Source organism: Chenopodium album, chromosome 7 (genome assembly GCF_948465745.1).
Source record: "Chenopodium album chromosome 7, dcCheAlbu1.1, whole genome shotgun sequence".
Taxonomy (NCBI): domain Eukaryota; kingdom Viridiplantae; phylum Streptophyta; class Magnoliopsida; order Caryophyllales; family Amaranthaceae; genus Chenopodium; species Chenopodium album.
In genome coordinates, this window is record NC_137840.1 from 77,893,236 (window position 1) to 78,037,414 (window position 144,179).

The window sequence follows — 144,179 nt, forward strand, 5'->3', positions numbered from 1 at the left end:
TTTTTGTTACAAAACTTTATTTGTTGAGAAAGCTAATAAAACAGAAGACATCTAAAAAGGAAGAAAAAGTAATCATCAAACAGGGGACACACACACAACCTGCAATTAGAAAATTGATGTTAGCCACAAAGGAGCTCCAGAAAGACTGGAATAGCATATAGCAATGTAGCATGCCTGCGAAAGAAAAGTGAACATTAGAGCGAAATCACATAGATCTATAAGATTATTATGTGCTTAATCCTGGTCCATAAAACCATAATGATTGGTTTAGTAAAATTTTTAGATACATCATGGACATAGGTGGTAATGATAAGGATGATAACATAGTAAATAGTATGAACTGGTACAAGGAGCTCTAATTTGAAATAATAATCAAGAAATGTATAAATCGTTTTACATAGCCAATAAAATACCCGTATCTTTCACTAACAAAGACAGGACCGTAATCTAAAAGTTCAAGAAATCATCAACCCAAAACAGAGGGTGGTTATATTTCTAAGCTGTCACTACCTATATAACAATTTCTTTAACTTGCAAACAGGCTAAATGCAAAAATTACTTGCTACAATGCAGTTCACTCGGCTGCAGATCCACACCAGAAAAAATGATAGGGGCTACTAAGCCACGACCTATAAGTCCAACACTAGTAATTCGCTTTAAAAGGTGCTTTAGATGAGCATCAAACAATAGGCCATGCTGTGATCATATACCTTGCACTAAACAAACTTTGCCTTTTCATCAACAGACGAACCTCAGTCAATTGACACTACCTTTGAATACAACTTCAATTCTCCTTCTTCTCAAGTCTTGCACGGTGTCTAAGCTCAGCCCTTTTCCACCGAACAATCAGATGGCACAATGAGAAGAGGGTATTTATCTGTAAATGGAGAAGATTAGAGAATGTTGAAGTTAATGTTATCAAGATTCGTGCAAAAAATTGGGAACATATGGAAATAAATGAAGAATACTAACCAAGATTAACATTGCAATTACAAGAAGTGGACCAGACCATAAGACAGAGAGAAAAAGCCCTTGTGGGTCAAAATAGTTCTGAGTAGCAAAACTTTCCCAGTGAGCACCCAGAAACCGGTTCAATCGTTCAGCAAGATATACACCAGACACTGCAGCATGACGCCTGAATGTTAGGCGGTGCACGTATGTAACATATCTCATAAGAAGTGCATCTTATGGTCACTCTATATAAATTCCTATTTTCAACACAATATCCTCCAACGATTGTCAAACAATTGTGACAAAATATGATATAACAAGTTGCATGTTCAATCCTGTTAGCCCCCTTTCCTACTATCTAATACCTCAGTCCCAACAGTTGACCAGTGGTGAGCAGTTATTAATACATAAATTTCCTACTGCTCAAACAGGAAAGGGAGGGGGAAAAAAAATTGAGTACAATTAGAGTTGGAAACGTACAAGCAAGAAGGAATAGGCACATTTGGAAGTTGACATGTCTCCTGGAGAAGATAATAGTAAGCAACAGAAACACATAGACCCCCAATAATCCCATCAACCACGGCTCCTGCATAGACCATTTAAGCATTAAGAAAAAAAATGAAAAGAGCATATGAGAAGATCTCGTCTATACTCTATAGTATAAGATCACAAGCACTAATGCATCTGAGATAAAAGGAATACACAATGATTTAGTAAAGACATTATCTGTATATTAAACGAATAAAGAAGCAAGCAAATGCAGACAAATCACTAAATTTCACAAATTGGTAACAGGCAATTTTGAACGAGGAGCAAGCAGAAATACTGAAATAATTCTGCCTAAATAATGGGAGCACTGAAATTTACTGAGCAACATGGGTTCTCTTGCCTCTCATTCTACATTTGATACAGAATAACTTTCCAAAGATTACTCATCCTCTTTGTTTTTTTTTTTTTTTAAACGGAGCGGGAATTATCATACTCATCCTCTTTGGTTGATCATAATAAACATTCTTAAACCAAGAATTATTATTCACTAACTGATTTCTCTAGCAAGCACACTAGATTAAAAGATACATTATTGTTGTTACTGTTGATCTAACTTGTTTATTCCCCTAATATATCTAGTTAGACCTTCAATGAACGAAAAGAAAGCGACTTTTGAGTCCTTGCTCAATACATGTCTACAAATATGTCAGCCTAGAATTGAAATCGGCGTAATTAATCATCAATTTATCATTAACTACATCACTGCCTCATTAGTTTGAAAATCTGCATTTTTCTAGCGCAAAATCTCAGAATCTGAATTTTCCAACAGCAAGATAAAAACAAAGATGGCAATAATAGATAAAGAGCTCCTAAACTACATTCTTCTCAACAAAACAACAGTAAACAATTAATTACCAAGCAATTATAATCAACAATCTGTAATTTTAGAATAAATTCAATTTAATACAGCATAAGAATAATCAAATTTCAGATCTTAGGTGATAAATTACCAATAACTAGCTGATTCAAGTAACAAATCCAAGAACAAAGTGAACCTAAAATTAATCAAATTTAATTTGATGAAAACTAAATGCAATTGAAGAGAGAGAAGAGGGAGACCTTCCAATCAATGGCGTGGAAGAAACCCATGAAATTATCATAAGCAGGTGCGAAGCCAGAACGAAGTTCATCGGACAATTTCTGAACAAGATCCGCCATTTGATTCATGTGATCTTCCATTGCTGATCTCACTTCATCCATTGCTAATTAATTGCAGAAACAATTTCACAGAAATTTAGCAGAGAATTCTTCAAGTTTCAGATTTTTGAAACCCAGTAAATTGTAGAACAAACTCAAAGTGGAATTGTAAATCGTCTCAAATTTTTTCAGTTGTTTCTGGAAAATTACAAATAATATAGAGTAATCTTTTTTATTCTGTGGGTTTCTCCATTTTATTTGGGCCTTTTTTGGGCCGGTTTCTTTCATTTTCTCATTAATAGAGCTATATTTAGATGGGCTTGGGTCCATGTTTTCTAACAGAGATTAGTAGCATATACATTTGTAATTTTTATAATCCTTTTACTCTAAAAAGGTGCTTCTTGTAATCTATAAGAAAATTTTCATATAGCCAATAGCCCCATAGTAATACACATCTTATGATCTTAATATTAAAAAGTTTCTGATTAGAGCTAAATTTATCATTGCTTAAGGTCATGGCATTACACATAATTGTATGAAGAATTGAGGGTCATTAATTATACATGCCAATAAGTTATTATGGACATATAGGTTGATTTTTCTTCATCGTCTAGGGTGATTTTTTCTTCATCAAATAGCCGTGAAATATGGATGAATGTGTATTATAGTGCAGTATTGGGATATAAAATGAGCAAAGAATGAAACATTTTCCAGTAGTAGTAAGGGTTTAGTGCCATGAATGTGTAAGTGGCACACATTTGGATTTATATAATCGGGTGCTGAATAACTTGGTCATAGCTTATGTGTACAGATTTTGGGAAATGATTCGAGCAAATGCTATCTACATTCAGTGGAACTAATTTTCTGTTAAGGGCAATAGTTTTTTTTGTTTTTTTTTTTTTTTCACCACACACATACTCCTTTTCAAGTCTCATAGACAAATATACAAGTGCAATCCATGATTTGTGATCATTACGAAGGAGAGTTAAATGACCATAAGAAATCCACAATGGAGGGTTTAGTACTTAGTAGATGTTGGAAACAACTCATTACATCCCAAATGTTTTTTTTTAAAGCCATAAATCCAACATTGAGAACCATGTTGCAATTTTTAATACAATAGTTTTCAAACCCATGTTTGAGACACCATATTATGTGTATTCATCCCCCCTCTTTTCCTCCCTCCAACACGCTCCATCTTTTGGTAGTAATCCTATCATCAATTAACAAAAATTCAAAGTCTTATTAAATCTGTAATAATTTTATAATAGCATTACCTTAACACTAATACACTTCTATTCGTGCATCATGTCTGATGAAAGCAGGATGAAACAACAGCTAGTTGAGAATGTGAACTAGATTTGTATAATGAATACCAAATCATTGCGTTCAAACTCGTTTCGACATTGTTCACAAATACTGTATAATGAATAGCTCTACAAGAAAAAAAGGAATCATATACAACGCCAAGCAGAGGCTGTTATAAGGAATCTATCTTGCCAGCCTAGAGAAATACTCCTCCCACAATCCCTTTCGTAAATTCTGAAACCACCGCCACCACCAGAGTTCCCTTCGAAATGAGGATGATAATGGCACCCCATTTTCAACAGAAGTTTCGCTTGAATTGTTGCTTTCGAGCTCAGTTCAATTCCTGAAAACCCATGACTTGTCATCCTTCCTTTCCATGTCTCCATTATCTCAAATCTTGAACACTTCACTTCCTCCTCAGAAGCTATCAGTTCTTTGATCTCTCTCCCGAGATGGTTCTTCTCTATGTTCAGTCTCTCGGCACTCTCTAGAGGTAGGCAATCATCCAAGGAGTCGAACATTGCAGCATAATAATGCAAAGAATCGACGTAATTTGGGAGGATACCACAACTGTTTTGACTTCCTTCTCTTTCTACTAAAACCACTATTGAAGGGTTTAGAGAGTGTATGGCTGTCATGGTTTCTGAAATCTTTAAGATATCACTCAAGCTACTGAGGTGAAAAACCATATTTACTGCAACTGTTTCGTTTTCTCTTCTTTCAAGGTTGACGAGCTTTGATCCTCTTAACAACCCATGAAATTCAAAAGCTATATTCTGAAACCCCTTAGAGAAGCTTATCAATCTATTCTCGGTGTCAATCAGCTCTTCCAAGCTTCTTGCAAGACCTGTAATACGTAGTGATACTAACCGGTTTGAAGCAGTAGCCATCTCAGAGAGAGACTGCATAAGAGAAGGCCATTGAAACCCGTGTGAGATGTCAAAATCAATCACATGTAACGCCCAGTTATTATTTTCTTCCTCCCCCTCGAATGCTTCAATTATGGCCTGATTGGCAGTAAAATGAGCAAACTGATAAAAAGGAGAAACTCTGTACATATGAGTAAAAGCCATGAACTCTTCTGCAGGTGTTGGTTTGCTCATTACTATGTTATAGAATGCGGATTTCTGGGTTAAAAGCCTTGCAGCCAACCCATCAGCAAAATAAGCAGCAACCCTTTGCCCTGAATCACCAGTTACTGACACATATCGATAGAGCTCCATCACATTATCAGCAGCAGAGCTGACATTATTATCTTTGATCAATGTGGCTGCTACGAGCAGCAAATGAATCAGATGAATACCTGAACCTTCTTGAACATCTTTTCCTCTTTGCTCAATGTTCAACATTCTCTGTCTCTCTTCAAGCAGCCTGAAAATCTTTTCCTCCCAGTCTTCAACTGAATTTGTCAGAGAATGTGAATCATCGATCCTCCTCCTCTTCAGTTCCCTCTCAACATGGTCAGAGTGACCGACAGTGGCTAAGCTAAGGCTCAAAACCTCTTCATTCATCGTAATGGCTTCTGTAATAACAGACACAGGACTACAGAAGAAAGCAGACTTAAGAAAGCTCAAAGAACGAGGAATAATAATGAAATGGTAATGAAGAGAGAATGGAAATCAGAATGGAATAACCCAACACAAATTCTTTAGAGTAGCAACAAGGACAAGGAGAATCTATAAATAATTAGAGACCCTGCTTTTCGTTTTACGTTTCAGGTTAGTGAGGTCACCAAAAGCAATAATATATAGGAAGAGTATCTATAATCTATACTGGTTCCTTGTCTTAGAATTTAGGTTCACTGAACAGCTAAGCCCTTCCAATTAGTATAAACAATACCTGAAAGGGCCAGTGTGCAATGCGCGAAGGGTCTTATTTACTAGTCTTTTGGTAGCTCGGAAAAGCAAGAAGTGCACTTATAAAGGACAAACAGCAAGAAAAGTGTTGAACCTTACCTACCTGTCTCTGAGATTTGCAACATTTGCCTACAAACACTGCCTAGATTTGCTAATAAAAATACACAAGTCGTTCCAAAAAATGATGATTAAAATACTCAACCACCGTGATATGACGCTAAAGATAATCAATCAGCGGATATCAAATCTCAAACAGATTCTTGCAAATTAAGTATTCAAGAATTGTTTAATACAATCAGCAAAGACAGTCTAACTTATAAAATTACTTAGCCAATGGTCACTGTATAGGCACTCAGAGCTAACATTCAGAATCAGATTTTCTGCATTATATTATGTTGATGATTGGGAATCACACACGCCTTCACAAGTCAAAGAAAGAATATCAAACCAAAAAGTCTACTTAAAAAAAAATGGACACAAATGATTAAGTGTATGCATCTTTCAATTTATATGCTTCAACAGAACAGGTTATGAGAAAATAGTTAAGTATAAAAAAGTCAGTAACAGATACTTCGTATTGGTGAAAACATTACAGATGGTAAATTTAATTTTAACGCATTTAAGAGTAAACAGAAAAAATCAATGTCTCTGCCCTGATAGTCCTGATACATCTAAGTATGGGGTCAAATTTACACAACCTATCCTAAAATATGAGATGAGTTGTTTCAATTTACCCTTAACCTGAAACGAAACACCTAACCTCTATTCAGTATTCACAATAAGCTATAGAAGGGCAAATAGTTAAATGTATACGTGATTCAGTGTCTATTATGTTTTAAAATCAGAAAATCTGCATTCTTTGATACACAGGAAATGGACAGAGTAAAGAGATGACTGTAAAGTAATTAAGAAATATACTTCTGAGCGTACAGGATAAGCATAGAGTGTCTATATTCATTTGAAAGAGTCTGAAAGGGTCATATGGCCTTCAAAGCGACATATATACATCGAGGTCATTAGCCCTAAGCAATTACAATATGTCTCATAATAAGAGGACATTATTGTAGTTTAGTTTTGCCCCTTAATAGCAAGAGAGAATGATTAAACCATATTTTAAGATAATTAAGATATAAGGAGGAATTAGGTGTCAGCTCCTGCACCAGATAATGACTGTAATTGAAATTATCTACAAATTATTCAAAGTATTCTTACATATTCTTCAACAAAGTTTGAACAATTAAGAACACAGTATACATTCATAACAAAAATAAAATAGAAGTCTAAAATCTTAATGATACACAATCACTCTTAGTGACCAATGGAAATGAGGGGTAGAAAAGTCAACTTTCAGTTCTCCAATAATAGTGTATAATTTAGTAATTATATGATGGACTGCCTACATCATTAAACACAAAACTGTCACTTTACTAAGATTGGGTAAATATATAGCTCTTCCACAGTGGAGGAGGAGGATATTCAGGTCAGAAGTATCAAAATTTACTGATTGTACTCCTCCAAAGAGTACCTGAGATACCTTAAAAAATATTGTACTATGAAAGAGTAGCTGATAAACAGCATCTTTTTCTGGATCTTAGGAAGGTTGGAGCAATTCAAAGGGCATCAAGATACCATTTAAAATAACAACATGCAGCACAGCATGAAGTATCAAACTAAGAAGAGATATTTTGATTCCAAAGATGACCAAGTCAAAAAACCAGTAATGATTTATTACAATTTCAGAAGTTCGGCCATGTTCTCTCCACCCAATTACGACTAAACCAAATATTTAACTATTTTACCTGTTCGCCTTGTTTTGTATGCAGTTACTGATTTTCACTGACTGAAACAAATATTTACTAAATATCAGGAGAGCATCATCTAACAATCTGCAGACAAACATAGTTAACTCAAAGTACTACAAAGTAATTCACATTAGATCAGCATAACCATTAGAAATAACCAGAATCCTAAAGGCTATGATTTGATAATAAATCAAGCATAATTGAATCCAAAATCAACTTAAATCACTTTTTGACAGTCACTAACATATCAGGAATCTTCTAATCAATATTTTGACAGTCACTAACAAACATCAGGAAGCATCTTCTGATCAATCCTTTTATAATGAAAAGGAAGCTGTGAAACATATTTTTTACTGAATGCGAAACAACAGAGTTAGAAAGACATGCCTTCTGTTTTCAAGGAAAGTATCAGAACATATATAGTCAAGTCTGCTAGAATGAAATGATTTAAACACATTTAGTATGAATCCTAAACCCTGAACCCAGCTGATTATAATAATTAAATTCAAAATTATGATGACGACACCGAAAAGGAGGAATCTTTACATGGAAAAACATATCACATCCAATCACAACTGCCTCAACTTCATTCGAAAAAGTCAAAGGACAAATCTGTTGGCAATTGAAAACTGATCCTGTAACTGTAAAGCCACACTTAGTGGCTTTTCTCTACATAGGTTCGGTATATTCGTTCATTTGGTGAAAGGGATATTGTCTCATTTTCTAAAAGTACACCTATCAGATAATAGGTAGAAAACTCTGTTTCTCACATAATTTGTCCAACCTCAACTTTTGATCTCTTCTACAATCCTTCACAATTTTCCTACCTAAACATTTGTCTTTTACAGGACATGGCGGCATACCAAGGAATTTGTTGGATTATGTCTGGATCTTCCTTGCATGCGTAATTACCTCGCTTAATCTTCGAATGCCCGTTTTCTTCATAAATATGAAAAGGGGGCATAGTCACTAACCATTTTACATCTATATATTTCTATATACTTAATAATTGCTATTATTTTTCTATACCTCAAGTAAACCATCAATCTATCCATAATCTCAAAAAGGTAATAATCTACTACCTTTAGTCATTTTAAAACCAAAAAACCTAAAAGATGAATTATTATATAAAAGAAAGGATATCAAATCTGATTAAGTAAAGCATGGATCATGCAACTTTTGGGGTTTAACTATAGTCAACACCAAAAATTGTTTTCTATCCAATTTAAAAACAGCTCCTCCACTAAAAGACCACGAATGTTTTAGATTAATCCCAAAAGAGACCATGATCTTCAAAAAGATAAAGAGTAGGTTTGCCGACATATCCTGGAGAAAGAGTAACTGAGAGACCATACAAAAGTTGAAGCCGATTTCAGCAACCTTACGTATATACATACAGTAAGCTGGGGCCAGGACACAGGTACATTTTGATGATACATAATGCAGATTGTCATGCTGCAGTACTTGCAATAAGAAAATGCAGGCTACAAAATAACCATTTGCACAGATAGATTTAATTATTGCAAAATAACAAAATATCAGATATACCAAAATATTGCAAATAAGAGTATATAAATAAATTTATAAATGTAATCAGCATGTTAAAAATGCAGGTATTACAGAAGCCACTAAGACACGTACAGAATTCTGGAAATAGTTACCAGCTTGAGTCATTATTTTTTCTGTAGTCTGGAAGGCGATATGTTCTTAATCTTCCTTTTGAAAAAGAAGTAGAATGCTGAACCCACCAAGGGCCAACTTGTAACAATTGCCACATAAGCGAGCAACCATATAGATTTTTTAGAATGACGAGTAAGCTGTTCCAAACGCCGCTTAATAAGAGAAGTTGCACCGTGACAAGATGCATTGCAGGTGCTGGACTTCTGTTCATGGGTTTGACTTTCTGAAGGAACATCATTTGGGACTGATTCTCTCAACTGCTGATCTCGGTCCTCCTTAGCCATTGCAATGGTTGGTTTAATAATCTCGGAGGAATCTTCAAACTCATCAGTTCTTGTTGGTTCATTGGCCACAGCAGCAACCATCCCATCTTCTGCAACACTTATATATGGACTCTGGTCTATTGAAGGTTCCGACGGAGGAATTGGGCCAGGAATCTGCACCTGAAATTAGACAAAATTATAAGAAATGGAACAACAAAGTATGATAGACAAGATAAGAACCCAAGATAAAAGGAATTCACCTTATTTTGTCTATGCATATATGGGCTCGAGTGTAAGATACCCAGGAACTCGGTGACAGCCCTCACCCACCTGCAGATATGCAGAAGCTCATCAAGTCTACAAGCAATGCCTAAATGTTATCCAGTTATCCCTCATGAACGTCACCCCTCCCTGATTAGATGCAACTTTTAACCCAATAACATTTTTAATTTTGCGCTGTTATCTCCCCCTCTGTCAGCTTTAATGCGACACACAAGGACCTTTTTCAATACTTTTTCCAAATTTATTGTACATAACAAACTAACAGCATGCACAGCCTCCTCCAAACCTATACCCCTCCCTGATGTAACGGAGGCCCAAAAAGGAGTAAATGCACTCTTATACAGGACTTACACATCACCACCCGGACAAAGGGGCAGCTCTAGTGGGATTTGGCTAACCAGAGTCTCAAAGTCAAATAATTCATAATTTTCTCAGAAGCAGCAATAGCGTACAAAATTATTAAATTGTAATAATTGAGCAACAGCTGAATACCAGAGGCTGGAAGCAGTTATTCCTTCAAAGAAGGCAAGATGTCCACCATGTTGTGCCATTGCTAGAACAATGTTCTTATTTAACCTGTTTAAACATGTAAATAAAAATAAGTCACTACAACCCACTAGAGTCACAAACTCATTGGCAGAATGATAGCCGACAAGACCTGCATTCGTCCCATGGAATGGCTTCCTTGGTACAAACAGGATCGTCCAAAGCACTAATGCAGAGTAGCGGAACAGCTACTTTATCCACATAATTAGTACTGCTATTTCGCCTGTAGTATGTGTCGACAGTCTGAGAACGCGTTTGGATGATTTCAGTAGCTAGACAGACAAAAGGACGGGGTAATGTAAAAAAATACGTAAGAGCTAGAGAAATAAACTCTACAGAAAATGCTACCTCATACTTTCCTACAAGACAGGTGGCGTGATTATCAAAATCTCGGATGCTGCGGGACTATCATACACGCAAAAAGAAATTTTATCAGTAAAGAGTGACAAACTATGTCATTAAAATCGGGAAACCCATTGAATAGAGCTACTCCCCGGGGTTTTAAACCGTCAAATGATCAAAATAAAGAGCAAATCCAGATGCACACTTATTGCAGACACTAATTACCAAAGTGTCTATGACACAAGGTCAACCCACTCTGTTAGCTGGGATCAACTACACAATATGGAAAACTAAAAAATAAATTACCATTCACTCCAGAAGATACAAATGCATGGTTGGTGAAGGAAAGAACAATCAAGCATACAAAATCTTGAAAGAAAAGATAGGAGGCCAAGCTATCTTTTTTGGTAGCATGCAAGTAATGATTAAACTGCTACATAAGAGGCAAAAAGACATTGCTTAATTGCTGCCACCACACAATGATGATGAGCAGTTATAGCAAGGAATAATAAACCGCTACATAAGAGGCACTGGGTGATTTAGATCTGTATGGGGGTCAAGATATAAATTACTTATGACTATTGGTTATAATATTATGAAGGCATGGAGATACGGAAAATGTGAACTAGAGCATAAGCTTAAGTCCTTGCTTGACAAATTTTTAAAAAGGAAAAAGAACTCAGATGAGAAGCTTTCTGGTAGTGATGAGTGATGACAGTTTGTCATAGCCTAATATTTGATCAAAATTTTGCAAGCCAATTAAGAGAATCAGCAGAGCAGCAGGCTAACAGCAAACAGTGGGTAGACAAGAGGAGAAGATGCATGAAGAATATTCTCAACGTTAATGATGAAGACTATAACTCTGAAATCTGGATAATACAAGGTGGTACTAACACTAATAGCTCTCATACGATCATATCCCTTAGGCTCATGAAAACTACCATAGATATTTTTAATTAATTTCATTGGAAATACAAACCTTTACAATTCCTTCCCAATTAGCAAGTCGAGAATAGCGGGGTTGATGCCTGCAAAGGCAGCAGGCAGAACAAAGTCAATATTCAATATTCTCTTAGCAATGCATCATCATGATGCTTTGGACACCATCAAACCACAAGTTAAACCATAATTAGATCACACTGAAGTAGCTAAAAGGACATACAACTGTGCATAACCTTGCAGGCCAATGGTAAGAGCTCTGTCATACAATTTCTGGACAAGTCTGCGACCAATGAACCGGTCTCCAATCTGTGCAAGGACACAATAAGATGTGAAGAGACAGGTACTGATGTAAAATAAGCAGTAAATATTGTAAGGGGAAGCTACTCAATGAAAAATTATTCAATGGAATTGACAATTGAGGGACAATAAACCACATAATATGAAGCTAAAGAACCACATAGGACTATAGGAGAGAGGCACACTGGCTTGCCCCACCAGGAGGCTTAAAGTTGGGATTTGGGGAAGGCTTAAAGTTGCATTTCTACTTTGTGCAAGTAAACTACCCACCAAGTGAATTATGATGTTTTGTTACATAAAATGTGTACAATAGAAGAAAAAGAACTTACCAAAAGGTCCCAAGGAGAGCAAATAGCAACAGCACCTGCAATTGGAATGTTTTCCCCATCTTCACCAAGGAACTTAACCTGAAATAATTTAAAATCTCATTGATACTAGAATGGAATATAAGATTCATGGTAAAATGGGATACCTAAAAATGATGACAAAGCAAATCTTATGATTATCATCCACCAAGAAATTAAAAAAAAAAAAAGGAAAGCTAAAACAGGAAAAGACATATGACAAGAGATGTAAAAAGCATAAGCTAAATAGAAGGCAAATATTTCCAACATCTTCAATGCATCTAGAAGGTAAGTTTTTTACATCCAAAATTTTCAAAGTTGAAAGGAAAACATATATGTTTAGAATGAAATAACTCATCAGATACCTTAAAACTATGATAATCTTCCTAATTTTACAATTGAACGTAGTCAAATAATGATGACACTAAATGGCAGGTTCAAGCTGAAAGCAACATGAATTTGATGTACTTCTGCCACTATGAACCCTCATTGCAAATTTCAATGAGATAGACCTATTTTACAAAAAAAAAAAAAAAAAAAAAAAAAAAAAAAAAAAAAGCACCAACATAAGGTGTTCTGCATGACAAAATAACCGTCAGCAACCTTTCAGAGATGAGATAAACGAAGCAGAAAGTTTATACAAGCCAATCAGGTTTTGTTATGCATGAAAAATGAGGTTGCTTACCTAGGAGAAAAGTATGAGCACAGGTAGTTTTGTTATACTAAGTATAAAGGTGACTATTTTACAAAGAAAATTTCATATTTCTAAGGGGCTTCTAATTATCAAGAAAATAAGAGTTCACTTGAATACTAAAATCTATGTACAAAAATCATAACAATTGACAAAATGTTCCAAACAGACATACCAGAACATTGGCTCCAATGCTGGTTCCCACAACAAAAAGTGGAGCACTTGGGTATTCACGATGTAGATGATGAATGATTATGCGAACATCATCTGTCCAGCCAGCATTATAGAAGCAGTCAGACTGAAACAATGCCATATAGGTATTAGTTAAAATTAAGATATATACACAAACAAAAGAAAAGAGGGAAAGGAAGGGCACAGCTAGATCCATTTAAAACAGCGCATTAATGAGTGAGACAAGTTGAGAAGAATTGAAATAAAGTGAGACCGTGCACCAGACGCAACAAGATCATTAAATAAGTCAAGTAGACAGCAGAGATACCAAAAAATAACATTGTTTGTTGACATTATATGGGGTGTAACCATTAACCAATCAGTTCTATTGTTTCTGGAATCATTTAAAACAAATCAACATTAACAGGAAAGAATCAAAAATCATGAGAATTACGTTCTTTTTTAACTTCATGCAATTCAATACTACAATCAGCATCCACAAAGACATCGAATACAAGTCAAGAAATAGTAGACCACCATGACCAATTCTTTCAAGCTATATATCATTGCTAAATTGCTTATGAAGCCAGTTTAGAAGCATGACCGTCCTCCAAATTAAAATGCCATTCATCTTACAAAATGGAGAAACAAATTTAAGTAGCTGCATATGCAAAAGATGATTGTGCCATACCCATCCTCCAAATTGAAAAATATCCAAAACTGAAGGCTAATCCACGCTATCACACCAATTTCAAAGGTCTCGGACCTGGTGTCAAAAACTTTCGAGATGGTAAGGGATGCATCTTGGGTTCATATAAGATTGTTTGGAACCAAATGTGAAAATAAGTCAATCACAAAAAGGACCATAGTGACTTGAGTTAATTAAGGGATGTGTGTACATAAAAGGCAAAATTGACAGTTTAGAGCAGAGTGGATTGTTCCAACCACTCAAATGGCCTTCCGAGGTATTACGGGGTCCGTGGGACATACACAAATCATTTTTCTTACCGAGCTCGGTAAAGTAAAAAATTATCCAAACTGAAGGCTATAATCCATGAAATTGGACCAAATTTGAAGGTTTTAGGACCTGGTGTCGAAAACTCTTGAGATTGTAGGGGATGCATCCCAAGGTCATATAACGTTGATTGGAACCATAGTTGACCACTAGTTGGTCATATAGATTCTCGGGGTGGCCTTGAGTTGATGAAAAGAAGCATAAGTTGTAAAAGGTTAAATTGGTAATTTAAAGGCAAAACAGATGGTTCCAACCACCCAAATAGACTCCCATGGTGTCTTGGGGTCCATACAAAGCACCCGACGTGATTCCTTTGTAGGATTGGAAAAGTTTAAAATTTTGTTAAACGGAAGCCTATCATCCACGCTTTCCAGTCAATTTCGAGAATTTTTCCAAAATTGAAATGAATTTGTGGGATATCCCCTAGGGTCATATGAGTTGGTTTGGAACCATAACAATCCTAACAATAGGTGTATAAAGTCCTAAGAAGCTAAGAATGAGTTCGGTTAAGCTATGTGGCTACCTCAAATTACCACCTATTTTACTCAATTTTCCACTTTTCGTCCCCATAAAAAATATACTTCGTAATTTTTATATAAATTTTTAAAAAAAAATAGATAAAACTGCCAAAATCATGCTTAGTACGTAGTACCCATTCTTTGGATTACACCAAAGAAAATGGGTGTTATCATCACACTTTCACAAGTTCTAAGCCATTTGCCAAATTTCTTATAAAGCACATTCATTGCCGCCAAATTTCTTATAAGCAATTCTTTCAAGCTATATATCATTGCCAAATTGCTGAAAAAGCAAATACAGAAGCACCACCATCCTCCAAATTGAAATGCCATTCAAATTACAAAGTGAGATTAAAAAAAAAACAACAACAAAACAAAAGCAAAAAAAGGAAGATGATTGTGGATCAAAGATCCTAGCATGGGAAAAAAAAAAAAAAAAAGGGGGGGGGGGGGGGGGGGAACATTGTTCAATACTCACAGTGACAGAGACACCACCAAGACCTCTGTGGTTGCTTACAACAACATTCCATCCACATTTTGCAGTGTTGTACACAAGATGTTTCAGGTACTGTGGAAAACATCAACAGATGCAAACCTGAATCAATCATTTCACTATAATAACAACTGAAAAAAGGGAGTTTTACGAAGGCAAATATCATAGATGTTCACGTAGATACAATCTATGATATCTATAAGTTTATGCATTTTCTAGTTTATTGCATGAGAATTTGCTATGCTTCTTACAAGTATGACAACTATTAAAAAGTTAAAAATTCTAACATCTCCCGCCAAAGAGGTATCGTATTAAAATCGTCTTCAATACCAGCTAAATATGATAAACAACTTACCGGTGAATTAGAATCACTTGTTAGACCTGGGATTACAAGTACAATAGGAGTCTTATCATCTTTAGGAATAACATTGTCAATGTAAACTGCATGCCCCATCACTGAAAAATTAACAGAGACAATTATCAGCCCATATGCATGTCTTTTACACCAAGAAATACAACACAATGCAGAAGATAGGGAAATCAGCAGAGTGGGCTAACTCAAGTACATAAAAAGTACAAGCATGAAGCACTACAGTCTAAATCACCAAACTCCAGCACTAATAAAAAGAATCAAAAAGGACTTTTCTCACACTATATTTGAAGATTTTGAACAAGTTAGTCTCACAAAAATGTCTTTGGACTTTCTCAGAAACACACATAACCAGCATATCCCCATGCATACACAAGGAGACAGACGATGGAACAGAGACCACAAAAAAGGCTTAAATGTGGAACAACCATGCAAGAAGGAGAACAATAGAGAAAACACAATCTCATCTTATGCACAAACTAACATCCAAAGGAAACAATATAGGGGAATCAGACATCCAGAAACACAACAGGACTGAGGGAGAAAGAGTGGCAGATTGGCAAGGCAAACAAAGCTCAACTAAATTCTTTTGATTCTAAATATACATAGTCCAGGGATTTTAAATTAGTATGATTACCATCAGAACTCATAAGCCAATCCAGAGCAACTGTTCCACCATCAGATAAACGAAACATTTGTCTGACATTAAAAGGACAAGTGAAAATCATTAGCAATTATAAGCCTCAAAACTTAGCTAAAAAAATACGTCTCATGTACCCTATGGAGAAAGAGTATGCTTGTTACAAAAAAAGAGAGAAAAAAAAAAAGAACGAGATTACTTTTTTTTTTTTTTTTTTTTTGAAGGGGTAAGAAAGAACCAAATCACTTAAACATATAAGAAACATAAAATAATCCTGGAGGAAAAAAAAAAACACAATGAAACATGTCAAGTGTACAAAAAAACTCTAATATGTCTAGAGTGTAAAAAAAAAAAAAAAAATAATAATAATAATAATAATAAAAAAAAACACACTTATATGGAGTAAAGGGAATAAGATTAAGGCTGCGAACAAGCAGACAGCACTTCACAGGAAGTTGTTGAGTTTTATATCTATTCTAGGCCTGAATTCATCTTTCTCAACACAATAGCTTCTTGATGTATTTGATGCTGTAACATTTTTTTCACTCTTGATCATACTTAACTCCAGGGAGGACCGCACCTCTAGATATTATGACCTCGACATCTCTTTATTCCTCAGTTCAAATTGTTTCTTAATAGAAACAAACATCATACTCAACTCATTTACCAAGAAAACGAAGTATGAAGTTCCCAACTAACAAACAATCATTCCACAAATGAAATGTACATAAGACTCCTCAGTCCTCACTCGGCAGGAACGAAGCCAAGAGTGTGATAAATATATAATCATAATCATCACAAAAATACTGTCACATTAATCAACATAAATTTCACAACAATATTGTTACTCTAAAACCATGATCCTAGCATCTTTCAACCAATGAACACACAAAACAATGCATCTTTAACATCATTAGCAATCATTTAGTACACCTAAAATAAATGTTTTTAAAAAAAAATAAATAAAAAAAAAAATCACCTTCTATAATTGAATACAGGGGGCCTTCCAAAAAAGTTCAAAAAAGTAGTTTGAATATGAGGACTAGCTAACCAAGGAGTAGCCAAATATCTGCAAAACAAAAAGAAAACAACAAATTAATCACAAATTACCAAAACCTAATTAAATTGTATCATCAAAATTATCGAAAATTAAACCTTCCATGTAAAATTCGACACTTCGAAACAACTCCCTCATAAAGTTTGGATTCGGAATTGAAAGTTAAGGTGATTGGTTGACCTCTAAATCCAGTTAAAATGTCACGAATCAAATGCCATTCCACAAAATTATACAATATTACCGCAACAATAATCGCAAATCCGATGAAATAGTGAGAAATTGGGATCATCAGAAGAGCTTGAAATATTAGTTCATAAGGAGAGTGAGAATTGAAGTTAGAAATTGGGGAGGAATTTTCCATGATTGAAGAACCCTAGAAATTGGGGATAATGAATTGCAATTGGGAATTTGGAATTGTTAATTCCAGATTTAATAATAGTAGTAGTTAAGTAAGTAAATTGATGGACATGAGAAACTGGAAATGAAGCAAATGAAGACAAAAAAAAGCTTTGGTGGATTTCCTTTTTTCTGAATTTCACTTTTTATTGGTAGTTTGGGTGGTTGACAATTACTTGTAACTGTATTCTCATTTCTGAATTTGGGATTGTTGATTGGATTCACATATGATTCATGGACTTGAAATTCTCTATGGACGGTGACAATGGATTACAGAATATAAAATCATATATAAGTCGGCTAGATAAGTTGGTGTTACAGTATTGGAGGTCAAGATTTGAGATCGAATTTCATTTACATTATTCACCTTTTGTGATTTTCTCTACGTCAAATATATGCTTAGATTATTGAGTATGAATTTCAAAGATGTTGAGTGCTTCTGCAATTGTGATCGAATTTCATTTACATTATCTGCCTTATTTGATTCAAACTTTATCATTAGTGAAAAACTAATGGAATGTCATTCTTTCTAGTTCAAATATTATAAACTCTAAGATTTTAAGAGACTTTAGATGGGAGCTACATAATTATGGCTTTTAAGGCACATGCCTACAAGGTCACATTGAAATCCTTCTCAATTTGGAGTAAGAACACCATGTATCACAATGACAAATGACAAGTTTTCCAACCAATAGTTATGTATATTTTGCCTGAACTAATGCATACTTGTTCAATTTCAATGCATTGATTTATCTTTAAAACTGTATTTTTGTTGATTAGAACGGTTTGCTGATTAAATTGGAAAAAAGTTAATAGGTTTGTAATGTCACATCTAATATAATATTTAGTATTTTAGTGTTGGTAATCTTGGTATGATAGTTGTAGTTGGAAGGAAACCCTTACTTAGTTGCTCTAATACATTTGTCTTGTCATTTGTTAATGATGTCAAGGATAAGCCTTTATTTTTCAAAAACTTAATATGATTAAAAAGTAGTAACTACTCTAACTAATAAATGATATCAAAGGTACAAAACTTAATTTAAATGATTGGAACAATTCAAATTTGATTAAAACCTCAAAAAAAAAAAAGTTATCATTTTTATTTTTATTTCATTGTAATCAAGCTAAGACCATAATTAAAATGGTAGCAAGTACAAACAAAAATTGTCTGTGTAAGTGATTCTACTGTACACAGTTAAAAGTAACTTTGCCTTGTGAATAAATTTACCCCACTAGAGGAGTGAATTACCCTCACCCTAATTAGGGATTGCAAAATGGACTAAACCAGAAAAGAATAAAAATAAAAATGAAAAAAAATGTGGATGTATCATGCATTGCCGGCTGTTGGAGGTATGATAGTTAGAGCTAAGACTCCACTGATCACTGCTGAGACTGCGCCAAGTAGAAACGCAGGTAAGTTCCCTCCTCCAAATATTTTATCCCATGGTCCACTTATTAATGACACGAACATCTGCAATAGGTAGAAATTTTGAGTTAGTCCAGCTTTAGTAGGTCTTGTATACTACGAGTATAGATTTTGTATGCAACAAATGTAGGCACTCGTTATCAAAATTGATATATGTTTAAGGGTTATGGGCTTATTGTAACTTGCCTGTGGTACACAAATTGCCAAATTCATCAATCCTAGTGAAAGTCCTGAGAAAAATAAATGAAATTAACAAGATTAGCCCCAAGTTATATATTCGTTCAATTCATTGATGTTTTTTTATGAAAATATAGAAGACAAGGAAATTAAATTTACCATGGCCAGCACCGTTGTCAGATGAGTACATGGATGCCAATGCAAATGGAATACTATAGGTAGCCTGTTACAAAGTTAACATGTAAAAAGTTTAATATTTCGAGATAAAGAGAGTATGCAATATATACTTAGTCAAGCTAAATGATATAGAGTGTTTTTATGGGCAGAGGGAGTAATACTTACTGCTTGTGGAATACCAGTGGCGGCAAAGAGGGCTAAAGTACCACTCTTGATGCTAGGAGAAGGAGCAGCATGAAGAGGCTTATGCCTTCTAGCTTTTTCAGCCATTTTAGTCAGTGGTAGTGTACCAGCTAAAGAAGCAGCCAAGATAAAATTGACTAGACCCCATGTATATCTAGCACCCCCTAATAATTTTGACAATGGATCTATGCAAAGTGACATGCATCCTAGTGACAATGCTGTCAACATTAGTCCTAATGCTCCTGTCCTTACTCCCATGTCATATAATCTTTTTTCGCCGGGATTTCCCTGCATATATAACAATGCACCAATGTAACGTTACACAAATGTTTTACGTGTTATATTATAATATGTATCCTTAAAAAGATGTACTTGTGGTATAACTAAAGTCGGAATATAAAATTTACCTGTGGATTACCACCATAGATCTCAAGACCAACCCAATCGGTGTTAAACATCAAGAAGGGGAACCAAGCAATCCAATTAAAGGCGGTAACAATGAAAAGGCACCACATAGACTTTCCAAGACTCTTAAAGGTGGTTTTAACTTGGATGAAAAATGGGGTTTCATCATCAAAAATTCTTTCAACCGGAGGCTCCTTCACCGCAACAAGAGCAATCACAACTACAGCTACGAGTAGAACGATATCAATTAAGAAGCATGTTTTGAGGTTTGCACAATATGTGTCACAGGCGGTCGTCTTTGTAAAAGGGAGGAATTTGTACAAGCCTGAGGCTGATCCTGCCGCGTACCCTAAGACGTTGCCTACTGCCATGAAAAATGAGAAGAAACCATTTTCCATTCTCATCTTTCTATGATCATGTTTTGATAAATCTGCCAAGAATGCTCTACTTGGATCCTGCAATAACCATTTCAATACACATTATTAATCATAATATCGCGTACTAGACACATACACTTTTTTTGTTAATGTAAAATAAGTTAAAATAGCGCATTCCAACTCAGATTAATATATATATATATATATATATATATATATATATATATATATATATATATATATATATATATATATATATATATATATATATATATATATATATATATATATATTTATATTAATCAATTGATCTGTTTCGTCTAGGTAAATTACTCATTGGGTAAATATTCTGAAATCTGAACAATTAGTATCAAATTAATAAGATCTATTAGAAATTTATATTGAAATGTTAATGATACTTAATAAATGATCATAAATTTATCAATCATGTCAAATGTGATCTAGCATGTTTGATTATGAAAACCTTTAGAATTTCGATTTTGATAACTTTATGATCAGGAATAAAATAAAATAAAATTTGACATTAAATTTGATAATAGAAAATTTTGTAATGACATACCTGAACCATATTATTGGCAATGTCAAGGATCCAAAAGCCAATAACAAAAAGAACAACATCTCTAGGCTTAGTCTTCTTCTGAAGGTTGTCACCAAAACTATAGCCTACGTCAGCTGCGAACCCAATCAACAACACAGCAAGACAGATCAACGTGGTACCAATAGTAATAAAAGGCTTTCGACGTCCAAACCTCGAGGTACAACGATCACTAGTGTACCCAACCGTAGGTTGAACGACAATACCGGAAACCGGACCACATAGCCATATTAAGGATGACATTGTATGTGTAACACCAAGAAGTTGGACGTAAGGGGTGAGAAGTGAGAGTTGTAGTGCCCATCCAAATTGCACCCCGGCCGCGATGGATGCCACAGCTATGAGCTTCCATATGGGTGTTGGTTCAGTTGGCATGTGTTTTTCAACAGCTTGTGGCTCATCTGATGAACTCATTTTAACCAAGCTAATTTGATTTTACTTGGTAATAATCAAAAATAAATTTTCTTAAAATGAAACTATATAGGTTGTAATTTTGTATGGTACAAATTGAATGCACGCAAGTATTGGTTAGCTATTTGTTGGCTATAGACAATCTTGATGTTGTAAATTGATGTACGTGGCGCAACTTGTATATGGTAAATCTTTCGTAGATTTAATGTTATTTAGATGAGGAATAGAGAATGTAATGAATTGTGATATAAACAATGTTGTTTTTAATTGAATTGTGTCAAGATAAAGAGAATTAAGGCGAATATATAATAGTGAAAATAAGTGATAATGGAGATAAACACGGGCATCTAAGTACTGAAAATAGATAAGAATTAGTTGGATAAATTAAACTCACATGGTTTCTATTTAAAGAGGAGTGAAACTAACATTATCTTGTTTTAGAAATTATTTTCACTAGGTAAACTTGTAACTAATACATTTTTATAGGAGTGTTACGTTTTTTTCTACTTTGAACCACTATTTTGTTTGGGTTTTGTTGAGGTGTCATTTGGATAAACATTTAATTTTTAGGGGGTGAAGGTTTCTATTAATAATTCCATCACACTATGATTGCAAACAAACTCCCACTTTTAATACACACATTTCCTTTTTTATTTAACACATATTCAAGAAGTTTTATATTAATTATATGATGAAAACTATAGATCACCTAATATTTATATATCTATGTAATTATTAGAAAAAGACTTACATAATTGACGAAAAAGTAGTACAAAACATTTGTAAACAAAATTTGAATTAAATGAGTTTTTAATTCATTTGATATTTACTTTTCTTAACTTATCAAGTTTACTTAAACTCAACTAATCTTGTTAAACATTATTTAAATATGTAGGAATTAAATTGAACTTAGATAACCTTATTGAAATTTAGTTTTTCTAATTATATATTTATGCATAACTAATACATACATGTTTCACGTAATTTGTTAATTTAAAAATAAAATTATGTTATATAAAAATTTTAATATATTATTTGTTTTATGAAAATGTCATATCTTATTAACTATATCGATGTCTTACATAATTTTAAGTTTTATTCAAGGACATACAAATTTTAAAGGAAAATCTATTATAAATAGGGTTAATAATCTGATTAAAGATTTGTGTTGTCTTTGGAAGTGTACAAGGGAATCATTGAGATTAGAATATTGCACGTGACAAGTATGAATATACGGGTTGTATCGATGTTACAAAAACTAACTATGATGGGGATAAAATTGAAATTGATTGCTCTAAAATGACAAAAAGGTATAATATTGACATAAATTCAATTATCAACATGGCTCATCATAAATCAAAATAACGGTATCCTAATTTTCGTGTGATTGTTGAGAATTTTACTGTATTCGATCGTTTGGTAGAGGATGATCATTTTTGTCAATTAGTTGATGCGACTGATGATCCTGCCTTGGGGACCCATGTTGGACAATGATGAGGGTGATGAAGACGACGACAATAGAACATTATTTGATTCTTTGCCATCATCATGTGGACAAAAACTATTACAAAAAAGAGTTTATTTTTTCAAAAAACCGAAGGCGCTACCATTCGATGAAGAAATTTGCGTATTTCTGGTACACTTTATTCTCACCACGAAGACAAAAAAAAAAAAAAAAAAAAAAAAAGCGGCGTATTCGTTCTGTTAGAGGATTCCGCTGACCTTTTAAGGATATCACCAACTTGACTATTTTTTCCAAAGTTGTGATGTTTGCTTTGAATATGGACAATTTTAACGAGATAAACTAATATCACAGTAGTCGTACTTGTGAGACAAATGTGCATGATGTCCTAATTATTTTCGTCCAGTAAGACAAATTTAGATATTTGTTCCTTAAGAAACTCAGGAAATGTCTACCGGATATGTCTATCCATGATCTTAAGCTCTTAACCTTTCTGGATACACCACCTAAGGAGGTACCTAGGTTGTATGGTGGTTAGGATTTGTCTAAAGAATGCGAGTCAATTAGTGTCAGCGACGTTGACTATGTTAATATCAAATGGATGGGATTAAAACCTTCTAACTTTCTGGATAAACCTACTTAATCTGCAGAGTTTATAGAAATTAACAAATTCCTTCTTAAACATCCCTCTCTCTGCGGAAGGTTGAGTGGATGAATGAATTGAAGACTCTAATACAAATTCTGTGCCATCCAAGTTTTCCATGCACTACATCTAAGGGTTATCTTTTGAGAAAATACAAGTTTATAACCTTGATAAACAAAAAATTGTTTATCAAGGGGTGTATATGTAAATTACATCTAACTTTTGGTTTAGTGTTATTTTCTCTCTCCTTCTCCAAACCTTTTGGTATTTTCTGATTTTCTCTCTCCTCATTCAACCTTTTATTGTTTTCTCTCTTTTCCTTCAACCTTCAATTTCGGAAATCTGAAACCCAAACCCACACACCACTTCTTCCTCCACGGCACCACCATCTATGGAAGTTCAAAATGTCGCCTCGAATGAAAGACTTTCCCTAAGGGGTTGATATGACCCTTATTTACACTCTTCTTTAGTAGGGCGTCTTTTAATTTTGCCAAGAAGCGGCCATTGTTAATGAAGAAGAGGAGGACTACGGGAAGAAGAGGAAGACGACGGGACGAAGAGGAAGGCTTTTGGATGTGGGTTTGATCGGCGGAAGGTGGACATATGGTGGTGGGGCTTGCTTTTATCTTCCTTAGAAGTTACTCCTTCAAGATTAGGTTTGATTTATTAAAAAATAGGGAGTGTTCGGATCCCAAAATATAGGTACGAGGTATAGGTTTAGAATGACTAAAACTCATACCATATGTTTGGCTGTCAAAAGTATGATTTTTAAACTCATACATCAAACCCATGAGGTATGGGGTTTAGAAACCTTGGGGGGTGGGTTTGGCTCATTCCAATCCCTTAGGTATCAAATAAAAGGAGGGAATAGTGAGAGATTTCATTCCATAATTGAACCAAACACATGATATTAAGTACCAGTTCCATCGATACTAACTTAATCCCATTCCTAATTCTAAATCCATACCACTCTGCGAACCACCCCCCCCCTCTTATTTTTATGCTTTTAATCAGCAACTAATAAATTGCTTATATTCCTGTAATTGGATGTTAGGATTTCATAAATGCATACCTTGTGTCTTTATAAGGTTCTACAATGGTTGTGGTTTATTTGTCATTGATGTTAAGCCTTATGTGATGGTGTTTAGTGTTTTATATTATGGTTTCTTATTTTTATTTGCTTGTGACATCAAGGTCAACAATTATTTCCCTATTATGCTTGTAGATTGCTTACAAGATCAACGTACAAGGACAGAATTGAATTTGCTTCCACTACTTCTGATATCCAAGCTTTAAAAGATCTCAATTGTAGTGCATTTTTATCTTCAATTCATATACCCATCCAGTCTAGATCTGGAGGCATAATTGCACCTGTTGATGCATCTCTTTGATCTTGTAAATGTATAGAATGATCATCAAAGGATGAAAAATTGAGTTCAAATATATTTTGATAGGTGTTTTTTTTTTTTTTTTTTTTTTTTTTTTTTTTTTTTTTTTTTTAAGACTTTGATAGGGATAATTAAGATAAGTTCAATAAAATATGAGGTGATGAATAAAATGCACTACTATAGATCTTCTGTAATCTAACTGATGGTCGACAATGAAACATTAATCTAATTGAGTACTTAGCCAAAACATATAGAGTAACTTAATCTTCTACAAATACACTTTAATAAAATATATAAACTAATTTATAACTAGCTAGGGTCCATCAACTTAAGCTGTACGTAGTTAACGCGGTCTCTCATTTTAACTGTTGGAACTCGGAGGAGGAAGCACCGTGAAAGCAAGAACTCCGTCGATGAATGCTGCCACAGCTCCTAGCATAAATGCAGGGAGATTACCGCCTCCGAACAGTTGATCCCACGGTCCGCTTATTAGTGACACGAACATCTGTTTCAATAATATAAATCATATGATTTCAGTTAGTATCATTAGTATTTATGCACATTTATATCTTATGACATTTGTGCTACTGTTTCATTATAATATATCGACTCAAAGTCATGCTATGAAAAATGAATATCGAATCAACATATATTTGTATTAAAGACTTTTATAACAATTTTGGTATATTTAACAAGTTTATTGAAATGAATTGAATGGAGTATTGGAGTGTATAATATGATATACTTGTTTAATTGTAATATGTGCGACCACAAATCAATGTAACTGAGGTATGACAATTGCCAAGTTCAATACTCCAAGTGAAAGCCCTAGAAAGATACATAGATTCTTGTTATAAATATATGTAATCCAAGATATCAGTACAAGGAAAATAAGCAAAAGTTGTAAAATAAATTATAGTGATAATTTTGCTGAGGAAACTCACCATGACCGGATCCGGAATCAGAGGAAAACATTGATGCTAGAGCAAATGGAATGCTGAAGGTAATCTGTGTTGAAAATGGTCCAAATGTTACTTTTTGTTTATTTAGTACTATACATAGTATAATATATGAATGATTTTAAAAAAAGTAACACGTACCGCTTGTGGGATGCCCATGGCAGCAAAAAGAGTCAAAGTAAAGGCTAAGACACCACGGGGTGGTGGGGTCCCTGGTGGGGACGATCTCCTCGCGTGTTGAGCCATCTTTGTGGCTGCGGCAGTCAACGCTAAAGCCACTGCCAAGACAAAATTGACCACCCCCCAAAGCCTCCTAGCACCACCAAGCACTTTTGACAAAGGATCAATAGTCAATGACATAAGGCCCAAAGTAACCGCAGTCAACATTAGACCCAATGATCCAATCCTAACACCGTCATCATAAGCATGTTTTTGGGCATCAGGCCCAGTAGGATTACCCCCATAAATCTCCTTACCAACCCAATCAGTATTAAATAACAAGTATGGGAACCAAGCAATCCAATTTATGGCTGTGACTAAGAAGAGCATCAACATGGGCCGGCCCAAATTGCGAATTGTTGACTTGACTTGAACAAAAAACGGGTCCTCTTGTTCGGATCTTTTTTCGAACTCGGGTTCTCGGACCATGAAGAGGGCTAAACTGACTAGGATGAGTAGGAAGATGACATCAATGAAGAAGCATGTTTTAAGATTGGCACAATATATTTCACATTCATTGTTAAGGGTAAAGGGGAGAAACTTGTAGAGGCGACTAAAAGATCCAGCAGCATAGCCTAAAACGTTGCCTATAGCCATGAAGAATGAGAAGAATGCATTGGCTTTTCTCATTTGCCTGTGGTCGTGTCTTGAAAGATCCGCCAAGAATGCTCTTGCAGGATCCTACAACACAATAACATAACGATCATGTTAAAACATAGGAGTACAAGTATCATGTTAAAACATAAATGAGTACGAGTATCATGTTCAAACATAAACAAGACATCAAAGTAAATTTTTTTACCGATTCAATTTCTACCACGAAAATTATAATTTGACCTAGATATATTATAATTACTTTACTACACCATGTCACTTCAATCATGTTATAATATTGTCAAAACCTTCAATTTCATGAGTCTGGGCGCATAGCACTATGGGCGAGTTATGTAAATAGGAGGGTAAGGAAGTAATTTCCGCTGATTCAATTTTTGCTTCTAGAAAAAGTTGGCTCTCTAGTGGTACATTATAATGTATCATTATACATGTATAATGTACCATTATACATGTATAATGTACCATTATACATGTATAATGTACCACTAAAGTATAATTTGTCTGAATATTATGTTTAGTGGACTATTACGAGTGTAGTGGTACTTTTTACCATCATATAATTTTCAACTTCTGGAAAAAGTTGACTCTCTAATGGTACATTATAATGTACCATTATGCATGTATAATGTACCACTAAAGTATAAGTTATCAGAACAGTACTTTTTAATTGCAAAATTGTCATCATATATACGCTGAAATCAATAGGCGTTATGCGCCAAGACTTAACCCAATTTCATAAATTCTACCTAACATGTAGGCAAAAATCAGCATCATAATAATTATTTCTTTCTAAATTAAGATTAATCATGTACGATGTATTGTATGTAGTCCCTAAAATGTTAGTAATGGACATATATTCTCTTCCTTTTTGGTCATATTCATACCAAGTACATGTTAGCTGGAAACATCTATATCACATATTTACCCACTAATGTTAAGGACCACCCACATTTATGTGAACAATTCACATGATTTAGTTGAATGACAATATCATCTCATCACTTCTAGATCAACTGAACTATGCTTTGCACCAGTCATATTTCATATCAGCTAAGAACATATGCAAAGCTAAACACCTTTTTTTTTTTTTTTTCCTTCTCTCGTGGTCCTTTAACCTAACCCCTAAGTAAAGCAATAGACATTCTCTACACATCTTACGTTTGCACTACGTCAAACATTAGTAATAGTGCAATATAATCGTCTCATGAGTACTTCTAAATTGAAAATTTGAAATGTTTTAGGTAAAAACTAGAGTAAAAGTTATATACAACTTACGAGTTACAACAACTAATCAAATTTTACACGTAATACTTTTAGAAAAAACAATAGAAGTCGAGATATTGGATTAAAGAAATTAGGAAAGGTGATCGGTCACCGGCCTCCTTATAAGATTTGCAACCATTTTATGATATAATAGTTTAGTTGTACAAAGTAACACAATTTTTTTTGGTGGAAGGAATTTTGAGAATCTATCTTACATGAAAGATTGTTACAAATAATGTGGATTCGATGATGTGATAGTGGTGGGAATGAAGAATAAACGGTTCCAATTGTAAAACCCTTCAATATCAAAAGTTTACCAAACACCATTTTGCCAAACATCAATTTATAAGGATTATATGCACACAACACAACTTGGTACCTTTCGAATATCTCAAAGTTGATGGGAGGATTAGATTTTCTCTTATTTTGATACACCTTGCTAAATTATGAGTTGACAAGCATTATGAAATACGGAATATTAAACTCTATTTTACTTATAAAACTTATATTATACGATTTTATATTAGGTCTAATTTTATTTTTTTAACGGTACACATATTAGATCCAATTTAGCAACCTCATAAATTTATTTACACAATTTCTCTGAAATACTGTAGTTGTTTTTTTTTTTTTTTTTTGAGGAAATAATATACGGTACTTAATTATATGCACATTATTAAAATCATCTATCCTCATCCAAAACTTTTTTATATAGATCCATGTCATCCATCTATACCTAATTGACAAATTAAATGTACCCAAATTAATACTTGTATGATTTTAACACCTTATCAAGTTGTACCTTGTACATAATCTAATTTATTATAAACTAGACAAATCACACTTTATTACCATACCCAAAAAAAAAAATTGTACCAATAGAAAACATTGATTTCAAAACTTGATCACATAAAAATCAAATTCTTAACATAATATTCCAAAAAAAAAAAAAAAAAAAAAAAGTTACCTGGACAATGTTATTGGCAATATCAAGTATCCAAAATCCAAGAACAAAGAAAGCAACAGCTCTAGGTTTAGTAGGTTTATCAAGTGTATCACCCAACTTAAACCCGATATCGGCTGCAAAACCAATAAGCATCACCGCGATACATATCAATACTGTTCCGGTGAAGATGAACGGTTTCCGGCGACCGTACTTTGACTTCAGCCGATCACTGCTATACCCCACAATGGGCTGGACCACCATACCAGATATTGGGCCACATAACCATATGAATGAGGCCCAAACATGTGGGACCCCAAGTAGTTGGACATATGGGGTTAAAAGAGAAAGTTGTAAGGCCCAACCAAATTGGACCCCTGCTCCAATTGATGCCACTAACATTAGCTTCCATGTTGGGCTTGCTGGACCCTTTTTTGGCCCATTTTCGGGATTTTCCACTTGAATTATATCCATAATTTTGCAAAAAAAAAAAATCTCTATTTGTAATACGAAAGAAAAATATCAAAGAATACAACGAAAAAACGAGATTACTTTTGAAGCAGTAAAATGTGTTTGAGAATTTAGTGTAAGAAATTTGAGATAGAAAAGAGATAAAAATTGGGTGTATTTATATAAAAGTATGGTCCATAATTTTGGGAAGTTAAAATTAATGACGGTGGGATAATAAGAGTAAAATTGGAAATTATATAATTATGGAAATTGGATATGAATTTAATGAATTGATGGATTGAATCTGCATTTTGCAATGTGAATAGCTGGACTTTCCAATTAGGTTCTGTATTATCTTCATACCTTACCTTATTTTTATTAAATTTTGGTCAAATTATGGATTTTGTATCTTAATTGGAGGTTTTATTGGTAAGATATCAGATGTTTCCTGAATTAAACTATTTTAGATTGGAGCGGAAGAAATCAGATGATATAGTACCCCGCGATTAGTCTTTTTTTTTTATAAAGATCTTCTCATTTACGGCTTATGTGGATTTAAAAAAATTACTATACTTATACGGGAGTATTGAAATTTTTTATTATGTGTGATCTTGTTAGATTTTTAAGTGTGTATATTTAGAATACTAGCTTAGTAAGTTTAAATTAGGTAATAAGATAACATTATTAATTCATAGTGCACAATGTAATAATCATCGGTGAGTCAGTGACGTTTTAATGAAATATCGAATCTGACTCAAGAATTTATTCCCATCAATATTTATTTTGTTAAGTGATGCATAGAGTAGATTTTCTCTTGTTGATTACTGCCATGAAGGGAGATAAGGAGCAATAATATAGGATATGTTCTTTTCAAATAAAACCATAATTGAGTTTGATTGAACTAGAACAACCTTTAATAGGACTATGGGAGGGCTTCAAAATGATAAAGTAATAGTCTAATAGAAATGAAAATAGACAATAATGTTCAAACACTCAAACTAGAATCATCGAATAATGCAATTAATTACTCGTATAGTCGTATTTTCAAACATTCAAGTTCTAAATTAAATGAGATAGATCCTTTACTTGCTAGGGTAAGAGTTGCTTTCTTTGCATATATTATTTGACTTTCAAACTTGCATTGGTGTCTTGGGCAATTAATTAGTGATTGTCACATTTTAACAAAACAATAAATGGTGATAGTCACATAACACTTTATTGGCTACCTTGTTGATTGTGTTAGTTCTATATACAACATTATTTGTTCACTTGTTAATTTGAATAATCGCAGTAATTAATCGCCTTCTAAAATATCCTGAAATCAACATAAATTTAAAGTAAACAATGCAAGAGATCGATCCAAAAATGAGAGCAACTCATTTTGTTTGATTTTTCAATTTCTGACTATCAAATGTTACTGAAAATTACAAAGAGGGACAATATTTATACCCCAGCAATTTCTTGCCAATCCCCCATTCTCTAACACTTCCTTAATCATCTCAAAAACAAGTCACAAAAGTTACACCAAAAAAAAAAAAAAAAAAAAAAAGAGTAGAGAGAAATTACATTTTGAATGAAGCATGCATAAAATTAACAGCTTCATTCAATATTTTTCTTTTCTCTCTAATTACAGAGACAAGTTAACTTTTTTGCTTTTTTTCCTTTTTCTTTTCAAATCTATAAATTTTTTTTTTAAAAAATTTATTAATGGCCACCCATGGACCCTCCAATCTTGGCATCAGGAGGAGGAGAAGGTAGCAATGTAAAGGAAAGAATTGCACTGGCAGTTGCTGCTACGGCTCCCACCACGAATGCTGGCAAATTACCCCCACCAAACATTGCATCCCACGGCCCGCTTGTTACCGACACAAACATCTGTTTTCACCACACATCCAGGAAATAAAGTCAGTCGATAAATCTTGTATGACACGGTCTCACAATAATTTATTAAAAAATTGGACCAACAGTTTCATTTAAAAATTGTAGCGCGCTTTGCCTCAAATAAGACTCAACATCGTCGAAAAAGTTAATATTCTCGTTAGTTAGTTGTTGATTTTGCTTAGTCACTTTTCACCAGATTATAGTAATGCCTTAACGTAGTACCACAAATACATGACATCTTTATTAATCTTTTGCTTCAAATATGAAAAAAGTTGGTGATTTCAACTTGACTCTTGTTTCTAATAAAGTTGGCCTAAGGTAGCATGCACCATCATATAATATGTATGCTTTTAATTTTTGGTCGGTGCTTCTTCATTCCCTACTTACATTTTAATAGCTTGAATAATAAGTTCTTGTGTAATTACTCCGAAATTTCCGTGTAACTAACTATATCGAAAGCAAAAAGATCAAATTTAATATAAGTCTATGTCATCATTTCATGGAAGTTGGTATGTGGCATGACCATATATATGTTTCTTATTGTAGGGTCCTTTACTCCTTAGAGATTGATTATACTACATAATTGATCGAATTCGTGGATAAAACGTGTACGTTTTAAGATATGTGGTTATGGTAGTTATAAATTAATTCAAATGGGTCAAAACAATTGAAATGATGTTGTATGAAATTAAAGTAGTAAATTACCTGTGGTACAACGATTGCAAGGTTAAGTACTCCTAGAGAGAGACCTTGTCCTGCACCCGAATTTGCTGAAAAGATTGATGCCAAGGCGAAGGGGATACTGAATGTGATCTGTAAATACATATAACGATAACAATTAATATTTTTTCTCGAATATATACATATACATATACATACACGAAGTATATCTTTTAATGCATGTTCACAAGCGGAAAAAAATAAAAAATAAAAAATAAAAAATTCGACAGCTTGAACCAGAAGGAGCTTAACATAAAGTCATGGAATATATGTGATAGGATAGATTAAAATTGGATAAGATTCGTACTTTGTTTATGTGGTTTGATTGAAGCCAAGAAATTAAAAAAGTGGACAGTTGAGTTTTAGCAAACATCCCAACCACTATATCCAGTTACCTGACCTCTACGGTCAAAAAGTTGTTAATTAATTATAACTTCATGACTCATTCATCAATTTTTATGGACTTATGTTTATAGTTAATCTTTGATTACAAGAAACAAGTAGAATAATCCAAAGAAAATCATCACTTGATCTTAATCTTTGATGACTTCACCAGTCTTCTCAGATGGTCAACTCATATTCTTCTTTTCACATTAATTTATCAATTAATATTCACAATTTTAATTCATAGGTAAATAATAACCATATACAGTGCACCTACTTCGGAATATTTGTCGTATTTAAATCTATAATTTCACAAAGATAGCAATTCTTAGGTAAAAAATAAAAAGCACATACGTCATTTTCATTGAGAAGGAATAACACATATACATACACGTAGTTTGAAATACTAATTCACTCTTTTAACTTATACGGAGAAACACTGATGTCAGCATATTCATTTATTATTGGTATATTTTTCATCAAATAGAAACTAAAAAATCGATTAATTAGTAAAATATTGCGATATGGACAACTAATCTAAGCTAATACTACCACAATTATGTCCTAGAAATTGAAATTCTTTCAGATTCAGATTCACTTTCAATTGTCATTGAAGTATAAGACAATTCAATACTCAAAGAAATGTTTGTTTTTGTCATATGAACAAATGGAAGCGAAAACAGCCAGAAAAGCTACAAGTTGAAGTTAGACTGTAGGCAAAAACTGCCAAGAACAAAAACAGTAGTTATTTCAAAAGGCGTTTGTTACTAAATTAAGGAAGACTTTTCAAATTTTATTTATTTGGTTCAAACTAACACTTTAGTCCAAAAGAAAAAACTGGCCCATCTTCCCTTACTTCTTGAGCGTGGACGGTGTAGCTTTTGGCTAACAACTTAGCATGGAAGGGAGCCAATCAGCTTATCACAATTTTTCACTAACTTTTTAAGAATTATGTATAAAAAAAAATTATGAAAAAATAAAAATAGTTTTTATATAATTTACTAAATATAGAGAAAGTTGTTTCAAGTGATGATGTAAAAAGTGGCATATTTTTAGTGAACTCATGTCAAGTAAATAATTGATTTATCTTCTTGTAATAGGGTACGAAATAACATGATCTGAGACGGATAGTAAGGTAACTTATATTCCGTACACAACAAAATCTCCTAAATTTATTTTTACCATAAAGGTTTACACAATTTTACGGTTATTTTTAATCTTGTTTTAGAAAAAGTCAAAAACAAAAATTTTATTTTATCTTTACGTTTTTTTAGTGAGAAGAAAGATAAACGTTGTTAAGATCCGTAAAATACCCTTAAATTGCGTTGTTACAGTTTCATTCCTACTTGTAAGATTCTTTTACGTAGTACTGGTAGAAAAAAAAAATTATTCTAATGAAACTGAAAACAATTCATAGACATTCTCTAAGACTAAATGACTCGCAGTTCAATACATGATCACAAGAAAATTAAGCCAAGTTGGTCATCACATACACCATATTCAAAGTATAATCACTCACCTAATTAATATTCTCTTGTTTGATTGTACCATAATTAAAGAACCATAATATATACACTTAATTGCTTCTATTTCACTTAAAAACCATTAAAACGTAGCCAAGTTAAAACAAGAAACACTTCACGGATATGGAAACAAATATTTTAACTTAGAAAAAAATCAAATAAATAATTGCTCTAACAAATTCTAGTGAAGGTAACAAACATAAAATCAAACAATAATAATAATAATAAAGATTCATGATGAAATAATACTACCTCCAGTCCAAATTACTCGCAAATTTAGGGTATTATTTATGAGATATAAAATATTTCAAAGTTGCGAGTAATTTGGAGCGGAAGTAGTAGTAATAATAATAATAATAATAATAATGAACTTACCGCAAGAGGGATACCAAGGACGGCAAAAATAGCCAACGCGCCACCCTTAACACCGGGAGGCGGAAGTGGGGGAACGGTAGAACCCGGCACATGGTGTGTGTCACGGTAGTGCTCGGCGGACTTGGTGACCAAAACCGTCATTGCTAAACAAACGGCAAGAATAATATTAACGATACCCCATAACCTTTTGGCACCTCCTACCAAGCGAGCCAAACCTTCGATACTAAGTGACATGACACCTAAAACCACCGAATTAATCATCAATCCCAACGCACCCGCGTGAACACCCATGTCATACGCCTTTCCTTCACCCACTTTACCACCGTACACTTCTTTGCCCATCCAATCTGTGTCGAACAACAAGAATGGGAACCATGCAATCCAATTTAAGCATGTTACTAGTAGAAGGATCAACATTGGTTTTGGTAAATCTTTTAGTGCGCCTATTAGTTGTCCGAAGAATGGGAGCCTAGCACATCCTCCGGTTGCGTTTTTTAAGTCTTCTTCTTCTTGAATTTCGTCCAGGGAGAATTGGCGCTCTCGGACCACCGAGAGCGCTAGGATGGTGAGGATGATGAGGAGGGTGATGGAGATGAAAAAACAGGATTTTAGATTGGCGCAGTAGATGTCACATGCGGCTGTTTTTGTGAAAGGGAACACGGTGTACAGTCGGCTGTATGAACCGGCTGAGTAACCACCTATGTTCCCTAAGGCCATGAAGAAGGAAAAGAAAGCGTTGGCGTACCGGGTTTTGGTTTGACACCCGGCTGCCATGTCAGCTAACAACGCCCTACATGGACCTTGCAGGGTGTTGTTAGCCACGTCAAGGATCCAGAACCCAACCACGAATACCGCAATGGCTCGTGGTTTCGCAACGTTCCCGTTCGGGTCCCCTGACGCATGGCCAATATCGGCTGCAAATCCGATCAAGAACACCGCCACGGCCACCAAAGCCGCCCCAACGGCTATAAAGGGGCGACGTCGGCCGAATTTGGAGGTGCACCGATCACTATAGTACCCCACCAAAGGTTGGACAATCATCCCAGAAATTGGGCCGCATAGCCAGATGTATGCGGCCCAAGTATGGGGAATGCCCAAGAGTTGAACGTACGGGGTCAGTAAGGAGAGCTGTAGGGCCCACCCAAACTGGACCCCGGCCGCTATAGATGCCACCAAGCCGAGCTTCTTAAGTGAAGCCTCGACTTCTAGTGGTGGAGATATCGGGTTCTTCTCTAACTGTAGAGAAGAACCCGATATCTTGTTATTATCACCATTTTTTATATTTCTTCCTTCCATTGTATTAAAAAAATTTTCTCTCAACACTGTTTTTTTTTTCTTCTTTCTGTTAGAAAGTTGTAGTTTTTTTTTTTGTGGGTGAGTTTAAGATATGAAGAGGAAGAGTTTGGTGAGGCCGAAAATATATAGGAGAGGAAAAGGGTGGGGGGGAGTAAGATGGGGTCATTAGGCGGGTCTCTAGGCTTATCCGTTTTGAATTAAGTTTCTTCGGAGTAACATCATTTTTTACATCATCTTTGACACGTGTAAAAGCCATTTAATTTTTTGATTCCTCATTTCTTCACATTATTTTTATTAACTTCAACAAACAAGAAGAGAAATAATGTGTGTCATTACGTTTATAAATGGAGATAATAATTATACAAGATTAATTAATGTTAGTGAAGAAAAGAAAGTTTCACCAAACTTTTTCTGCTTGGTTTGTGGAATTCATACTTGTTTGAAATATGAGTGCTCTAAAATACTGTAATATATTGCCAGTAAGTATTATTTTATCCCAAATGTCTTAAAAAATTTAAAATTATCCCAAAAAATTGTACTGATTCAAAGTGGATAAATCTTTTCATTGGCAAGAAACTTTTAAATAAATCGGATGTACAATAAATATTATATATTCGTTATAAAGTTACTTCTAAAATGAGCAAAAGTTACCCTAATATGAATAAAAGGTACCCTGACATAGATAAAAGTTATGAAATATTTATGCTTTATTGATAAAAGTTACTCAAAATTTTTAAAAGTGATCCTAAATTTGATTAAAAGTGACCTCCGATATACAATAAATTACTGTACACCAAATATATCAAAAGTTATTCGATTGGTAATTGGCTCTTGCCTCTTTAGAGAACATTTTGTTTAATGGAGTAAAAAAAAATTTATGGAGTATTATCTTATCCAATGATACAGATTACTTGTGCTTTATTGAGGGAGATTATTTATTTATTTATTTATTTTTCTATAATGGGGTCCATTGTCATATTTACTGTATGTTTGAAAAATGGCAGAAATTTATACTTCTAGGAGAAGTTAAAAACGGATACACAAAAGGTAAAAAAAGACGATTAAAGTCATTAACTTTTTAATGTTCTTAGTCTTTTTTTTAAAAAAACTTTCACTAATTACTAGGTCAAATTTATAATCACGTTATCTCTCAAAAAAAAAAAAAAAACGATAACATAATTGTATTTATTTGACATCATCTGATTATTTGTCGATATAATTGTTGTACTTCATATGATGGAATAAAAGTATCGTTATGTTAATTTTGAGAGCTAACGTACATGTAGTAATTAATGAGTACGAAACTATTGAAGTACATTTTCTTACCCTATTGTAAATTAAAAATGATAAAACGGTATATAATAGTACTTAGTTGATAAAAATGGAGTATGTAATGGATGTTGTAATTAAAAGTGAGATGGATATATAATCCATCTAGAGAATGGGATCTTTAAATTCAAAATTGAAGGACCACGTAATATATACCTTTTTTTTTAATAATAAAAAAAATTCACCCTTCTTAAACGGCTAATTATTCCATTACATCTTATCCTTTAATTTTGTACTATGATTAATTGCTAAGGAAAAAGAAGGGTGGTTCTAGTTCCATTAAATGTGAAATTGGAATCATGTAGCAGTGAGAGAAGAGGAGAAAAAGAAAAAAAAAGTTGCTAACTTTTTCATATTCTCTTCTCCTAATTATTATAATTAATTTTATAAATCATAAAAATAAGATTATGGATGATGTATGTAATTAAGTCAACATATGAAGTGGATAATTCCTGTAGAATTTGTTGGTAGATAATGGAACCTTGAAATGAGGAGGGCCAAATTAATTACATAAGATATTGTTTTTGTTACTTTTATTTGAAAATAAGGCAATTAAATTGATCTTGTTCATATGTAACTTGTGACATGCATGGCTGGAGCTGAGTCAGATAAGGGCTTTTTAGTACTTGTAGTAACTTAAAAGCATAAGTTAAATGCTCTCATACTATTGGATATATCAACCTTTTTTTATTGTATGTGTATACATTATTATTTTATAATCTATGCTTATTAATTACTTTTGCTTAAGAATTGGTACCGTAGAAAAAATTGATGTTAGATTTTATGATTTGGAATAAGATCAAATCATGGTGAAGAGTTGCTTTCGTGTGGAGAGTGTGTGTATTCAAAATTCATAAAATATGATACATAGAACGAAATAAAAAATCATTATATCAATTGAACCGGTGTAAATGCGTAAATATTATACTCGTATTATATAGAGTATTGTTATGAGTATGATAGGAAAAAAATAATAATATGTGTGCAGTAAATTAAATATTGTTCAATCATCATTCACTTGGAGTATTTTCAATATTTTGTAAAATTGTTGCACATTTCTTCTATTTTATAGCACAAGTAAATAAGATTAAACAATGTATACAACTTTAACGGATTTATTTTTTATTTTGTGAATCGAGTAATACTCGTCTAACTAAATTAATTAGCTAGCACATCAAATAAAACATGCATATTATTGCATGTATATAATTATATGTCAACTAATTAATATAATTGTTGAAGTAATTAGGAAGATAAAGACAATGGTAATCTAAACCTACTTTGAATATTGTTTACATTACGCACTCATGTAATAGAATACTTTTTTAACTAGAAAGGAACGAATAATAATTTAATTTAATAATTATATTTAAATTGAGAGCATTAGAATTGTGAAATGAAAGTTATATATCAATTATTTAGTTTAAAGAATAAATTATTCCATCAATAATCGCTCTTATTGAAGGGAAAATAATACATAGACTCCGTAGTAGTATGATTGTATGTATAGCATAAATTACTATATTTTCTTGGCATATTATGTCATTCATTGACTCAACAACTATGCAAATTGCACCAAATTAAAATTATGAGCATAAAATAATCAGTAAACCTCTAAAAATATAAACCATACAGAATTAAACCAAAAGGGATTAAAGAAAGATAAATTAAAGAAAAAAGAAAAGACGGCAGGAGAATTGATTCTAATTCTTTTTTTTTTTTTTAACCTATTTGATTATTTAGAACTTTATCTACTAGTTGATATACATAATACATTATTCAACTTGTTTGCATAAATTCTGAAATGACGTTATGTTAGAAAGGTTTAGTGTTGTATTATTAGGATTGAGCACTTTTTGTTAAGGTTAGCTTGGTTTTATAATTTTAGACTATTGATATAGTAATACATCATATTAATTATATTATTATATATTATACTACTATAATATAAATAGAATTATTATTGTATGTGATGTCACTAGTAAGGGCTAATATTTCGAGCGACAATGCTGAAATAGATTAAATTAGTAAGAAATGAGATAGCCTTAGCACATGGAGGAGCACTGCACATGCAAAAGAGGAAACTTATAATAATTTGCTCGGGTAGAAATTATAATATTTTGCATTATATTGTTGTATACAATTAGACATTTCTTAAAATAATAATGTAGCATATTATTATTGTAGCAACAAAATATCCGTCACATGGTTAGTGGGTACACCAGCTTAACACAACCAATTAATTTCGTGTGAGACACGTAACAAATCACCCCTTAACAATACAAAAGTTTCTTCGTATTATCTATCATATTAGGAATTCAATTTTGTTTTTTTGTGAAAATTAAAAGAATTTGATGTTCGTTCATAGAAAAGTATTCTGGATTTCTCACCTCTTTATTTTCTAGAAATGCTATTGATCAATAGGAACAAGAAAAGAATGAGCTCAATGTGGAAATTATAGAGATCATCTCTATATATTGGCAATGAGATGGAGACAATATTCCTTTTTAGAGTATCCTCTCTCTAATGCCACTAAAAAGGTTCTTGGACCGTCAGTTTCATATCTTAAAATTTATCTTCTCAACTTAATTATGTAGATAGACAATAATAAGTAAAGCTCAACTGAAAAATTTATCCAGTTTAATTCAGATAGATTAGTAAAATGATGTACGTTAAATTCAATAAATATAAGTCAAGACCAACAAAAAAGAAGCCGAGGAGAACAAAACCTAGAAAACACTTGATGTACTGATCTGAGTACACTGTTAGGTACGACAAAGGTACCTATGCGATCTATAGTAATGATTTGAGTTTGATTTCAAGGAGAAACAAGGAAAGAAATCAAGCTGCGATCAACGACAATTGACAATAGTCAAGGAACATGAAGACTCATTCAGAAATCAGAATGATCAACGACATTTATACATAGATTGTACTTGCATTGTGTACGTTAGTTGATATATAGTAATACAATATTTTCTTCATTATTTTGGTTGTTACAATTCAAAGATTTAAATTATTCAACGACAAAGGTCATGAAACTTAGACATTGATGATCATTAAATTTTAATAATTTAATTCAATTTTTCTTTAAAATTGTAGGCTGGCAAAGGCAATTCATTTGACCTTATCCATCTATTAGATGAAACAATCTTGAATTCATCAGCATTCCCCAAAAAACTGCAAATTCTGACTAGTAGCTATTTAAATCTTGATTTATTATATGAATATGAGAGAGAAATTTGTGCATGAAATTTGATGAATTAATTGGATGCAGTTAGTTTGTTACTCGTACTCGAGTTTTTACTGCTAATTTAGTAAGATTTGCATGCATGAAGCCAGATCAAGTATGGAGTTGTGAACGACTTTTGTCACATTTTTCTTGATTTTTGTGTTTTTCCATACTATATTTTATCCCAAATTTTAGGGTGCTACTTTTATCCTATGATGAAATTGTATCTTAATTAGTCATATATAAACTCCAATTTTAAAAAAGTACGGTGTTAATTCTGTAAATTAAAAAGTACATACACGTTAGCATTTATGACAGACTAGCCTTGTGGATCATGAAAATTATGATGGACTATTATTTGTAGACGGGGTAATTGTATTTATGAGTAGTTATGCCAAAATCTTGCAAATTGGCAAATGGCTTTATTAATGTACCCACACCTAGCATGAATTTGGCATGGCATGCACTTCTATGCCAGGACTTGAATTTTGACTATTTTTTTGTCAATTTGGCTCAGTACGCTTAGCAATGTAACCTAGTTGATAAAATTATCCCCGGTAAATAATTATTCACTTTAAATACACAATTCAAATACATACATTATAATTAGTACAAAGTATCTTTTACATTAATCTCTTAATAACCAAACAAATTTCGTGATATAAAAAGTTGGTGATTAAGGAATTTCAAAGCTAATAAATTGAAGTGACGAAATTGAAAGTATTTATTTTTCTTAATCTTAATATAAAATGTGAAAAGAACAAAATGGAAATTGTAACATAATTTTTTTTTCCCTTATAAATAAACAAATATGAATTGAAGTACTTTTCTAGCTCGTTTCTTCATTAATATCTACACATGGTAAGAATGGGATATAGAGAGCATTGGGAAATTGATTGAGCATATACTAGATATTATAAATATTAAATGTATACTAGATATATGACACAATAAAACATGTTTCATAGGTATAATGAAGTCATGACTTCATCATCACTTCAAAATTATTTGGGCCTTAATTTCATTTTCAGAATTTGTTTTCAAAAAGGCTTACATTTAAGAACAAAAATATTGACTTCAATTTATCCCAATCAACAAACAACTTATGGACTGCGTAGTTGATCAACCGTTTAAAAAATGGGGCTACTATAATTAACTTATTCTATCTCAACTTTGGAATTTACGACAATAGATCCTAAAATTTCTAATCAACACGACAAGTTTTTCTGTTTTTGATCCATCTTCATCATAGAAAAGATTCAATCGGAAATTTCAAAGATATTCCTTCACAAATTAAATCACGCTTTTTTTTCTTCTTGGATTTCTACAAACTTACATATAGGGTCCCGTGATGTTGTTACTATTGATGTTGTTAGTCGTTTAAAATTAAAATTGAAGAAGTGCCCTACCAGATCGGAACCTTACTCAAGTAAAAATGACCTGATTAATGAAAGAAAGGGACAGGTCCCACCCTCAAAGTATCATATCATAGCGCTAAAGACTAAACCCGTAATCTTAAGGTTTAAAGACACAATCCTTACAAACTATGTCGAGCTCAACTTGGTAGGTCCCATGATGTCTTACAAGTAGGAAAATACAGCCCAGCAATGTTCCTATCAAAAACTAGTGTTATTGTGAACTTGTAGGCATGAGAAAAGTCTTGTAAGGTAGGCTAAGAAGTAATAAGACTAAAAGAGCATGTTATACACTTATAATAGTCCATATTTGTAATCATCGAATTGTTGAACGTTTACTCATGACTTCATGAGAGTGTAGATTGTACAACGAATTTGCAGTCCACATGTTTTGATATTTGCAGTTTACCACAAATATACAACTTAAGGGTTACAGTATGTAAGTGGCTTTCACCATCGCGTGGAAATAGAAACATAATCATATACATACCAAATTAATCATGTAACAAAAATAATTGGTAGGTCTGATTTCTTTGGTGGATGTCTAGGCGCACCTTTAAACATATGTGTGGATGATACCTTAAAAAATTAAACATCGCCAACATATTTTATCGAATTTACTTAGTCCGTTGGTCAGTTGAGTTGGTCCGTAGGCCTCTTTATACGAGTAGTAAAATTGGAATATTCTTAATCCAACTCGATCGATCATAGATCATAGTGTACATTATTACTTTGTATTGGTCTGGATTATCGGTTTTATCTCATTAGTTATAGTCGTGTTGTAGCTAGCTAGGTAGGTCAAACAAATAGAAGGTACAAAACATAAGTTATGTTTGTGACTGAGTTTATGCAAACTTATTACTATATAAGAAAATGTGACAATTATTTCCGAACATTGTATTCTAGATGATGGTACATGTGACGTATGTATAAATTTAATTGGCATGGGCGATGAAACAATTATATGTCTCTCCAACTGGTACTCTAGTTAGCTAAGTGGCGCAACTGAATGGTCATACTCATACACCTTCATATAATAGTTAGTCAATTATAGGTATCTAGCTAGCTAGATGACCATAACTCATAAATATAGAGATAACAATTAAAGATATGTTTTTTTTAGGAATAAGAAACAAAAAGTTTCCAGCAATTTACAGCCAATTGAAGTATGATTTGTAAGAGTTGATAGATAACCTCCAAAAGCGTAGTTATGGTTTTTGGCACATTCATACTAAAAGCTCAGTATAAGTCAACACCACAATACAAAGATATTACTATGAATGAATATCGTTGCAATTCAAATAATAAAGCGTAAGATCAACTTGCACCGTTGAACGAACTTGAGTCTAACAACCACGTTCATTTTTTAAAATACGTTTCACACTTTACGACAATTATTTTTAAGACTTTAATGTGTATAAAGATATTTTGATGATTTTGTATAATTCAATAAGTGTATTGATTGATATAATTATTGATTATAAGACTACTCATTGTTAAACTATTTCAATTACGATTAATGTATAGTATTTGGTTGGACGTTTATATATAGTGTGATGACTGATGAATCAAATTAGCAAGTACATCAATACAAATGATTTACACATGTGTAATTAAAGAGAAACAAATTGGCTAGAAATTTGAAGATCTCTATTGAACTCGTCAATAGTAAGGAATTGTATCAAATAAATGAAATTTCACGCCTAATTTTGTGTAAATAAATAAATATACTTTGGATTTTGAATAAGAAAAATCTCTGATAATATAGTATATATGTACGCCAGGTCATATTGTTTGGGATATAAGTTCTGATCAATAGGCTACGTACCATCATATGTGGTAGATAGCTAAATACTAAAGCTCAAGTCATCATGTTGAGCAATTTTTCTTTAGATTAAATGAAAGATGCATATGTTCCTAATAATACTTGTTCAGTTGTTCATATAAAGTAGGCCAGGATATACATATATTAGTCCCATTGGTAATTAAAATATACGTTTAATTTATTATACATCTTGAGAGAAATGGGGGATAGCTCAAGTGGTTAGAGCATCCTTCCAAGGAGATCCTTATGGCTCTCTAAACACCAAAAAATTTATTATACATCCGATTGTACATATACATACCATGCACCTATACATACACATCGCAATTTAATATGTGTACGACATATACACATCATATACGTGATTTGTGACACGTGACACACACGGAGCACAAAATAATTAATAAACGCCCTCATCACAGTCATCAGTATATCTGGCTAGTCTGTTGCAACCTGGCAAATATATCAAGAGCATCATAAAAAAAATTGTAGTGTGCACTGGGAACATACATAATCAGATGAAGAGTTGGCGATAAATATGCGTGCGAGTATTATTTGGCAACACCAAAATTTCAAAGAAGTACCATTATATTGTAGGTAGGTGTACGTTGTACGTGATTGATGATTGTAATAAAAAAAACCTAGAGACCCATTAATGCCGTGACTTCTAGTAACATATACAGTAAAACTTTAATTGTCTATGAACATCAATGTATTTTATTTGACGATCGAGTATATACCAACATTTTGTATACTTTTTATATTACTAAGTAACATGGTGTATTTAATTACATTTACACAACAAAGCCACACGCCCTTTTCATTATTTATACGTGTTACATGGTATATGGAGGCTAGAGAAGACATAGAAACATAGACAATTACTTGACAATAGGATTATATTCTTTAGGTCTTTGGTATATGCATGATTATGTTGTAACAATATATAATTGTCGTGTTGACAATAGGATTCATTAGGTCTTTGGTATATATATATATGATCGATATTCGATAATGTTGTAACAGTATATAATTGTCGTGAGATATTTCTAACTTCCTTTATTTAATTTGTTTGTCAATTTGATGGATGACATAGGTAACAATTTTTCTTTAGCTAAGGTAGTGTTTGTTGATGTTTTTCATGATTGAGGGTGATAAAAGTGGTCGTTGTCCTTGATTGACATTAATTACGTTACCCAAGCCAAAATATTCTAGGATGTACAAAATGAATTGACCGACATGAGTTTGGCTGTTGAAAACACTTTTAAGCTAGTCTACTATTGAACAAAATGAAGTTGAGCTTTTTATATATGGAGTAGTAGTAAAAAAATATGGTCAGATTAAGTATATTATGAATAGTGCAAAAAATTAAAATGAGTAAAGATAAGGTGTTTTGGGACAGATAGAGTAACTAATACTACGAAGTATTTCTTAACGTGCTTATAATGAAATAAGTCGAAGAACATTTTTATGAGTGTAATTTAAACTAGAGAATTTTTGCATGTTTCAAGATACCATGATGTCTTACTCATATTGGTAGATATTATCCGCAACAATGATAAAAAAAAAAGTGATCGAAGAAGTGATGAGATTTTATGGGTGCAAAAAAGTGCGTTATTCCTTCCTTATTGATGTTCAAATGCATGGTGTCCACTCGACTACGGATCGATCATAAATTATTGAACCATGTTGATATTTATATATTCTTCTTAGAACTAGGTTCATCTTCTCGTAGATTTAGTGACCTAATATATTCTATGCACTTTAATTTGGCCCTAAATGATTTCTTCGAAAGGACTTGGAACTAATCAAGTAATTAATTGGAGAATCAAAACACTAATAATCCATTTTGTAACGTAACATGAATGATAAGGTTCTCCATATTATCATATTTAACACTGTAAAATATCATATTGAAATAGACAAGACTTTGGCCTTTACTTTATCGAGCAATTTGGGACGATGAAAATGACAAAGGAATTCTTTTAATTTAGGCTTTATTTTATTTTGCCTAGCTAATAAAATTATATAATTATCTAAAATCACCTAAACTTATATAATCTGAACTATTGATATCTAGAATTATTTTCACTAAACAAAATTATACATGAATGTGTTAAAATTTATTTTAATTGAAATTTTATTGATCTTAAACCAAATTGAACTTTATTTGAACATTTCTAAACTTGTGTTGTACTATCTAAATTGGAACAAAGGTACGCATAATATTTATTGCTTGTTAATTGCTTGTTAAGTAGATATTTTCATATCAATGTTCAATATAATATTTATTTTAATTCATATCTTAAATTAGAAAAATTCAGTATTAGTCCAATTATATCAAATTGATGAATAATAAGCATCTACTTTTAAAAGGAGATAAAACAGCCACTAGTCTATGATGACTCTATGAATATATTCTGTTATACATAATATAAGTATCTCTTGTTAATTAACATTAATCCAAAATTCCTAATATTAGCACTCAAAAATTATCATTATTATTATTTTTTTATTTATTATTTTTTTTTTTTAGTGTTTAGAGAGCCACAAAAGGCGGGGGTGAGAATCAACCCCAAAATCTCTTGGAACCGGGAGGGAAGCTCTAACCACTTGAGCTATCCCTCACTCTCTCTCAAAAAAAATGATTGAATTCTTATTTCTTACGAAGGAGTGACCCAAATTAACTTGAATGATTTTTGTTTGATTGGGTAATAGAACGATTCAATCGCCCGGCATCAGCCTTGTCTCAATTATAGGTCATTAAAGAATCTTAAATACAGTATAAAAACAATAAAATTCCTTAAAACGAACCCTATATTTACAAATTGTAAAAATAATTTACCTTCTTTAAGAGAATAAAAAAAATCATGTAATAAAAATAATTCCTAAAAACCCTATATTTACAAATTGTAAGAATCTTAAATTAGTGCGTGTTCGACTATTCCGCACTAGCATTTGAGTAGATTATAGTGGTTTAACTTATATATACAAATCACTAATTAGTAAAAAATATGAGTGTTTGGCAATGTAGTGGGGGGAGTAGAGTTTAGTGATTGGAGAAGTTTTTGTGAAAAGTTGATATTATTAGCTTTTATGAAAAGCTAAGTAGTTGTTGGAAATTTTCTTCTATATTTATAGAACTTTACAGCTAATAGCTAGTTAACAACTAATTTGCGACACACTCACACTTAATCGTTTATTTTCACAGCTAACAATTACGGAGTATAACATAATGACAACTAACAACTACACATATAGCTAACATCTACTATCACAGATTCACAGTTAACAACTATTTCTACAGCTACATTTTGTTAAACACGTCCTCCCTTTGAAAAGATTTTAGTTTGTTAAAGTAATTCAAAGTTAGTTACAATACATCCTTGATATTATTATTTCACCATAAATTTGTTTTGAAATTTTAATTTAATATTACCCATAAAGATTTTTTTTTTTTTTTTTTTTAAATGAATGTAGTCTAATACTTCGTATTGATTTAATTTGTACAACATTTTCTTAAAAAAAATTATGAGTAGTACAGACTACATAATAACATTATTTGGTTTGGATATGTATAAATCACAGCTTGAACTTCATTCAGAAAATAATAATTAAATAAAAAAAATCACAGTTTAAACTTAAGTCTAAGATAACTTGCTAAATTTGGGACGTTGGAAGTAAAGTTACTCTAAAAAATCATCACATTATTACAAAACAAATTATACTGTGATGATACTATTTCAACCTAGATTTTTGTTGATCTTATATTCTTATCCATAAACATAATTTAAAAGGTGTATGCTTAAATAGAAACCATTTCAAAGCAAAAGCACTTAAACATGTACACCTTAGATATATAGCATTTTATTTCACAACATAAGTTCAAAAGTGATATTAATTTGCTATTAATTAACATGAAGATAAATATCTAGATCGTCATGGAATCTTCTTAAGAATTTTTCTTGAATTATTACCAATATAATAGTAATATATACGTAGTACAATATAGAGCATATTTATCTTCTTTTTTTTAGTGCATGAAATATAAGCCGAAAAAACAGGTAGTAGGTTAGCAAAGAGAACTAGAGCATAAGATCATATTCATATAACTTTAAATTATGCCATTTTTTTAGGGAGCATAAAAAAAAGAGTAGTGTATATATATCCATGTAATATTAAATAAAGTGCCTTTGATGTACCATTTGGTATCTAATTCAAAGGCTCCAATTGAAAATAAAATATAAAATCCGTTTTTAATTTAATTATCATATATAAATTTTAGATTCTTTGGATAAATAAAAGAGCTACACAAGTATAGCATATAGAACGATGATCATAAGTTCCCCGTTGAAATTGATATCATATCAATGTCAAATTATTATCAGTCACATAATGTTATGTTGTTATATTCTTATTCAAAGCAAATGCATGACATTATAACTATTCTTTAAGGATCTATAGATAAAGATAAAAGGCATAAGAAAAGTAAAAGTCGAGTTTAAGTTTGTTTAAAATTAATTGTACTTATCTATCTTTAGGAAGCATAGTTATGTAAGAATTCATAAATATACCGATCATTATTAGTTGTTCAATTTGCTTGTTCCACTAAATTATCAAGGTGTATGGTATGCAAATTTGTTAATATTGGTAATAAACACTACGTACCATTATAAGTATTCAAATGTGACAATATTGGTTCAATTATATTACATCAATATAATTACATAAAATTTTCAATTGGATCAAAAGGCACTGAAATCATTGTAGATTTGTGACAATGAAGGTATCAAATTTAGGATGCTAGTATTATTCTTGAGAAAATATCATCACCAAGTTTATAAAATAAATGACATCCATAAATTTAACCTAATATTTTTTTTTCACACAAATAGAAGACACGCACTATACTATGGAAATTGGAAGTCCACAAGCTAATTCCATTAAACTCAACATAGAAACAATTGAATTTGACTATAAGATCATCAAAAAAGTCCAATTACGTCACTCCAATCTTTGATTAAAAAAAAATGGTTAATAATTGAGGTATATTAGCTGGAATTTCTGATTAAACTTACTTATTTACAACATGTTAGTGATAATTAATTAACTTAATTTGAAGCAAGTGGTAGAAAAGGATAAGGAAGAGTTACTTAAATAGCAACTTTGTGAAAGTAGCAGCCTTCCAAGATTAAGATGAAATAAATATAATAGTATAGCTAATTAAATTAAATTTCTACTACTTAGCTTTTTGCAACACTTTTCAAATTTCTCAATTGTTCCATGTCTTTTCTGTCATAAATTAAAGTCCAACTTACATCAAATTTGGTTTTTTCCTTCCCCAAAATTAAAGCAAATTCTCTTTCTATATATTTTTTGTACTTCTTCTTTTGTGAGGTGGTCAATTTTGATTTGAGACTTACAAGTAAAAAATGATACATTTTTGTGACGTCAATCTTTTCATGCTACCATTAGTTGACTAACTGTAGTTGCCCTAACTTGGTATGTATTTCATTCATACTCATACACATGGAAACTTGAAGAGGGAAGAGAAGGATGCATCAAAAATTGAAGCGTTATGAGAATTGGACATGTTATTCAATTACCTTTTTGATTCCGTGCAACGCATGGAATGTTAATAGTAAAACGAGGAAAAATGAAGTGTTTGAGAGGGAGTGAAAGGGATGATCATTTGAATTTACTCGTTAAAGATATAGAGAGAGATTACAAAGATAAGGATAGTAGGATACCTTTTTGTTACACTGCTCCCTCCATTTCAGAAAAATTGAGATGTTAGATTTTTTTTTCACTATTTATATACTAGTATTAACTTTGAATATATTTTTTTACTAACATAATAAAAATATATTTTCTCATAAAATATTTTGTTAGATATGTATTTATATAAAGTTTATAATATAACTTTTATTATAATTATTATTAATATTTAATTATATATAAATAAGGTCAAATTAATTAGTGCATGGGCATGCGTACAAAAATTGATTGTGCCAATTATTTCGGGACAGAGAAAGTATAACAATAAGCCCCGGACCAAAAGCGTCTCTTTTTATTTAAGGTGAATCTTGTATAGAGTTGTTAAGAGTATGGAAAGACGACAAACGTCATTTTCTGATGGAATTAGGGCATGGAAAAAAAAAAAAAAAAAAGATCCGAGCAACACATAGCTAGCATGGTGCGGGCTTTTGGAATGGAGTTTAGAATTAGTGGTGGGGTTAGAGACAATCATATTGATGGATGCTTCCATTTTCAACTTTCGATCTTATGTTAGTTTTTACTTCTCCATCCTTCGTTCTATCTAATGGGGGACCTTACTTATTGGACCTCCATTTTCCGGTTTCTACTAGGAGTATCTTTTTATTTGCTCTTGCATTATACTTGTTTTATGTTATTCCACAATCCGCACAATTCAAGTGTTACCTCCAACAAACTAAACACTACCTTTTCAATAAAGAAACACCAATGCACCAATTCCTACCTTAGTATTGAAGTGTTTTGAGTGGTCTACATTATGCTTGATCCCGTGGTCATGGGATCGAGTTTCCATATCCTTAGGAGCATATATATGATAGATCCATTATGATAATTAATCGGAAGGAATTTTAATTTGTTTAAGCATAATTCAATTCTACTCGCATTAGTTTAATTTGAGAAACAACAATTTTATCGAGGTTAGTAAACATCATTTAAAAGTTTAATTTAAAGCGGAAATAATTTTTAATAAGTTTTGATATATATCATAATAGTGGAAATCCAATAAATAGAATGCACCTGTAATATTGACTAATCCGAATAGAAAAACAAACACATTTTTCTTATTTAACTAATTTAAACAGTTTAATCACTTTTGATTTGGACACGACCCACCATTATTATAACGTTTTACTGTCACCTTAATTGACCCACTTACTTTATTCACTCTCATAATTACTTTATGATCTTCATGCAATATTTTCTTCAACTTTATACTCAGATCAGTGTGTCAATTATTTCAAAACAAACAAAATAATCCGTATAATTATATTATAAAAAAAACAAAATTAAACCCTAAAATCGCGAATAGAAAATAAATAAATGGGAGCACAAGCAAAGAGTATGACTCAAGGAGGAGTTGGAATAAGGGCCAAGAGAGGGCCCATATGATGGAGATGCAATAATTTGGGTCCTTTTTGGAAGGCAATGATGTTAGCATCACATTCCTTCCTAACTACACTCACTTACTTGTCGTTTTGCTTTGTCTAGTCAAATTTGCACCACTTTATCATTTCACAGGCGGATCTTTGAGCTTATGGGCTACTAGCCACACTTCTCCATTGACTCTTTACTCTCCAAATTCTAACATTTTATTTATTTATTTAAATTTTCTATTTTCATAAGATGGGAGACAAACATTAATTTTTGAAGCATTATATTTTTAAGCACTACTTGTTCTTGTTCGCTTGCATTATATAGCCTCATATAATTAGTAAGCATGTAATTAGTGAGCATGCTGCATGCCAAATGTATATAATTTAACTCCTATAAAAGTATAATTCTACAAAAGTTGCAAATAAGTCAAGAATTATAACAATAACTAAAACTTTTTAAAAAATTTAGCTTTTACATAATTGATTTTTGTCCAATATATCATGTCCAAATATTTGAAATCCCCTATTTTTTTTTTTCAAGCTATGTAAAAAATTCTTAAAAACACTCTCTAAACAATTGGATCGATCATGCAAAGTGATCAAAATACAACATTTTTTTGACAATCAATGTTTTTATACTAATGAGGTCTTGACCTAATGGTACGGTTAAGGCTAAAGTAGTAAAGTCTTAGTACGATGTATATAAATAACATAATATACAATTTTTTTTTTTCTTTGAACAAATTAAAATAATATACTCAACTCAAATTCCATGTCCATCTCAAAAGCATTCGACCAACATTATTTTTTTTCGTAGATAAATATATTCTTTTAAAATACAACTCCCTATAATAAATTGAATTTATGCCAATTATTGATTCAAGATTCCAATGGTCCAAAGTTAAAAGTCAACAAAATTCTAGCTTTGCATGCACACAATCAAAGATGATATAAAGAGGTTCTAAATAAAAACTAGCAGCATGAAATCAGTCCATACTCTAAATTCTATAGCCATGCCCCGGGTTCGAGCCTCGAGAGCTTCATCTTCATAAATATTTATGGACAAACTAATATATTGCTTAAATTATCGTAGATGTGAAGCACCAAAAACGGCAAAACAACACTTGATCGATGTAAAAATTTAATTGGCAAGTAAAAAAAATTGGGCGTGAGAAAGGGCACCAAGTTTGGCCTTATACAAAGACGTGAAGTGACCATTACTTGTCATATTATTCCCATACTTTTTCCAACATTCTCTCTTTGTAATCATATATTCACATGACATTTGGCCTTAACTTTACAATATGGCTTTCTTAGTGTTTTTCTGATAAGTAAATATGTTCATCATTTGATAAAGATTGTGAGCATATAACCATATACATACATACTTCGTATCATATATTTTTCATTCATCACTTTAATTTTTATGTCCCTGCAATATAATTATTGCTCGATACATAAAACGATCATTGTCTTGTTGATATTCATGTACATTATACATTATATGGCTGTGATCGATTCGAGGTTTAAACTTTATTTTTCTTTAAATTTCGATATTGATCGATTGGAAATAATGAGACATGGACATTAGTGCTTATCAAGTTGACAAGAAAGAGAGAGGACAAATACTGAATCTTAATTAGCATAGGACATGAGTTGCAGGTGGACCGTGGACATGTACATGAGGTATGCTATTTAAAAGAGGTGCAACCCCATGAACCTAGATATATCCTCAACTCGATCTAGCTATATATACATGTATATCATGTATGTTGTCGTTATCCAAATTAAATCATTGATCGTATTATCGTATATATGTAGTCTAGAGGGTCTTAGCGACCATGTACACCATCTTGTGTGCACCCCTTTAGTTGCATTGGTGTTGTACGTGTCTGTGATCCTTGTTATGGCGTGACATCTTAAAATTATTAATTCTCAGTTCTCTCATGTGCATAATATACATATTGCATAAGCTAGCGAATTAATAATTGTAATACGATACACTTTAACAATTATAAATGGATATATATATATAGGGAATTTAATTTCACGTTTATCCCACTAAATAAAATCGTTACTGTTCTCCCCCTTAAATTATATGTACTACATGTACTTCAATTTATTGTGGGGGTCGAAAGTTCAAATGCACAGTGAGAAATTTGGTAAGAATAGTGAGACCATTCAAATCAAGCAATAAAAGTCATATAAATAAACCAATCTTTAAGAAGACTAATAGGAGTCCACGTAAGTCTGACTAGAGGATGACAATTATCAACATGATTAGGAATTATGAGACAGAAAGTCTATAAGATAACACTTCATATATTTTAACTTGTTACAATAAAATCTTATCCTATATCCATCTCATTAAATAGGTGAACACATTCACATAAGAGTGCAATTTATTTATTTTTTCAATTTTTTATATTACACGGATAGTCTCATTCAACTTATAACATGATCGTAACAGTTACTATATAATTTTAGGCAAAGTTATATATGGCCGAGGTGGATCCTTAGCATCGAGGTTGCTTACACTACAAAAATCCGTGCTTTTAATGACCGGTAAATTTAGTCAGTAACATTCAAATATGTGTCCTAAATCTTATGCAACACGAGCTCTAGAAGCACGATTATGAAGCAAGTTTTCTTTGATGCGAAAGTACAAATCTAATTAAAAGTATTAATAAAAACAAAAAAGAGTTGTAATACTACAAGTAAAATTTACAAAAGTGATAGTTACGCGGTTTGCGCCTGATTACCTCAAGACAAATAAAACATTCCGCATTCCTAATTTTGTATTTTTCTATAAATCAAGAAAATTTTATAATTTTTGTGATTACTACTTACAAAAAAGTACAATGAATTTGACTCAAAATTTAAAAAGTTTAAAGTACCCCTAAAAATCTACTGTTAGGTGCAAACCAAATCAAATATTATTAATGAAAAAACAATGGTTTAAATTACACTTTTAATTAACATCATTAACAATATACTCAAAGAACCGCCATCTTTTAAACCTACTCCCTCTATAACAAAGATACTCGTATAGTAGTATACTTGACATGATAAAAAGAGAAATTAATGCAAATAATCGAATGTATTCGTGTTAATGTACGGGATTGTATAGTTCCTATCAATAGAGAATCGAGAAATGGTTGGGTGGCAAATGGCAAGCCGAAAGCCTTACATCTTTTTGCCGACTGAGCACGGTTTGATACCTGAGATTGTTAGAATGGCCCAGGACTAGGCCCATGTGTACCGTTCTAAACAAAAAGAAATGATAATGATAATTTATATATTAACGACCATGAAAACTACACGTAGAAAAATATTATACAAAGTATAATATTCTCTCGTTAGGTTAAAGTGGGTAGTTAGTATTTTTAATCAAAAAAATTTATCTGATAAATAGAAATAATAACACATCATCTTTTAGACCCACAAAATCCACCGCCCACCTTCATTCTCCCAGGAAAATAGGCCCATAATTTCCGTTATAAAGGGCCCATTATAAATTATATATCAAAATTATTACAATTGTTATTATTACTATTTCTTACCAAATTTTTTTATACTATAAAATTTAAATTTTAGGGTTCGTTTGACATTGTTGTGGTTTTCTGTTTTTTGGTTTTTTGTTTTCTAAAAGTATATGATATGTGTCCCATAATGAATCAAAAATTATATAAACTTATTAAAATTATGATAATTTTGAAAACTGACAACAGAAAAGTGAAAACACCTTTTTCTTGTTTCCTGTTTTTGGTTTTTGGTTTTCAAAAAAACAGGAAACTTAAAACCAAAACTGATGCCAAACAAGCCCAGTATATGGTTTATATTATTTATATTTTTTTTTTTTGTTATTTCTTACCAAATTTAGTGGTCACAAGATTAAAAATAAAAAATTTATATAATATGGTTTAAAAAAATATAAATGTGAAAATGGCAGTTCCAGTTTTGGTAGTTGAAGACTGGGGACAGATTAACACTAAACATGGACAAAATTGTTTCTAGAAAAAAGGCCCACCAAATCGTTGGTGTGATGCTTATGTAATTGATGGCTAAATTCGTGAAAACCACTTTTATTTTATGATATGACTTTCCCATTAACAATACTCCTGAAACAGTTGAACATGCCTTTGTTTGCCATCAATTTCTCCTCTAGTTAGGCTTTTAGCATTTAGCATTTGTTTCAACATAGTATTGGTCCGCCCATTTTCGTTTTCACTACTACTTGGATGGACAATATTCATTGTGTAGATTGCGTTGTACGATTCGCTTTCCTCGTCAAGTTTGTGTAAAGACTAAAGAGCATCAATATGTGAGTCGCGGGGAACCTGTAATGTGATTGTTGTGAATCGTTAATTATAAGAGGTTAGGACAATGAGTTCGGAACTGGTTTGATCACGGATTAGGCCTTGAAACATGGCTATTGTGTATGTCTATCCAAGAACAAGAATCCGAAGATAGGGAGAGAATGTCTGCATCCTTAGACAAGACTGTAATAGGGTATCGACTAGAAAGGATTTGTATCTGTAACCTGTACTGGGATGTGATGCTCAATATTATTGGGAATAGTTTGTTTCAGAAAGATGCAAAAAAGGAATACAATGAACCAATATATATTTTTTTCAATTATTCTGGTGTGATCAAAGTATTCTGTACATCAACTTGAACTGACAAAAAACATGCTGCCTTAACCTCTGCAGAAATCTGAAACCTCTGAAGCATACAATACATCCTTCCCCTCCTCTCCCTCGAATCTGGTTCTGGTTTTCAATTACACGTTTGATTGGGATCCAATTGCTTAGTACCAGCTTTCCCAGTGTAGTCTGAAGGCGTGCCATCATTTTCAAAAATCACAAGCATATTACCCTCCACGACTCGTGAGTATCTCACCTTGTTTATATAGGGCATAATTACAAACTCCTTAAAGTATCCACCCGGTCAATAACATCCAACGCTTTCATCCGGTCAATATCAAAATCAATAATTGGTACAGATGATGGTCGTCTTGTGGAGTAAATTTCTCTTTTAGTTTCTCTTGTGGGGGAATGGCTATTACTCTTGCTCAACCTTTGATGCTTACTCAAGCGAATTCTAGCAGTGTCAAACTCCTGGCTCTTACTAATACCTGGAGTAAGTTTCCTTCTAGTCACATCACATAGCATTTGCTGGTCTTCAATAGAGAGTGTAGGAGATGGACAGTTAGTCTTTTGGGGAGACAACTGCAGGGTCATTTGGTTGGGGGACCTCATCGGAGATTTGATAGGAGATCGTGTGCCACCATTTGAAGCAGACCTAGATTGGCTGATGAGATGGTGAAGCCACACCACTAGGTCTAGGATGTAAGCCTCGGTTTTATCTTTATCTGCGTGATATAGTGTCTCAATTCTGAGCAAGTCATTTTGGCCTGCTGGTTTTCGATTGACCTCCGAACTGAGAAACTTAAAAGAGTTTAGACAACTGTATTTTTATTTTATTGGAGATATTCAAGAATAAGAAACAGGAGTCTCAATATTCGACTTACCCGGTGTTTGCCCATTCACCAACCCAACCAAATCCATGATGTGCTCTACAAATTCATATTGCGGAAAACAAAGTCAGGATTATATTAGGACTAGTAAATTAGATGTCACAAGTCAGGACTTGTAAATTAGATGTCACAAGTCTTCTTGAAAATAATTTTATTGGTTAGAAACAATTAGTATTATTAGGTGATTTATTTGTACTTCAAAATCAATTTATTATTTTTCACGCTAAAATAACCAACAGTTTAAACACTTTTTTTTTTTTTTTTTTTTTAAACAATATATATATAGATAAATAAAATATAAATTATTTTTAATCCTTAAAACTACTGCAGAATCACCGTGATTTTACTAACGACGAAAGGTGGGGAGGCTAGGGGAGTAATGCAGATATGAAGGGCTCACTTAGTTGTGTTTGTAGCAATAGGAACAAGCCAATGCAGCGTCTTCTCCATTTCGGCTTTAATTTGTTGGACTGTAAGCTGCAAGAGATAGAAAATATTAAACAACATAAAATCAAGCAAAGAATAACTATACCAATATTCAGCTGTACTGACTTTCAAGGTTGTAGAACCAACTGCGCAAATGACAACATAAGTAAGCTGCTATAGTTGTATCCTAGTCCATATGGGTGGCAATTGATCAATTTCTCATATCGAAGGAAATTATGCTCTAAAAAGTGGAAAATGAACTAAACAAGATTGTGGCTGCTTATCATCTGCTTGGTTCATGCTTTTTGAACAAAATTATCAAAGGAAATTATGCTCTAAAAAGTGGAAAATGAGCTTTGGGTAGTGTTTCTAGTGCACAAAATCTTGATGTCCCAACAAAGAGTACATCCATAATAAACTCTTTCATTACCATAACAATTCTCTGCGTTGAAGAATTGAAGATTTTCCACCAGAATAATTTTTTACAGAAAATATTTACTTTGTATTTTGGTAAAAGCTTGTAGGTTCACCAGCCTTCAACACATTGTACAAAATGAAGGCCTTCAACAGTTTATCAATTTTAATTGTTCTTGGAGAAAGTAAACTATATTGGGTGTGGATTTTCTAGAAAATGAAGACAGAAGAATGTCGTGGAGCAGGGTAGTAGACGAACACCCAATAATTTCCTTTTTGCTGTAAAAAATTATGCATCTGCACAGGTAGATTAGTTGCACCACAGTAGGGTAGTTAAAAACATACAGGGAAAGGGAATTAAGAGTGTAATACAACTGTCCTCTAACAAAGCACAGTACCTCTTCCTTGAGCTGAAATGCTTGCAACTTTGATCTTAAAGCTGATTTAATGCTAGGCGGCAATCCCTGGTATAAAGCGTCCCTTGTGTTCGGCGGTACAGAGTTTGAGCGAGAGAACTGTTTATGAAGATAATGTTAGAAAACTTGAAATGATCTATGAATATATACTTAAGACTTGAGGAGCAACCAGTTAAGAGAGACGGAGGGGGGGGGGGGGGGGACTCACAAGAGTATCTATTTGTGTAATAATATTTGCATAATGCAAGGCCAGGCCAGCTGACCCCAACTTTTGATGATTGTTTGAAGATGTCCCAACTGACTTATCTCCATCTGCAAGATTACATTGAAGCTCAATAGATCAGCATTTACTAATAAACCCATGTACTTTTTTGGCAAATATAGATTAATTAATCTGTAAAAAAAGTCACCTCGTAAGCAAATCTCACTAAATACAAAATGAACTAGCTGTACTACTAAAGTTGCAATGCAAGACCCAAACCTGGGAAGGAAAAAGAAATCCAAAAAACGACAATGCTCTAGTCCCTAGACAAATTAAAAGCTAATATTGACTCAAAGTTTATGAAAACTTATGTTAACATACATGGTCGCGTTAACAATCCATTGTCATTATAATAAAAAATTTTATAATAACCTAGTTTAAATTGTCGCCTAAGATTTTGCATAGGCTTATAACAAGTATTAGTTATTGCATTGGTATTTAAAACTAACAAGTATTAGTACATTGGCATTTTAAACAAACAAATAATAGTGCATCGATATATAAAATGGCATATAATATAGAATGAAATAGGCAGTTGATTGAAGGGAGTAATAGTGCTGCTGACATCCACAGAAGTAGTAATTTGAGGTTTTTAAGTGAAGATCGTCAGTCCAAATTTACAAAAGTGTTGTGTAACTAGTGTTTATGTTTGTATTAATTTTTCACAATTAGAACAAAATGACAACGATAAAAGTGAACATAATCTTTCTTCTCTTTCCCTCCCCGTCCCCTCCCCCCCCCCCCCCCCCCCCTCTCCTAATTTAAAAACAAAGAGAGAAGAAAATAGGTTTTTTTTTTTTTTTTTTTTTTTTTTCAGATTTCAAGATGGGGCTTTATGATTTCAGTATTATTTGTCATGGCTGATTGATTACAGTTAAGAATGAATGTATGTTTTTAACTTGATTATCTTTGATAATTTGATCCCATTCTAAGTTTCAAACCAATACAAAAATTGCACTCCTTTGTTGTTCTTTACTTTCAATTGCCACCCCAATTAAAAACGACCGGATCTGCCCTTATGCACAAAACAGGTGCTACACACAAAGGATCTTGAATCCACCTCATAACTAAAATTTTAAATCCATCCATTCTCTATTTGCCTAAAAAGCAAAAACTGTGAGGGGGGGGGGGGGGGGGGGGGGGGAGCCTTCAGTACGAATGACCTGACTGAGGATAAAATGCAATTTAGGAGACTTTGTGATTGACTCTAAGTAACTTCTGTTCCATAAATCTACCATGTTCTATTAATCTTTCTTGCATTGGTTTCCCGCAGCACAATCACTTTATCAGGCTTGGCGAAGATAAGACCAGGGTATGAAAGTCTTTTAACAAGGTAACAAAGTGCACAGCTTAGAATTTGGATTCCCAACCAGGGATTGAGGATCAATTGCTGATCAATCCACTTTATTCGTATTAAGTGTCCAGGCAGGAATGTAAACGACATCTGAATGAGCTTTAAAATTACCAATACATACCAGCACTTCCAAAGGCTTCATGAATTTCCAAATGTAAAAAGTGAACTATGTCCACAAGCTTCTCCATCACCTACACAAATCAAGAGACAAACTCAATCAGACAAGAGCGAGCAGCACAAGTTACATTTTTCTGTTCTTCCATTTCTTTGGGAGGAGAGTAGGGGAAGGTGAGTAATTGGATGCTTTCATTCTTTTAATGCATTTATGCAAATCATAATGTATCAGAGAAGCAACTTATAATAAAACTAAACTACAAGAACCTGAAACTGAAACCCCCAAAAAAAGGAATAAACAGTATAAGTAACAAACATAATACTGTAATATCAAATTTGTCATCTTTGTACGTATTTTCATACAGCTCACAAATCACTTAGGAGTGAAAATAACAGAGAAAGACAATGTTCACACGTGCGCACACAGAAAAAAAAAAAAAAAAAAAAAAAAAAAAAAAAAAAAAAAAAAAACACCTTCACTTATTTCCTCCACCCTTAATGATGCAATGAATCAAATCCTCATTCAAGCTACTAATGCCCAACCCTTTAATTTACTTCAAACACCTCATACAAAACACAAGAACATGATTTGAACACAACTAAACCCCTATAAAATAAATACTTGCTTGATCAACAAAACTTCAGTGTAATATAGCTTTACTAAGAGGGATCCAGAGACCAAGCATTATGTTGTATAAATCATAAGCTCTAACTGCTTACATCTTCCAGAATCCTAGACCAAAGCGATTTCTTTTTCAAACTTCTGACGTGCTTTCTTTGGCTCTTTAACTCTGCCCTTAAAATTGCCAGGCTGTCTCCTGCAAGAAATCAACACCGCAAATGACTTTCATGGACACTGAGCCTTACAGTAGACAAGAAAATTAATACTGAACTACTTTCAGATCACATGCATCATACAAAATATCCAGATATGACAGTGGTAACAGGCAAAAAGAAGGCAACATATTGAGAAGGATAAGGCACATCAATAAGCATCGAAATGATATATCAAAACAAATAATATGCAATATCCAGGACTCAAGCATCAGTATCAAATACAGGAATAGATCCCAGTATCTGATACAGTAATTTTAAAATCATAAGATACAGGGACACCACCCAACATTAGATATGCGTAGGGGGTAGGACCATACATATTCCCTCCATCTCCAAATATAATTCTCATTTTACTTTTATCTATTTACTTAATCAAATCATTCAATCAACTTAACCCCACCATCTTCCTTTTTTAGTCACACTTAATCAACCAAACTCGACTATCTTATTATTTTATTCACCAAAGGGACTTTTATTAGGGGATGGACTATGGAGGGAGTAGTATCTAATTTTTAGACCATTAAGCAAATATTAAAACCTTTTGGGACTAAGGTTTTGTTGTTGTTATTGTAAGAAAATATTAAAACCAACAGACTACAAAAGAAAGGAAAGGACATCCAAAATTTTTATTTTCTTAAAAAAAAAAGTATGTTGTTTCCGTGTTATATAGGGTAGAGGAATATAAAAATAATCAATCAAAGCCTTAATCTCATAAGCATGGTCGGCTACATCAACCAAAAGTGATTATTCCGTATAGTCATCCACAAAAATCTTCCTCCATCACTTTACGATCAAATACCTAATTCTCATGCAAATCCATTTGCTTCACTAGAGATGAATAACAATAATAATAAAATCAGCATTAAAATGGTCAGGTGCATGTAAGAGGAGAGAAGATTCAGAAATAGTCGTCGTCACTAAAGAAGACAATTGGTCGGAATGCTGGGCATGCCCATGGTGTTCAGCTAGCCATGGCCCATCCCATGCGTATATGACACAGCTTTTTAGTTTTTACTTCTTGCCTCCAAGTGGTAGATCCACCTGGGTTTAGATGTTTAATCTATAGATGTGATAGACCTGATAAATCAGACATGATTTTGATGGGAAAATCTGATAAGTTTCTCAGTTGTAATAGATCTTGATGGACAGATTAGAACCAGGGATTTTTCAGGTCCAGATAGCATGGAGGTTTCAAGCTAGCAAGGAATGCAAATGATATCTCAATTCTCGACTTGTATCATCATCCAGTGAACATAAACAGACCAGTTCTTACAGCCCCCCCCCCCCCCCCCCCCCCCCCCCCCCGCGGGTCAAGATGTAGGTCTGGTTTTTTTTTTTTCCCAATGCTTACAGGAAGCCAGCAGGGGAAAACATAGGAGGCATATAGGTCATAAAACAATTAACAGCTGTTGAAATGCAATCTAACAATATTCGTAACAATCCAAAAAATCATCTTGCACAGCATCTTCTAAGTTCTACTAGGAGAACAGCATTGCACATGATTAACATACCAAGTAAAAAAAAATACTAAAAGTGTACAAACATCCACAATTGGAAAAAGGTTAAATTCATGATATCAAACAAACTAATTGATAATACCTCTTTGAGCTGTGCTGGGGTTATCTTCCTCTTGTAGTTTCCGCCGATAATCTTGTTCAAATCTATCCAAAGCATGTGACTCATGATACAACTCCTGCATCAAGTTTAACATAGATTGTAAAAGTAATAACTAAGAGCTTTTTTTTCATAGGGTATTATTAGATTTAACAGGGTTTCACATGGTGGGATAGGAGATGAAAAAAGACTACATAAATTAAAGGTGAGTAGAAACTATGATAAAAACAGAAAGCGAGTAGAGCTCAGGATATCCGTAGTATAAGATAATCACTTATTTAACAACAAAGTAAGCCACTTCAAGCATTTACATAAGACAGTAGACACACTTCTAGCATGAAAGAACACAATATTTAACATCAGGACATACTAAATAATAATTAAAATTCCAATTAGACTGATACTTCATGACTTTACTTTGCACCATCAACATATCATAGGGCCATATAATGAGAGCTAACAGCAGATTATGCTTAATAATGACGATATTTTGTGATTTAAAAAATCTCTTTTTGACAGAAATCAACAGGATATTATAGACCTGTAAGCATATAGTTGCAATAAGAATTTGTTGATTGCAGAACTGTTCATTAGCAATTGCCTATACAAGAAGATCAGCACAAGGCAAATAAAGATCTAAACGTCCACAAAGTGATAAAAATGTCCCACATCCAAGGACAACCCTCCTTTTCCTTCTTAGCAAGCTGCAAGCTCAAAAATAGGTACAGGATGATCCTTCAACTTTCCATTAGGTTTTGAGCTTGAGAAAAGCAAGTTTTTTCTTATCCTAGGGAGATATTAGAATAACTTAAGATGGTGTAAAGTAAAGAGTAAAGAGAAAACTTGTTAGCAAGGAGAAAAGGACATGACATACAATAGGCTAGCATAAAAATTGAAAAGACCAATGGTCAATGCCATAATAAAGCAATCAGATCTTAAATTAAAGATCACTCACAGCAGTATTCTGAACCAATGTCATCAGAGTTTGCATTATTGTCTCAGCTTCTTCTTTCAGTTTTTGAGGAGTGAGTTCAGAAGCCAATCTGAGATGAACAGAAAGGTACATAATTATCTTGCATGTCAGATAATTATAGAGATCACAAAAATAAAAGCAGTCAAAATAGCATTACTTCTCAAAATAACGATCCAAATTGTGATATTGAGGGTCTTTACAGCGATTTCCAAAGCGAATGACCTCCCCAGAAAATACTTTCAGTTCTTCCCTAAGAAATACATCGGTACACAAGTGTCATGCAAAAGCATATACAAAGAGCAGGTTCAAGAAACGAAGTTGATTGCATCAGAAACAACTAGCTGTTCTTAAAATACCTCTTGTCAGCTGCAGCAATCCTTTGGAGTTCATCAAAATCTTTGGATATTAAGCATTGCACGCCTTCGGAGCGAAGTACCACTTCCTTAAGGTGTTTAATGCTTTCCTTGGAAAGCGACTGCATAAGATTTGCACCCTTCACAATTGTGTTGGCGACTTCAAACGACAATATGGAAATCTTATTCCCTTTGGTCGTCACACTTGAGACAAAACCACCACTGAGATGCAAGCTTGTCATGCTACTACCAAGTGTGTCTAAAACTTCTACAGCTTTACCAAACCCAGCAGAGCCAGCTTTACCTAAACGGGAGCTCACCTCAGACACCTGTTCACCAAAAAGATATTTCTTTATTACCTCAACAACAAAACACTCAGCAGCTATTCCCTAGACCTTGACTTTTGATTACCCTTAAGTTCTAAACAGAATTTCTGGAGCACGGGATTCAAGCCATATATAATTGATGCAAAGATGTGTAACGCCATCATGTCAGATAGAAGTCAAACATACAAGACTAAGGAAAAAAATTCAAAATCTTTTAAACAAAAACAGTATCCTTTTCTCCAAAATGACCACAGAAACATATAAGGATTCAGGGGTGCACCCAAAACTCTTCCAAGTGTACCCTTCATTATAGCCATCTATCAATCTACTTAAAGCCAGTTTGAGTTGTAAACACGATTATTTTCACTCAAGAATTTATAAATCTAATCTAAATTCAGAAGTCAAATTTGCAGGCTACATGCAAGGGCACCAAACCATTAAACACCAAGGATTTTAATAAGAATTTGCCCTGTACATTTGCAAGCTAGCTTCCATGTGATTATTTCCCTAAATGGAGGTCTTGAGCCCGTAGCTTTCAGATTTAATTTTCAATTGTCAAGTAAGCAATTCCTGAAAACATGCATATAAATTAAATATTAAATAGTAAAGGTAAACAAAGGTTACACACTTGGTCTCACAAATTAGGTAGATGGATGGTGACAATCCTCACAAAGACTTCAAATTACTCGTAAACACAGGAAAAGTACAAACATTATATAAACACGTGATAGCATTTTAATAAGAATTTGCCCTGTACATTTAGTCAGATTCTCTTTATCAGAAATTCAAGATAACTGTAATGTTTCCTCCATCATTCAAGATAGTTCAAGAACATAAACTAGATATTTACAATAGTGATCGATATATGTAACAGACGTGCAAATCTCATATCTGGAGTGGTATGAAAGATGAATGCAGCGGTGCAGCCTTCAGCAGGTGTTTATAGGCTATGTTATAATGACGTCAAATGGATATCTTTAAAGTATATTATGTACATATAAAAGCTAAAAAGTTCAGATAAGAAACCGAAAGTTCAACTCACAAATTGAGAACAATTTCCAGATAACAAGGTCATGTCAGATCTATTAGTTCAATTCAGACAAGTAGTGGGTTTCAGCTGAAAAGAGCACATCCTTATTGCCCTAACTTTAGTACACTACAACCTTGCTCTTCAGGTGAAAAGAGCACAGCCAAAATATATCATGTAGTCGTCAACCAAGACCCTCCCCTTCTATCAAGTGCTATATGCTCTCCTATAAGGCCAACTTCTTCATAACATTCCTAGCTCCCTCCATCCAAGTTTGTTGCACTAAATTTTATGTTCCACATCATAGTTAGGTAAACATCATTGAAGGAGAGTAGGCAGGCATAAGGGACAGTAGAGCAATTGATTAAAAAATTTAAAATCATGCCATAATACCAATGAACAAACATTAAAAAAAAAATAAGATAAAAAAAAAAAAAGCAATTTCCACAAGGAGCAAACTCTATCTTCCTACTGCTTTCCTATTTAACAAAATGAATGTTATTGTGCTGAAGCAGTCTTCCAAATATGTCTGTACCTACCAGAGTTTCTCTGCTACAATGTTCTCTTACATTGAAGCAAGTTTATAAATTGAGATGAAGATGAGTGATGAAATATACTATATTGTACAGATAAACTCAAGGTGGAATAATCATGATATATGAGTGGATGCATCAATGTTACTCATACATTAGCAGGAAAAAAAAAATCAGCACAATAACCTTCAAAACATGCTAGTATAACACATGATAGGAATTCACCTTTGCAACAGCAACCTGTTTGGACTTGGTTGACCTAGACTTATGTGATAAAACCCTAGAGAATCGTGGAATTCCATCATCATTTGCATCCGTATATGTCCCATTAGAGTTCTCATTGATCCCATTAGCATTAGCATCCATCTCTGGAAACGAAAAGTCTTCCCGTGTATGCTTATCAACATTTTCCTCGCCATTGGGAGGCATTGATACACTGTTATCTTTACCAGGCAATGCATGAGAGTCCAAAACCAATCCAGCACCGTAGTTGCTACCACCATTTTGCGAATAACCACTACTTGGAACATTATCAACAGTAGCCTTCTTCGAGCATATTCCACCCATTTTATTCACATAAAACTAAAAACTACACTCTAATTTCTATACATCCCTTTGCATAAAACCTCCACCAAATTTCACCACAATCAAGATTATAACACCAATTTCAGCAGCAAAAACTTGAACCCACAACACTGATCTACCACAATACTCTCAATAATGATTAGCCCACAAAAATCCAGTTGTCCAAAGCTGCAAATCATAAAACGAACAATACCCATTTAATTAAAATACCATTTTTACCCAATCAAAACCCCAAATTAGAAAATAAAAAAGCATAGAAACCGAACTAATTAAGCACACTTAGTTCATAAACTAATAAAACCTTAAACCCCATTTCAGCAAGCAGGAAAAGGGAGCTAAACTAAACTAAAAATTCAACCCCCCAAAAAAAGGCAGTAAATTGATATTAATAACATACAGAAAGGGGGAAAGGAAGCATACCCAGAAAAGTAGAGAGTTGGATCTGAGTGAGAACACCAAGAAATTCTAAAATTTTGATATTCCAAGAAAGATAGTGAGTAAAAGAAACGGCGAAGAAATTGATGGGGGTGCAATGGATGATGATGATGAAGACAATGATTGTAAAGAGAGTAGGATGAACAGTAAGAACATAAAGATGAAAACTTTGATTAAGAAGAAAATTATTACAATGAAAATGGAGATTAACACGGCCCCCAAGCCCAGGTCACACGGTCTGCAAGGAGGCGCACTTTTCTGATTATCTCTCTAAAAACTTTCTCTCTCTAGAAATTCTGGTGCCTAAACCAAAAGCAAAGGAAGAAGAGAGAGAGTGAGAGAAGGGGTGAGAGAGAAAGAGAGTCAAACAGCAAACCCAAAAATTTGAGCAATTCCACTGTATATTCATCACTTTTTTGTGAAACTATGGTTAAGCTTTTGAGACTTTTTCCACCTTCCTTTGACCATTTTCACATCTTTTCTTCCTTTTCCTACTCGCACTTCTTGGATCGTGTCGTTTAACCAATTAACCCCCTCTTAACCTCTTTTGATTGTAGTAATCCCTAGCAGAACCTTCAACTTATTTGGATCATAGTAAAATGTAGAGTTGTACACTAGATGCAATATTACACTTTACTATGATCCAAATACTTCGAGATATGGAATAATCGTGATTTAAAAACAAAAAAGTATAAGTTTAAGTGCATGTATGAATGTTTGAAGAATAGAAAATGTGAAACAATTTATTTCTAAAAGAATGGATATGGAATTTACATACTGGTTTATTGTAGTTTTTCTTTTCTCACAAGTGGACAAGTTGGGAATTGTTCAACTTGTATGAATGTTTGAATAATAGAATATGTGAAATAATTTATTTCTGAAAGGATGGATATGGAATGATGGACTTTACATATTGATCGATTTATTGTGGCTTTTTTTTTTCTCACGAATGGACAAGTTAGAAATTATTCAACCCTAATCTATGGGTAATGTCACATTCTTGTCTGTTTTTAATTTTCGTCATATTTTAGATGCAATAGTCAATAAAGTATGTGAATTTCTTCTTTTTTTTTTTTTTTCTTTTAAGCCTTGCTAATAAATAATGTTAGTTGAATAGATTAATGCTAAGTAACTATCTAGTTCTACATAGACATCTCATCGTTACCATGTAAATAGGTAGGTTAGTTCAAATTGAAAATCATAGCCTAATCAAAGAAGCTCAAGTCAATACACTTTGGAATCTTCTATTGAATCGTATCAATCCAAAGGTTACTTACAAAAAATCGGCTCACATCAATCTATGAACTAAGGGTCTGTTCTCATTGATTGAACCAGCTGAACTGAACTTATTAGAGCAGAGCTGAACTGAACTGAACTGAACTGAAATGAATATTTTATAAGAGTAGGAAATTTGGAGCTGAACTGAACTTATTAGAGCTGAACTGAACTACACTGAATAGAACTGAAAATATTCATATGAGAACAGGCCATAATTCACATTACATTAGACCTTAGTCCATACTTTCATATTGATTTATAATTTTATCAATTAAACTACTCTCAATATGTTCCTAAAACCTTTATAATTATATCTTTAATAACAACAATTAACCTCTTACTCTTTTTTTTTTAGTATGTCTATAACTCTACCATCTCTCATCATTTCATTCAACACTTAATTATATATACTGTTCCATGACTTACATCGATCATTGTATGTTATTGCACCATTCCATTTATTACCCCGTATAAAATAAGTATTACCCCGTATAAAATAAGGGAATTTGAGTCACCCAAATATATATACGAAGACTTCATTCAATCAATAAGCATGAAGTACTCTCCAAGTTAGACTAAAGTCCAACCCCATGAACAAGCAATGCAAACAATCAAACCGCATAAATTTTTGTCTTAACACAAAATTGCATACAAATCCTTAAAGACAAATATATTAAGTACTAAGCGGTTTCTTAATGATGGAATTTCAATGGTCAAATTGCTGATTCATACGTAGGTCCCATAATATAAATCTATACAAGTAATCAAGTACTTCGAATAAGACTTTTCAAAGGGCCAATAATATATATTTTCATGATCTTATTAATACAAGTACTCAATAGTAATAAAGACATTAAGATTTGGATATACCTTCATGTAATACGTGAAGATTTTGATGGCTCACACTACATGATCCACTTGCTAGAGTAAGTAAGTACCATGCCTCTAACAAGCAATTTCCAACTACACACAAAGAGCTAATGTCCAATTAGTATTCAATGATCTGATCTGGAATATTTGTCCTGCAATTTCGAAGAGTTTGTATAGGACTAGCAATGTGTTAGTGGTCCTTACAAGATGTATGACTATTGCATAGAAAAATAGTTCAATCCCGTGTGGAGAAAATGAGTAGTAGTTAAACAGTTTAATCTCGTGCAGAGAAATTGATTGCAATGATACTTTAGGTGCGCACTGTGCAGTTGTATCACCGGTCATATGTTTATAAGGGAATAAACACACTTTAATTATACTTAGAATAAATGACTATGTGATGTATTCAAGCCGCGTGTCTGAAAATCATAGAGTCGAATCAAATTAAAACATAATATGAGTAGTAAATTTAGAGAAAGAATGGTGCAAAATCTTAGAAATGAGTATCATTCGATGATTGATTTATCATGGTTGTCGAAACTCCAAAGCATTTAGTACAGTTTTACATGCTTGCAAAGTCAATGGTTACATATTTGCATGTGAATATACCCTACTTCTCAGGTTTGATAATTGTTTATACAAAAACTATAAATCATTATGATGTGACTCTGATTCATATCCATAATTCATTCAAGTTGTTGCGATTACCTCAACTTTGAAACAAGACCAACTGACCAAGTCAAGTATGACAAATTGGCACAAAGTATAAATTTTCTGGAGAAATCTCTATCATCCTAGGCCCTAGAAGCAAGTATTAGTCAAAATTTGGACCCCCTTTTGCAGGATATAAAACATGATTTTAAACAAGTAGATGTAGATGTGATAAGTTTAATTTGTGTCCAATAATGAATATATTAATCATTATACTCATCAATTATAGAGAGTAATATTCATGATTATAAGAGGAGTGAGGGGATGGAGGGATGGTTGGTCCCTCCATCTCCCCCCCATGTGATGGGGGTTCGACTCCTCACAGCCCCATTGCTGTGATAGGATGGGGGCCCCTCCCCGTAGTTTATCGGTCAAAAAAAAATATTCATGATTATAAGCCAATTTTCTTAATTGAGTATATCATGGGATTTTAATGTGATAACAGATGCAATAAATTGAGTTGAATTAATCAATTTGCCCTAGTACTTCAGTCAACAGTCTTAAGAATCATCACCTGATTCAACAAGCTACCTAAAGAAGAAATTATCCTGCAGATCATATTATTAATTTTCCAAGAAATGTAAATCACTCTAGAAAGCTTGAAACACACAACTTCTTCGACAAATCAATACAACAACACACTGAAATAGCAAATAGAAGCCACCTATAAGGCGTGCTTCTAACAAACACACTCTAAAAGCAAATACATGAGTTTTCCATTTGGATTTTGCAGCAGAAACCAGTGTTCCAAGAAACAGGTGCAGAGGCTTAAAATGGCTACGCAAGCATGGATTCTGTAGGGCAGGAAATCACTCAAAATCCTGAGCTGAAACACAGAGAGACGATCCATAATGCTAGTTTTGTCTAAAAGACAGAAGTTCGATGAAAGTACAAAGAAAAGACAATGCAAACAATTAAATTATACCATATTGAGCATTTAAGGATTATTTCCTCCTGATATGAGCTCCTCCAATTCATCTATCACAGCCTCGTAGCAAAACTTGTATTGATCCTAGATAAATCCACACTTATAAACGTAAAAATAGAATAGAAGCAGAGAAATTACATGCTAATTATATAAGATCCCAGCATTAGGATAGAAACAGAATATATAAAGATAGTTACTGAAAAGTCTGACTCACCAGCCTTTCTCCTTAGGAGAACTAATCGCAAATAAATTTTTACATTTTCATCATACCAATAATGTATTGATTTAAATTTCTTTTCCATCAATAACAATCAAGGGAAGTCCAAATTAAAAAATTAATCCTAGAAAGTACACTATTATATTGAGAAGGCCTAAAATAAATTGTAGGTGCCTCCTTGTTAAGGAATGAAGTTTTCTTTCAGAAAATGTAACAGCTTTTAATGGACATCCTTATTTAGAAATTACAACTACGTATACGTGACCATTCTTCTGTACAGACAATGCAACATCAAAGGGTTGGACTATTCAACATGACTACTGCAGCATTTCCAATAACTAATTATGCAATCTTATAGCTTCATACAAACCCAAGCAATAGTTATAACCAAAAGACCAAACACAAGAGTTGTCAACATTCAGAAAAGAAAATACCAGTGATTGGACCATTCCAGCTCGCTGAAATCTGAATGCCTTGACAGTTTTGGCTAATTCTAAGGCAGACTCATCTCCTCCTAGAATTCTTTGGATTGTATCATGAATGGTGCAGTATGTTCCAGTACGGCCAATTCCAGCACTGAGAAAAGTAGCTAATATGTCAGAAAATCTGAAATTATCCAGGGAATAGTAAGCCCGGAGAATAAAGTCATTTACTTACCTGCAGTGCACCAATATCGGGCCAACACTGGGAGGCTGATGAAAAATTCTTCTGAAGATCTCTCGAACAGCTACTGTGTCCTTTGGTGTGCCATGATCTGGCCACCCTAGATACTGAATATGCAAAACCGACAATGCCTCTTTCGACTGAAACAAATGTGAACTGAACAGTGAGGTACCATCTCATAAAGGGACGTTGCTACTACAAATGCCAGAGAAAGAAAGCTCATATATGGATAAATGCAGAATTTCAATTAACATAGTTCTGTATAACTATCAAACAGCGAATTCATAGACGTACTAATCATTTTCATTTCAATGTTCCAGAGTTTTCACGTTTATTGGACTCAGGTTTGTGCCCAAGCATTAGCCTTGGCCAGTTGGCCCTTGGCTATAAAACTCCTTATTTGGCCCAGGATAAACTGTCAAGCATCCACAACCATATGTCAAATCATCAAAGAGCTGACATGAGTCCTTAAGGTAAAATGAAGAGTTCAAGGAACAAAACTAAGGATGTCAATGGGTCAAATCTGACAAGACCCACAACCAAACCCAGACCAGACCTGGATTTTTAAAGGTGGACCCAGATCAGATCCACTTGGCTCTAAATAAATTAGACCCATACCAGATCCACTGGGTCTAGCAGGTCTCAGGTCTAACTATGAATTTTTAATTTTTTTAATCACTTATTTTATATACAAGTATTACACTATCCTATTACTTGAATATAAACAAAGATACATAAAAAAAAATTTGCTACATACCAAAATAGACTGCATAGAAAGAAAGATAAAACATACTAGTTCATAATAAATAAATAAATGGATATTTAAAAAAAAAATCTTAAAAACAAAGTTTCATACTGCAGGTCTTCATTTTATTTTATTTTTTGGTCCAATTAATTTCTTTTATTAAAATGACCTTACCTCTGCTTTGGTGACTTCCAATTGCCGAAAGACCAAGGAGCTCCCAGTTTCTTTTATCCAAGTTGTGACGATAGAAATGTTGCCAAATTCATTAGGTCCATTCTCTGCTTGAAAGTAGTCATGACACTTCAACTTCTGCATTAGAAATTCCATTCCAGAAATTAAGTTACACATAAATAGATTACTAGTACAAACACTCTGTTCAACAAAGAGTTTCTTTCTGTTTTTTACTCCAGAGATGCAAACCTAAATTCAAGAGTTGAACCTTGAAAGCAGCATTAGCAAAAGAATCAAAGGGAGTTTGGAAGAAGTACATCAGTGCCAGATATCTGTCACATAGAATGCTAATTATAATAAGGTGACAGCAATCAATTTACCCCTTCAAACAACCGTGTAAGCATTACAATCACAGGGCAGCGATACTGCAACACCATTTCCCAGAAATCCGTAAATGTGCTTGGCAATGGACCTTGTGTGGCTATGAACTGAGGAGCATGTTCTGCAGAAGACTAAATTTGACATAAAATTCGATGGACAAAAAAAAAAAAAAAAAAAAGAAAAAAGAGATTAAACTACGAAAAAAGTATGTAGTGAATCTAGTGATCATGCTTGGTTTACATAGTAAGATATAGAGTGCAATGCGCACATCACTTACATTTACAAAGCTTGCATTGATGTAACCCCCGTCTGTCAGGACAATTCTGTTGCTGTCAACTGTAAAATAATAAATAAATAATTTTTTTTTTTAAAAAAAAAGACAAAAATAAGATATTAACACAGCTAGACAATTCACAAGTATATAACAGTAATTAAACATGCGGACCATATCAACATTACCCCAATGCCACTGAAGAGGCTCTCTAACCTAGTCGATTCAAGAGGTATTGAATGTATGTAGTATTGTAGTCTCATAATCTTACACTTTTAATAATGGAGGGATTATTCCCCATCAAACTTTGAATTTGACATACACTAACTGTTTGCTACGTCAAAATGAATAGGAACTTTAGACATTTACTTTAACCATTTTAATTGTGTAAGTTATATTCCAAAAATCAATGGTAACTAGTACATAGTACATGTTTGATTCCATTATAATTGGAGAAATGACAGATTAAGATCTTTAAAAATAGTTAACTTATTGGATTAGGAATTACATGGTAAGACATTTGGATACCGATTTTTGTTCAAATTGTCCACATGAATAGCCACCTGACAGATTTCTTCCTTTTGCTTTTCCACATCAGATTCTTTCATTGATTCTACCTGCATCAGAGAAGAGCTGGCTTAACATCTATCTCATTGTAGGAACCACATAATAATGAAGAAAATATTGATGAGCAGAAAAATCGAGAGGAATCACACATAATACAGCATAATCTGCAGGGTGCGATGGACTAAGTATTTCCCACCCTAACAGATATACGGAATAATTATAGGTTTACTAACATAATGCAAAAACTTGTTTTGCAAGTTTCATATTGATGCAAAAACTGACATCTTCTTACTAAAAAGGAGTGAACAGCAATTATTTAAAGTGAAGTAGAAATCGGTAAAAACTCATATTTAAAAAGATCAAACAGTGGTTACTCTGTAAAGTGTCACATGAAGTAGTGGATCAGACATAATACCTCAAGAAGATCAAACTCACGTTCTTTGAAATCAGGGTGCCCCAAATTCTCCTTGAAACAGTGAAGAGCATCATTGCAATATTCTATCTGCTCAGCGGAGAGAGATATCTGAGGAGGATGTTGTGGGAAATCAAAGGATTTGGGAGGGTGAGACAGAGAAGGGGTAAAAGAAGAACCTGAAACTGAAGTAGGTTCTACAGGAGCAGCCATATTTATCCTTAAGAAGTTAAGAATAGCGCGAGTGTGAGAAAAAAAAAATGAAAGGTATTGCTACTTCTCTTTCAATGTCTTCAGGTAAGTTCTCTGATTCTAATGTTTGATTTTCAACATATTTATAGTTGGGAAATAAGAAAGATAGTCTGTCTACTTTTCTTTTTTTATCAGGACATCCCAAACTTTTCTACATTATTATAAACGGAATATATAGAAGTACCATTAATTAATGGCTATGTGAAGAATTTTGCATTATTGATATTTAAAAAAAAAATGATACATTAAGCAAGTTGCTTATTATAGTTGATCATTTTAAATCGTATCGTACATAATATGCTATCTTTATTATTACAGTACAAAACACAGAACAATAAATACATACTTGATCATCACATGCAAACAACCCACAACAACTCATGTTCTACCCAATATAATCATCGTACCTTATTGAAACAATACTAAATCTAAGCCTTTACCTCCATTTATATAATAACCAACAGCTTAGTCGCCCTCATTGTTATAATGGGAATATAATAATACAAAGTATCAAACTTCATCAATTATTAAAAGCAATACGATGAAGACTTACAAAGCAATCTCTAGTCAGATTACCATCATAAAATTCGCAATGTACACATATACATTTTCATTTAAATAAGCTAGACTACATCCCATTGACGCGGGGGGGGAATCTGGTGATCGATTTGCTTTGCATCTACTGGTCTATGTTGTATGTATATAGAGTCATCAAATACGAAGCAGCAGTAAGCCGGTAACAATACTAACAACAACAAAGTTAACTTGAAAATGCCTCTCCAGGGTTAAATGTACACATACGGGCAAAAGAACAAACAATATATATTAAACACAGATACGCGTACAAGAACATGAATTAAAACTACAGCAGAAGGCAGAAACCCAATTTTCCGAGCTTGGTGCAATCAGAAAAAGAAATAATAAAAGCAAAGACTCTGATTACAGTCTGGAAATTTTAGCAGTACGTTGTACATTAAGCCATCATCATTCTTCCTCTGTGAATATTCATGTAAGGAAATTACCTTGAGAAGTCACTGCTGCTCTTCTATACCTGCACCAGTCTTGCTGCTGCAAAGAAGCAACATAATGGCAGAACAAGGACAATCCTGCAGAGTCTACATTCTCTAAATAAGATAATTCTGAGCTGAACAAAAAATAATATTGGTACATGGTGCGAAATGGGTATAAACTTATGAAAATAGCTAGATAAAGGTGACATACCTTTTAGCACTTTTCTCAGGATCCTACCCAGATATGAGCTCCTCCAATTCATCAACCAACATCTTCCTGATATGCGCTCCAATTCATCAACCAACATCTTGTAGCAGAAGTGGTATTCATCCTAGATAAAGGGCACATGCATAATCATGTAATAGGTTTACAAGACATAGGAAGATTACTTCATAAATCCTAATTCTTAACAAACACTTTAGCATTAAACAAAGGCGGAGATTATTATCCTAATTTAATAAAATCAGTTTCTGTCCTCTAAACTTTCCATCTGTGAGGTTAGGGTCATTTGTCACTCCCACAACTTCAAGGTCATTCTTACTCACTCTTATACCAAACCTAATTATTCTTATATATTACCCTCATCAAACATACCAAGAAAGTCCAAGTTTATCTCCTTGATTAACATAAGAATTTATCAAGTGGCAATTTCCAATTAATAACCTTATAAAAGTTCCCTCTTAATCACTACTCAAATCCAGGCAAGGCCTTGACAACACGCTTGCTTTACTGCGATATAGTATACCGAACTTCGGAAATTTTTACATAGCCTAAATTAACCACACAGAATAATTTCTTAACTGGCAAAAATGGTACAGTATAAAGGAGGATTTTTTTTTTTTTTTTTTAAATTAAAAAAAATAAAACTGAACAAGAAAATTAAGATAGCCAATTAATCAAGACAAACGCAATAACCATGATCATTAGCATTAAAAACTCGAAACGATAAAGGGAAAACAAGACGATCGTCAAAATCATACCCCAGTCATCCATGATCGTTTGATCATAATCACTGCAAATTACAGCACAGGCTTAAACCCTAAATTCAAATTAGCAATAATATTTCAATTATCAATTTATCATCACAATTTGACGTAACTAAAAATAATCAACTCGGGAAATTTCAACACTACAATTGAGCGCAATTAGTTACTTAAATTTTTAATCGCATAAAATGGAAACCCTAAATCTCAGTAATGTAATAATTCAGTTTGATTGGAAGCCTAAATTATCACTAATCAAAGAGTTGCAAAAGCTGAATAAGTAAAATACAGCAAATTAAATAAAATTCTTACCATCCATGTTTAGAGCGGAAGCTTGAAGAAAAAGAAAATCATATAAATGAAAGAAATTATGGGATTTTAATAATCAAACCATGGATGATTCAATCAAAAGAGTGATTTAAGATGAAGAATGGAAGAGGAATAATTGGAGAAAGTACAAGTTGATCTTCAACAATTGTTTATGGAATGACAATATTGTACAGTAGATACATGGATAATTTTTTTGTTAAAACGGTTATTTCACCAAAGCACTTTAAAAATTCACCAAAATGCTATTAGAATTTTTAGAATTCACCAAGGGTTAATCACGACACATGGCATGATATAATTGGTTCATTTATCCTAATTCATAAAAATTAAAAAAACAAAAAATAAACAAAAAAAACCCCAAAACTTTCCCAGCCACCCCCATCATCGCCAAACCCTAGCTCCTCCCCTTATCTCGCCGAAAAACGACCGGCAACCACCTTAACCACCAAAAATCGGCCGGCAGGCCCTTTAGCACCCCACCTGACCCACCGCTGACCCCCAAAACCACCCACACAAACTTCCCCGACCCTATAAAACCACAAACACGAGCATTACCCACTCCAAAAACCACCCACACAACCGCCCCAACCCCAAAAACCACCAATAAAGGCCCCTCCTCCCTTCTCCCACCTTCAAAACGACCGCTGACTCATAATTAACGTTAATGCCAAAGTTTTAATTGAAGATTTATTAAAGCACGCCTCTTAAAATCAAATTTGAATTGTTACATATTAACAGCATTGTAATCAAGCCCAACCTTATCTAAGAATCTAAGATACTTAATACACTGTTTAGAATTCTAGTGATTGATGATACTGATATACAGACAATAGTCACAAAACTGGCAATATGTCCACACTTCAATAACATTTGTTTGGGTTGGGGGATAGAAAAACAAGCATCATCACAAAATCACAACAATAAACTTTAAAAATGTCTTTCCCGGGTTAAATGTACCAATACAAGTACAAGAATAGCTATATACTTAATTAGTATGGATACAAGTACAATCATAGAAATTAAATGTACATAAGAATCCGAATTTCCAAGGTTGGTGCTACCAGGGATTAAAAAACAGAAACTCTGAAATACAGTCTGCTCAGTATTACGTTGCACATCAAGCAATCTTCATTCTTCCTTCTGTAAATATCCATGTTGAAATAATCACCTTGAGAAGTCACTGCTGCTCTTTTGCGCCTGCGCCAGTCTTGCTGCAGCAACGAAGCAACCAAATAAAAAGGACAGGATCGATCCTGCAGAGTCTGCAATAGCATTATTCTGAGCTGAAGTAGAAAATAATTGGTCTGTGATGCAAAATTTACATAAAAGCAATCTTATGAGAATAATTGGATATACCATCAAGCACTTTTCTCAGGATTGTACCCTGATATCAGCTCCTCCAATTCATCAACCACCACCTTGTAGCAGAAGTAGTATTGATCCTAGATAAAAGACACATACATAAAAATCAAAAAAATGTATTAAGTTCATAGACATAGGACATTACTTCACATCCTAACAATTAACATACACTTCAGCATTAGAAGAAATGCAGAGATTATTATCCTACTATAGTAAAACCAGTTTCTTTCCTAAGAGATACTTGTTCACAAAGTCAACAGTGACGAAAAAAAAAGAGTGGCAGAGCCACTATTTGGAAATTCAATGGTAGTGCTCCCACTTCTTCCAACTTCAAGGTTGGGTTGTATTACTGGGTTCTCATTGACCGTAACATCCAGATTCCTATTTTGGGGAAGGGTTTCCCTATGGTTGGAGTCCCTTTTAGGCTCATAGGGGATGGTCCTCCTGAAATAGCTAACTAGTAATTACCATATCCCCTTCTGTTGTGCCCACACCTACCCCTTCGAGAGAGAGAGAGAGAGAGAGAGAGAGAGAGAGAGAGAGAGAGAGAGAGAGAGAGAGCGAGAGAAAGAGAGAGAGAGAGTACCAGTGTTTGAACCATTCCAACTCGCTGAGATCTAAAAATCTCAACAGTATTGGCCAAATCTAAGGCAGACATGTCTCCAGCAAGAATCCTTTGGAGTGTGTCATGAATGGTGCAGTATGTTCCTGTGCGACCAATTCCAGCACTGAGCAAAGAAAATAGGATGTGTGAGGATCAATGGTCAATGATTAACTTAGAGAGCAGAAACTAGGAACTGAGCACGAAGTATACCTGCAATGTACCACTAAAGGCCCTAAACCAGGTGGCAGATGATACGTTCTTTTAAAAATCTCTCTAACAGCTACTGAGTCCTTGGGAACACCATGATCAGGCCATTCAGGATACTGAATATGCAAAACAGACAATGGTGCCTCTTCCGACTGCAATAACCACATAAGCACAACAGTAAGTTACTGGTCACTGTCTCATCAAGTACATCAAGTTATAGAGAACAAGCTCACACTAAAAAGAATTCAGCTTAGTTACCAGACTGCCAGTATCAATGTCAAGGAACAAATCTGATGAGGTGATAACTGATAATTGTACTTGGTCTTTAATCAACAAATTTTTATAAACAAATTCAAGAAGCAAATAGAAGTAAGACTTTTCCAATACATTCTCGGTTTATTTACAAATAGTATTATCTAATGCAATAAGTCCAAGCACTTCGATGCAAAGCAAAATGATCCAATATTCATAATTCATGATTATTCAGCATTCCTTGCTCTGTTTCTATTTACCCATACTCCATAGTCCATACTCCCACCAAGAGTATGAAACAATTTCTCCTCAATTATTGCAAACAAGAAAGTTGTATTAGCTATGAAATGGCTAGTGCTTCTGCTTCATGAAGATGAATGATATAGTTTAGTGAGTGTTTGGCTTATCATTAGCCTTCTTATTTGCAGTATAATCATCTGCTTTCTAATTTGAGAACTATTTACAAAGTTTGGGTGGTCAGGGCTAGAGCTAAGATTTTACTACACTCTTTTCTCTTATTACTCGTCACAAAGCTCTTCAGTTAATTTAAAAGGATGGTTCAGGTTGGATCGTCTTTAAAAACTCCACTGAGATGATTCAAGTTGGATCGTCTTTAAAAACTTCACTGGATTTCTCTCCTAATCCAAAGATCAATTAAAAAAATAGATAAGGCCATAGCCTAGCATATTTATTCCTTAAAATTATTCTAGTTCCTTCTAGTTCAATTTTCAAGACAATAATTCAACAATGAACTACAATTTTGAACACATAGAATGATCTTACCTCTGCATTGGTCACTTCTAAATGTCGCAAAATTAAAGAGCTCCCAGTTGTCTTGATCCATTTTGTGACAATTGATATGTTACCAAATTCCCGAGGACCATCCTCTGCTTGAAAATAATCACCACACTTCAAAGTCTGCATATGAAATCCAAAAATGTAGATACACACTATTAGAGCAGAGTTCGGAACGGAAAATTGTAGAGAGCAATTAAGATATCCACGCTCCCAAACTAGTACAAGAAGGAATAAATCACTGCGTGCATTTCTACAAATATATAGGCCATCACATATATGGAAGAATAAATAATCCAGAACCAATAACTTCCCAGAATACAGCATTAAGCTTGCTTGCTTACAAAAGCTGTGTGTGGCAGGCCTAAAATACTCGTATACACACTGCAAATAATAAAACATATACTCAAATGAAATACAAGCAGCTTAAACTAACCAACTTTGATTTTTCAATCTCCTCACACATTATATGCTTTAAACACAGGCACTTAAAAAGTTAAAATTATCTCTGTTACTGATGTTTTAGAGATGTGCTTCCTTTCTAATCCATATAAATTTTATACGCAACAATCCATATAAGCTTATATATAGTTATTTAAAATCAGATTTAACTGAACATTTGCCATATTGTTTAAGATAGGTAACTTTCATACAAGCTTTAGTTCACCATGACATCAAGTTTGTCATTGATTTAACATCAAAGTTATCTCTAGTATTTGCCTCCTTGGATAATAATTATAGATAATTTTATGGGCATAGGAGTGCAACGTCAACAGTGTTTTCATTTTCACACAACACATTCAAATGGAATTGCAACATGTGTATCATCACTAAACAAACAATAGTCAAGTGTATTTTACTTTAATTTGTTTTTTGATCTGCTTATTAGTGAAGACTGAAGACATGGATGAGTTGAAGAAGCAAATAGCATATGATTAGAGAAAAGTTTGGCAAGTCACAAGTGCCTTTCCTTATATGGTCACACAACTCAAATAAGATGGTATACGGCACAGTGAAGTACCTTGTAATTGTCAACCAGCCGTGTTAGCATCACAATCGCAGGGCAGCGATTCTGCAACACCATTTCCCAGAAATCTTCAAATGTATGTGACAATGGACCTTGTGTGGCTATAAACTGAGCAGCACCTTCTGCTGGTGTCTACATTTGATATGAATTCAGATGTCAAACATAGAATGTAAACTATTATGACACCATTCATCTATGAGAGACAGTCCCGAACACACAATATTTGCAAAAATTTAGCAATTTTGATAGTCAATTATTCATGCAAAAAAGGGTTTGAATTACTCGTACGAAATATAAATAGTCAAATATTATATTCAATGATTCATTCAATAATCAGAACACAGCAATCAAGTCTGGATGGAAGGAGTGAGTAATAAAACAAATTAGTAAAAACTACTCCAGGAGTCCAGGGTTACATAATTCAGTGGTGGAGAGCACATACTAACTTTTATAAAGCTCGCATTAATGTAACCCTTGGCTGATGGTCTATAGTCCTTACATGAGGTCAAAACAACTCTGCTGCTGTCAACTGGAGACAAGGACAACAACAGGCTAGTCAATTACATTATTCATTCATAACAACATTCAAACTGATAAAAAGAGTCAGTGGAAGTGTGAAACAACTAGAAAACTACAAAGAAATAGATTGATTGGATTAGAAATTACATGGTATAACATCAGTATAGCGGTTTTTGCTCAAATTTACAGGGTCAAGGGCCACCCTACAGAGTTTTGTCATGTCAGATGATCTGATTCTTTTGTCCTGCACCCAAGAAAAGCTTAAGATCTCAGAATAGGAACTGCATCACACTGAACAGAATTTGATAAACAAAATTTGGCGGACAAACAATAAACAGCATAACATAATCTCCAAAAATAAATATTACTCCGTAATAAATAAATTATACAAGTAAAAAGAGATTTTATTTATCTATTTATTAATAAGAAATGAAAAATACGACTAGAGGAAATAAGGTCCCACTAAGTGCCACAACAGAACAAAATAGAAATGAACCATTGAAGCAACATAACATTCAAATTCTAGTATTTCACCCTTTTATAAATGTGCAACATGGATTTTATAATATCCGTTCACAGAAAATCTATGGAGTAAAATTCACATAGCCTTAAGGTTGCATACCATCGAACCATTCACATGGTCTAGGTGAGGCGATTTTGAAGAGGCGCACAAAGATTTTGTTTTTTTTCAAATTTTTTTATACTGCTTATTATATGCACCTCACTTCAATGAGGCACACTTAGGCGCAAGGAACTCCAAAAAGCCTTTGTGCTCCTTGAGCCTTTTTTATGCATTGACCTGGCTGACTATCCAGCTGGATATTCTGATAAGAGACATTCATGGATCAAAGAAGTGCCTACTTTGACTAAGATATGAGTAGTCCCTTCTTCCCCATTTTTTTCCCTATTTGACTTTTCACGGTCACCCAGACACCTCTTAAAACGTATATATCACTAATTCTATACACGTAAGTACGTAACATTATAAATACTTGATATTAATAAAATGTACAATGAGACGAATTCAACAAGATCCTGCATAACTATATTATCTCCTATAGATTAACTTTCTTATAAGCAATGGAAATTAGTTTAATACGGTAGAGCTTGGTTGAGCTAATAGCTTATCAACAGAAACATGTATGACTGTTAGAATTGAGAAAGAAGTACTTTGTAGCATAATATCCAGAAAGGAGTTTCTCTTTGAATGGGAGAAACATGGCCACTGAGAAAAGTTGATGTTACTTGGCAGCTTCACAAAGGACACTGCACACTTTAGTAACAACTTCTAGAGCAAATGTCCTCCAAAAAAAAAATAACAGCTAAATCCTTGAAGCAAACATATTTCCTGCTCCAAAAAAATTATTACAAATTCAAACTCTACACCCCTCTCATCAACCCATTCTCTCCACCAATTCCCATTCCCCCCCATTCACAAAAGGCAGAAACTGCTCACTCAGTTGGAAGCATAGTTTCATAATTTCTAATACTTAGTTCTCCAAGTAACACTCATACTATCAAAATATGCCACTTATTTCAAGAATTCGTACAACATAAAGCTTCTCAGTTTGATTAAAATTCCATGATCGTTCCCACTAATTTACATTAGATAACAGAAAAGGAAGTAGGGAATCCTCAAGTGCTAACAACAGTGTGGGTCAAATCAGAAAATACAACCCTTAGAAAGCCCCTGGAGCATGAAGTCAGTGACAATTAGAGATACCACTGAGACAATTTTATCCCATAAGCACTTGCTAATTCGCAATCCCAAAAATCAAGTCAATCCTTTTCAACAACAATGTCCACTAAAGAGCATATCATGCCCTATGCCACAACATGTAAATATGTAACAGCTCTATCCAAACCAACACAGATCGAAATACAGAACTTGCAGGTGTACCTAACAGAAATCAACCTAACTCACCCCGCTCTCAAAGTCTCAAGGAGCTTATATCAAAAGAATCTAGCATTCATAGTGTAGATTATACTCTCAAAGAAGGGAAGAAGTATATTTAGTCCCCTATTTGGCACATAATCTATGGTGTTAATACCTTTAACTCCAAAAAGTGTTGCAACAAAAAGACACTAAAGAAGCAAAATTATTGTAGCTGTTACCATGACAACCCACAGAACAAGGGTATATTTGGTAAAATTAGGGGCATTTTTTTCTTTTAACAATGTACTTTATGCCGATCATCAACTAATTATGTCTAGGTTTTAAGCATCTGAATTGGACAACATTATCAAAATTAACATCAATTAACTCCTTTTTCCTTCTAATTATATATCCAAAAAATCTTCTAATCATACAACAATAACCTACAAGTACATACAACCCAACATTCAACATTGAACTAAAATCAACAGTACATCAAATATCTCCCTAAAATAATTAAAACTGCAACATTCAAGCTGATCCCACCAAATAAAGCACAACCCACTTCATAAAAATCAATTATTTTTCTGGGAAATGAGTAAAATTAATGAATAAGAAGTACCTGAAGAGAATCGAACTCGCGTTGAATGAGTTGGGTATTGTCCAATTTTTGTTTGAAGAGGTCAAGAGCACGAGAACAGTTATGAAACTGGTCAGAAGAGAGAGAAAATGCAGGGGAATGTTCTGAAAAATCGATAGATTGAGGAGGAAGAGGAGGTGGTGAAGAAGAAGAATGAAGAGAAAGTGAAGCAGGTTTTGGAGAAGAAGCAGACATTTTGGGTTTTTTCCGGAAGCAAATCCGGGATGAAACAGAGTTCCCCGTTGTTGAGAAAATGAAAAAAGATCAAATTTGTAGGGTTTTTTTTTTCTGGGAAGTCTGAAAATTTTAGACAGTGTGAGCTGTTGTTTCTGTAAAATTGTGATTTGGAAGAGAGATTTTCGAAAGAGATAGATTATCTATTTATTTATGTGGGTCAATTTGATTTCGCACTCTTTCCTTTTTGTTTGATTTTTGTGTTGGTGGATTTGGTGTTATGGTGGGAGATTATTGTATGGGTGTTGGGGGGTGTTTGGTGTGCGCTTTTTGAACCATTTTTTTGTGAAAAGAAATATGGTTAACATAGTTGGCTAATTAATAACGAGTACTAGAAGTACTAGTTAAGCTTAAGCTAACATCATGGTAATACCTTTTGAGCTTTTTTCGATGAGTTAGTAACGGGATGTGTGGTCATGATTGCTTCTATTGATTATTAAAAATGGTTTCAACCGTTTAGATGGTCTCTATAGGTCTCGTGCAGTCTATGAAATTTACTTCAAATGTTGGATGTCTAACTTGAGTCCAAAAATGTTCTCTAACGGCTAAATTGAAGACTAGCTATATTTACAATATTGGAACTGGCTAAATTGGTTTCGACCACTAAAAAGGCCTCCCATGGATTCACGACTCGCGAGCTCCATAACAAGCATCATGATTCATGTCCTACATACTTTATAGGTCTAAAAAAGCCGAAAAATTCTTACAATCGACAGTTCTAATACACAATTTTGAATTAATTTCACCAATTTTTTTGAAAGTTGAAGTGAATGCCTTGTGGGCATAAAAGTGTCAGTTTAAAGCTATAATAAACCTACCAATTAGTTTTTAAACTCTAGAGAATGAGTTTGGGACGGGAATGTTAAATTACGACAACTGATACACTGACAGTATATATCAATTTGCGATATACTTCGTATGTTCGTAGTATATTGATTATCAACGCAATATGGGTGTAAAAGTGAAGACAATTTTGAAATTTTTACGACTAATATATCCCGAAATATAATCGCGAAAGGAAATCGATCAGCAGATTATGTTGCCCTTCTTGGCTACTCTACTCCAACTTATCAAAATATTGCCCCCCTTAATTAATTTTATTTTTTGAGACGGATTAGTGTAGATCTTGGATCTTGTGAGAAAACATTCATAACATTAGAAATGTATTTTACCTTTTCAAAAAAAAAAAAAAAAAAAAAAAAAAAAAAAGTGTACTAGAGTGAGTGAGTGACCTAACTAATCTCGGGGTGTGTTTGGTCCAAAAAAATCACAGCCCCCAAACCTTGAAACTCCTCAGTCCTCAATTCCAAACAACCAAGCAGCCAAACTGGCAAAACCCTCCTTAAACCCCAAACTACCATTTCCTATTCTCCACTTCCCCCAAACCCAGAAAACTCTGCAAATTTAACCACAAAAATGCTAATAAAATCCAAAGTTCAACGCTTTATATTTGTATCTCACCACCCAAATCCCTCCAATTTTCAATGTATAAGAACTTTTCTTGATAACATTGAGATAAATTTTGTTCCAGATCGTGGGTTAGACCATGCTGTTGAGAAAGAAAAAGACCTAAAATATGTGGTTAATCTCAAGAACTTGCTTAAATCAGAGCCTTCAAAGTCTCTTCCTCTGTCCTCCATTGTTGACCATACAGAGAAGCTCAGTATCCCATGTCGAACAATTGATTTTATTCGTAAGTACCCTAATTTTTTTGAAGAATATTTTCCTGCTAATATAGGGGTCCACCCACATGTTAGATTAACCCCAGAAAGTTTGAATCTTGATGCTGAAGAACAGTTGATGTATGATAGTGATACATTTAGGAAAGATGCTGCTGATAGGTTGTTGAAACTTTTGATGTTGTGTAGAATTAATGAATTTCCTTTGAAATTGATTGATAGGTTTAAATGGGATTTAGGTCTTCCTGATAATTATGTTGATACATTAGTTCCTGAGTTCCCTGATTATTTTAAAGTGAAAAGGATTAATCAGACCCGGCCTAATAGGGTTGAGGGTTTGCTGGAATTGGTGTGTTGGAGTGATGAATTAGCAGTTTCGGCTATCGAAAAGATGGCAAAGAAGGGGGATCCCAAATATGAAAAAGGGATGCCAATTGCTTTTCCTTTGCAGTTTTCTAATGGGTTTGAGATGGATAAGAGTCTGAAGAGGTGGATGGATGACTGGCAAAAGTTGCCTTATGTATCACCTTATGAGAATGCAACTCATCTTCAGCCTAATACTGATATGTCTGATAAGTGGGTGGTTGCGGTTTTGCACGAATTGCTCCATATTCTTGTTTCCAAGAAGACAGAGAGAGATAACCTGCTTTGTCTTGGAGAGTTTTTAGGTATAAAGCCAAGGCTTAAGCGTGCATTGGCTCATCATCCAGGCATATTTTACCGTTCAAGTAAAATTGGGACTCATACTGTGGTTTTAAGGGACGGGTTTAAGAGAGGTTTGTTGATTGACAAGCATCCATTGATAGATATGAGAAATAAATATATACATCTGATGCACAAGGTGAAGGAAGGGAAGAAGTCAAAAAGTGTGGCTAGTCCTAATGCTGGTAAGCAACAAGCAGTGAAGGAAGGGGAAGCAGAAAATGATGAAGAGACTGAAAAAGAGACTGAAGAGGATATGCAATTATCTGGTTCTGATGTGGATGAAAGCAGTGATGATGAGGAGGACAAAGAGAGAGAAGTGGAGGAGCAAGCTGAAAGCTTAAGAGATAAGGTTAATAAGGGAAGAAGAAAACCTGGAGAGGGTAGGGGGAAGCCTGGGAGAAATGCTTTGGAGGAGGAAAGTGATAGTGATGATGATGAGAAGCAAATTGAGATCGCAGAGGATGGGCGCAATAATGGAAGAAGCGGATCTGGTAGGGTAAATGAAGGCAAGGGAAAACCTGGAGAGGGTAGGGGGAAGCGTTGGAGAAATGTTTCGTGGGATGAAAGTGGTGAGGCTAGAGAGGAAAATCAAGTTAGGAGCTCAAGAGGTGGCCGCAGTAATGAAAGAAGAGGATCTGGTAGGGCAAATGAGGGCAGGAGAGATTCTGATGAAGGTAGGGGGAAGCCTTGGAAAAAAGCTTCCCGCAATGAAAGTGGTGGTGATGATGAGGAGGAGCAAGTTGAGAGCTCAAGGGGTGGGCACAATAATGGTAGAAGAGGATCTGGCGTGGTAAATGAGGGCAGGAGAAAACCTGGAGAGGGTGGGAAGAGGCCATGGAGTAATGCTTCACGGAATGAAAGTGGTGGTGGTGGTGGTGGTTATGAGAAGCGAGCTGAGAGCTCAAGGGGTGGGCGCAGTAATGGAAAAAGAGGATTTGGTGAGGGGAGGCCATGGAGTAAAGCTTCACGGGGTGAAAGTGGTAATGGTGGTGGATATAATGAGGAGCGAGTTGACAGCTCAAGGGGTGGGCGCAGTAATGTTAGAAGAGGTTCTGGTGGGGGGAGGCCATGGAGTAATGCCTCAAGGGGTGCAAGTGGTAGTGGTGGCAGCTATAATAAGGAGCGAGGTGAGAGCTCAAGGGATGGCCGCGGGAATGGAAGAAGAGGATCTGGTGGGGGGAGGCCTGGGAGAAACTCTTCTCGTGAAAGGTTGGCCTAAAATAACCCACCAGAACTTGCAAAATAGGTCATACTCATTAGTCATTGCAGAAGAATGCGTTAAGCTGATAGCAAGTCCAATATCAAGATCATTGAGAAAGCACTCTTTCTGTCACTGTATCACACATAGCTTTGTAAATGATTCAGTGTCTAATGTGAAAGTCTTGAATAACGGTATTTTATTTCTTTTTTGGTTATTAACCAGCCAGTTTTGTGACTTGGTTGTTCCATATCATTCCACCTTCAAAATTTATATCCTTGAGATGTTTATTATTGTTTACATTGCAGTGTTGATGTTATTTAAATCTATACGCCATAAAATCACGTGTATGAACAGTTTTGCTCCGTATGAAAAACTACAGTATCCTAAATTTCTGTTGCGTTATGGGGGTTATTAATCTCTCAAGATTAATAATGTCAGAAATCCTGTAGAATGGTACTTGCTATTTAGTTTAGCTGGACTTAAAACATATGTGGTCTATGATACACCATCAATCCATCATATTGCTGATTTATGTTATCATTCATTTTTTCCAAATAGTATAGATTGCTATTAAAGTGGTGATAACATTGTTAATTATATTTGCTGATGGCCTGATGGGTGATGAAGTTGTCAAGCCACTAAGTGCGCTGGAATGCCACCTTTTGCATTGTAGTGCTGCTCTTTCTAATTGCCCAGACCATGCTGTTTACAGATAAATTCCTTTCATGCATGATTATTGGGAGAAGCTTTCTGTGAAGTCCATTACTGTTATTGAGTGGCTCCATAAATTGTAATATGTGCAGGCATCCCAGGTGTTATTATTGTGGTTCTTTGTTATCTGCATATGGTCTCTATTTTATAGGTACTCAACTACTCATGGTATGGACTTTTAGTTCCTCATTGATGTCATATTATTTCATGGCATGGAGCCAGTTCAAGTAAACTTATTGGTGGGTTAGTTGGCGTGCATCTAGTCAGAATTTGCCATATTTAGTGAGGCTCAGACACATTGGGTTTTGCATAATGGAATCAATTAAATGTGTGTGCAAATTAGATGAGCTGACTTGGGAACCTATACACATGTTCATGCTCTTTGTCCCTTCAAGGTTCAAGTCTGTTTCCTTGCTTTTACTGATCCATTATTGACAAATAAAGTTTATGATCTTTGTATAATTATAATTACTATTGTTTGACAGATATTTAAGACAAGATTAGTATTATTGGTCTGTACGAGAAAGATATTGGAGAATTTAACTTCATTATCAATTGTGACAAATCGCAGCCATTCCATCTGACAGAACTCAAGTTGTGCTGCATTATCGCCATGATTATGGGAAGATGAGTCAAACTTGTGCCAGGTTTCTATCTCAACCCTCTTGTTGCTAGTATGCTCTGAATATTTGCATCTTCAGCCCACCATTAGAACGTGCCAATATATCATATAAACGAAATTGACCAACATATTGCTAATCATATTGACCTCCACAAATGAGTAATAGGCATCTTGTAATAAGAGGCTTTTATAAGGTCTGGTGTCTGCAGTGAATTTTTTCAAACTTAATCTGATGGGGGTTTATGTGTTGGATGTAGCTGCTTAGGTTACACATCTAACAATCCTTATCCCCAAAAGATTATATGCAGAAGGCACAACTTAGTATATGGGAGTTGTTGCTGCAATAAACATTTGCATACAAAAGAGGATGGGGTTTGGACTTAATCAGTGAGTGACTTGTTTTGAGACTACTTAGACAAGGTTGCATCAGTAGAAGTTTAAATTCTTCGGAATGGCCCTTGTCCTTAGCAGTGGTCTATTGAACATTTATAACTAGTCCTGTGGTTCATATTGGATCCATGCCAAAACTGATAATATTGTAGAATGTAATGTAGAATAGACCATAGCTGATGATGATGGCATTGCTTTAATCTTCCCTATTGTGGGCTTGTATGCGTGACTTGTGCATTGACTTTTAGCCGCATGAATCTGAAATTTGGATGTGACAAGCCTTAGATGGTCTATTCAGATGCTATCTTATAGTACTTGTTGAATTGATTGGTAGCATAAATGGTGGAGAACTCTTGCTGGTCATCTAAATTGAAATATCTAGGCTTCATGAGATAGTTGAAGTCACTGTTAGTTTATGTGTTGTGATTTAGATGTTATGGTCTATTCTGTGTGTATAAATGATCACTTGTTCAAGCCTTAGTTCTAGTACCAAGTTGTTAATGCACTGTACCTTAGGATGCTAGTTACCACAAAGAGAACAATAAAGTTTATAATACAGTACGATAAGGTAGAGATAGTGGATGCAGTTAGCGAAAGGGAATTGACTGAATCACTGAAATAGATAGTTCAACGATGTGCACTTAATGCATTATTGCTCTCTTCAATCATGTTGATTTCATAATGTAAATGGATTGAAAAAATCACGGTACATGACAATGGAATAATTGCTATAATATAAGGTTGGTTTCAAAAACACTGTCTCTTTTGTTACAATAAATAATGTTTATTGTGGTGGAAAGTACTCTTTGATTAATCAGGAATTGTGACAAGGTCTATAGCTTTGTGCCTACGTGTGTGACTACTATTGTGGTTGAATCATTAAGCATTTTTTGCCGATGTACCGGTGACTGTGACTTTCACTAACATTATATGCAGCTGATGGCTTACCATACAGGAAAGTTTGAGTAGAAATTTGGTAATCCGTACAGATTAGAGATTTGTTATATTGTCTGAGGTACTAATTCTTCCACCTTCCATTTTTTAATTCAGATTTCATTTACTTTACAATTATCTTTTTAAGTGTTTCTTATTTTCAAACTCAAAATATGATTCGTGATACCAAAGTTTTAAGTGACATGATATATACATAAAATGTAACACTGTTGGTGGATAGCGGCTGACATCTATACAAATCAGCTGCGCCTAGCAATCTGCATTTTGATATTCTAATTAACTGATATCGACCTTCTCCCCTTATCAACGTTAATTGACATATTTACATATTGTACACTGACATATCGTCATAGTCCTTGTCGCCGCCTCCTATAGTTATGATACTGGGACTTGGCTACTTGTTTCACTTTTTTGACGAATACTTGTTTCATACTTCGCCAGTGGGTTTCCCGCTGCCAGTCCCAAGCCTGGATAAAGGAGGAGGGTTACGGTAGGCCAGTGACAGCCAGTATAAAACTTCGTCACATCCCATGACATGAGCCAAACAGATATTTTCGTGGGGGCGTTCCCTACTCAGCGACGCGCTGCACTTCCTAGACCCGGGTGTAGTGATAAGTATGCAAGGGTTGCTAGGTCGTCGCCCAGAAGCGACGCGCCACATTGCCCGAGTGTGGTGTCAAATGAGCAAGGGCGTGCCATTGGGGCGTTCCCTACTGAGCGACGCGCTGCACTTCCCAGACCCGGGTGCAGTGATAAGTATGTAAGGGTTGCTAGGTCGTCGCCCAGAAGCGACACGCCATATTGCCCAATTGTGGTGTCAAATAATCAAGGACTTGGAGTTGGGATCAGGAGGGAGCGTGGGAGAAAAGAATTTAGTTTGCGGATTGGTTCTTGGAATGTGGGGTCTCTTACGGGAAAATCAGCAGAATTGGTAGAAGTAATGAAAAGACGACGCGTGAACATCATGTGCCTCCAAGAGACAAGATGGACAGGAGAAGGAGCTCGAGGCTTGGTTTTGGGGTATAAGGTATGGTATGTTGGGCAAGAAACGAGCCACAGAACAAGGAATGGTGGAGCTAGGAACGGAGTTGGTGTGGTTCTCGATGAGAGGTTGGCAAAAGAGGTGATCGAGGTCTATCGGAAGAACGATAGGTTGATAAGGCTGAAGTTGCTATGTGGCAAGGAGATTGTGAATGTTATCAGTGCTTATGCTCCCCAAGTGGGTTTAGATGCAGAAGAGAAACGACAATTTTGGGAGGACCTAGACGAGGTGGTGCAGGGTGTCCACCACTCAGAGAAGTTATATATTGGAGGGGATCTAAATGGGCACGTTGGGGCGAGCCGAGATGGCTATGAGAGTGTCCATGGAGGCTTTGGGTATGGGCAGAGGGACGCCGGTGGTGAAGCTATTATGGATTTTGCCCAATCATATGATTTAATTTTGGCTAATACTTGGTTTAAGAAGAGGGATTCACACTTGATAACTTTTCGGAATGGAGCAAATGCAACTCAAATAGACTTCCTGCTCACAAGGAGCATAGATAGACAAAGTTGCATAAACTGTAAGGTTATCCCAGGGGAGAGTGTGGTCACCCAACACCGGCTATTGGTAATGACTATTCGTCTGAAAGAGAAGGCGAAGAAAAAAGTTAGACAAGAAGAACCAAGGATAAGATGGTGGACCCTAAGGGATGCAAAAGCTAAGGTTTTTACAGAAAAGGTAATTGAAGAAGCGGATTGGGATGGAGAGGTGGATCCGGACATGACCTGGTTACGAATGAAGAACTGTTTCCTAAGAGTGGCCAAAGAGGTCTTAGGGGAAGTAAGGGGAAGAACTTCGGTACAGAGAGATACTTCGTGGTGGAATGAAGAGGTGAAAGCAGTAATTAAGCAAAAAAGGGAATGCTATCAAGCCTTAGGAAAATGTAGGAGTGATGAAACCTTTGCAGCGTATAAGGAGGCTAAGAGTAAGGCAAAGGCAGCTGTTCGCCAAGCAAAAGAAAAGGCATATCAGGAGGTTTATGAAAAGCTTGATTCCAAGGAGGGAGAAAGGATCATTTATAAGATGGCAAAGAGAAGACAAGAGGCAAGGAAGGATATTGGCATGGTGAAGTGTGTCAAAGATAAGAACCAAATGGTCCTAGTGCAAGAGGAGGGCATCAAGGACAGGTGGAAGGGGTACTTCGATGAATTATTTAATGGAAGTAATGGAGTTGTGATAGGAGATACCTCTATGAGTGATGAAGAAATCAACATGGAGTATGTGCGAAGGATTAGGAGAGTAGAGGTGGAGATTGCACTGAGGAAGATGAAACCTAAGAAGGCGGTTGGCCCTGATGGGGTACCGATAGAGGTGTGGAGGTGTTTGGGTAAGATTGGTATTGATTGGTTAACAAACCTTTTCAACAAGATATGGACGGCTACAAGGATCCCACAAGATTGGAGGAAGAGCACCTTGGTCCCGGTTTATAAAAACAAAGGAGACGCTCAAGATTGTTCTAACTATCGAGGAATTAAGCTTATGAGCCATACTATGAAGTTGTGGGAAAGGGTGATTGAACAAAGGTTGAGGGCATGCACAAGCATTTCAGATAACCAATTTGGTTTTATGCCTGGGAGATCTACTATGGAGGCAATCCATTTGATAAGACAAATGATGGAGTTTTATAGGGTAAAGAAGAAAGATCTTCATATGGTCTTTATTGATTTAGAGAAGGCATATGACAAGGTGCCAAGAGAGATACTTTGGTGGGCAATGTTGAAGAAAGGTATCCCACGAAGGTATGTAGACCTAGTTAAGGATATGTATCGGGATGTGTCAACAAATGTGAGGACATGCGGAGGGTTGACAAAAGATTTCCCTATTACAATCGGATTGCATCAAGGGTCTGCATTAAGCCCTTTTCTTTTTGCAACGGTTCTAGACGAATTAACTAGACCAATTCAAGATGAGGTTCCATGGTGTATGCTGTTCGCAGATGATATCGTTTTGGTGGATGAGACTAAGGATGGGGTTAATGTCAAGTTGGAGCAATGGAGGCAAAGGTTGGAATCTAGAGGGTTTAAGCTAAGTCGGAGTAAGACTGAATATTTGGTATGTCGTTTTGGCACTCAGAGGGGGACAAGCAATGAAGTGGTGAGTTTGGATGGAAAGGATTTGACCATGAGTGAATGTTTTAAGTACCTAGGGTCGATCATCCAGAAGAATGGTGACATTGATCAAGACGTGACCCACAGGATTAAGTCAGGGTGGCTTAAATGGAGAGCGGCCACGGGAGTGCTATGCGACCGCAGCATTCCCTTAAAGTTGAAGGGAAAATTCTACAGGACTGCCATAAGACCAGTGTTGCTCTATGGTACAGAATGTTGGGCTTCTAAGAAAGAGCATATTAAAAAGATGGAGGTTACGGAAATGCGCATGTTAAGGTGGATGTGTGGAAACACTTTAAGAGATAGAATCAGAAATGAGGTTATTCGCAAGAAAGTAGGTGTGGCGGGCATTGTAGATAAATTAAGGGAAAATCGTCTGCGTTGGTTTGGACATGTAAGACGGAGACCCGAGGGTGCACCGGTGCGAAGAGTGGAAGAGTGGGACCATGGAGGGATTAAACGAGGAAGAGGGAGACCAAAGATGACTTGGTTGGAAGGAGTGAGGAAGGATATGAAGTGCATGGATTTACGTGAGGATGAAGTTTTGGATCGTAAGGGATGGAGGAGAAAGATTTATGTTGATGACTACACGGAATAATCAAATTTGGTTCATGTTAGCCGACCCCACTTTTGGGATTAAGGCTTTGATTGATTGATTGATTGATTGACTTGTTTCATACTTAGATATTTACTAGTTAGTAAAAACAAATAACTTGATGTTTTTGGTCCAAATTGGATTCTCAGAGGCTCATACACATATTAGTGTCGAGGATCCAACACAGGTTCTTTAGGTAGATTAAAGAGCCTGATTAACATAACTGTCATGATTATATACATCCATGTAAGAAGTTATCATTATTGAGTGATGAAAGATCCTGAAACAAGAATGACTCTTCAATTAGTTGAAGGCACATCTTACCTGAAAACTGTTGCTTATTCACTGTAGATTTTAATAACAATATATCATTGACTCTTGTTATGATTGTTACCCTTCACCCCTTTTTTTTCCAGATTCCTGAACAAAAAAAGTTGGAAATTCTTGAATTGTTCTTTTAACCATACAACCACTGAACTGCAGGATTATTGGTACAAAACTAAAGTTTTGTTGTTTCTTGCCATAGTAATGAGCTTTTGTGCTATATGTTGGAACTTTTATACTAAATATTCTGATTATCTTGCTAATTATAGCTTATTTCTTTCTGTAAATACTCTAGAAAAATTTCGACGGTGGAGAATGCATATCTTTGGTACACACGAAGAAGCCACCTTGCAGCATCAAAAGAAAGCAAAGTCATACACCTAAGTAGTGAGCATGGCAAATAAGATATGGTGCATAGATTTGGTATGGTAGAATATGTTTCTGTACATATGCATGATGATGCAATCTCTTGCTGTCTATTGTAGTATGATTGATGCCACTACTTGCCATGGATACATAAAAGTAAGTGGTTTTGTGCTTTTGTGACAAGTTAATGGGTGTTTTTCCTGTTCTTTTGCCATCTGCAAAAGTTTTTACTTGTAAAAAATAGCTGATTTATCCACAGAATATTTGGACTAAATGCTCACAGCCTCACCCCCACCCCCACCCCCTACAGTCACAAACACATACGGGCATGCATACAGCTATTGCAACCGATTGTTGTTGGTCTAGACATGATTATTGGGCAGGTTTGATTGCGTAACTGGTGGTGAAATTGTTTTCTCATCTAGAAGTACGAAGCCAATCTATTAGAAATTTGGAATCCCTCTTATCAAGTGTAATTTCCCAAGAATATGACACTAATCGGAATATTTACTTACCTAAGTTCTCTAACACAATAAAACTTCTCGTCAAAAGTTTGTAGACTAAACAAGATTACACATTTTTTCGGAAAGAGTACTTTATCGGTTCAACCAAACGATTGAAACGAACGCCCGAGCATGTCAAATACTCTGAAGTCAAGGTACCAGTGATAAGACTCATCACACTCTATGGCTCTCTAGTCTCTTCAGTCTTGCAGATTATTGGATCAAACTTGTAGCTGTTCAGTTGGATCAGTTTACAGACTGTACATCTATATTGAGTATTTAAGGTGATATCCGTACACAATATACGAGTACTCACTTACCAAAACAGATAAGGTCAACAACATCACCCCTGCACTAATGCAGTCATGCAGCCAATGCATGCATGCAGGTCATTTGCATCAAAACTATACATCTTAATTTATAACTCTGTATTTTTTAATTTTTTTTTTCTCTTCTAATAATCTCACCAAAACGATAATTCTTCGTACAACTATTAAAAATTAGTTATGCGGAAATTTTGTTAGATTTGATTCAATGTATATTTAAAAAATATTAATATTAAAAAATATTTCATGAGGTTTTTTTTATAATTTGTTACATTATAATAAAGACTATCCCAATAATTACTATTTTAAGTGACAAATCATCAATCGGAGAATAAGGCGGATTATTTAAGTCCGTTGCTTTAGAACGATGATAAAAGGACAATGATCAGTTGGCTTGCTGGTGAAAAGCAACGTTGAAAAGCATTGTCATTTTACAACCAAAATATTTTTTTTTTTTTTTTTTTTTTTTTTTTTTGACAATAGCAAAAGTAAAATAATAAAATTGAAAGCTAAATGCCACTGTTAACTACTTGTAAAATAATCGGGAAGTCACAATCAAACAATAATTTGAGTCTAAAATTGCACGTATCAACCCCACCCATCCATTATCCACTTTCTTCTAGGACACCCTTTATCTTGTTCATCTCACAACACTGTTTGGCTCGATGCAAAACTTAAATCAATATTCGAAGTTTAATTCACCTATGAAGATTCGATCGGATTAGCGTTTTGGAAGTAAAATTCATTATACAGTTTTCATTTTATATTTTTGAATAGGTGACATGATAATATAAAACGATAAGATAATATGAGATAGGATCTTAACTCTTAATTAAATTTCGCAAAATTTGTAAAAGAGTTAAAAGGTCATTCTCATTCTCCTCCACTTGCTAAAATGTACTCACATAACACTAGGAAAAGGAAATGCACATTGCACTACATATGTGTACAAGGTACACCCCTCAAAGTTGAATTGAGATCAAATCTATCCTCTTATCATGTCCCACCTCTCATAATTTTCACACAACTTCATATGATGATGATGATGATGGCCAAAATAACACTTGTGATGTTTTCAAGATTGTGATTAATGTAGGTGACATTATATAATAAGACATATTAGATAATATAATGCAAAAAGGACCTTTACCAACTAAAATATGTGTTACTCATAAAATTTATTCAAGACAATGGCAACATATTTTTCAAAACCAAACCAATTCAAAACTTGATTGCAACATCGTTCATACAAACATCCCACCACCTAAATTTTCATCACCCTTATAGTATTCGAGTTGATCTTAGTGGATATGATTATTTGATAGGCGTGTCGCGTACCTAACAAAAATAAACCTAACTAGACCACTACTATGTAGACGGGCAAGCAAGGGTCGGATCCCAAGAGACTATGGTTCAACTAATTAGATAGACTCAAGCAATTACTAAGCAAGTAACCAAATAAAATAAGTAAGAATCAATATCTAAAAAAAAAAACTAATTAAAACGATAAAATCTAAACAATATGACAATTCAATGCTAAAAACATCCAAGATCAAGCTTCACCACGAATACAATTAATGCAATAGTCGTTCTACCCCTAACACATAATTCAATTGATAAATGAGGAAAAGTAATCCATGAATAATACCAATGGTCTCTCCCGAGTTATCCATGGCTTCTCTAATCACAATCAAGCCTACTTCCGTGGAATCATGTAAATTAAAGACCTTAAGCACATTACTCTAACTTCCTAATCATCCATTCAACTACTCCCGTGATGAACTTCAAACCCTTAATTGATTTATTCAAATCCGTCAAAACCCAACTCCCGTTGCGATTAAAACAAAGGATTAATAACAATACCAATTATCCCTAATCTAGTATTGGCATAAGCATAATCAATTAAGCAAATCAATTACAATTATTATTAGAGAATTTAAAGAATCAAATCATGCATTAATCATATTCGGGTTCCGCTAGATCTTGGAATAAAGAAACTACTCACACATATTAACGAAAGCAAAAGCAATATTCAATGAAGAAAACATGATTAATAAGCAATTAAAAGTAAGAGAAGAAATAAAGATGAATACCAATTGCTTGAATGAAGAAAAGTACCAATTGTTGATGAGTAAAGAGTAAAACTTGAAAGTGGAATGTAATCTAGATCTAGAGAGAATATTAGGGTTCTAATGAAGGTTTTAAAGCTAGAAAATAATAACTAAGTATGTTAAGTCGAGGTTTACAAAGGGTATTTATATCCCTTAATTAAGAAAACCCGAAAAAAATAGGAAAACGCGGTCTTCAACACTCCGCCCGGTCTGACCGGGCAAGGCTGCCCGGTCGGGCGCGACAGACAAACTCTCCCAAATGCTTCTTCACGTAGCCTCCTCGTGTAGTACCTCGTCTGCCCGGGCTGCCCGGGCAATGTTGCCCGGTCCGGGCGGACATAAATTGAACTCTTCATACTTTCTCTCTTGTGGATTCTCTTCTTTCCTTCTTCGCCCTGGCTGCCAGGGCAATGTTGCCCTCCAGGGCGGACACGGGTAAAATTCTCCTCCATCTTAATAAGCTTTCTTGGCTATCCAAAACAAGTCCAAATCATCCGGAAATCTTCATATGCCTACAAAATCAATCAAATAGACCAAGCCACACTAGAGAGGAGGATATTAGCGAGAAATAGCTCCGCAGGGCTTAGAAATCATACGAACATAGCTATAAAATGAGTGTAAAATATGGTATAGAATGTGTACATCATTATAAAACACGTTGAGATATTAGGTATTTAGGTTCAATCTTAAATGCAATAAGGGTGTTACTCCATTAATAAAATAAGACATGTTAAGATAAAATAACGCGATTTTATCGTTTCGAAATTTACAAAAATGAAGTTAAGACAAGGTAGGCAAATCTGTGTATACTATTACCAATCAATCTACATAGAAGACAAGACACTTGAATGGTCATAAACTTGGGCAGTACAAAAGCAATGCAATAAAGATACTTCTCTGTAGATTGGGCCACATCAAAACTTGAGAATAACCCTACAGCAATACCATTATCAGATCTTCCTCTACAGAAGAACAGCAAAAGTTGGTTTTTTTTTTTTTTTTTTTTTCAATTCAAAATTACAAATTATTGTTAATTTTGTTACCCTCTTTTTCCTCACTATCTAAAAACCCTACTTTTTCTTCTTGATTAATACAAGATTTACTATTATTATTACTCATCTCAACTTGTTCAGAACACTTCATAGCCTTCAATGCCTCAGCTTCCCAATCAGTAGACCCTAACACAGCATGCAGAACCCAAACAGCACAGGCCACCTGTGCAGCCAACAGCCCATACCAAAGCCCACTAAACCCAAACTTAAGCCCAAAAGCCAGGCCCACTGCAACCGGTGTCCCCACAAAGTAGAAGGACCCCAGGTTGATTCGGGCCCCCACAGCAGGGCGTGCCGTGCCACGGAGGATGCCACAGCCAGTAGTTTGTGGACAGTTGCCTAGCTCACATAACCCCATTATTGGCATTACTGAGGCAACAAGGACAGTAACACTATTATCAGGTGTAAAGAGTTTACCCCAACTTTCTCTGAAAATGACTGTCCATATTACATTCATTATCCCAATCAAAAATGCACATCCTAATGCAACCATTGCTGCTAGTCTTGCTTTGTATGGTTTTCCTGCTCCTAGCTCATTTCCCACCTGCAACAACATTATTTCCAATTCAGTATTTATTAAGGAGTACTTCATTACATATTACGAAGTACATTGGTACAAGTTATAACCAATAACACAATTTACGTGGTAATAGTGCTACGTGTTACCCCTTAAAAATAATAAAAGTACCCCGGACATTGTACCCAAATGTCACACTATTATTCCAACATTGGATATGCGGTTATACACGTATCATATCAATCGAAAGATATTATAAGTCCCAAAAGGTACTAGCATGGATATGGATCGGATATAGATAATCTCCGATTAGTTGGAAATTTGATATACTTATTGTAGCATGAAAAAACTTTAAGAAGATACGATCTTCTCTATAACAATACTTAATTGAACAACATTACGTCAAGCCTCCCATAAACTGCAATTGGTCCATTAACTACCAAATTAAATAACAGTGGCCTTACATTTTTGTGGGGGTGACATGAGAAAAGTGTAGTACTGTACCACTTTGTTTAGTTTTTAGTTGGTTATGATGTTTAGTCACCACATCAAATAGTAGTGGATGGGGATATAAAAGTACTTGGTTGAGATTTCTTCACTGACTTTGTTCCACCATATTTCATGGGTGACCTATGCTAAATTTGATGGGATTAAGTAATAGATAAAAAGACAAGGAACTTTGAATATACATACAGTATGCCTAGTAACCAGTCTATCTAAAATTGGTTATCATGTTGGTAAACAAGTTACGCTACAATTAGATTGAGATGGATGAAGTACCTTTTTTTTCTATACCATATCGCCCTCCAATCTAATCCATATCTTCAATCGTATTACAAGTCTCATCTAAGGTCCCATATGTCTATGTTATTGCCATAGAATGAACCATTTGAAGTGAATGATTCTTATTATATCTATCTTGATAGACGACAAATACTAAACATTTAAGACCGAAAGATGAAATACAAAGAGGGACACAAGATCTGTATATCCTTTCCATCCCTCGAATTCCTTTGTCCCCATGTGAACAACATTCTTGAGATATCCATCAATCTAGAGATGTCCATTTCTTGTAATATCAAGTTGGTCCATACCATAACTAGAGGTGTCAAACCCGAACCGACCCGAAAAAAATTATCCGTTTTGAACTGTAACCGAACCGATTTGATCCGAGAAATTCAAGACCCAAACCCGATCTGTAACCGAACCGAACTCAACCCGAATCCGAACTTGACCCGATCTGAACTTAACCCGGCACCGATTTGATCCGACCTGAACTCAACCCGAATCCGATTTGACCCGCCCTGAACTCAACCCGAACCGATTTGACCCGACCCGAGCTCAACCCGATCCGAAATTGACCCGACAAATAACCGATCAGATCCGATCTGTTTTGACCCGAACTGTTATTAACCCGACCCGATTTTAACTCGATTTGATTTTTACCCGATTCGAATTTAACCCGACCATAATTGATTATTGAACTTTTTATTCAAGTTCTTATACTATATATTTACTAATTATTAATAAGTTAACTTTTTTACTACAAAGAAATAGTCTAGAGTCTTAAGTTTACAACAAACCCATCAAGTGAGACAATCTGACCAAAAAGTAGGTGGGGTCCATATAAAGAGCTCTCTTTTCCTATCTCTCTCCTTTTTTCTCTCTTTACCATGTGTTTTTAGAATATTTTAATTGTTGTTATGTATTTACAAATACATAACATTCCTTCATTACTACTTCCTCTACGACTGTGCATTATCCTAGAATTATAGGCATTATACATCGTACGGTTATATACACACTACATACATATGCAATAATTTATGCTTAAATAAAAAGAATGTACATAGTAACAATTAACTATCACTATGTATAATGTCAAGTTTTTAATATAAAAATTGAATTAGTAATAAAGTAATTCTAACAACCATAACAAATATCTTATACAAATTGAATTAGTAATAAACTAAACTAATAGTACAGAACTCATAACCTCACAAGATTGTACAATTGATGAAGAGTTGTAACCTTGTAATAACCTTAAAAAACTGATATTCTATTTTGTATATATCACCATATGTAACTATTATTACTCATCAATCACTAGCTCGGTCTCACTTATATAGGTATGATAAGTTATCGATAATTATTCAATCTCAATTTTCCTTTAAGATAAAAATTATACATAACTTGATCAAATGAGAAAACTAAAACTTCGTGCTTCATAATTAATAATCATATCGAACCAATAATAAGGTAAAAACTCAATAATATCTCTAGATTAAAAATAACCTTATTTGGATATGAATTTGGTCAGATCGACCAAAATCCAGCCAAACACAAAAAGGAATTGAATCGAAACTGACCAATTAATGAATCAACGGATCAACCTTATCTTAATTAAACCGAACTTGACCGAACCGAAATCAACCCGACCCATGTTCATCCGACCCGAAGTTATCCGGTTAAACCCGTTTTAAACCCGATCCAAAATTATCCGAACCGAAAGTGAACCGATCTGGAGTTGACCCGACCCATATCCGACCCGGACTCGATAGACCATGACCCGAATTTGACCCGACCCGAATTTGACCCAATCCGACCCGATCCGAGTTAAAAGGATAATTTTGATCCGAACATATCCGACCCGAGCAGACCCGACCCGAACAGACCCGACCCAAACTCCATCCGGTTATCCGAATTGACACCTCTAACCATAACCCCATGAAATTATGTAGGGTTTTTGCTCAATTTCCTATAAAACTAGTACTTGGTACTATATAAGACTAAACAATGCTAAAGTAAACAAATTACAAATAAGCACAACAAACAAAAAGCATGACTAAGCAAAAAACTTAATTGCTTTATAGTACCATAGTATGCGGTTAACTGTTCCCTAAAAGTTGCACAGTACCATGCATGCAATACTAAACTAATCCAATACACAAATTATTCTTCCCAACCATAAAATGGTCCCAACTTCAAGTGACTTTAGACTCAACTACACTAATTACTTCTTAATCTCCCCATTATTGCCCGTATCTAAGTTAATTAAACTGACTTAAACAATCCACTAATTTTCAAACTTCTGTTATTATTGATTTTCAGTTTTAACCAACTATCATATCACTAAACAAGAAACATGATCAAGTCTTCATACAATTCATCCAAATTTAATCAAGAATATGATTCAGTTCTCATAATTTAAAATTTTGTACACAATATTAAACAAAATAATTAATGGCTCACATATTGTATCAATTGATAAAGAAATATGGCAAGTAGTAAGAATTCATTGAACCCTTCACTACCCTAGCTACAACCTTCTATTTTGCATAATGGATTTATTCATTGAATTTCTTTGTTTCCCATAGTTTTTTTTAATTGGTTATACCAACAACCAACTTAATTCGTATTCATCCATCCTACTCTATTTTATTTTGAGGTTGGTATAAGAAGGTCTAGATATACGAAACCTTATCTTAAGTATACTAGCAAATGAAAATAATTAGATGCTATGCTTTTTTAAAATAAAAGATCACCAAGACCTTTTGTTCCCTTGTTCTGTGAACAATGCCCTCAATCATCCCAAAACACCCCCTCCTTACACCTACACATTTTTCCACACCGAAAAACATAAATTGACACCCAAACACATGAAATGACACACAAACACGACACAACGTACAAAACCATATCCAAACACATGAAATAACACACAAACACGACAATACTATGTATTAATCAAAACTCATAAATCATCATAGTAATAAACATGAATCCATCAAAGACAAAAATCATTAAAAAAAAAAAAAAAACAGTAATTTCGGGAAAAAGATTTTAAAAAAAGCTAAGCTTACCCTAGCGGAAACGCAGCCGGCCAAGGCCATAGGAACAGTGTACATAAGACTAGTAGTCTGAATCATAATCCCAGTAGCAGCAACAGCAACTTTAGGATTACTTAAATACCCTGAAAGAATAGTAACAATTTCATACCACCACCATTCTAAACAAATCCCAAGACAACTTGGAATTGCCAATTTCATCAATGGTTTAATCCCTTCAACTCCAATCCCTTTAACCCCCCAACTCCACCATTTCATCATTTTCCCTTTTTGACCCTCCATATAATAAACATATCCTGCTAACATCACAGCCATGTTCAGATTTGTCACCACCGAAGCAACAGCCACCCCTTTCACCCCCCACTCTAGAACCATCACCAACCAGTAGTTTAACGGCACGTGGAACACCACAGCAGTCAGAGTGCACCACATCATAGGCTTCGTCACCCGCTGTGACCTTAGATAAACCCTCAAAGGCTGTAAAAATGTGTTGGTTAACAAATCAGGAAGTGAGAAAATACAGTACAAAGCAGCCATTGATGTAACTTCTTTATCTTGGCCCAAAAAGATCATTATTGGGCCGAGATTGATCCACAGAAAACTTATGGGTATGATTGCAAGGAAGAGGATGAAGATCATTCGGAGGAGAGAGAGTGAAAGAAGGTCCCAGTTTTGTGACCCGAAAGCCTGTGAACAAACGGGCTCAAGCCCGGAAGCAAGGCCCACTAAAACAGAGTACCCTGTTATGTTGGTGAAACCTATTGAAAGGGCCCCACCTGCAAGCTCTAAACTTCCTAATCTTCCTAAGAAGAGAACTGATACTACTGCTCTTATGTATACTAAGCAGTTCATTGCTGTTATTGGAAACGCCATTCCCCATAATTCTTTTAATTCTTCTATTACCTGCAAAAATAAACAGAGGAAATTTAGAAAAAGAAATGAGTAAAATGATTCTAAAAGGGAGTTTTTTTATTATCAAGAAAAAACTTTGACAGTAAATTCTCATTGGTATGTAAGGGACGAAGGGAGTATTCGTAATAAAGATTAAATCTTTACCTGGGAAGAAGAAGGGTGTTTGTGAGAGGAGAAATCAGGGTCTTTTTCTGACATTTTGAAGGTGAAAATATGAAATTAAGCTTAAAGATTTGTTTTTTTTTTTTAAAGGAGGAGAGAGAAATTAAAGGATGGAAAATGGAGGGAAGAAAGAAAGAAAGAAAGAGATGAAATAGTGGAAGTTAAAAGTGTTGTTTAAGGGATGATCAGGTTTATACAGCTGACAAAATGGGGTCAATTAATTTGAGGAAAATGAGTGGACTTTTTTTAATATTTTTGTTAAAAAAGAAAAAAGAGTGTAAACGGCGGCGACTGTGACAGCTTAGGGAAGACTGGAGGATTACTGCAGAAGAAGAAAGAACAGAGGAAAAGAAAAGTGAAAGTGAAAGGTTTTATTTTTCTTTTCTTTATGTAAAGATGATATTTTTGGTGAGTGAATAAATATTGTTGTGTTGGTTCATATCTTCATGATCCAATTCATTTTTTGCTCTATTTTTTTAGTGTCTAATTGTCTACTTTATCGATAATTAGGCACCATTTTTTGAGTTATACTCTTATATTTTCGTTATGTTTTGTTGCTACTTGTTTTGCTTATTAATAATTACTCTTCTTGGTAATAATTTTTTTTTTGAAACACTATATAGGTATTAATAATTAATAAAATAATACGGAGTAATTGATTTAATCTGCTCTACTTAAAACTCAAAATAACTAAGTATAACTAAGAATGTCTGCCCCTTTTTTTTTTGGAAAATGCTCTAGTGAAGCAATCCATCAACATTGGAGAATATGGAGATTAACAGTCAAAAGAGAAAGAAAATCCATCACCCAAGCTCGACTTCCTAGTTCCTACTTCCCATGGCAAGCAATGAGCGAGCAATCCCATAAGCTACTTTATTTCCCTCCCTACAAACAAAACTCCAAAACACATGATAAAAAAAGCAACTAGCATGATAAATATCATCATCAATAATGTTTTAAACTACAAGCTTCAAAAGTATTGATCATTTAATTTATAAAATTGGATTGGATGCTTTTCAATTTAAAAAATAACGAACACACTACATTAGTAGCTATTTGAGAATGGAGTAAATTGTTATAAACTATAGAAAAATTTCTAGAGGTTGCTCAAAATATGACCTATTATTCTATTAAACAATGTCTTTGGCAATATAGATTTGTGTTTGATGCTATGTTTTGTGTTCTAATAGGAAGTGTATTGATGTAATATCATTAATTATAGTGATAATTGTGGTATAGCTTCTCAAAAGTTGAATTGGTCCTACTTCAAAGTTATAATTAAACTATGTTCCTAACAATGTTTTTTTATGTTAATTTTTTTGAAATAGTAACATCACGACACTTGATATTTGAATCATGTCGATAAGACGACACTTGATATATGAATCATGTCGATAATAAGAGTTAATTAGGTAGGAATGTATTCTAATTTAATTTCAAATCAAACCAATAATTTATACAACATACACTAAAATAGCCTATCTAAATTGAGGAAAATAAACAGAAGTGAGCCAAGTGATAGAATCTTTTTTGGCCAAAGGCTAGCAATGAACATTAAGAAATATGAGAAAATTTAACGGCAAATAATTCCTATTTGACACGAAGCTGATTTCTTGTTGGTCCAATCAAATGACATACTTATATGCATATATTAAACCTTATTTTATAAGAAGTTCTTATAATCATATCCATTAATTGGCGAGGTTAGGTATGCAAAGCACAATTAATTTAGAAATTAACTACAAAACAGCATCTTAGCAATAACAAAGTGGCTCTTTTTTTCTTCTTAATTTTCATGGCTTAATTGCTTAAATAAAGCGTAACATATAGCTAACCGTAGGCACATTACTTTATCCTCATTGTCGAGATATTAGGGATATAGAATCGATGCCTAAGTAAAGGGAATGATTTTTGATACTTCAATGATATGCTAATGTGATTTTATACTTATTCCAACTTTTGATTTGAGAACAACATTTCGGGTGATTGAATTTCGTTCTTGTATTATTTTTAGGGTAATGCTATACATAGCCCTTAGGCTATACATAAACATTAAATATACTATTGAAAATTATATTAAAAATAGGAATTCATGACAAAAACACACGTAAATCGGTATAATTAGTGTGTTTTTCTAAATTTAAACAATTTTCTAGAGCATATTTAATATTTATATGTAGCCCTAAGGGCTATGTATAACACTTTGAAATTAGAGACCAAACTTTAAATAAAAATAATTACCAAATTTAAATGGAAAATGATAAATATATAAGACAGTGTGTATTCATCAACTGACAATAATTATGATCACTAAGATAAAAAGTGCTTAGTTGTAACACCCCCAAATCTCCCTCTACGGAAATACCAGTATAATACGTATAATTATACCATAGAGATAGACTTGGGCGTATTACCGCCGCGTGATTACGCAAGGCTACTCAAAATACTTAACTCAATAACAAAAACTTGCAGCGGAAACTCAACTTTCTTTTATTAATACTTATGAAAATAGTAACATTGTTATGAGTACTCTAAATAAAGACAAGACCAACATTTCTAAACTAGGTGAAGCAAATCCCGGGACTCCCATATGCTCATTCGTGACTCCACCTGAAAATAGTCAACACTGCTTACCATTACGGTAAACAGGGCGAACCAAAACAAATAGAAAATACAGATTAGCAAAATATGCTAAGTACGATAAGTGCAAGATAATGTAAACTCAATTTATTTGCAAATATGCTTTTAAAATCGATTCCAATAAATAATCCACTAATTCCAAAACTCATGATTCAAAACCAATTCCAATGATTCAACATTCAAAATAATTGATAAACCAATTCCTTTAAAAATCCAATTCCTTTTTGAACCAATTTCTTTAAATCCAATTCCTCACCCAAGTGTGCACACCCCCCCAAGCAAGTTATACTATACTCGAGGAAAGACCAGATCATACAAAGCTCATGGTCTTACTTAACCAGTCCCGGGTAGAGGGACAATTAAAATATCAAATACTCAGGCTCACAACGAGCTACAAATTAATTAAACCAAGTGATTTATAAATCAAATAACTTTTTTTTTAATCGATCAACATTTAGAGATCAAACCTTCAAATCAAAATTATATACTTTAACTTGTCATGAAAATTGTTAACTTAAATATTCATACGCAACATTTATTCAAAAAATCATTAAAACACGCATTCAAAAATTGTATCAAGGACCTAGCCACCTATACGTACCTTGATCCTTGCTTAGCTATACACACCAAAAGAACCTCAAGAATCTTGGTCGAACACACCCTACAAATAAATATAACCTTAATCAATATAAGGTTAACAAATAATTAAAAACCCCCAACTATGTGTACACGAACCTTTTAATTAATTTCTCATAAACATCATTAAAAAATATGATTTTATATAATTAAAACTACTCATAATAATTTTTATAAATCCCCCATAATAAAAAAAATAATAATTGAATAAGAGAAGAGAAGAAGAAAAGAGAAGAATTGGATTTGCGTAGGAAATAATAGACAGAACTTTCAGAGGCTATAACTCCTTTGATATAGCTCGGAATTGGGTGATTCTTGAGCCTAACCTCAAGGACTTTTTAAGAGGAACAACTTTCTGTGAAACGTCTATACCCCAAAAACTGAGCAGAAGTTCCCGAAAAATGGCTTCAAAGATAAACGGGATGATTTGTGTAAAATTGAGGAGAAGAAAAGAAGAGAATTGGTGTGAAGAATGTGAGAGGTATGAAGGGGTATTTATAGGCTATGATGTAGAAAGGATAGATTTTAAGGTGTGATATGATTACTAGAAAATGTGATAAGTTTTTGGGGTTGTTAAGGTACTTGAATCAAATTAAGTCTAGATTAATAGTTGGGTTAAAAGATAAGAAAATTTAAATGGATATACATATGATTGGGAGAAGAAAGATAGGAACAAAATGAGATAATGAAGAAGAAAATTAGAGGATAATTTAAAATATAATAATTAACAAACTAAAGTGATAACAATCAATAATAATAAAATAATTGAATAAATAAATATTTTAGATAATATCAAATTTAGTTATATACATAATGTATATTAAATATTTCTCTTGAAATAGTTAGTAAAATATGGACCGACCTTAAAAAGATAATTAAACCTATATTATTAATTTAGAAATCCAAAATTAATTAATTATTCAAATGATTAAATACTTATATTTGGCGCTAAAATTCAAATATTATTTTGGCCCCAAATAATGAAATTACTAAAATACCCTTTTTATAAAATAATTCTTAATTAATTAATTATAAAATACGTATGAAAATACGGGGTATTACAGTCTACCCCCCTTAAAATAAGTTTCGACCCGAAACTTAGCCAAAAGAAACGATAATCATTTTGAAATTATTGGTTCATGCACAATCCTAACTTGACTCAAGACTCCAACCAAACTCAAGTAAGACTCGAAATCACTCAAAAATGACTTGAAAAGCAAACGCGCGAAACTCTATCGCCCTCTATCCCCCTTAAAAGGAGTTACGCCCTCGTAACTCGATCAACACTGCAACTCATTAAATAAATCAACTATATTAACAATTTATCAACAATCATCTATCAAAATAAGGAAAACCAGAAAGTTTCAAATATCCAAAGAGCTTAGGTTAAAATGATTTGAATACGAATAAAAGTAGTGAGTAAACTCGAAAAATATTTTTATAAGTCATTGGAAAATAATTTAAAATACTTACATTAGGAGAAATTGTTGTAAAAGTCTCGTATATATATAATTACAAAGTATGAACTGAAATAAAAATATTTAATAAAAGATTTTTAAAAGATCTATGAAAATTTTCAATCCAAACAACTATTTAGAAACAAAGAATACAAAACTTTATTTTGAAAATTGTGTATTTGAAAATTCATTTTGCATACTTGTAATAAAATACTTGTTTCAATAAAAGTCTTACTTTTTCATAAAGAAACTCAATAATCACATATTCAACTTCATAGCAAACACTGTCATGGGTACTAAGCATAAAAGGAACACATCTTATCTTGACCCTCTTATTGCTCATAGATTAACAACTTGTCTCAAGGTATCCTCCAAAAGTATTAACAACTTCCCTAACAAATTCATAAATCCTGGTAATACATCCTTAAATAGTAGTCATTAACTCTTGGTTACTTCATAATACTTCGTTTTAAACATTTAAAAACTCGATCATCTTTTCTCATAACTTCAAATTCCTCAATCTGGTTGTTATAATCCATAACTCATCTTTAAGGTAATTCATTTATAACTCAATGCGATCATTGATTATTCCATTATTAATAACTTCTCTATATCAATTAACTTTGCCACCAACCCTTAGAGTAAAATCCTTTAAGTAACTATCCAAACAATAATTCCTTTAACTAACTTCAATAAATCCCTTCACAAGCTAAGGTATTATTTCTTCAAAATAAACTTCGATTTAAAACAAATTCCTTTATCTCAAATACATCCTTCCACTTGAATTGACTCAAAATCCTCTAACTTTTGTATTAAGCTTCTTCAAAGATTCAACCATCATACATTTTACTTTGAATAATAACCACAATACTCATCCTCACACCATTTGGATATTTTCCACCATTAGATACAAACTATCATAAATTAATGCTAATAATTAATTCATACCTCCCAAAAATACATATGGGAAAACTTTAGAACATAATAGAAACATTATAACATAATAGAAAACTTTAAAACATAATAAGGGAAAACTTTAGAACATAGTAGAAAACTTTATAACATATGGGAAAACTTTAGAACATAATATAAATACTTTAGAACATAAGGGAAAACTTTAGAACATAAGGGGAAAATATAATAGAACATAATAGAAAACTTTAGAACATAAGAGAATACTTTAGAACATAAGGGAAAACTTTAGAACATATGGGAAAACTTTAGAACATAAGGGAAAACTTTAGAACATAAGGGGAAAATATAATGGAACATAATAGAAAACTTTAGAACATAATAAAATACTTTAGAACATATGGGAAAACTTTAGAACATAATAGAAACATTATAACATAATAGAAAACTTTAAAACATAATAAGGGAAAACTTTAGAACATAGTAGAAAACTTTAGAACATATGGGAAAACTTTAGAACATAATATAAATACTTTAGAACATAAGGGAAAACTTTAGAACATAAGGGGAAAATATAATAGAACATAATAGAAAACTTTAGAACATAAGAGAATACTTTAGAACATAAGGGAAAACTTTAGAACATATGGGAAAACTTTAGAACATAAGGGAAAACTTTAGAACATAAGGGGAAAATATAATAGAACATAATAGAAAACTTTAGAACATAATAAAATACTTTAGAACATAAGGGAAAACTTTAGAACATAATAGAAACATTATAACATAATAGAAAACTTTAAAACATAGTAAGGGAAAACTTTAGAACATAGTAGAAAACTTTAGAACATATGGGAAAACTTTAGAACATAATATAAATACTTTAGAACATAAGGGAAAACTTTAGAACATAAGGGGAAAAATATAATAGAACATAATAAAAAACTTTTGAACATAATAGCAAACTTTATGGCATAATAGAAATAGTTTAGAACATAATAGAAAATCTTAGAATATAAAAGAAATACTTTAGAACATAAGGGAAAACTTTAGAACATAAGGGAAAAATAATACATAAACTTTAATTACCTTTTTCTTCTATAAGTAATTTTAGATTGGTTTTTTACTACAATTTGTATTTATGATAATTAGGTTTTGGCATATTCATGGATTTAGATGATGTTCAAGATAATTCTCCTTCTTCCGTTGTTACTCATTCAGGTAATTTTCATTGTTTTAATACTTTAATTTCAATTTACTTACATGTTCTAAACTTTACTTAGTTGTATATTTTAAAGTAATTTTGTAAATTTGTTGATTATGTTCAAAATTTGTTTAATATTCAAAAAAAATTCTAGTTATGTTCTAAAGTAATTCTTTATTTTCTAAATTTTTTCACTTTATTCTAAATTTTATTATGTATGTTATAAAGTAATTTACTATGTTCTAAAGTTTATTCTTAATGTTCTAAACTTTTTTCATTATGTTCTAAAGTTTTCTATGTATGTTTCTCTTTCTCTTTATGTTCTAATGCAGTTGGTGTTATTTATCGTACTCCTGAGGTTGTTGGATCGTTTAGCCCTGGTGGTACCACTAAGGAATGGATTTCAAGTGTTCCCGAAGAGTTAAAACCTCGTTTGGGGATGATATTCAAAGATCCCGAAGAGGGTCTTAGTTTTTATAAAGCATATGCAAATGCCGCTGGGTTTACTTCTAGGAAATTTATAATGTGTTTATGTTCTAATTATTAATTTTTTTTTTTCAGGTTGATTATGCTATTCGTACAACCGCATGGGACTTTTTATTTTTAGAAAATAGCACATGGAAAAAATTTTGTGTAAATTTTTCTTTTATACATTTTTTTTATTATTTTGAGAACATAATGCATATTATTTTTTGTCCAATTATTCTCTATATTCTTATGTTTACAATTATAATATAACATGATTATATTATAACTCTTATTCTTTTATTAACATAATTTTTGGCAATATTATAATATGAGAATGGGGTTGGATGAGTATGAGATAACATAATATTTTTCAACTAATGTGAACCATTTATTTTGCGCAAATTTTGCAAGTAACAACTTAAATACTTTAAAACATTGTAATAATAAATTAGAACATAATAAGAATTACTTTAGAACATACACATGCAACTTAGAACATATTAAGAATTACTTTATATACATTAGAACACAATCAAAATAACTTGAAATTAGGTTAATGTTCCAAATGATATTAATGTTTCAAAATATACACATGTTCAAAACAGTTATGTCCATAATCATATATTTGTACAAAAAATTACTATTATATATACTTGAGATTTACACAATCAAATATCAAAATTTGTTGATCTTTGACCACTCTCTAGCCATCTTCAACACTCTTTTCCGTTCTTCATTTACTTCTGATGTTATAATCTTCCCACAATACTCCACTCGTAACCTTTTCATTTGCTCAAACTGCACAAAAAAAAATGACTTTAGAACATATACATGTAATTTAGAACATAATAAGAATTACTTTAAAACATTGACACGTAATTAGAACCTAATCATATATGTTTTGTACTTACATTATCCTTCTCTAGTCCTGAATTCCATTGTTTTTGACATTGGCCTTCATAGGATTCCATGTGCTTCAACAGAAATACTCCACAATCATGTTTATTCTGGTTGCTTTTCCATCTCATCTCAACATTTCTTGTTTCATAAGTGGAAATAATTGCACTCTTCTTATCAACTTCTTCATAAAATTCACCAAATGCTTCCAACTAAAAAATTAATAATATAATTAGAACATTGACATGGAATTTAGAACTCAATTACAATTATTTTAGAACATTGACATGGAATTTAGAACTCAATTACAATTATTTTAGAACATTGACATGGAATTTAGAACTCAATTACAATTATTTTAGAACATTGATATGTAAATTATAACATATATATAAAATTTAAAGTACTTTAAAAGATTGACATGTAATATAAATAATTTCAAACATAATAGAAAATCATAGAACATAATAGAAATCCTTTAGAACATAAGGGAAAACTTTCGAACATAATAAAAATACTTTAGAACATAATGGAAAACTTTAGAACATATGAGAAAACTTTAGAACATAAGGGAAAACTTTAGAACATAATAGAAATATTTTAGAACATATGGATAGAAAATGTTAGAACATAATAGAAATACTTTAAAACATAAGGGAAAACTTTAGAACATAAGGAAAAAATATAATATAACATAATAGAAAACTTTAGAACATAATAGAAATACTTTAGGACATATGGGAAAACTTTTGAACATAAAGAAAAAAAATAATAGAACATAATAGAAACACTTTAGAACATAAGGGAAAACTTTAGATCATAAGGAAAAAATATAATAGAACATAATAGAAAACTTTAGAAAATAATTGAAAACTTTAGAACATAATAGAAATACTTTAAAAAATATGGGAAAACTTTAGAACATAATAAAAATAACTTAAAATTATGTTAATGTTCCAAATAAGGTTAATGTTCCATATGATATCAAATCAAGGCAGGCACACACAAAACAACAAAACTGCACAATGAAAACAATAATATGCCAGTGTAAACATAAGAATGAAGTAAAAATGATGTGGAGTACTAAAAATATTCACAATTCCACAAATCACAATTTCTACCAGACAATTGCATTAGCAAGAATATTGGCAAAAGTGCACTGCCAACCAAAGTGGAAAAACAAAACACATCGATAATCAACCAGGCCAATTTATTCAAACAGGCAAAGAAACACAGAGTGAAAGATTCATTAATCAACATAGGCCCAAATGCAAATCAAACATACCACAGCCAGAAACTATTGGATTTGAGCTTTCAAGCACAACACATTCATCCACATTCAAATAGTAAAGTCACAGCAAAACTGCGCGTTAACACAGAACAAACAATGAAGCACGCTCAAACAGCTTCACAAATCACAATCATCAATAACGCACAGTATAAGCATTAGCACAACAACAAATGCACACAAAAAATACTTCCAATTCCTCAAAATACATCAAGTAATTTCTTGAAAAGGAACGACAAATTGTCTCGATTTCAAACTTCAACAAACCCAGAAATTCTTGATTAAATCTTTCCCATTCGCCACTGATTTATACTAATCACTACACAATAAAAATTAATAGCCGCATTCCATGTATACCAGTGGTATACAGTACTCTGTTAATCGAACAAAAAAATATAAAATCGAACAAAAAAAAAAAAGAAAAACAGATAATCGAACATTATACAAGCCTTTTCGAAATTGACAGAAAACAAACAACAAAAATCGAACAAAATAATTCGAACATAAATTGAACTAATTAAATCGAACAAAATCGAACAAAAATCAAAATATTAGCAAAATCGAACTAAAATAAAGCAAAATTCGAACTAAAATCGAGCAAAAATCGAACAAAAATCGAACTCAAAAATCGAACAAAATTCGAGCCATAAATTTTCAAAAATCGAACTCAAAAAAATTGAAAAGAAAAACATACAAAATCGGCTTTAACTCATGCAAAATTCATGAAAATCAAATCGCAAAAATCAAAATCGCCAATTTGCAAACATCATGCGATTGAAAGCACAAAATCAACTTGAATATCATGTGAAATTCATAAAATTAGAACAAAATCAAAGAAAAACGTACCTGATTTGAGCAATTTAGGTTGTTTTGCAGCAATTTGGGCTAGATTTTGAGATTTAAGGAGAGAGAAAGTAAAGAGGATTGAAAGTTTGAGGAGAGAGAAAAGTATGAACGTTTGGGGGAGGGTTTTGGGGGAGTTTTTTTTTTGTTTTAATCTTGACCGCTCATCCTAATCTAATCCTACGGATGAGATTGGTTCTTATATAACTAGGGTTCTTACATAAGGAGGGGTTCTTACCGGATCCCTCCCCTATATATATATATTTTATTATACTGATTTACTCGTGAATTGTCAATAGATTCTCAACCTAATACAGAGTACTAAAAAAGGAAGTATATTAAGGCTGCATATAGCTTTACCCATAAAAAAATAAAAAATACTCGTACAAAGTATATTAATTCTTATCAAAATTTGTAAAAATTACAAGACCGGACATGAGGGGAGGGAGGGGGGAGGACATGAATGCATTTCATTTGCAATAACTTAGCTAAATGTAAATTAATCCCTAAATTCAAGTAATTATGTCTTGTTTAAGGCCAAAGATGATGTTTATGGCAGTTTTATGTCTAATTCATCTCTTAAAATATATCTATAAATGACCATTTTCATGATTATATTGTTTTGATCAATTTGGTAAAGAGTCACATCCTCCCCTCCCATTTTTAGTTATGAAGAAGGGAAACTTTCTGATTATGTTCAGCTTACCTGAGCTAAGTTGGTTTGATTAAAATTTTTTATCTATATTTTGGACCTTATTAATTTTTTCTAATCAAACATTATTTGGCCATATTTAATCAATTTATATACTAGGTATAATAATAATAAAAAATAAAAAAAATATTTGCCTAGATAAGCTAAATTGTACATACCTCTAAGCACTTAAGTTATCGATACATTTGAAGCTAACACATGAACTTAAAATATCAAGATGAAAAGGGTAACATTGAAGATAAGACTACTCTTGTAATAATTTAAGGCACCAACATTACTACTGATTATGATACAAAAAAAGCCAGTAATTTTATTGTATACTACAATCCAAAACACAATTTGAAACAAATTCATACTCTAAACCTGAGTAACCACAAATGTTCTTAGAAACCACCAACATACAAAGATGAGCTTAATTCTGGACAACCCTCCTTAATAAAGGGAACAAGCTCACCACATATCTGTGACAAAAATTAACTCTTATACCAAAACTCGAGATATTGTCTGTTGCGGGATTATAAAGGCACAGATCACCATCGATGAGGAGCAGCAGATCACCATCCATTCGCCCAGCCATAACACCATAAGTAGACAAAACACCATAAAGTTTTGGAAATGGTCTGGAAGAGAACAAACATTGCCATGCCAATGGGACTCCAAAGTCATCATCAAATTCAGTGGCTACCCAGATATAAAAATTACCCACTAACTCAGGATGAGATCTGCGGGTGACAAATACCGCGAGACATTCCTTGTACAACCCAATATCATACTGTGTGTCAGAAGGGCCAGATAGAAAATCCCAATCCACTTTAGGAAGATCAGAAAATTTAAAAAGCTCAGTGCTCATATTAAATGATAGGACCCAAGACCCATTATGCTGAGCTAGCTTAGGGTGCATATGACTTCCGAAGGCATCGGTAATCCAATAATAAACACCATTTATACATGAATCCATAATAGGATTTTGAATATTGCCAAGACAACCCAATAACAATGGCGGCTCAAGTCTTTTCCAAGAGTTGGTGTTCAGTGAGTAAATATCGTATGCTAATCCTATGTCAGATGACACAATACGAGTGCTAGTCATAATCTTCAAATCATTAGACACTGAATGAAACATAAAACCAACTACCACAACAGTGCATCCATATTGAAGTTCAAGATCTGGTGCATCAGGATAGGCAATCATCCTAAAATCTCTTGTGGCCGGATTCCATAAGCAACAACTAATATTAACATACATCCAATCTTGACTGGTGCCCCGAAGAGACAAATGACACCATTTGCGCTGCCTCTACAAATAACTTCCTCTTTACTATAGGAGGGATCCATTGTGAAAACAGAATTTTTATCACGCTCTAGATCAGAATTCAAATTCAAAACATTGTCATCCCCTTGTTGTTTAGAGAGAAGATACCATTGGCTTGAGTCATTTACTACTGCAGTTGAGCGCTTCATAAGAAGGAGAGGCACATCCCCATTTTCTTTGCACATGGCACATTGAGCATGGTGGTGCATCGAAATGAATCTAGAACCGTCAATGAGGGCACACCATGACTTACTGACACATCGCATACGCAATAAGTCTCTCACTGGGAGCCTTGAAAGGATATTCTCAAACAGATCATCAGGAAGAATGCAGTTTGTTTCCCCAGAATCCATTTTGCTACAAGTAAATAAATTAGGTGAATTTCAACTGTTTTAAACATTAACATACTTCTTCAATTTCTTGTAATTCAAATGCTACAAATTCTCATCAAAAGTTATCATCTTGCAAGTAATAATATGTTCGTCAACTGAACTACTAATCACAAATTAGAAGTAAATGTATTAAATTGGAGTAAATTAGTTTATTCCAATATAAAATAAGCAGATTGAAGTTTTGGATATTGAATGGTCGATTCAAACGGCAGGGCCTTAATTGCTGAGTATAAAAGATACAGATCAAATCAAATTCTGAAAAAAATTACGTAAAACAGAGAATTAAATAACAATTATCAGTTGAATCCAAAAGATAACAAAACTCGTTGCCATTTCAATATTCGAAAGCCAAAATCCAATCGATAATATCACAAAGAATCATGGATTAGCTATGAGATTAAAGCAGAGTTATACAAAGCAAACCCTAATTTGAATAAAATTAACGATAAACCCTAGATAGTGAAATTGATATTCTATGATTGAAATTAAAAAAAAAAAAACTAACCTTAGCAGCTGGTTGAATGGAGGAATCCAGATTATGCTTTAGTGAAGGAGAGAGGTGCAGCACGAAACAAGAAGATCTGGGTTGAGGCTTGAGGGAGATGCTGCCAACGTCCTCCGTAATCCGTATCCTCTATGTTTGGTGCATGATGATATAATCATGTTTGTTCTCTCTTGCTCCAATTTAAAGTAACGCCTATCTAGTTGCGAAATGGGATACTCGTCTTCGTATCACCGTATGGAGTTAGTATTTGTAAAATATTGTATTTGGGGTTTAAGTTTTTTTTTTTTACATAATTAGCCTTCTGGCCCGTGTAATGCCCGGGTTGTTTATAGATATACAATACAAATTTTTATTTTATAATATATTTTTATTGGAAAATATATAGTTTATAAAGGAGAAAAAGGGGTGAAAATTGAATGTAATTGTAAGTTTGGGAAAGTGAACTATGCAAACAATATTCATACATGTATTTAATTAAAGTGTTTTTTAAAAAAAAAAATGAGAAAAGGAATTAAAGAAATAAAGGTTAAATGAGGTGACATGTGGCATTAGTGAAAAATAAAATTAACATGTAGCTTGATGGGATGATGGTTTGTATTTTTATAAATATACTAAGTATAAATAAATATTGATATTTGGGTCCAGAGTGAATTTCCGATGAGTTAAAGTATTTCCGGTGAGTTAACCTTTCTTTAACTCACCGTTAACCATAAGCAACAAACTTAGACCCTTTTTAAAAAGTTGGACCCTTAAGCAAATAAATTAGACTCCCTAATGCATTTAATTTTAGCAACAAATTTATAATGCTAGTATCCAAAAATAAGTAGTCGTTAATTCTGTAGCACGAACAACTTTTCAATTTCATCCTTCATAAAATCATAATGCTTAAAATTAGTAAGTTTTCTATTTTTAATTATTAAAAAAAAACCAATTCCTAATTGGCTAAAAATAAGTATGGTATGTTATTTGTTCTCCTTAATAATGATTAAAATTAAGCACCCGTCAAAAAATATATATATTTTTTACTTTTTACACAAAAAAGTACTCAATATAACTATATAAGACAATATTATGAGCTTTGTATTAACACATTCTACTTTTTTTTTTTTTTTTTTTTTTTTTTTTTTTTTACAGAAACAAGTACTACTTAATAGTATTAACAAATAGGATAGCGGAGGGAGGTTTTTTTGAGCGATCTTGCTAAAGAGCGCCCCGGGGCGTTAGATAAGGATAGATTATATTGGTTGAAATGATATTAAGTTAGGAATTCATGACAAAATCACACGTCGTTCGGTGTAATTAATATTAATTTTACTCTAATATTTGCACTTTAATTCTCTTATTTAACGCTTCGGGGTGCTCATTAGCTTTTGGTTTTTTTTTGAGAAACCGTTTTGTTTGAACATTAGTCACCAACAATTTGGAAAAATTTGGAAACCTAACTAACATGGAACCTCGGCGACGGAGACTTCTCCCGGAGAATATTTTCACTATTTCCGGCGATGCTACCTCTGCTCCTCCGAATTCGTTCATCTTTTCCGTCTATCAGCTAAGGTATCGCAATAATCTCAATTTCGTTCCTACTAATTTAGCAATTTTGATTATTGGTTTTTCTATTTTATTAATTTCTACCTCGTTATTTTTTTTTTTTTTTTTAATTTTTTATGACTGGTACTTTGATTGGTTAAATTAGGTTTTACAATTGCTAATATGTGAAGCTCATTATCCAAGTAATAATAGAAATAGGAGTTTTACTTTGATGAAGTTGCATATAAATGATTAGATGATTATTTACGACTCAAGCTATGGAATTATGTACTCGATCCAAGAGCAATTGCTGGTCCAATGTCTGCTGAATTGGATAGTATATTTCATTGATTAATAGCATATTAGCAAGGAGTGGACAACTAGACCAATAGATTAAAGGAGATAGTCGAGTTTTGAGTGGTTAATGCTGATCAAGAAAGCGAGTGGACACTTAGGCGACTAGATTAAGGAAGATGCTGAGTTTAATGTGATTAGTTCTATTCAAGCAAGGGAGTGACAGTGAGACGACTATATTATAGGACATTGTTGAGTTATGACTGATTAATGCTGTTAAAGCAAGGAGTTTAGACAGTGAGAGGACTAGATAGATTATATGATATAGTTGTGTTATGAGTGACTAATGATTTTAAAGCAAAAAGTAAACAGTTAGACAGTGAGACAACTAGATTATAATTAAATTTTGAGTGACTAATCCTGTTAAAGCAAGGAGCCAAGGAGTAAATAGTGAGACGATTATATTTTAGGATGTATGTGAGTTTTGAGTGACTATTGCTGTTAAAGGGTGTATATAGTTTTGAGTAACTACAACTTGATAACCCATTTTCTTACTTGAAAACTAGAAATGGGTTATCAAGTTGTAGTTAATTAATTTGTGTTATTTTTGTATGAAATGTACTTTCTTTCACTTCCTTTGACGATGTTTTTCTGATGAACCATTTGTAACTTTGATCAAACTGCTGAATTATGTAACTTTCAACGTAATAATGACGGTTTGAGAAGATGAGGAGAATACAAGAATTTGATGGGGTAGTAATGCTTGTAATTGGTAATTGAGGTGCTTGGTTCTTCTGTCGCTAGGAGTAAGAGCTAAGAGGGCCTTAGTTTTTGTTAGAATGTTTTAGTAAGGAGATGGTTGAAGTTGAGGTTTGTGGTTTTAAGGGTGGTGGATGATGTGGTTTTAGATATCAGCGAGGCAATATGTTGTATGACTTTGGTATTTTAATAGTAAACAGAAAGAATATTATGGCCAAGTTCTTTGAAATGATCTAAGTAAGAGTTTTAAGGGGAATCTTTAGTGACCATACTTGCTAAAAATTTACCTTTTCAGGTTCCTTTAGGCTACAAGGTAAGTATTATGTGTAAATCAAGGAGAGCTTCTACATGATAATTTCATAGAGTAAGAGATGATTTACAAATCACCACATATTTATTCTAGAGCTTCCATTCATAAATACCTCCTTGTGTGGGGCTCGGAAACTTATCCTCATTCCTTCTTGAGTTCTTAGTCTTGCATTTGGGTGTTGGTATACACTTCGTGTGTGGTTTGTTAGACATATCTATTTTTTTGTTGTGATGCCTATGACCCGAGTTCATTCCCTTTTGAAATTTTGTATGGTTCTCCCTCCCTTTTTTTTGTTACTCTTAGGTGGCTTGCTTTAATATAAAATTTAGCAATCACACTTCATCAATAATAATTATTTTTTTGAAAAAGGTGTCAAAGTTCAACTTGTATATTCTTAAATTTAATCAGTTATTCTAAGTTATAACTTGTATGTTCTTTTAAAACGTGTTCTAAGAATTTTAATATAAAATCTAACCTTCGTATTTAGGTGCCCTTTTTTTTTTAAGCATACTTCTGCTGGGTTATTTGTTTAGCTAGTTATTTTTAGTATTTAGGTTCCAATTTTTTTAGCATACTTAGTACTTACGCCGGGTTATTTATTTAGCTAGTTCTTTTCTATGACTTGATGTCCCCCTTTAAGTAATAATCAATTCCACAATTTGAAAAGAATTTGTTATTTTTTATTTGAAAAAGGTTCCTTAAACATATACGAGATTTTGGTCTTAAAGGGTTACATACAAATAATTAATAACCCCTTCGTATTTCTTTACTGTAAAAGGTTTCATACATATACGGGATGCATCCCGAGGTCATATGATATTGTTTGATCCCATATACAACCATAAGTCGGCTACATAAAGGCCACGTGGAAGCCTATAGTCAATACAAGAGGCGTGTAGGTAAATTGGATGCTTAAAGGCAAATTGGATGGTTCTACCCACCCAATTGGACTCCCGTAGTGTATTAGGGTCTATAATACACGTTTTTTGGCCAATTTTGGAGGTTCCAGGATTCGGTGTCGAAAAGTCTCGAGATACCAAGGGATACATCCTAGGGTCATATAATGTTGTTTGGAACCATATATGATCATTATATGTTGCCATAAATGTCTGTGGTAGCCTCGAGTTTATGAAATTGGTGCAAGTTGTAAACGGGTAGATTGAAAGTTTGAAGATATATTGGATGGTTTTACCCAACCAAAAGGACTCCCGGGGTGTATTAGGGTCCATGGGAAGCATCTCGACAATTTTTGTTCCCGGGTCTAAAAAAGTGAAAAATTGTCCAAAATTAAAGGCAATAATACATTATTTCAGGTCATTTTTTGACATTTAAAAAAAAAAACTGAACTAAATACGTGGGGTGACTCTCTAGGTCATATAAGGTGGTTTGAAACCATAACACCCCTATAAAGATTTCTATGAAGTACCAAAAATTAGTTATGTTTTTATTTTAAAATTTTGGATTATAATATTGTCACAAAAGTACTCATGTCGGACCCTTGACACTCGAACATTGATATGACACTTGGACACTTCACTTTTAGTTCTAAATCATGGAAAATTTTCATAAAATAGCCGAGACGGACAATTGGACACGTACCCATGTCGGACATGGGTAACCGAGTCCATGTAACATAACCCTCAAGACATTCATCCATATTCCATAACACCTGCCCTTGTGCTAGCCGCATCACTTTGCACAAAATTTCTTAGTTTGCTCCATAACCCTATGTGCTCCGGTTCATCTTCTTCTGCCTTATTCCATTTCATATTTTCATATGTATGAAGCCTCAAAGCTTATAGCGTTGTTGTAAACTCCACAACCCTCTTCTCATTTCTTTGAATAAGGCTGCTCCCATCATTCGATCACTGCTTTCAACTCTTCTTTACCTAGCAATCTAGCATACATTCTTGAAGTACTATCTACAATGGTGTATACTATGATGTTGTTTAGACCCATATACGGGATGCATCCCGAGCTCATATGATGTTTTTTGACCCAAAATACAACCACATAAAGGCCTTGTGGAAGTCTATAGTCAATAAAAGAGGCATGTACGGAAACGAGTAAATTGAATGTTTAAAGGCAAATTGAGTGGTTCCACCCACCCAATTGGACTCCCGAAGGGTATTAGGGTCTATAGGTAGCTTCTCAGAAATTTTTGTTTTCGGGTAAAAAAAAAGTCAAAAATTGGCGAAATTGAAGGCTATAAAACACGCTTTTTGGCGAATTTAAGAGGTTTCGGGACCCGATGTCGAAAAGTCTCGAGATAATTGGGGATACTTCATAGGGTCATATAATGTCGTTTACAACCATATATGATCATTATATGTTGCCATAAATGTTCGTGGTAGCCTCGCTTTTATGAAATTGGTGCAAGTTGTAAACAAGTAAATTGACAGTTTGAAGGTATATTGGATGGTTTTACCCAACCAAATGGACTCCCGGGTTGTATTAGGGTATATGGGAAGCATCTTTACAATTTTTGTTTTCGGATCTAAAAAAGTGAAAGATTGTCCAAAATTGAAGGATATAATACACGATTTTGGGTCATTTTTAAATATATTTTAAAAAATTGAACAAAATATGTGGGTGCCTCCCGAGGTCATATAAGGTGGTTTGAAACCGCAAAGCACCTATAAAGATGTCTATGAAGTACCAAAATGAGTTAAGTTTCTATTTTGAAACTTTTGAATATAATAATGTTACAAAAGTACCCATATCGAACCCTCGACACTCAAACATGAGTATGACACTTGGGCACCTCACTTTTAGTTAAAAATCATGGAACTTTTTCATAAAATAGCCTAATCAGACAATTGGACACGTACCCGTGTCGAACAAGGGTTACCGAGTCCATGTAACATAACCCTCAAGTCATTTACCCATATTCCGTAACACCTGCCCTTGTGCTAGCCGCATCACTTGCACCAAATTTCTTAGTCTGCTCCATAACCCTATGTGCTTCAGTTCATCTTCTTTTGCCTTATTCCATTTCATATTTTATTTGTATGAAGTCTCAAAGCTCATAGGGTTGCAGTAAACTCCACACCCCTCTTTTCATTTCTTTGAATAAGGTTGCTCCCATCATTCGACCACTCCTTTCTACTCTCCTTTAACTAGCAATCTAGCATACATTCTTGAAGTACTATTTACAGTATTGTATACTATGTTTTTTGGACCCATATACGGGATGCATCATATGATGTTGTTTGGACCCATATACAACCATAAGTCGGCTACATAAAGTCTCTGTGAAAGCCTATAGTCAATACAAGAGGCGTGTACGAAAACTAGTAAATTGAATGCTTAAAGGCAAATTCGATGGTTCCGCCCACCCAATTGGACTCCTAAAGAATATTTGGGACTAAAGGTACTTCTCGGCAATTTTTGTTTCCGGGTCCAAAAAAGTCAAAAATTTGAAAAATAAAAGGCAATAATACTTTATGGTCAATTTCTGAGGTTTCGGGACCCTTTGTCGAAAAGTCTCGAGATACCGGGGGATACATCATAGGGTATTATAATGTCATTTGGAACCATATATGATCATTATATGTTGCCATAAATGTCCGTGGTTGCCTCGAGTTTATGAAATAGATACAAGTTGTAAACCGGTAAATTGACAGTTTGAAGGTATATTGGATGGTTTTATCCAACCAAAAGGACTCCTGGGGTGTATTTGGGTCCATCAGAAGCATCTCGTCAAATTTTGTTTCCGTATCTAAAAAATTGAAAATTTGTCTAAAATTGAAGGCTATAATACACCATTTCGAGTCATTTTTGGCATTTTTTCAAAAACTGAACAAAATACGTGGTTGCTCTCGGGGTCATATAAGATGGTTTGAAACCATAACACACCTGTAAAGATGTCTATGAATTACAAAGAATGAGTTATATTTCTATTTTGAAATTTAGGAATATAATGATAACACAAAAGTACCCATGTCAGACCACCGACACTTGAACATGGATATGACACTTGGACACTTCCCTTTTAGTTCAAAATCATGGAACTTTTTCACAAAATAGCCGAGTTAGATAATTGGACACGTACCCATGTCGGACATGGGTAACTGAGTCCATGTAACATAACCCTCGAGACATTTACCCATATTCCATTACCCCTGCTCCCTTGTGCTAGCCGCATCACTTGCACCAGACTTCTTAGTATGCTCTATAACCCTATGTGCTTTTGTTCATCTTCTTTTGCCTAATTCCATTTCATATTTTCATATGTATGAAGCCTCAAAGGTTAAGCTCAGAGGATTGCTGTAAAACTCCACAACCTTCTTCTCATTTCTTTGAATAAGGATGCCCCCATCATTTGATCCCTTCTTCCTACTCTCCTTTGCCTAGCAATCTTGCATACATTATTAAAGTACTATCTACATTAGTGTATACTGTGATGTTGTTTGGACCCATATACGGGATGCATCATATGATGTTGTTTGGACCCATATACAACCATAAGTCGGCTACATAAAGTCTCTATAGAAGCCTATAGCCAATGCAAGAGGCGTGCACAAAAACTGGTAAATTGGAAGCTTAAAGGCAAATTGGATGGTCCACCCACCCAATTGGACTCCCGAAGGATATTAGGGTCTAAAGGTGTTTCTCGGCAATTTTTGTTTCTGGGTCCAAAAAAGTCGAAAATTGGAAAAATAAAAGGCTATAATACACGCTTTTTGGTCAATTTCGGAGGTTTCGGGACCCGGTGTCGAAAGGTCTCGAGATACCGGGGGATACATCATAGGGTATTATAATGTCATTTGGAACCATATATGATCATTATATGTTGCCATAAATGTCCGTGGTAGCCTAGAGTTTATTAAATCGATGCAAGTTGTAAACCGGTAAATTGACAGTTTGAAGGTATATTGTATGGTTTTATCCAACCAAAAAGACTCCTGGGGTGTATTTGGGTCCATCGGAAGCATCTCGGCAAATTTTGTTTCCGGGTCTAAAAAAGTGAAAAATTGTCTAAAATTGAAGGCTATAATACACGATTTCTAGTCATTTTTGGCATTTTTTCAAAAACTGAACAAAATACGTGGGGTGCCTCTCTGGTTCATATAAGATGGTTTGACACCATAACACACTTGTAAAGATGTCTATAAATTACAAAGAATGAGTTATATTTCTATTTTGAAATTTTGGAATAGAATGATAACACAAAAGTACCCATGTCAAACCACCGATACTCGAACATGGATATGACACTTGGACACTTCCCTTTTAATTCAAAATCATGGAACTTTTTTACAAAATAGCCGAGTCAGATAATTGGACACGTACCCATGTCGGACATGGGTAACTGAGTCCATGTAACATAACCCTCAAGACATTTACCCATATTCCATAACACCTGCGCCCTTGTGCTAGCCGCATCACTTGCACCAGACTTCTTAGTATGCTCCATAACCCTATGTGCTCCTGTTCATCTTCTTTTGCCTCATTCCATTTCATATTTTCATATGTATGAAGCCCAAAGCTGTAAAACTCCACAACCTACTTCTCATTTCTTTGAATAAGGATGCTCCCATCATTCGATCCCTTCTTCCTACTTTCCTTTGTCTAGCAATCTTGCATACATTATTAAAGTACTATCTACATTAGTGTATATTCTGATGTTGTTTGGACCCATACACGGGATGCATCATATGATGTTGTTTGGACCCATATACAACCATAAGTCGATTACATAAAGTCTCTATGGAAGTCTATAGACAATGCAAGAGGCGTGTACGAAAACTGGTAAATTGAATGCTTAAAGGCAAATTGGATGGTTCCACCCCCCAATTGGACTCCCGAAGGATATTAGGGTCTAAAGGTGCTTCTCGGCAGTTTTTGTTTCCGGGTCCAAAAAATCGAAAATTGGCAAAATAAAAGGCTATAATACACGCTTTTTGGTCAATTTCTGAGGTTTCGGGACCCGGTGTCGAAAAGTCTTGAGATACCGGTGGATACATCATAGGGTATTATAATGTCATTTGGAACCATATATGATCATTATATGTTGCCATAAATGTCCGTGGTAGCCTCGAGTTTATTAAATGGATGCAAGTTGTAAATCGGTAAATTGACGGTTTGAAGGTATATTGGATGGTTTTATCCAACCAAAAGGACTCCCGGGATGTATTTGGGTCCATCGGAAGCATCTCGGCAAATTTTGTTTCCGGGTCTAAAAAAGTGAAAAATTGTCTAAAATTGAAAGCTATAATACACGATTTCGAGTCATTTTTGGCATTTTTTCAAAAACTGAACAAATTACATTGGGTGCCTCTCCGAGTCATATTAGATGGTTTGAAACCATAACACACCTGTAAAGATATCTATGAATTACAAAGAATGAGTTATATTTCTATTTTGAAATTTTGGAATATAATGATAACACAAAAGTACCCATGTCAGACCATCAACACTCGAACTTGGATATGACACTTCGACACTTCCCTCTTAGTTCAAAATCATGGAACTTTTTCACAAAATAGCCGAGTCTGACAATTGGACACGTACCCATGTCGGACATGGGTAATTGAGTCCATGTAACATAACCCTCAAAGACATTTACCCATATTCCATAACACCTGCTCCCTTGTGCTAGCCGCATCACTTGCACCAGACTTCTTAGTATGCTCCATAACCCTATGTGCTCCTATTCATCTTCTTTTGCCTCATTCCATTTCATATTTTCATATGTATGAAGCCTCAAAGCTCTCCACAACCTTCTTCTCATTTCTTTGAATAAGGATGCTCCCATCATTCGATCCCTTTTCCTACTCTCCTTTGCCTAGCAATCTTGCATACATTATTAAAGTACCATCTACATTAGTGTATACCGTGATGTTGTTTGGATCCATATACGGGATGCATCAAATGATGTTGTTTGGACCGATATACAACCATAAGTCGGCTACATAAAGCCTTTGTGGAAGCCTATAGTCAATGCAAGAGGCGTGTACGAAAACTGGTAAATTAGATGCTTAAAGGCAAATTGGATGGTTCCACCCACCCAATTGGACTCTCGAAGGATATTAGGGTCTAAAGGTGCTTCTCGACAATTTTTGTTTCCGGGTCCAAAAAAGTCGAAAATTGGCAAAGTAAAAGGCTATAATACACGCTTTTTGGTCAATTTCTGAGGTTTCGGGACCCGGTGTCGAAAAGTCTCGAGATACCAGGGGATACATAATAGGGTATTATAATGTCATTTGGAACCATATATGATCATTATATGTTGCCATAAATGTCCGTGGTAGCCTCGAGTTTTTGAAATCGATGCAAGTTGTAAACCGGTAAATTGACAGTTTGAAGGTATAATGGATGGTTTTATCCAACCAAAAGGACTCCTGAGGTGTATTTGGGTCCATCGAAAGCATCTCGGCGAATTTTGTTTCCAGGTCTAAAAAAGTGAAAAATTGTCTAAAATTGAAGGCTATAATACACGATTTCGAGTCATTTTTGGCATTTTTTCAAAAAATGAACAAAATACGTGGGGTGCTTCTCGGGGTCATATAAGATGGTTTGAAACCATAACACACCTGTAAAGATGTTTATGAATTACAAAGAATGAGTTATATTTCTATTTTGAAATTTTGGAATATAATGATAATACAAAAGTACCCATGTCAGACCATCGACACTCGAACATGGATATGACACTTGGACACTTCCCTTTTAGTTCAAAATCATGGAACTTTTTCACAATATAGCCGTGTTAGACAATTGGACACGTACCCATGTCGGACATGGGTAACTGAGTCCATGTAACATAACCTTCAAGACATTTACCCATATTCAATTACACCTTCGCCATTGTGCTACCGCATCACTTGCACCAGACTTCTTAGTATGCTCAATAACCCTATATGCTCCTGTTCATCTTCTTTTGCCTTATTCCATTTCATATTTTGGGTTGCTGTAAAACTCCACAACCTTCTTCTAATTTCTTTGAATAAGGATGCTCCCATCATTTGATCCCTTTTTCCTACTCTCCTTTGCCTAGCAATCTTGCATACATTATTAAAGTACTATCTACAGTAGTGTATACTGTGATGTTGTTTGGATCGATATACGGGATGCATTATATGATGTTGTTTGGACCCATATACAACCATGAGTCGGCTACATAAATTCTCTGTGGAAGCCTATAGTCAATGCAAGAGGCGTGTACGAAAACCGGTAAATTGGATGCTTAATAGCAAATTGGATGGTTCCACCCACCCAATTGGAATTCCTAAGGATATTAGGGTCTAAAGGTGCTTCTCAGCAATTTTTGTTTCCGGGCCTAAAAAAGTCGAAAATTGGCAAAATAAAAGGCTATAATACACGCGTATTGGTCAATTTCGGAGGTTTCGGGACCCGGTGTCGAAAAGTCTCGAGATACTAAGGGATACATCATAGGGTATTATAATGTCATTTGGAACCATATATAATCATTATATGTTGCCATAACTGTCCGTGGTAGCCTCGAGTTTATGTAAACGATGCAAGTTGTATACCGATAAATTGACAGTTTGAAGGTATATTGGATGGTTTTATCCAACCAAAAGGACTCTCGGGGTGTATTTGGGTCCATCGGTAGCATCTCGGCAAATTTTGTTTCCGGGTCTAAAAAAGTGAAAAATTGTCTAAAATTGAAGGCTATAATACACCATTTCGAGTCATTTTTGGCATTTTTTCAAAAACTGAACAAAACACGTGGGGTGTCTCTCGGGGTCATATAAGATGGTTTGAAACTATAACACACCTGTAAAGATGTCTATGAATTACAAAGAATGAGTTATATTTCTATTTTGAAATTTTGGAATATAATGATAACACAGAAGTACCCATCTCAGACCATCGACACTCGAACATGCATATGACACTTGGACACTTCCCTTTTAGTTCAAAATCAAGGAACTTTCCTTCAAGACATTTACCCATATTACATAACACCTGCTCCCTTGTGCTAGCCGCATCACTTGCACCAGACTTCTTAGTATGCTCCATAACCCTATGTGCTCCTGTTCATCTTCTTTTGCCTTATTCCATTTTATATTTTCATATGTATGAAGCCTCAAAGCTCAAGCTCAGAGGGTTGTTGTAAAACTCCACAACCTTCTTCTCATTTCTTTGAATAAGGATGCTCCCATCATTCGATCCCTTCTTCCTACTCTCCGTTGCCTAGCAATCTTGCATACATTATTAAAGTACTATCTACATTAGTGTATACTGTGATGTTGTTTGGACCCATATACGGGATGCATCATATGATGTTGTTTGGACCCATATACAACCATAAGTCGGCTACATAGTCTCTATGGAAGCCTATAGTCAATGCAAGAGGCGTGTACGAAAACTGGTAAATTGGATGCTTAAAGGCAAATTGGATGGTTCCATCCACCCAATTGGACTCCCGAAGGATATTAGGGTCTAAAGGTGCTTCTCAGCAATTTTTGTTTTCGGGTCCAAAAAAGTCGAAAATTGGCAAAATAAAAGGCTATAATACACGCTTTTTGGTTAATTTTGGAGGTTTCGGTACCCGGTGTTGAAAAGTCTGGAGATACCGGGGGATACATTATAGGGTATTATAATGTCATTTGGAACCATATATGATCATTATATGTTGCCATAAATGTCCGTGGTAGCCTTGAGTTTATGAAATGGATGCAAGTTGTAAATCGGTAAATTGACGGTTTGAAGGTGTATTGGATGGTTTTATCCAACCAAAAGGACTCCCGGGGTGTATTTGGTCCATCGGAAGCATCTCGACAAATTTTGTTTCCGGGTCTAAAAAAGTGAAAAATTGTCTAAAATTGAAGGCTATAATACACCATTTCGAGTCATTTTTGGCATTTTTTCAAAAACTGAACAAAATATGTGGGGTGCCTCTCGGGGTCATATAAGATGGTTTGAAACCATAACACACCTGTAAAGATGTCTATGAATTACAAAGAATGAGTTATATTTCTATTTTGAAATTTTGGAACATAATGATAACACAAAAGTACCCATGTCAGACCATCGACACTCGATCATGGATATGACACTTGAACACTTCCCTTTTAGTTCAAAATCATGGAACTTTTTCACAAAATAGCCGAGTCAGACAATTGGACACGTACCCACGTCGGACATGGGTAAGTGAGTCCATGTAACATAACCCTCAAGACATTTACCCATATTCCATAACACCTGTGCCCTTGTGCCAGCCGCATCACTTGCACCAGACTTCTTAGTATGCTCCATAACCCTATGTGCTCCTGTTCATCTTCTTTTGCCTCATTCCATTTCATATTTTCATATGTATGAAGCCTCAAAGCTCAAGCTCATGGGGTTGCTGTAAAACTCCACAACCTTCTTCTCATTTTTTTGAATAAGGATGCTCCTATCATTCGATCCCTTCTTCCTACTCTCCTTTGCCTAGCAATCTGGCATACATTATTTAAGTACTATCTACATTAGTGTATATTGTGATGTTGTTTGGACCCATATATGGGATGCATCATATGATGTTGTTTGGACCCATATACAACCATAAGTCGACTACATAAAGTCTCTGTGGAAGCCTATAGTCAATGCAAGATGTAAATTGGATGCTTAAAGGCAAATTGGATGGTTCCACCCACCCAATTGGACTCCCGAAAGATATTAGGGTCTAAAGGTGCTTCTCGGCAGTTTTTGTTTCTGGGTCCAAAAAAGTCGAAAATTGGCAAAATAAAAGGCTATAATACACGCTTTTTGGTCAATTTCTGAGGTTTCGGGACCCGGTGTCGAAAAGTCTTGAGATACCGGTGGATACATCATAGGGTATTATAATGTCATTTGGAACCATATATGATCATTATATGTTGCCATAAATGTCCGTGGTAGCCTCGAGTTTATTAAATGGATGCAAGTTGTAAATCGGTAAATTGACGGTTTGAAGGTATATTGGATGGTTTTATCCAACCAAAAGGACTCCCGGGGTGTGTTTGGGTCCATCGGAAGCATCTCGGCAAATTTTGTTTGCGGGTCTAAAAAAGTGAAAAATTGTCTAAAATTGAAGGCTATAATACACGATTTCGAGTCATTTTTGGCATTTTTTCAAAAAATGAACAAAATACGTGGGGTGCTTCTCGGGGTCATATAAGATGGTTTGAAACCATAACACACCTGTAAAGATGTTTATGAATTACAAAGAATGAGTTATATTTCTATTTTGAAATTTTGGAATATAATGATAATACAAAAGTACCCATGTCAGACCATCGACACTCGAACATGGATATGACACTTGGACACTTCCCTTTTAGTTCAAAATCATGGAACTTTTTCACAATATAGCCGTGTTAGACAATTGGACACGTACCCATGTCGGACATGGGTAACTGAGTCCATGTAACATAACCTTCAAGACATTTACCCATATTCAATTACACCTTCGCCATTGTGCTACCGCATCACTTGCACCAGACTTCTTAGTATGCTCAATAACCCTATATGCTCCTGTTCATCTTCTTTTGCCTTGTTCCATTTCATATTTTGGGTTGCTGTAAAACTCCACAACCTTCTTCTAATTTCTTTGAATAAGGATGCTCCCATCATTTGATCCCTTTTTCCTACTCTCCTTTGCCTAGCAATCTTGCATACATTATTAAAGTACTATCTACAGTAGTGTATACTGTGATGTTGTTTGGATCGATATACGGGATGCATTATATGATGTTGTTTGGACCCATATACAACCATGAGTCGGCTACATAAATTCTCTGTGGAAGCCTATAGTCAATGCAAGAGGCGTGTACGAAAACCGGTAAATTGGATGCTTAATAGCAAATTGGATGGTTCCACCCACCCAATTGGAATTCCTAAGGATATTAGGGTCTAAAGGTGCTTCTCAGCAATTTTTGTTTCCGGGCCTAAAAAAGTCGAAAATTGGCAAAATAAAAGGCTATAATACACGCGTATTGGTCAATTTCGGAGGTTTCGGGACCCGGTGTCGAAAAGTCTCGAGATACCAAGGGATACATCATAGGGTATTATAATGTCATTTGGAACCATATATAATCATTATATGTTGCCATAACTGTCCGTGGTAGCCTCGAGTTTATGTAAACGATGCAAGTTGTATACCGATAAATTGACAGTTTGAAGGTATATTGGATGGTTTTATCCAACCAAAAGGACTCTCGGGGTGTATTTGGGTCCATCGGTAGCATCTCGGCAAATTTTGTTTCCGGGTCTAAAAAAGTGAAAAATTGTCTAAAATTGAAGGCTATAATACACCATTTCGAGTCATTTTTGGCATTTTTTCAAAAACTGAACAAAACACGTGGGGTGTCTCTCGGGGTCATATAAGATGGTTTGAAACTATAACACACCTGTAAAGATGTCTATGAATTACAAAGAATGAGTTATATTTCTATTTTGAAATTTTGGAATATAATGATAACACAGAAGTACCCATCTCAGACCATCGACACTCGAACATGCATATGACACTTGGACACTTCCCTTTTAGTTCAAAATCAAGGAACTTTCCTTCAAGACATTTACCCATATTACATAACACCTGCTCCCTTGTGCTAGCCGCATCACTTGCACCAGACTTCTTAGTATGCTCCATAACCCTATGTGCTCCTGTTCATCTTCTTTTGCCTTATTCCATTTTATATTTTCATATGTATGAAGCCTCAAAGCTCAAGCTCAGAGGGTTGTTGTAAAACTCCACAACCTTCTTCTCATTTCTTTGAATAAGGATGCTCCCATCATTCGATCCCTTCTTCCTACTCTCCGTTGCCTAGCAATCTTGCATACATTATTAAAGTACTATCTACATTAGTGTATACTGTGATGTTGTTTGGACCCATATACGGGATGCATCATATGATGTTGTTTGGACCCATATACAACCATAAGTCGGCTACATAGTCTCTATGGAAGCCTATAGTCAATGCAAGAGGCGTGTACGAAAACTGGTAAATTGGATGCTTAAAGGCAAATTGGATGGTTCCATCCACCCAATTGGACTCCCGAAGGATATTAGGGTCTAAAGGTGCTTCTCAGCAATTTTTGTTTTCGGGTCCAAAAAAGTCGAAAATTGGCAAAATAAAAGGCTATAATACACGCTTTTTGGTTAATTTTGGAGGTTTCGGTACCCGGTGTTGAAAAGTCTGGAGATACCGGGGGATACATTATAGGGTATTATAATGTCATTTGGAACCATATATGATCATTATATGTTGCCATAAATGTCCGTGGTAGCCTTGAGTTTATGAAATGGATGCAAGTTATAAATCGGTAAATTGACGGTTTGAAGGTGTATTGGATGGTTTTATCCAACCAAAAGGACTCCCGGGGTGTATTTGGTCCATCGGAAGCATCTCGACAAATTTTGTTTCCGGGTCTAAAAAAGTGAAAAATTGTCTAAAATTGAAGGCTATAATACACCATTTCGAGTCATTTTTGGCATTTTTTCAAAAACTGAACAAAATATGTGGGGTGCCTCTCGGGGTCATATAAGATGGTTTGAAACCATAACACACCTGTAAAGATGTCTATGAATTACAAAGAATGAGTTATATTTCTATTTTGAAATTTTGGAACATAATGATAACACAAAAGTACCCATGTCAGACCATCGACACTCGATCATGGATATGACACTTGAACACTTCCCTTTTAGTTCAAAATCATGGAACTTTTTCACAAAATAGCCGAGTCAGACAATTGGACACGTACCCACGTCGGACATGGGTAAGTGAGTCCATGTAACATAACCCTCAAGACATTTACCCATATTCCATAACACCTGTGCCCTTGTGCCAGCCGCATCACTTGCACCAGACTTCTTAGTATGCTCCATAACCCTATGTGCTCCTGTTCATCTTCTTTTGCCTCATTCCATTTCATATTTTCATATGTATGAAGCCTCAAAGCTCAAGCTCATGGGGTTGCTGTAAAACTCCACAACCTTCTTCTCATTTTTTTGAATAAGGATGCTCCTATCATTCGATCCCTTCTTCCTACTCTCCTTTGCCTAGCAATCTGGCATACATTATTTAAGTACTATCTACATTAGTGTATATTGTGATGTTGTTTGGACCCATATATGGGATGCATCATATGATGTTGTTTGGACCCATATACAACCATAAGTCGACTACATAAAGTCTCTGTGGAAGCCTATAGTCAATGCAAGATGTAAATTGGATGCTTAAAGGCAAATTGGATGGTTCCACCCACCCAATTGGACTCCCGAAAGATATTAGGGTCTAAAGGTGCTTCTCGGCAGTTTTTGTTTCTGGGTCCAAAAAAGTCGAAAATTGGCAAAATAAAAGGCTATAATACACGCTTTTTGGTCAATTTCTGAGGTTTCGGGACCCGGTGTCGAAAAGTCTTGAGATACCGGTGGATACATCATAGGGTATTATAATGTCATTTGGAACCATATATGATCATTATATGTTGCCATAAATGTCCGTGGTAGCCTCGAGTTTATTAAATGGATGCAAGTTGTAAATCGGTAAATTGACGGTTTAAAGGTATATTGGATGGTTTTATCCAACCAAAAGGACTCCCGAGGTGTATTTGGGTCCATCGGAAGCATCTCGGCAAATTTTGTTTCTGGGTCTAAAAAAATTGTCTAAAATTGAAGGCTATATTACACGATTTCGAGTCATTTTTGGCATTTTTTCAAAAACTGAACAAAATACGTGGGGTGCCTCTCGGGGTCATATAAGATGGTTTGAAACCAAAACACACCTGTAAAGATGTCTATGAAATACAAAGAATGAGTTATATTTTTATTTTGAAATTTTGGAATATAATGATAACATAAAAGTACCAATGTCAGACCATCGACACTCGATCATGGATATGACACTTGGACACTTCCCTTTTAGTTCAAAATCATGGAACTTTTTCACAATATAGCCGTGTTAGACAATTGGACACGTACCCATGTCGGACATGGGTAACTGAGTCCATGTAACATAACCCTCAAGACATTTACCCATACTCCATAACACAGTGCTAGCCGCATCACTTGCACCAGACTTCTTAGTATGCTCCATAACCCTATGTGCTCCTGTTCATCTTCTTTTGCCTTATTCCATTTCATATTTTCATATGTATGAAGCCTCAAAGCTCAAGCTTAGGGGGTTGCTGTAAAACTCCACAACCTTCTTCTCATTTCTTTGAATAAGGATGCTCCTATCATTCGATCCCTTCTTCCTACTCTCCTTTTCCTAGCAATCTTGCATACATTATTTAAGTACTATCTACATTAGTGTATATTGTAATGTTGTTTGGACCCATATACGGGATGCATCATATGATGTTGTTTGGACCCATATACAGCCATAAGTCGGCTACATAAAGTCTTTGTGGAAGCCTATAGTCAATGCAAGAGGCGTGTACGAAAACTGGTAAATTGGATGCTTAAAGGCAAATTGGATGGTTCCATCCACCCAATTGGACTCCCAAAGGATATTAGGGTCTAAAGGTGCTTCTCAGCAATTTTTGTTTCCGGGTCCAAAAAAGTCGAAAATTGGCAAAATAAAAGGCTATAATACACGCTTTTTGGTCAATTTCGGAGGTTTTGGGACCCGGTGTCGAAAAGTCTCGAGATACCGGTGGATACATCATTGGGTATTATAATGTCATTTGGAACCATATATGATCATTATACGTTGCCATTAATGTCCGTGGTAGCCTCGAGCTTATGAAATCGATGCAAGTTGTAAACCGGTAAATTGACGGTTTAAAGGTATATTGGATGGTTTTATCCAACCAAAAGGACTCCCGAGGTGTATTTGGGTCCATCGGAAGCATCTCGGCAAATTTTGTTTCTGGGTCTAAAAAAATTGTCTAAAATTGAAGGCTATATTACACGATTTCGAGTCATTTTTGGCATTTTTTCAAAAACTGAACAAAATACGTGGGGTGCCTCTCGGGGTCATATAAGATGGTTTGAAACCAAAACACACCTGTAAAGATGTCTATGAAATACAAAGAATGAGTTATATTTTTATTTTGAAATTTTGGAATATAATGATAACATAAAAGTACCAATGTCAGACCATCGACACTCGATCATGGATATGACACTTGGACACTTCCCTTTTAGTTCAAAATCATGGAACTTTTTCACAATATAGCCGTGTTAGACAATTGGACACGTACCCATGTCGGACATGGGTAACTGAGTCCATGTAACATAACCCTCAAGACATTTACCCATACTCCATAACACAGTGCTAGCCGCATCACTTGCACCAGACTTCTTAGTATGCTCCATAACCCTATGTGCTCCTGTTCATCTTCTTTTGCCTTATTCCATTTCGTATTTTCATATGTATTAAGCCTAAAAGCTCAAGCTCAGGGGGTTGCTGTAAAACTCCAAAACCTTCTTCTCATATCTTTGAATAAGGATGCTCCCATCATTCGATCCCTTCTTCCTACTCTCCTTTGCCTAGCAATCTTGCATACATTATTTAAGTAATATCTACATTAGTGTATACTGTGATGTTGTTTGGACCCATATACGAGATGCATCATATGATGTTGTTTGGACCCATATACAACCATAAGTCGGCTACATAAAGTCTCCGTGGAAGCCTATAGTCAATGCAAGAGGCGTGTATGAAAACTGGTAAATTGGATGCTTAAAGGCAAATTGGATGGTTCCACCCACCCAATTGGAATCCCGAAGGATATTAGGGTCTAAAGGTGCTTCTCGGCAATTTTTGTTTCCGGGTCCAAAAAAGTCGAAAATTGGCAAAATAAAAGGCTATAATACACGCTTTTTGGTCAATTTCGGAGGTTTCGGGACCCGGTTTCGAAAAGTCTCGAGGACATCATAGGGTATTATAATGTCATTTGGAACCATATATGATCATTATATGTTGCTATAAATATCCGTGGTAGCCTCGAATTTATGAGATCGATGCAAGTTGTAAACCGGTAAATTGACAGTTTGAAGGTATATTGGATTGTTTTATCCAACCAAAAGGACTCCTGGGGTGTAATTGGGTCCATCGGAAGCATCTCGGCAAATTTTGTTTCCGGGTCTACAAACAATGGGTATAATAACGGCTAGTTTTCCCCAAAAAACAATGGGAGGAGAAAGATTTACGAAATGATTAGATTGTTATTTGTGACTCAAGCTATAGAATTATGTACTCGATCCAAGAGCAATTGTTGGTCCAATGTCTGTTGTATTGGATAGTACATTTCACTGATTACAAGCTTATTATCAAGGAGTGGACAACGAGACAAATAGATTAAAGGAGATAGTCGAGTTTTGAGTGGTTAACGCTGATCAAGAAAGGGAGTGGACACTTAGGCGACTAGATTAAGGAAGATGCTGAGTATAATGTGATTAGTTCTGTTCAAGCAAGGGAGTGGACAGTGAGACGACTATATATTAGGACATTGTTGAGTTATGACTGATTAATGCTGTTAAAGCAAGGAGTTTAGACAGTGAGTCGACTAGATAGATTATATGATATAAAGTTATGACTAATGATTTTAAAGCAAAAAGTAAATAGTTAGACAGTGAGACAACTAGATTATAATAGAATTTTTAGTGACTAATCCTGTTAAAGCAAGGAGTAAACAGTGAGGCAACTATATTTTAGGATGTATTTGAGTTTTGAGTGACTAATGCTGTTAAAGGGTGTATATAGTGACGCTATTTGTGTTTGGAGTGACTGGTGTTGTTTAGTGGTTCGAGTGAATTTTTGACCGGTGGACTTTATGTTGTCATATGAGAAAGTGAGTGTTCTCACATATTAAATGCTTTGAGGTAATGATACTGTGTAATTAGTGTTGGAAATTATGCTAAAATGAAGGAGCTTAACATAGATGATCAATTGATCATGAAATAGAAGTATTTGTGATGATATGCTATATATCTGTTGATTGTAGAAATTGTGTTATTTTCAATACTTCGAAGGAAAAATTGAAACGAATAATCCCACCTTCTGCATTTTTAATGCAAAACAATCTCACCTTTACGACGTCTAGAAATAATCTAACCTTTAACCTCCATCCGCTCAAAATAGTACTTTGATCGGATTTTTTGGTTGGTAATCGATTAAAAAGGTGACTTGCCACGTGCCGCCTATTAATCGATTATTTTTCATAATTAAATAATAAAAAGCTTTATTTTTTTTTTATTTTTTTTTTTTTTTTTTTTTTGTAAAAAGCTATCCCATTCCCTATCCCTGAACTATTCCCTCTGCTACGGCTACCCATTTCCCCGCTGGAGCCAGCCCCACCCCCTTACTCGCTAGCCTATCCAGCCTACCCCTTTCCCTTTTCCTCATCGAATTGACACAATCTCACCCCTTCTCCCTTCCTTTTCGTCCATTGAAGCGTACTCCTAGTTATTCTCCAAATCTATTAAGGTGGCATGTGAGCAGTGAGCTCCCCCAAATGGTGGTTCGTTTCAGTTCAGGGGTGAGGGTGGGAGCTGAGGTGGGAGTTCAGTGGGGTTGGGAGGGTTCAGAGATTTCGCGGGGGTTAGGTGGGAGGTTCAGGTGGGGTTTGGTGGTCAGTTCAGGGGGGGATATGGGAGGAGGGGGTAGGGTTGGTAGTCCAGGATGGGGGTCAATCACGGTCAGGATTGGGTTACGAGTAGGGATCCGCTTGTGGTGTGGTGGTTATGGAGGGGTGATGGTGATGATTATGTTAGGGTTTCCATTGAAGGGGTTGGGTACTTGGGAAGGTGGGAGGAGAAAGATTTACGAAATTTTTTAAAATATATTTTGCGGTTCATCACCTTATAACAACAAACCATTACATGTTTTTTTTTTTTAAACCATTATAGGTTACTTTTTTTGTTTACTGCTTCTCTAGTCATTTTTTTAGTGGTGCTTGGTTGTGATGCCTATGACCCGAGTTCATTCCCTTTTGAAATTCCTTATATACAACCCAATATCATACTTTGTTGTGATGCCTATGACCCGAGTTCATTCCCTTTTGAAATTCTGTATGGTTCTCCCTCCCTTTTTTTTTTTTTTTTGCTACTCTTAGGTGGCTTGCTATAATACAAAATTTAGCAATCACACTTCATCAATTAAAATTATTACTTTTCATTTGTTGCTGTGCATTAGATAGCACTTTCCTTGACTTTTTTTTTTTTTTATGCAAGCCGAGGATTAGATTAAGAAAAAAAAGTTTCGAGTTTACAAAGTAGTTAGGGAGGTCTATCCTCCAATAATACATCAGCTAGAAAGTTAGGACAGGAGTTTAAAAACATCAGATTACAATCATTAGTCGCACTAACTCTACATTTCTTAGCCAAAAGGTCAGCTGCCTTGTTACATCTTCTAGGTTCATGGCTGATCTGGACACTAGGCAACACCTCAAGCAAGTCCCTGCATTGTTTTACAAGAATCATGTTAGCATCCTTAACTGAATCCTCTTGCTTCACTCTGTCAATAGCTATTTGAGAATCTGAGCAAATCTGAATGTTAGTCCATCCTTTTGGAGCAATGATGGTTAGACTGATATGGATTGCTTTCAGCTCTCCCCAAAGAAAAGGGACTTTAGTTTTCTGTTGGAAGCCAAACCTCCAACTACCATTTGAATCTCTGGAAATCCCTGCAATACCTGCTGTACTTTCCTTGACTTTGTTTTCCATTAAACATTAAATTTCAATATAAGACATAATCAACAAGGAAATAGCAAGTCCACCAACATAGTTTCATTCATGCAATTTAGGTAATCCTTGCTTTAGAAATTTTCCCCTTCTAATGCTCTGTGTGATGCACTATCATATTGCTTTGTCTGGCTGATTTTAGCATAAGATCTATTTCTGCATGAACTCTTTTTTTATTTAGCTAATGGTGTTCTTAGCTTATAAGCGCACTAAGAAACTGCCTTTCCTAACCTTCAATAAAGTAGTTACAAATTGCTTTCATCTTAATAATGTTTAGGATATTCAAATCACTTGCTCTATATAAATTGAAAACACAGATTGATTATTTTCTCTAAGCTGAATCGTAACCTTTTCAAAACAAAATGAGGACCATTGTATATTCCTTATGTTTCATAACATTTCTTATAATCACCATCGCCCATGTAGCAGTAGCCCCTCCTCCTCCTCCTCCCCCCACCCCTACTCCTCCTCCCCCTAGCATTGCCTATGCAATATTAGCCTTGCAATGGCCTAAGGGCCTATGCAAGGCTAGCACATGCACTAAAGTACCCCCCTCTGCTCAGTTTACTATTCACGGTGTTTGGCCAATGGATGCAAATAATATACCGATGGAATCTTGCGGCTCATCAGCTTGTAACAACAAACCATTACAGGTTTTTTTTTTTTTTTTTTTTTTGTTTTTTTTTGTTTATTGCTTCTCTAGTCATTTTTTTTAATGGTGCTTGGTTATTTATTTCTTATACATTCTTTTTCTAAACAGCCTATGCTCAACGACTTGACCACATGTTGGCCAAGTTTTAAGTTTCAAACCGACGATGAATTCTGGAAACATGAATGGACAAAGCATGGTAGTTGCTCAGGCCTAGGGATTGCTGATTATTTTTCTAGAACCATTAGTCTTGCAAAGAATCGCTGCTCTGATCTTCTGACCGAACTTTTTAACGCAGGTATATCCCGTGAAATAGCAAATTCCTCCATTTATTTATCAACCTTATTATTATTTTTTTTTTCTTATTGCATTTCTTTTCAGGTGTAAAACCTTCTCCCACCCAAGCATATGCAATCGGCTTATATGAGACTGGTATACAAGCTATTGCCGGCAAAGGCTTTTATCTAATACAATGCATGCAGCGTACATCCACATCCTACTTTGTGGAGGCACGCATATGTGTGGACAGCAGTGTGCAGAACATCATTGCTTGCCCAAAGACCCCAAAATTTCAATCTCAAGGCTGTGTAAATAATCAAGCAGTTTTATACACATAAAGTAAAATGTTTATTAAGAATGGTGATGATTCTAGCCTTCTCAACGTCAGCTGCCCCTATCATGGCATAAATCTGTTATTGCCTATTGTAGTTTTCTTTCTGTTAGCTGCTCTCAGGATTTTCTAAGGTCATGTAATGGAATAAGCAATCAAATCCTTCTCTTTTCTCTCTCTATATTCTTCTCTGATCTAAGAACATATTTCCTCTGCTTTGAATACTTGAATATTGAATTCTATTAGTCATCAATGTTACTCGTACTAGCTAAAATGTACAGTTACTACTATTTGTAATCCGTATTACACACAATTAGAAATGTTACAATACCAAATCAAATCTGCTCATCATTTCTGGCATAATTAGAAACGTCCCAATATCAAATTGAATCTGCTTATCACAATTAAAAATGTCAAAATATCAAATAAATAGCAAATTTACCACATCAAAAGATGGCCCAATGTATAGAGTATATCTCTACATAGCCACCAAGTGTTTCAGCTCATAATTTGGGAAACATTGATATGAATCCATTGATGCAAATTTTTGTGTCCATTCGAAGAATGAATATAATGATACTTTAGTTGTATCATTGATGCATAAGATAATTTAGATAATCATATTCTCTCTGTATTTTTTCCGTCTCACAATTATTTGCACAAGATTATGTAAGCGAAAAAAATAGAGAAAATTATTGGATGATTTTTGAACCCAGCTCATTTGAAAAAACAGAACCTTAAATTGTTACAATAGATATGTAAGTGAAAATTGGATGTCTAAAATAAATAGAAATTCAGTTGTTTTAAAAAGAGTTAATGGCATACATTGATAATGGCTAACTTGTAACTTGTTAGGGGGCTCAATACCTTAGTGCTATAAGATCCCAGTCCAACCTCCCTCAGTCATGCACCGTGATCAAATTATGAAAAAGAATGGATGGAGGAAGGACCAAATGCAATTTTGTAAAAAAGAAATACAAACCAATATTTACTTCTAACTATAATAAAAAGAAGCCAGTAATTTTATTGTGTAATACAATCCACAATCCAAAACACAATTTGAAATAAATTCATACTCTAAACCTGAGTAACCACAAATGTTCTTAGAAACCCCCAACATACAAAGATGAGCTTAATTCTGGATAACCCTCCTCAATAAAGGGAACAAGCTCACCACATATCTGTGACAAAAATTAACTCTTATACCAAAGCTCGAGATATTGTCTGTCGCGGGATTATAAAGGTACAGATCACCATCGATGAGGAGCAGCAGATCACCATCCATTCGCCCAGCCATAACACCATAAGTAGACAAAACACCATAAAGTTTTGGAAATGGTCTGGAAGAGAACAAACATTGCCATGCCAATGGGACTCCAAAGTCATCATCAAATTCAGTGGCTACCCAGATATAAAAATTACCCACTAACTCAGGATGAGATCTGCGGGTGACAAATACCGCGAGACATTCCTTGTATAGCCCAATATCATACTTTGTGTCAGAAGGGCCAGATAGAAAATCCCAATCCACTTCAGGAAGATCAGAAAATTTAAAAAGCTCAGTGCTCATATTAAATGATAGGACCCAAGACCCATGATGCTGAGCTAGCTTAGGGTGCATATGACTTCCGAAGGCATTGCTAATCCAATAATAAACACCATTTATGCATGAACCCATAATAGGATTTTGAATCATGCCAAGACAACCCAATAACAATGGCGGCTCAAGTCTCTTCCAAGAGTTGGTGTTCAGGGAGTAAATATCGTATGCTAATCCTATGTCAGATGACACAATACTAGTTCTAGTCATAATCTTCAAATCATTAGACACTGAATGAAACATAAAACCTACTACCACAAAAATGCATCCATATTGAAGATCAAGATCTGGTGCATCAGGATAGGCAATCATCCTAAATTCTCTTGTGGCCGGATTCCATAAGCAACAACTAATATTAACACTCATCCAATCTTGACTGGTGCACCAAAGTTCAAGACAAATGACACCATTAGCACTGCCTCTACAAATAACTTTCTCTTCTCTATAAGAGGGATCCATTGTGAAAACAGAATTTTTATCACGCTCTAGATCAGAATTCAAATTCAAAACATTGTCATCCCCTTGTTGTTTAGAGAGAAGATACCATTGGCTTGAGTCATTTACTACTGCAGTTGAGCGCTTCATAAGAAGGAGAGGCACATCCCCATTTTCTTTGCACATGGCACATTGAGCATGGTGGTGCATCGAAATGAATCTAGAACCGTCAATGAGGGCACACCATGACTTACTGACACATCGCATTCGCAATAAGTCTCTCACTGGGAGCCTTGAAAGGATACCCTCAAACAGATCATCAGGAAGAATGCAGTTTGTTTCCCCAGAATCCATTTTGCTACAAGTAGATAAATTGGGTGAATTTTAACTGTTTTTAACATCAACATACTTCTCTAATTTGTTGTAATTCAAATGCTACATATTATCTATCATCAAAAGTTATCATCTTGCAAGTAATAATATGTTCGTCAACTGAACTACAAATCCCAAATTAAAAGTAAATAATGTATTAAATTATAGTGAAATAGTTGATTCCAATTAAAAACAAGCAGATTAAATTTAGGATATTTAATGATCAATCTCATACGCCAGGGCCTCAATTACTGAGTATACAAAATACTAATCAAATCAAATTCTGAAAAAAATTACGTAAAACAGAGAATTAAATAACAATTATCAGTTCAATCCAAAAGATAACAAAACTCGTTGTCATTTCAATTTTCGAAAGCCAAAATCCAATCAATAATATCACAAACAATCATGGATTAATTATGAGATTAAAGCAGAGGTATACAAAGCAAACCCTAAATTGAATAAAATTAACGATAAACCCTAGATAGTGAAATTGATATTCTATGATTGAAATTAAAAAAAAAAAAAAAAAACTAACCTTAGAAGCTGCTTGAATGGAGGAATCCAGATTATGCTTCAGTGAAGGAAAAAGGTGCAGCACGAATTTGTAATGTAATTTGGGAGAAACAGGAAGATCTGGGTTGAGGGAGATGCTGCCAACGTCCTCCGTATCCTTTATGTTTGGTGCATCATGATATGAGCAAATGCTCCAGGTTTTTTCATTTTTGTTCTCTGTTATATTAAATTAAAGGGTAGGCAACGTAAGTACGTAACGCCCATTTAGTTGCAAAATGGGATACTCGTATGAAGTTACTTTGAATCAACTTTTTCATCCAAAGTATTATCTCTTTGTCTAATTTTATTTTAATCGAGTTAGGAATGAGAAAAGTGAGGGAAATAGGGAGGAAAGGAAAAGAATCAGCTCAAAATGACGTCACGTGGTAGTTGGGAGGAAGAGGTGGTACTTTTGATGTTTTTGAAAATAGAAGGTGGTAATTTTCAAAAAATAAAAAAAAATAGAAGGTGGTAATTGTTAAAATGGACATAACAGAAGGTGGTAATTGTCAAAATTTTCTAAAAAAATAATACAAATTAGAGGAGGATGTTCTAAATTACAAATCTGATTCAAAATATTTAAATCTCCTCTCGCATTTTTTGTCAGAATGTCTGCTACCTTGTTCTTCCCTCTTTCTCCATAGTTAAGTTTCATCTCATGTAGAAGCTGCAGCTGTTTCCTGCACTTATGCATACTCGATGTTAGTGAAAATAAGCTGGTTGTTTCTGTAATTTGATCCACCGCTTGTTTGCTGTCAGATTCCAGAATGCACTTCATCCACCTCTTAGATTATGCCCAAGTTATAGCCAAGGAGATCCCTGTTGTTTCTGCATCAAGGATAGAAGAGGTGAAGCCCTTCCATTGAAATCCACTCAATCACTAGCCATTCACATCCATGCATACGGCTGCACAACCTGTTAAAACCATATTAGTTTTAATAACATGTATCCATTATAAAATATAGTCAAACCCTATTACAATTCAAAAGTTATTGTCAAAGTTACCATCAAACTTGTTAAAGTTACTTTTAAATT

General features: G+C 34.2%; 12 protein-coding genes, 1 long non-coding RNA gene and 2 pseudogenes across 25 annotated transcripts; 3 read left to right on the forward strand and 12 right to left on the reverse strand.

Moving 5' to 3' along the window:
- Positions 1–350: 350 nt before the first annotated feature.
- Positions 351–2,821, reverse strand: LOC145638694 (uncharacterized). Its single transcript, XM_081689680.1, has 4 exons — positions 2,560–2,821; positions 1,432–1,537; positions 973–1,121; positions 351–877 (listed from the first exon to the last, which is right to left on the reverse strand). The coding sequence occupies exons 1-4, from the start codon at positions 2,698–2,700 to the stop codon at positions 785–787; spliced, it is 489 nt and encodes a 162-aa protein (XP_081545806.1). The 5' UTR covers positions 2,701–2,821; the 3' UTR covers positions 351–784.
- Positions 2,822–3,913: 1,092 nt separating this feature from the next.
- Positions 3,914–7,978, reverse strand: LOC145638695 (GRAS family protein RAM1-like). The gene has a single exon (XM_081689681.1). It carries the CDS (start codon positions 5,454–5,456, stop codon positions 4,092–4,094), a length of 1,365 nt encoding a protein of 454 aa, XP_081545807.1. The 5' UTR covers positions 5,457–7,978; the 3' UTR covers positions 3,914–4,091.
- A 1,178-nt stretch (positions 7,979–9,156) lies between these two features.
- On the reverse strand, positions 9,157–17,894 carry LOC145639780 (embryogenesis-associated protein EMB8-like). Its single transcript, XM_081691103.1, has 14 exons — positions 17,353–17,894; positions 17,177–17,266; positions 16,195–16,256; positions 15,543–15,643; positions 15,173–15,262; positions 13,166–13,288; positions 12,285–12,362; positions 11,879–11,964; positions 11,696–11,744; positions 10,723–10,779; positions 10,487–10,617; positions 10,321–10,404; positions 9,807–9,876; positions 9,157–9,726 (listed from the first exon to the last, which is right to left on the reverse strand). The coding sequence occupies exons 1-14, from the start codon at positions 17,613–17,615 to the stop codon at positions 9,277–9,279; spliced, it is 1,734 nt and encodes a 577-aa protein (XP_081547229.1). The 5' UTR covers positions 17,616–17,894; the 3' UTR covers positions 9,157–9,276.
- Positions 17,895–18,735: 841 nt separating this feature from the next.
- LOC145638696 (sucrose transport protein SUC1-like) lies at positions 18,736–21,386 on the reverse strand. Its single transcript, XM_081689682.1, has 6 exons — positions 20,976–21,386; positions 20,021–20,473; positions 19,596–19,901; positions 19,413–19,476; positions 19,263–19,306; positions 18,736–19,121 (listed from the first exon to the last, which is right to left on the reverse strand). Exons 1-6 carry the CDS (start codon positions 21,384–21,386, stop codon positions 18,978–18,980), a joined length of 1,422 nt encoding a protein of 473 aa, XP_081545808.1. The 3' UTR covers positions 18,736–18,977.
- A 3,890-nt stretch (positions 21,387–25,276) lies between these two features.
- Positions 25,277–29,388, reverse strand: LOC145640728 (sucrose transport protein SUC2-like; annotated as a pseudogene).
- Positions 29,389–30,722: 1,334 nt separating this feature from the next.
- Positions 30,723–35,641, reverse strand: LOC145639781 (sucrose transport protein-like). Its single transcript, XM_081691104.1, has 3 exons — positions 34,248–35,641; positions 31,951–32,058; positions 30,723–31,239 (listed from the first exon to the last, which is right to left on the reverse strand). The coding sequence occupies exons 1-3, from the start codon at positions 35,541–35,543 to the stop codon at positions 31,069–31,071; spliced, it is 1,575 nt and encodes a 524-aa protein (XP_081547230.1). The 5' UTR covers positions 35,544–35,641; the 3' UTR covers positions 30,723–31,068.
- Positions 35,642–55,101: 19,460 nt separating this feature from the next.
- Positions 55,102–66,478, reverse strand: LOC145639782 (protein PSK SIMULATOR 1-like). Of its 2 annotated transcripts, none has more exons than XM_081691106.1 (13): positions 65,893–66,478; positions 64,906–65,433; positions 62,798–63,123; positions 62,599–62,691; positions 62,424–62,511; positions 61,454–61,547; positions 59,738–59,835; positions 59,025–59,094; positions 57,496–57,599; positions 57,270–57,386; positions 56,432–56,508; positions 56,026–56,070; positions 55,102–55,934 (listed from the first exon to the last, which is right to left on the reverse strand). In XM_081691106.1, the coding sequence occupies exons 2-13, from the start codon at positions 65,245–65,247 to the stop codon at positions 55,415–55,417; spliced, it is 1,974 nt and encodes a 657-aa protein (XP_081547232.1). In that variant the 5' UTR covers positions 65,248–65,433; positions 65,893–66,478; the 3' UTR covers positions 55,102–55,414. The 2 variants fall into 2 exon arrangements, with proteins under 2 accessions (XP_081547232.1, XP_081547231.1); XM_081691105.1 differs by having other exon boundaries at positions 65,686–66,478.
- A 2,564-nt stretch (positions 66,479–69,042) lies between these two features.
- On the reverse strand, positions 69,043–75,679 carry LOC145638697 (protein-tyrosine-phosphatase PTP1-like). 5 transcript variants are annotated; one of them, XM_081689684.1, is made up of 12 exons: positions 75,473–75,678; positions 75,158–75,216; positions 74,388–74,508; positions 74,189–74,272; positions 72,444–72,548; positions 71,942–72,000; positions 71,664–71,795; positions 71,287–71,421; positions 70,362–70,507; positions 70,139–70,280; positions 69,485–69,571; positions 69,043–69,385 (listed from the first exon to the last, which is right to left on the reverse strand). In XM_081689684.1, exons 2-11 carry the CDS (start codon positions 75,182–75,184, stop codon positions 69,497–69,499), a joined length of 1,026 nt encoding a protein of 341 aa, XP_081545810.1. In that variant the 5' UTR covers positions 75,185–75,216; positions 75,473–75,678; the 3' UTR covers positions 69,043–69,385; positions 69,485–69,496. The 5 variants fall into 5 exon arrangements, with proteins under 5 accessions (XP_081545810.1, XP_081545809.1, XP_081545813.1 ...); XM_081689683.1 differs by having other exon boundaries at positions 74,189–74,281; XM_081689687.1 differs by lacking the exon at positions 72,444–72,548 and having other exon boundaries at positions 74,189–74,281; positions 75,473–75,679.
- A 715-nt stretch (positions 75,680–76,394) lies between these two features.
- Positions 76,395–83,213, reverse strand: LOC145638698 (protein-tyrosine-phosphatase PTP1-like). Of its 5 annotated transcripts, none has more exons than XM_081689692.1 (9): positions 82,755–83,213; positions 80,404–80,500; positions 80,184–80,266; positions 79,732–79,869; positions 78,699–78,833; positions 77,667–77,815; positions 77,439–77,580; positions 76,847–76,932; positions 76,395–76,701 (listed from the first exon to the last, which is right to left on the reverse strand). In XM_081689692.1, exons 1-8 carry the CDS (start codon positions 82,965–82,967, stop codon positions 76,849–76,851), a joined length of 1,041 nt encoding a protein of 346 aa, XP_081545818.1. In that variant the 5' UTR covers positions 82,968–83,213; the 3' UTR covers positions 76,395–76,701; positions 76,847–76,848. The 5 variants fall into 5 exon arrangements, with proteins under 5 accessions (XP_081545818.1, XP_081545817.1, XP_081545816.1 ...); XM_081689691.1 differs by having other exon boundaries at positions 76,395–76,768; XM_081689690.1 differs by having other exon boundaries at positions 76,395–76,773.
- A 1,024-nt stretch (positions 83,214–84,237) lies between these two features.
- On the forward strand, positions 84,238–86,913 carry LOC145638700 (uncharacterized). The gene has a single exon (XM_081689693.1). The coding sequence runs from the start codon at positions 84,423–84,425 to the stop codon at positions 86,607–86,609; it is 2,187 nt and encodes a 728-aa protein (XP_081545819.1). The 5' UTR covers positions 84,238–84,422; the 3' UTR covers positions 86,610–86,913.
- A 722-nt stretch (positions 86,914–87,635) lies between these two features.
- On the forward strand, positions 87,636–93,869 carry LOC145638701 (uncharacterized). The gene is made up of 5 exons (XR_014114687.1): positions 87,636–87,697; positions 87,788–87,949; positions 89,251–89,329; positions 93,430–93,504; positions 93,633–93,869. It is a non-coding gene; the product is annotated as an uncharacterized LOC145638701 (long non-coding RNA).
- A 3,465-nt stretch (positions 93,870–97,334) lies between these two features.
- On the reverse strand, positions 97,335–103,567 carry LOC145638702 (protein DETOXIFICATION 54-like). Its single transcript, XM_081689694.1, has 3 exons — positions 103,117–103,567; positions 102,076–102,963; positions 97,335–98,239 (listed from the first exon to the last, which is right to left on the reverse strand). The coding sequence occupies exons 1-3, from the start codon at positions 103,168–103,170 to the stop codon at positions 97,661–97,663; spliced, it is 1,521 nt and encodes a 506-aa protein (XP_081545820.1). The 5' UTR covers positions 103,171–103,567; the 3' UTR covers positions 97,335–97,660.
- A 10,874-nt stretch (positions 103,568–114,441) lies between these two features.
- LOC145638703 (F-box/kelch-repeat protein At3g06240-like) lies at positions 114,442–116,627 on the reverse strand (annotated as a pseudogene). Its single transcript, XR_014114688.1, has 2 exons — positions 116,401–116,627; positions 114,442–115,860 (listed from the first exon to the last, which is right to left on the reverse strand). The product of XR_014114688.1 is annotated as an F-box/kelch-repeat protein At3g06240-like (transcript).
- A 974-nt stretch (positions 116,628–117,601) lies between these two features.
- On the forward strand, positions 117,602–140,438 carry LOC145638704 (intracellular ribonuclease LX-like). 3 transcript variants are annotated; one of them, XM_081689697.1, is made up of 4 exons: positions 117,602–117,954; positions 139,487–139,576; positions 139,684–139,870; positions 139,954–140,438. In XM_081689697.1, the coding sequence occupies exons 2-4, from the start codon at positions 139,511–139,513 to the stop codon at positions 140,187–140,189; spliced, it is 489 nt and encodes a 162-aa protein (XP_081545823.1). In that variant the 5' UTR covers positions 117,602–117,954; positions 139,487–139,510; the 3' UTR covers positions 140,190–140,438. The 3 variants fall into 3 exon arrangements, 2 of the variants coding, with proteins under 2 accessions (XP_081545823.1, XP_081545822.1); XR_014114689.1 differs by lacking the exon at positions 139,487–139,576; XM_081689696.1 differs by lacking the exon at positions 117,602–117,954 and having other exon boundaries at positions 137,773–139,576.
- A 719-nt stretch (positions 140,439–141,157) lies between these two features.
- LOC145638705 (putative F-box/kelch-repeat protein At1g12170) lies at positions 141,158–143,309 on the reverse strand. The gene is made up of 2 exons (XM_081689698.1): positions 143,128–143,309; positions 141,158–142,575 (listed from the first exon to the last, which is right to left on the reverse strand). The coding sequence occupies exon 2, from the start codon at positions 142,569–142,571 to the stop codon at positions 141,315–141,317; it is 1,257 nt and encodes a 418-aa protein (XP_081545824.1). The 5' UTR covers positions 142,572–142,575; positions 143,128–143,309; the 3' UTR covers positions 141,158–141,314.
- Between the last annotated feature and the right edge of the window lie 870 nt (positions 143,310–144,179).

Excerpts from the sequence above, each read along its gene's own strand:
- LOC145638705 (XM_081689698.1), bottom strand. The coding sequence starts at position 142,571 with ATGGATTCTGGGGAAACAAACTGCATTCTTCCTGATGATCTGTTTGAG.
- LOC145638700 (XM_081689693.1), top strand. The coding sequence starts at position 84,423 with ATGCTAATAAAATCCAAAGTTCAACGCTTTATATTTGTATCTCACCAC.
- LOC145639782 (XM_081691106.1), bottom strand. The coding sequence starts at position 65,247 with ATGGGTGGAATATGCTCGAAGAAGGCTACTGTTGATAATGTTCCAAGT. Across the intron at positions 62,512-62,598 it reads TTGGATCGTTATTTTGAGAA|ATTGGCTTCTGAACTCACTC; the intron begins GTAATGCTATTT and ends TGTTCATCTCAG. Across the intron at positions 56,509-57,269 it reads CATTTCAGCTCAAGGAAGAG|CTTACAGTCCAACAAATTAA; the intron begins GTACTGTGCTTT and ends TATCTCTTGCAG.
- LOC145638697 (XM_081689683.1), bottom strand. The coding sequence starts at position 75,184 with ATGATCAAACGATCATGGATGACTGGG. Across the intron at positions 72,549-74,188 it reads AGCAGCAGTGACTTCTCAAG|AATCAATGAAAGAATCTGAT; the intron begins GTAATTTCCTTA and ends TGATGCAGGTAG. Across the intron at positions 69,572-70,138 it reads CTGGAATGGTCCAATCACTG|GATCAATACAAGTTTTGCTA; the intron begins GTATTTTCTTTT and ends GGATTTATCTAG.
- LOC145638704 (XM_081689696.1), top strand. The coding sequence starts at position 139,286 with ATGAGGACCATTGTATATTCCTTATGTTTCATAACATTTCTTATAATC. Across the intron at positions 139,577-139,683 it reads GTAACAACAAACCATTACAG|CCTATGCTCAACGACTTGAC; the intron begins GTTTTTTTTTTT and ends TTTTCTAAACAG. Across the intron at positions 139,871-139,953 it reads GACCGAACTTTTTAACGCAG|GTGTAAAACCTTCTCCCACC; the intron begins GTATATCCCGTG and ends ATTTCTTTTCAG.
- LOC145639780 (XM_081691103.1), bottom strand. The coding sequence starts at position 17,615 with ATGGAAAATTCCTCCCCAATTTCTAACTTCAATTCTCACTCTCCTTAT. Across the intron at positions 17,267-17,352 it reads TGTCGAATTTTACATGGAAG|ATATTTGGCTACTCCTTGGT; the intron begins GTTTAATTTTCG and ends TTTGTTTTGCAG. Across the intron at positions 10,780-11,695 it reads ATTGGGAAGGAATTGTAAAG|TCCCGCAGCATCCGAGATTT; the intron begins GTTTGTATTTCC and ends CGTGTATGATAG.
- LOC145639781 (XM_081691104.1), bottom strand. The coding sequence starts at position 35,543 with ATGGAAGGAAGAAATATAAAAAATGGTGATAATAACAAGATATCGGGT. Across the intron at positions 32,059-34,247 it reads TCCTTGGTATCCCTCTTGCG|ATCACATTCAGTATCCCCTT; the intron begins GTAAGTTCATTA and ends ATGTATTTACAG. Across the intron at positions 31,240-31,950 it reads TTGCAATCGTTGTACCACAG|ATGTTTGTGTCGGTAACAAG; the intron begins GTAATTTACTAC and ends TGGTGAAAACAG.
- LOC145638694 (XM_081689680.1), bottom strand. The coding sequence starts at position 2,700 with ATGGATGAAGTGAGATCAGCAATGGAAGATCACATGAATCAAATGGCG. Across the intron at positions 1,538-2,559 it reads TCCACGCCATTGATTGGAAG|GAGCCGTGGTTGATGGGATT; the intron begins GTCTCCCTCTTC and ends TGGTCTATGCAG. Across the intron at positions 1,122-1,431 it reads GTGCCTATTCCTTCTTGCTT|TGTCTGGTGTATATCTTGCT; the intron begins GTACGTTTCCAA and ends GTCATGCTGCAG.
- LOC145638698 (XM_081689692.1), bottom strand. The coding sequence starts at position 82,967 with ATGTCTGCTTCTTCTCCAAAACCTGCTTCACTTTCTCTTCATTCTTCT. Across the intron at positions 80,501-82,754 it reads GCGAGTTCGATTCTCTTCAG|GACAAAAGAATCAGATCATC; the intron begins GTACTTCTTATT and ends TCTTGGGTGCAG. Across the intron at positions 77,581-77,666 it reads CCTTTAGTGGTACATTGCAG|TGCTGGAATTGGTCGCACAG; the intron begins GTATACTTCGTG and ends TTCTTTGCTCAG.
- LOC145638702 (XM_081689694.1), bottom strand. The coding sequence starts at position 103,170 with ATGTCAGAAAAAGACCCTGATTTCTCCTCTCACAAACACCCTTCTTCT. Across the intron at positions 102,964-103,116 it reads AACACCCTTCTTCTTCCCAG|GTAATAGAAGAATTAAAAGA; the intron begins GTAAAGATTTAA and ends TTATTTTTGCAG. Across the intron at positions 98,240-102,075 it reads CCGGCTGCGTTTCCGCTAGG|GTGGGAAATGAGCTAGGAGC; the intron begins GTAAGCTTAGCT and ends ATGTTGTTGCAG.
- LOC145638695 (XM_081689681.1), bottom strand. The coding sequence starts at position 5,456 with ATGAATGAAGAGGTTTTGAGCCTTAGCTTAGCCACTGTCGGTCACTCT.
- LOC145638696 (XM_081689682.1), bottom strand. The coding sequence starts at position 21,386 with ATGCCAACTGAACCAACACCCATATGGAAGCTCATAGCTGTGGCATCC. Across the intron at positions 20,474-20,975 it reads TTGCCAATAATATGGTTCAG|GATCCAAGTAGAGCATTCTT; the intron begins GTATGTCATTAC and ends TGGTTATTGCAG. Across the intron at positions 19,477-19,595 it reads CCACTGGTATTCCACAAGCA|GCTACCTATAGTATTCCATT; the intron begins GTAAGTATTACT and ends ACTTTGTAACAG.